This window comes from Osmia lignaria, chromosome 3, assembly GCF_051020975.1.
Source record: "Osmia lignaria lignaria isolate PbOS001 chromosome 3, iyOsmLign1, whole genome shotgun sequence".
In the NCBI taxonomy this organism is placed as follows: Eukaryota; Metazoa; Arthropoda; class Insecta; order Hymenoptera; family Megachilidae; genus Osmia; species Osmia lignaria.
Window position 1 is genome coordinate 3,306,012 of NC_135034.1, and position 107,566 is coordinate 3,413,577.

A 107,566-nucleotide genomic window follows, 5' to 3' on the forward strand; every position below is an offset into this window, starting at 1 on the left:
TACTGATTCGATGCCACAGATCAATGTACATTTAATAACAATATTATTATTACCATATCTACATTAGATATAATGTAATATACTGATTCATTCCCACAGATCAATGTACATATAATAACAATATCATTTGTACTATATCAACATTAGATGTAATGTTATATACAGATACATTCCAACAGATCAATGTACCTACATTTAATACCCACGTCATTATTACGATACTTACATGAGATATAATGTAATATACTGTATGCTAATAACAGATGAATGTACATTTAATAACAATATTATTATTACCATATCTACATTAGATATAATGTAATATACTGATTCCTTCCGACAGATCAATGTACATATAATAACAATATCGTTAGTACTATATCTACATTAGATATAATGTTATATACAGATACATTCCAACAGATCAATGTACCTACATTTAATACCCACGTCATTATTACGGTACTTACATGAGATATAATGTAATATACTGTATGCTAATAACAGATGAATGTACATTTAATAACAATATTATTATTACCATATCTACATTAGATATAAGGTAATCTACGGGTTACTACACACAGATCAATGTACATTTAATAACAGTATCATTAGTACTACATCCACATTCGATATAATGTAATATACCGATTCATTCCCACAGATCAATGTACATTTAATCACAATATCATCAGTACTATACCTACAATAGATATGTAATGTAGATTTAATAACAATATCATTATTACCATATCTACATAAGATATAATGTAATATACTGATTCCTTCCCACAGATCAATGTACATTTAAAAACAATATCTTTGGTACTATATCTACATTAGATATGTAATGTACATTTAACACCAAAATCATTATTACCATATCTACATTAGATATAATGTAATATACTGATTCCTTCCCACAGATCAATGTACATTTAATAACAATATCATTATTACTATATCTACATTCGATATAATGTAATATACTGATTCATTCCCACAGATCAATGTACATATAATACCAATATCATTAGTACTACTTCTACATTAGATATGTCATGTACAATTAATAACAATATTATTATTACCATATCCACATTTGATATACCATAATATACTGATTACTACCCACAGATCAGTGTACATTTAATACCAATAATATTAGTACTATGTCTACATTAGATATGTAATGTACATTTAACAACAAAATCATTACTACCATATCTACATTAGATATAATGTAATATACTGATTCCTTCCCACAGATCAATGCAGATTTAATAACAATATCATTATTACTATATCTACAGTACATATAATGTCATATGCAGATTCATTCCCACAGATCAATGTACATTTAACAACAATATCATTATTACTATATCTACATTTGGTATAATGTTATATACAGATACATTCCAACAGACCAATGTACCTACATTTAATACCCATGTCATTATTACGATACCTACATAAGATATAATGTAATATACTGATTTCTACCCACAGATGAATGTACATTTAATAACAATATTATTATTACCATATCTACATTAGATATAATGTAATATACTGATTCATTCCCACAGATCAATGTACATATAATAACAATATCATTTGTACTATATCCACATTAGATGTAATGTTATATACAGATACATTCCAACAGATCAATGTACCTACATTTAATACCCACGTCATTATTACGACACTTACATGAGATATAATGTAATATACTGTATGCTAATAACAGATGAATGTACATTTAATAACAATATTATTATTACCATACCTACATTAGATATAAGGTAATCTACTGGTTACTACACACAGATCAATGTACATCTAATACCAATATCATTAGTACTATATCTACATTAGATATGTAATGTACATTTAACAACAAAATCATTATTACCATATCTACATTAGATATAATGTAATATACTGATTCCTTCCCACAGATCAATGCAGATTTAATAACAATATCATTATTACTATATCTACAGTACATATAATGTCATATGCAGATTCATTCCCACAGATCAATGTACATTTAATAACAATATCATTAATACTATACCTACATTAGATATGTAATGTACATCTAAAAACAATATCATTATTACCATATCTACATTAGATATAATGTAATATACTGATTCCTTCCCACAGATCAATGTACATTTAATAACAATATCATTGGTACTATATCTACACTCGATATAATGTCATATAGTGATACATTCCAACAGATCAATGTACCTACATTCAGTACCAGTGTCATTATTACCATATCTGCACGAGATATAATGTAATATACTGATTCGATCCCACAGATCAATGTACATATAATAACAATATCATTTGTACTATATCAACATTTGATATAATGTAATATACTGATTCCTTCCCACAGATCAATGTACATTTAATAACAATATCATTACTACTATATCTACATTTGGTATAATGTTATATACAGATACATTCCAACAGACCAATGTACCTACATTTAATACCCATGTCATTATTACGATACCTACATAAGATATAATGTAATATACTGATTTCTACCCACAGATGAATGTACATTTAATAACAATATTATTATTACCACATCTACATTAGATATAATGTAATATACTGATTCATTCCCACAGATCAATGAACATATAATAACAATATCATTTGTACTATATCAACATGAGATGTAATGTTATATACAGATACATTCCAACAGATCAATGTACGTACATTTAATACCCACGTCATTATTACGATACTTACATCAGATATAATGTAATATACTGTATGCTAATAACAGTTGAATGTACATTTAATAACAATATTATTATTACCATATCTACATTAGATATAAGGTAATCTACTGGTTACTACACACAGATCAATGTACATTTAATAACAATATCATTAGTACTACATCTACATTCGATATAATGTAATATACCGATTCATTCCCACAGATCAATGTACATTTAATCACAATTTCATCAGTACTATACCTACATTAGATATGTGATGTAGATTTAATAACAATATCATTATTACCATATCTACATAAGATATAATGTAATATACTGATTCCTTCCCACAGATCAATGTACACTTAATAACAATATCATTATTACTATATCTACAGTAGATATAATGTCATATACAGATTCATTCCCACAGATCAATGTACATTTAATAACAATATCCTTAGTGCTATACCCACATTAGATATGTAATGTACATTTACAAACAATATCATTATTACCATATCTACATTCGATATAATGTAATATACTGATTCATTCCCACAGATCAATGTACCTACATTTAATACCAATGTCATTATTAGGATACCTACATGAGATATAATGTAATATACTGATTGCTACCCACAGATCGATGTACATTTAATAACAATATCATTAGTACTATATCTACATTAGATATGTGACGTACAATTAATAACAATATTATTATTACCATATCCACATTTGATATAACATAATATACTGATTACTACCCACAGATCAGTGTACATTTAATACCAATAATATTAGTACTATGTCTACATTAGATATGTAATGTACATTTAACAACAAAATCATTATTACCATATCTACATTAGATATAATGTAATATACTGATTCCTTCCCACAGATCAACGTAGATGTAATAACAATATCATTATTACTATATCTACAGTATATATAATGTCATATACAGATTCATTCTCACAGATCAATGTACATTTAATAACATTATCATTAGTACTATATCTATATTAGATATGTAATGTTCATTTAATAACAATATCATTATTACCATATCTACATTAGATATAATGTAATATACTGATTCCTTCCCACAGATCAATGTACATTTAATAAGAATATCATTGGTACTATATCAACATTCGATATAGTGTAATATATTGATTCATTCCCACAGATCAATGTACATTTAATAACAATATCATTATTACTATATCTACAATAGATATAACGTCATATACAGATACATTCCAACAGATCAATGTACATTTAATACCAATATCATTAGTACTATATCTACATTAGATATGTAATGTACATTTAACAACAAAATCATTATTACCATATCTACATTAGATATAAAGTAATATACTGATTCCTTCCCACAGATCAATGTACATTTAATAACAATATCATTATTACTATATCTACAATAGATATAATGTCATATACAGATACATTCCAACAGATCAATGTACATTTAATACCAATATCATTAGTGCTATGACTACATTAGATATGTAATGGACATTTAACAACAAAATCATTATTACCATATCTACATTAAATATAATGTAATATACAGATTCCTTCCCACAGATCAATGAAGATTTAATAACAATATCATTATTACTATATCTACATTCGATATAATGTAATATACTGATTCATTCCCACAGATCAATGTACCTACATTTAATACCAATGTCATTATTAGGATACCTACATGAGATATAATGTAATATACTGGTTGCTACCCACAGATCGATGTACATTCAATAACAATATCATTAGTACTATATCTACATTAGATATGTAACGTACAATTAATAACAATATAATTATTACCATATCCACATTTGATATAACATAATATACTGATTACTACCCACAGATCAGTGTACATTTAATACCAATAATATTAGTACTATGTCTACATTAGATATGTAATGTACATTTAACAACAAAATCATTATTACCATAACTACATTAGATATAATGTAATATACTGATTCCTTCCCACAGATCAATGTAGATTTAATAACAATATCGTTATTACTATATCTACAGTATATATAATGTCATATACAGATACATTCCAACAGATCAATGTACATTTAATACCAATATCATTAGTACTATATCTACATTAGATATGTAATGTACATTTAACAACAAAATCATTATTACCATATCTACATTAGATATAAAGTAATATACTGATTTCTACCCACAGATGAATGTACATTTAATAACAATATTATTATTACCACATCTACATTAGATATAATGTAATATACTGATTCATTCCCACAGATCAATGTACATATAATAACAATATCATTTGTACTATATCAACATGAGATGTAATGTTATATACAGATACATTCCAACAGATCAATGTACGTACATTTAATACCCACGTCATTATTACGATACTTACATGAGATATAATGTAATATACTGTATGCTAATAACAGATGAATGTACATTTAATAACAATATTATTATTACCATATCTACATTAGATATAAGGTAATCTACTGGTTACTACACACAGATCAATGTACATTTAATAACAATATCATTAGTACTACATCTACATTCGATATAATGCAATATACCGATTCATTCCCACAGATCAATGTACATTTAATCACAATATCATCAGTACTATACCTACATTAGATATGTAATGTAGATTCAATAACAATATCATTATTACCATATCTACATAAGATGCAATGTAATATACTGATTCCTTCCCACAGATCAATGTACACTTAATAACAATATCATTATTACTATATCTACAGTAGATATAATGTCATATACAGATTCATTCCCACAGATCAATGTACATTTAATAACAATATCATTAGTACTATACCCACATTAGATATGTAATGTACATTTACAAACAATATCATTATTACCATATCTACATTCGATATAATGTAATATACTGATTCATTCCCACAGATCAATGTACATTTAATAAGAATATCATTGGTACTATATCAACATTCGATATAGTGTAATATATTGATTCATTCCCACAGATCAATGTACATATAATACCAATATCATTAGTACTACATTTACATTCGATATAATGTAATATACCGATTCATTCCCACAGATCAATGTACATTTAATCACAATATCATCAGTACTATACCTACATTAGATATGTAATGAGGATTTAATAACAATATCATTATTACCATATCTACATAAGATATAATGTAATATACTGATTCCTTCCCACAGATCAATGTATATTTAATAACAATATCTTTGGTACTATATCTACATTAGATATGTAATGTACATTTAATAACAAAATCATTACTACCATATCTACATTAGATATAATGTAATATACTGATTCCTTCCCACAGATCAATGCAGATTTAATAACAATATCATTATTACTATATCTACAGTACATATAATGTCATATGCAGATTCATTCCCACAGATCAATGTACATTTAATAACAATATCATTAATACTATACCTACATTAGATATGTAATGTACATCTAAAAACAATATCATTATTACCATATCTACATTAGATATAATGTAATATACTGATTCCTTCCCACAGATCAATGTACATTTAATAACAATATCATTGGTACTATATCTACACTCGATATAATGTCATATAGTGATACATTCCAACAGATCAATGTACCTACATTCAGTACCAGTGTCATTATTACCATATCTGCACGAGATATAATGTAATATACTGATTCGATCCCACAGATCAATGTACATTTAATAACAATATTATTATTACCATATCTACATTAGATATAATGTAATATACTGATTCATTCCCACAGATCAATGTACATATAATAACAATATCATTTGTACTATATCAACATTAGATGTAATGTTATATACAGATACATTCCAACAGATCAATGTACCTACATTTAATACCCACGTCATTATTACGATACTTACATGAGATATAATGTAATATACTGTATGCTAATAACAGATGAATGTACATTTAATAACAATATTATTATTACCATATCTACATTAGATATAATGTAATATACTGATTCCTTCCCACAGATCAATGTACATATAATAACAATATCGTTAGTACTATATCTACATTAGATATAATGTTATATACAGATACATTCCAACAGATCAATGTACCTACATTTAATACCCACGTCATTATTACGGTACTTACATGAGATATAATGTAATATACTGTATGCTAATAACAGATGAATGTACATTTAATAACAATATTATTATTACCATATCTACATTAGATATAAGGTAATCTACGGGTTACTACACACAGATCAATGTACATTTAATAACAATATCATTAGTACTACATCCACATTCGATATAATGTAATATACCGATTCATTCCCACAGATCAATGTACATTTAATCACAATATCATCAGTACTATACCTACAATAGATATGTAATGTAGATTTAATAACAATATCATTATTACCATATCTACATTAGATATAATGTAATATACTGATTCCTTCCCACAGATCAATGTACATTTAATAACAATATCATTATTACTATATCTACATTCGATATAATGTAATATACTGTTTCATTCCCACAGATCAATGTACATATAATACCAATATCATTAGTACTATTTCTACATTAGACATGTAATGTACAATTAATAACAATATTATTATTACCATATCCACGTTTGATATAACATAATATACTGATTACTACCCACAGATCAATGTACATTTACTAACAATATCATTAGTACTATGTCTACATTAGATATGTAACGTACATTTAACAACAAAATCATTATTACCATATCTACATTAGACATAATGTAATATACTGATTCCTTCCCACAGATCAATGTAGATTTAATAACAATATCATTATTACTATATCTACAGTACATATAATGTCATACACAGATTCATTCCCACAGATCAATGTACATTTAATAACAATATCATTAGTACTATATCTACATTAGATATGTAATGTTCATTTAATAACAATATTATTATTACCATATCTACATCACATATAATGTAATATACTGATTCATTCCCACAGATCAATGTACATTTAATAACAATATCATTATTACTATATCTACATTAGATATGTATTGTACATCCAAATATAATATCTATATTACCATATCTACATTACATATAATGTAATGTACGGATTCCTTTCCACAGTTCAATGTATATTTAATAACAATATCATTAGTACTATATCTACATTAGATATGTAATATTCATATAATAACAATATCATTAGTACTATATCATCATTACAGAGGTAATGTACAATTAATAACAATATCATTGCTAACATATCTACATTAGATATAATGTAATATACGGATTCCTTCCCACACATCAATGTACGTTTAATAACAATATCATTAGCACATATCTACATTCGATATAATGTAATCTACTGATACATTCCCACAGATCAATGTACATTTAATAACAATATCATTATTACTATATCTACATTCGATATAATAACATATTCAGATTCATACCCACAGATCAATGTACATTTAATAACAACATCATTAGTACTATATCTACATTCGATATAATGTAATATAATGATTCCTTCCCACAGATCAATGTACATTTACTAACAATATCATTAGTACTTTATCTACATTCGATATAATGTAATGTACTGATTCATTCCCACAGGTCAATGTGCATTTAATAACAATATCATTATTACTATATCGACATTCGATATAATGTAATATACTGATTCGTTCCAACAAATCAATGTACATTTAATAACAATATCATTAGTACTATATCTACATAAGATATGTAATGTACATTTGAAAATAATATCATTATTACCATATCTACATTAGACATAATGTAATATACGGATTCTTTCCCACAGATCAATGTTAATTTAATAACAATATCATTGGTACTATGTCTACATTCGATATGTAATGTACATTAAACAACAAAATCATTATTACCATATCTACATTAGATATAATGTAATATACTGATTCCGTCCCACAGATCAATGTACATTTAATAACAATATCATTAGTACTATATCTACATTGGACATGTAATGTACATTTAATAACAATATCATTATTACCATATCTACATTAGATATAATGTAATATACTGATTCCTTCCCACAGATCAATGTACATTTAATAACAATATCATTATTACATTACATCCAATGTAGATATAGTACCAATCACATTGCTATTAAATGTAGGTACATTGATCTGTGGGAAGGGATCAGTATATTACATTATATCTAATGTAGATATAGTAATAATGATATTGTTATTAAATGTAGGTACATTGACCTGTGGCAAGGGATTAGTATAATACATTCTATCCGATGTAGATGTAGTATGAATGATGTTGCTATTAAATGTACATTGATCTGTGGGATGTAATCACTATATTACATTAAACCTAATGTAGATACTGTAATAATGATATTGCTATTATATGTACACTGATCTGTGGGATGTAATCACTATATTACATTATAACTAATGCAGATATAGTAATAACGATATTGCGATTATACGTACAGTGATCTGTGGGAAGTTATCACTATATTACATTACACATAATGTAGATATAATAATAATGATATTGTTATTAAATGTACATTGATCTGTCGGAAATAATCAGTATATTACATTATATCCAATGTGTATATAGTATAAATGAAATTGTTGTTAAATTTAGGTAAACTGATCTGTGGGAAGGGATCAGTATATTCCGTTATATCCAATGTAGATATAGTATGAATGATGTTGTTATTAAATGTACATTGATCTGTAGGAAGGAATCAGTATATTACATTGTATCCAATGTAGATATAGTATGAATGATTTTGTTATTAAATGTAACTTGATCTGTGGGATGGAATCAGTATATTACATTATATCTAATGTAGATATAGTACCAATTATATTGTTATTAAATTTTCGTACATTGATCTGTGGGAAGGGATCAGAATATTACATTATATCTAATGTAGATACAGTAATAATGATATCGCTACTAAATGTACATTGATGTGTGGGAAGGAATCAGTATATTACTTACATTATATCTAATGTAGATATAGTAATAGTGATATCGCTATTAAATGTACCTTGATCTGTGGGAAGGGATCAGTATATTACATTATATTTAATGTAGATATAGTAATAATGACATCGCTATTAAATGTACATTGATCTGTGGGAAGTAATCACTATATTACATTATACCTAATGTAGATATAATAATAATGATATTGTTATTACATGTACATTGATCTGTGGGAAGGGATCAGTATATTTCTATTTTCTATATCATTTATACCAATATTCCATAGCTATTAATAATATCTACTTCATTGTTAAATTGGGTACCAAATACATTTCAGTTTTCGGAGGCGGCGCAAAATTAAAAATACCCGATATACGATGCTGCCAATAACGATTCGACTGCGGTATGGGAAACCTGGTAATTAATAGATACGTCAGAAAACATTCGTATTTGTAACGATTGTATCAGAAGTTGGTAGCACTTCTGATGTACATGTATACTGCAATTCTCGGGAGACCACACTTAACTCGCGCAGCTCACTAGGTTTAGGGACATTTTTAATAACGTGTGTCATTCCTCTCTTCAGCTTGCTTTTTACTTTGCGATCATTTAAATGGTGGACAGAAATATATGATGTACGATAACTGATACGCGATGACGATATGGTAAAGATACACGATACAGCGAAGTTTCTATTACTTTTCAATGAAAAAAATTATATCAGACACGTTATTAAAAATGTCCCCAAACCTACTGAGCTGCGCGAGTTAAGTATGGTCTCTCGTGAACTGCAGTATAGTTCATCCGCAATGAGTATGTTGATTCCCGTTGAATGTTGTTTACTTGAAATTATCAAATGGGTCATTTGTCATATGTTGCCGACCCCTGAACGAGGATCTTCCTAGTAGAAGAAAAGTTTATAATTTTGCGCCGCCTCCGAAAACTATCTAAAGCCTATTTAAATCCTATTTAACGATTAAGTAGATATTATTAATAGCTATGGAATATTGGTATAAATGAAATAGAAATTATTTGACACTTTTTAGTGCATTTCGAAGTCGGATGTTTTTTTTGTTAAAAATTATTTTATTTCACACTTTTTAGTGGAATTAGATGAACGAAAAATATTTGTAGGATGCCGTTATATGGTTTTCCGTTCTTAATAGTTAAGTAAGGATCAAATACAGGTGATTAATAATAAAAAAAGGAAGTACAACCTGTACCATTTTTTTTTATAAGTGACTAACTTTATTATGTAATTAATAAAAACTTGACTGAACTATATTTCCCCTACCCCCCCCCCCCCCTATTCCCCTACCGCCCTTCCCCTTCCGTCCCGGTACCCCTTCAAGCGCCGCGACCTACCAGCCGCTACTCCCCTCTCTGTAATGTAAAAATTGAAATTATTAGATATGTATTTTTTTTTCACAGAATATTATTATTATAAATATTCGCCCTTATATTGAACAACAGAGATGTTCTGATAAGGGCAATATTGTATTCCTCTGTACGAGGCAAGAATTCATAGTATAATAAAAAATAATCTGTAATACATACTTCGCGGTGGCCTACCCGCCACCTTCTTCTCCTCCTCCTGAGGGAGGGGCTCCTCCCACGGTTGGTCGCCCTGTCCATGCTGAGGGAGGAGCTCCTCCCTCAGTTGTAGCAATTGTTGCTCTTATTGTTGCTGCAGCAGCTGCATTTGCCGCTGATGCTGCTCGTTCTGCTGCTGCAGCAACAGCTGCACGTCCCGCACCAATTTTTGATCTGAAAGAGAAATAAAAAAAAAAATATATATATATATATTACAGGCATGTTTCTGAATCATACAATATATGCATTTTCCAGAGTTTCTTTTAATTTTACTTGAACTCTTTTACCATTATTAAAGTTGAAATAATACTTACAATCGTTTTCAGACTGCTCCATTTTTTTTTAAATTTTATTTTTATTATTTTTTATTATTACGTTTATGTTCTGAAACAAAAATATGTAGATGTAATATTTGCAAAAAAAGATATAAGTAATAACAGTTACATTAATATTAATTAATGACTAGCGGTGGAAGATTATCGATTACAGTGGTATAGTGTTCATGTTGTATAGAACGAAAGTCACACGAACGGCGACAAGACCGTATATATCGAAACACATCTATACTTTTTAAAGCGTATTAGGATAACTAACATTCAATATGTACTTCTTATATATTTTTTTATTATAATCATTGAATACGAATCCGGAAACTATTTTCAACAGTGGCTAAAATTTTTGATTATTCCAATTGCGAAATATATAAAATATTATGAACTACGTATGTTTAAACGTCGATAAAAGTGATAAAAATGACATTCGAAATGCAGTAGTACTCAAATATTTTTTTTCTTTAAATTCAAGTTGTAAAAAAAGAAATTTTAATTATTATATGCATGTGCGATTTCAAACCAAGTTTACTGTCGACTAGTATAAATATATATAAAAAAAAAATTATTCGTTTGTTCCCCCATTTAATTGCGTTCGTTATTTAACACCCGAACAACGTTTCTAATAGCGATAAACGGTTCCTACATTCGTATTCAGCGCTCATTCAACCGTTAGAAAGCAATATTGAATATAAACATTTTAAATAGAAATAAAAGGTTTTATTGATAATAAAAAAAAAGAAAATATCTATTCATATTTGTTAACATATTTGTATTACTTTTTTATTATAATAATTGTAATAAAAATTTGTTAACAATTCAAAATCTAAAGTTAAATAATGAAAATAATAAGTTATTCTTTGATGTAATAAAAATATTTTTGGTCAAAGTAACTATAATAATACACCAACTAAATAAACCGTACCACCAGCCATTAAGAATTATTAATATATATTATTATATACAACGTATACAAAAATAAAATATTGCTCGTTCCGTACTTACCACCTGTTCGATTCACTGATCGTATGAAACTGAGCAGGAATCTCTGACTTCCAAAGGGAGAGAGGTGGTGGGGCACATTCCAGGATCGCACAAATTGTTCTCTATGTTTACATTCCTGTTGGTATGTGCGTAGTAGCTTATATTGAACATAAATATTCGTAAATATTCTATTCACCTCAAATGCGCAAAAACCAAACGGCGTACAGTCAATGATGGAAATATTCATACCCTCTTAATGTAGCCAAGAAATGTACAAAGTATAAGTACAGTAAGTGTAATAAAAAGTGTCTAGTCAACGTTTAGAACAGAATACCTCATTTAAAATTGGACCAAATAACTTGAGGTTTTTTTTAATGAGAAAATACAAATTTATTTATTAAGATATGTGTTTTTGTCGTTTAAAAAAATTACAATTTGTTGAAATTGTGAAAAAAAATAGTAAAAGGCAATTTTTTTCATCTCTTTTCATGTGAGCCTATAATAAGAATTTGAAATATGTCTTTCGTAAATTCAAATAAGTTGTGGGTATGCAGAAAATTTCGTCGAGATCTGCCAATGCACTTAGAAGTTACAAATAATTAAAATTTCTGATAAAATGTGACTATTTATATTCTTAGATGAATAAAAAGTCGCGATTTTCGAAAATTTTAATTACTTGGTAGTGCTAAATACATTGACCGATCTCGATGAAATTTTCATCATACACATAACACACTTAAATTTACAAATGTCATATTTTAAATTTTCATTGCAAACTCACATAAAAAAGTTAATAAAAAATTGCCTTCTACTATTTTCTTTCACGATTTCAACAAATTGCAATTTTTTAAAACGACAAAAGCACATATCTTAGTAAATGAATGTGTATAAGTTCTCAAAAAAAACCTCAAGTCATTTGGTCCAATTTTAAATGAGGTAATCTGTTTCAAACGGTAACCGAACACTGTTTTATTACACTCAGTATACAACCTGTCGGAATACGTTTTCTTCGATAAAACGTAATGTGTCGCGATGTGCTTTTACAATCCGACTCTGGTAAAAAAGTTGAAGATTATTCAGTTCGAAGAATAATGTAATAATTATAAAATTATACACTGGGCATTAAACAATCTTCATTTAAACCCAATGAAGAATTTATTGGCAATATTGAAAAATTTAATTTACATAAATAAACCTGTAAACAAAAAAAAATTAGCTTCGTGAAGCAAATAAGGCAACGTGAGATAAAATCATAACGATATAAATATACGAATCAGTGCCAAGACGCATAAAGCGACGCGTGGAAATGTAATTGAATATTAAGTAATGCAAATTTTAATGCAAGTATTTCTGAATTTATGTTACATTAGATCCATTTAACATTGTCATGAGTTTTGTACTTATACTGCATTGCTTTACGTATGGAAAACGTTGATGTTCAGCGCTGACATCGTACCGTCGTATTCAATGAATGAAAAACTTATTATTGCCGCAAAATTCATTATTTTCCACTTATCACTCAATGTAACGGAAATCTACTATAAGTTGGCCTATTATTGCGATCGTCCTCACAACATAAACAAACATAGCTAGAACTCATAGACAAATCGCGTACTCAGTTGAAACGAATACATGGCAACGTTACATCTTCAATTGATTGATACTTGATTGAATCATTTGAAAATTGCTCGAAGGTAGTCGTTTTTAACTAATAATATTGAATTTTCGAAAATCCAAAACCGGCCACGTCTGGTTGGAGCGACTGGCAATTGTTTCCAAAATCCAAAACTGACCACGTCTGCTTGGAGCGACAAATAATTGTTTGTAAAAACAAACCAACCGCGTCTGCTTGGAGCGACCAATAATTGTTTATAAAAACAAACCAATCGCGTCTGCTTGGAGCGACCAATAACTGTTTGTAATAAAAAACAAACCGACCACATCTGCTTAGAGCGACAAATAATTGTTTGTAAAAAAAGACAAACCGACCACGTCTGCTTGGAGCGACCAATTGTTTCTAAAATAAATAAAAAACAAACCAACCACGTTTGCTTGAAGCGATGGGTAGACCTACAAAACATGCATCCCGTATAAGGAAGTATCGTGCGAATGAATCAAACGACGCCACGCAATTACGTCTGTACAAAAATTGCAAAAGAAATACAGAAACACGATGTCATGAAACTATTAACGAACGCCATTTGAGATTATCTGCAATGCGAAAATATATGCGTTCAAAATTATTGCGTGAAACGATAGAGGAGAAAAAACGTCGCCTAACGATAATTTATAATCGTTTAAAGAACGAATCTGTCGAAGAACGATCACATAGGCTTAGATTAATCAGTAGGCGCCTAGCAAACGAATCTGCTGAGGAACGATCACGTAGATTGAGATTAATCCATAGACGCTTAGCGAACGAATCTGCTAAGGAACGATCACGTAGATTGAGATTAATCCATAGACGCTTAGCGAACGAATCTGCTGAGGAACGATCACGTAGATTGAGATTAATCCGCAGACGTTTAGCGAACGAATCTGCTGAGGAACGATCACGTAGATTGAGGTTAATCCACGGACGTTTATCCAATCAATGTATCGAAGAACGTTCACATCGTCTAATGCTCATGAAAAATCGTAATCGTAAAGTATTTTTAAGGGAAAGTACCGAATCAAAAACCACACGTTTAAGAGATATGCGCGAACGAGCTAAAAACCAAAGGAAAGAACGTTTCCTCCAGGAAGATTACTTTGAATCGGCTATTCATATTTTTGCTGATGTACCGTGTGCGGTGTGTTGCAAGACTTTATATCCGCAGCAACGTTACGCTTTACACACGCAGCCTTTGTCTGATCTAATTCCTGCAAATCTAATGGAATCAGAGAAGATAACAACATGTTCTCGTTGTCTAAATCATCTTAAAAAGCACAAAGTTCCATCACAGGCATTTTGGAATAAAATGGAACTAATGTCTGTACCTCAGGAGATAGCAGATTTATCGGAAATCGAGAAACAAATGTTGTGTAGAATAGTGCCGTTTCTTAAAATCATGAAAATTCAAAATCGCTTCAGTCAGGATTGGTGCAAAGGTCAGGTAGTCCTATTTGCCCGCGATGTGTTCGAAGTAGCCGAGCAACTTCCAGTCCAATTAAACCATACCGGTATAATGATTGTAGTGGAAAGTTACGAAAATTTGGAACGATAGCGACAATTTAAAATAGATGTTGGAAAGCTTCGGGTAGCCTTACAATGGCTATTACAAAATAATGCTTTGTACAAAGACGTACAACCATGTTTTTCAAACATTACCAGTAATATTTTCGAAATAGCTCATGTCATTGAACAGCCGGCTATTGTAACAGAGGAAATTGAAATTGCACAAAGAAATACTGAACCAAACAGTAGATTTGTAGACGTTGGTCAGAATGTAGCTATTTTACGAGGCACGTTTCATCAAGCTAGCGATCGCTTCAGTATCGAATCTCGTGGCAAGCAGTGTACTGGCATAGCTGTAGTTGCATGTGTTGCGTTTCATTCCCTTGATCCTAGTACGTGGTGTACTAGTGATGTCGATTATGTGGTAGGAGATAAATATTATCGTGATTGCATTGAAGCGCGAAGTATTCCTAACCCCAACGAAATCAATGTAGACTATTTAGCCGCAACTGAATTATTGCCACATGTAATATTTAATAATAGGCGAATCAGTATTAACGTTGACTATGAAATGTCGGTAAATGGTCACATTGATATTGATAACGGTGATGATGGATTTCCAAATTTAAAAAATGGTTTGATTACATTTTTTCAACGGTATATGTACGGAATTCTTACTGCGAATCTTACGTCAATAGCCGTATCATGCAGCAACCAGTCGGAGACCACCTGTTATTGGTTGTTTGATTCCCATGCAAGAGGTCCAAAAGGATATAAAGCACCTCATGCTGTATGAAATTTACTACTATTGATGTTTTACACGCCACTTTGCGTCGTAATTTGTATGCGAAACATGGCAACAGTAATGTATTAAATATCTACTCATTAACACCTGTAACAATTGCATCCCAGAGAAATAGATCTTCACTGGTAGAAAGAATGCAACATCTATCAGTTGTGACCCCACGAAATGAATCCGACGCAACACGAATTATTTTCGAAACAAGCATGTTACGTTCGATTGACGAAGGTGTTCCCAACATTGATAATATTGTCTCTATCAGTAATAATAATAATAATAACGCAGAAAATGACCCGATACAACTGGCAAATATACATAGAAAAACAGCGCCTCCTTTGAACCTAGAGAGGGAGAGAAGAATTGAAGAACTGTGTTGGTACTTCCTGTTTCCAGATGGAAAAAATGGATTCAGAGAGCATCGTGACATCCCAATAACACCATTAGATTACTTCCAAGCACGTATTCTGAGCAATGACAAACGGTTCCAACGAACAGATTATCTGTTCTTCGCATTATCTGTGGTTGAATATTACCGCGCAAAAGCTAGCATTTCAGTGTCATGTAGAATGCGCCAAGGTGAATATACTCCAGAGGGATTAGTAGACAACATACATCTCACAATGAGAAACATAAGAGGATCGGTATCATACTGGAAACGATGGTGTTCGGAATTAATCGCCATGGTCCGAAGTCTTGGACCGCCCACATGGTTTGCTACGTTCTCTTGTAATGATCTAAACTGACCAGATATGTTGAAGGCATTACTACTATCCGAAGGTCAATCAACGACCGAACTTGAAAACCTAACGTTTGCAGATCGACTACAGTTGGTTCAGAGACACCCTGTAGTTATTGCAAGACAATGTACGTTACGCGTAAACGCGTTAATGCAGTATTTAAAAAACTCGCATTGCTTAGGCGGCGTTGTTACCGATTTTTGGTATAGAATTGAATTTCAAAATAGGGGAAGTCCACATTTGCACATGCTTATTTGGTGTGCAAACGTGCCTGATTTCCTAACCAACGAAGGCCAAAACGTTATTGAGAAAATTGTATCTTGTTCATTGGAAATCGAAAATCACGATATGAACGATATAGTTCAAAAAGTCCAAATTCATAAACATTCTCATACATGTTACAAAGATCGTAATAATCGTTCTTGTCGATTTGGATTCCCCAGACCGATAAGTGAAAGAACGATGTGTTTAGGCCTAGATGACACACTTGCCAACAACGGGCGTTTCTGCATACTTAAGAGAACCGCAAATGAAGTTATGGTGAATAATTACAACCCAAATCTTTTAAAGCTTTGGAAAGCAAACATGGATATTCAACCATGCGGAAATGTTACAGACGTCGCATATTATATTGCTAAATACGCAAGTAAATGCGAGCCGCAGAACACAGGAAATATTATTAAAGAAGCCGTTTCACGAGCGAAACGCCGAAACGATACCATCCGAAATCAATTATTTTCGGTATCTATGGCAATTCTATCTCAACGTATGGTCACTGCCATAGAATGTGCTTATCGATTATGCCATCTGCCTCTTAAAATGAGCTCGCGAAAAGCTGTATTTATAAACAGCTGTCGGCCTGAGCAGAGATATAGAATTCTGCGATTTGAAGAAAATGGAATTCTCAATAACATCATTTTTCAATAACATATTCGATCGTTACGTAAAGAGGCCAGACAACCTAGAAAACTTGAGTTTAGCCGAATTTGCTGTCCGATATGAAACAGTTTCAAGTGAAATATGGACAGAAGAAGATGGCGACGCTGAACTTAGAACTGACGATGAAGAAATTTCGAGATCGAAGTTTATAAAATTGCAGGACAATACCCGAATGCGAATAAGAAATAAACCAACTGTACTCCGCCACCGGTATTATACCCTGAATAGTGATAGAGAAGGATACTTCTATAACTTAATAGTGTGTTACATTCCATTTCGTGATGAAAGTACACTTATGTCCGAAAACGAATCTTCAGAACAATGTTTTCTTCGACGGCAACACGAGTTGAAACCTATGTTGGGTAACGCAACCGTCGAACAATTTACTCACGCAGAACAAATTATTGAAGCGGCGCTCGCCCAGGCTGTTGCTTTGAATATTGTACATGAAGAAGAAACTAATGAACATTTAAGAGATCCAGTCGGAATTTATGCCGACGAAACAATATATTATGATCAAGGTGATTTATATGAAGATCAACAGCAAGAAACAATAGCAATGCCAGAAGACGTGTTCCGTAATAGTATTCGAAGTCTTAATATTCAACAGAAAGACTTATTAAAATCAGTTTCCGCAGTAATTGAGAAATATATTTAAAAAAATGATGATGAAAATACGGACCAAATATTGCTTTTTATTACCGGAGGAGCTGGTAGTGGCAAGTCGTTTATTTTAAAATTACTTGTTGAACACGTTAAACGCTGCTATAATCCTACAGTTGATACGATGATAAAACCATCTTTCATTGAAGTAGCTTCTTTGACTAGCCTCGCTGCCCGTCAAATATTCGGAAAAACTCTGCATTCCTTGTTCTCGTTGCCTATTAAAAAAGGTACTGCAATGACCTATCGACGACTGACAGGACAGAGGCTCGAACAGGAGAGACGAAAGTGGCGTCATACAAGGTGGTTGATTATCGACGAGATATCAATGGTATCTTATGAGAATTTGCAAATAATTCATTTAAGATTGCAAGAATTCAAAACAAATGATAAACTATATGGTGGCGTAAATGTACTTCTCTTTGGCGATATCATGCAGTTGCCCCCAGTAAAAGGAGACTGGTGTTTTGTACAGCCACATTGGTGTACTGCAAAAATTAATTTATGGCATCAATTTTCATTCTGCGAACTCACCATTAATATGCGACAAAGAGATGACGTTGAGTTCATCGATTTATTGAATAAGCTTCGGTTTGGGGAAGTGACAACTTCTCAACTGGAAATATTATGCGAACGAAGAAGAGTTCCTCTAACCGGAGAGTTCGAGGATGGTGCAGCAGTAAGAATATTCCCAACGATAAAATTAGTGGATGAATATAATTCAAAAATGACTGATGAATTAGCAAAATCACACCGAATGTACGTCATTGATGCAATAGACGAATCCCGTGAGGCAGCTACATATGGAAAAAGGCCACCAGAAAATGTCATACCTACAAATGTAAATAATTGTGGCATACTGTTACATACAATAAAGTTAACTGAAGGATCGCGAATCATGCTGCGACGAAATATATCAATTTCTGATGGTTTGATAAACGGCGCAATGGGAATAGTGAAGAAATTTACATGGCCAGCACTTCGAAGAGATCAACTAGAACAGGGAGAGTGGCCGGACGCGGTACTTATAAAATTTGACGACGAGTCCATTGGAAATAGATTTAAAGATATCGACGGTTACATCCCAATATCTCCAGTTGCAGCAACGTTTCAGGCGACGAAAGGTTATGGGGACGTCGAGCGCAGAATGTTACCACTTATTCTAAGTTGAGCAGTAACAGTGAATAAATTACAATGGACTACATTAAACAAAGCTGTAATTGATCTTGGCAAAAAGAATTTTGCAAAAGGCCAAATTTACGTCGCTCTTAGTCGTGTCAAAAGTTTAGATGGTTTAGCTCTATCTGATTGAGCACCAAACAAAGTCCTCGTTAAACCGCATGACGAAAGAGCACTCGCAGAAATGCGAAGATTACGACGGTTACTTTTGCAAAGAAACAGTCCAAATTAGCTTCCAGCGACTGATACCTGAAGAAGGAAGCCAACCCTTCTTTTAGCGACCAACTGGTAGAGAAAATGACGAAGTCTATTTTTTTTTTTTTCATTTCATTTCATTTCACGGATAATGTTGAAAAGTCGCAATCGGTATATTCCCTGTAGAGTAAACGCCGAAAGAAAAAAATATAAATGAAGCCGTACGTTTTCTCGAAATAAAAATTGGCAGAAATGAAAAAATTCAAAATTTTTTTTTAACGGAACCCTTCGGGAGACATACTCTACCAGATGCAAAAGGTTTCGATCCAATTGGTCCATCCGTCCCGGAATAATCGGCACATATACATTAAAAATTATTAAGAATGAAAAAATGCAACATATTTTTTTCATGGGACTATTAGGGAGTTATACTATATAAAACGCAAAAAGTTTCCTTCCGATTGGTCCATCCGTCTCGACGTAATCGGTGAACATACATAAAAAGAAAAAAAAAAAAAATACATACACATCGAATTGAGTATCCTCCTCATTTTCGAAGTCGGATATAATGTAATTGGATATAATGTAATATACTGATCCCTGGCCACAGATCAATGTACATAAAACAGCAATATCGTTATTACTATATCTACATTAGATATGTAATATACATTCAATAACCAATCATTATTACAACATCTACATCGGTTATAAGGTAATATACTGATTCCTTCCCAAGGATCAATGTACATATAATAACAATATCATTCATACTATATCTACATTGGGTATAATGTAATATACTGATCCCTTCCCACAGATCAATGTACATTTAATAGCGATATCATTATTACTATATCTACGTTAGATATAATGTAATACACTGACCCCTTCCCACGGATCCATGTACCTGCACTTAATAGCAATATAATTATTACCATATCTACATTAGATATAATGTAATATACTGATTCCTTCCCACAGATCAATGTACATTTAATAACAACATCATTCATACTATATCTACATTGGATATAATGTAATATACTGATCCCTTCCCACAGATCAATGTACATGTAATAACAATATCGTTATTACTATATCTACATTAGGTATAATGTAATATAGTGATTACATTCCACAAATCAATGTACATTTAATAACAACATCATTCATACTATATCTACATTGGATATGATGTAATATACTGATTTATTCCCACAGACCAGTGCGCATTTAATAACAATATCATTAATATTATATCTACATTAGATATAATGTGATATACTGATTCATTCCCACCGATCAATGTACATTTGATAACAATATCTTTATTACTATACCTACAGTAGATATAATGTAATATACTGATTTAATCCCACACACCAATGTACATTTAATAACAATATCATTCATACTATATCTTCATTAGGTACAATGTAATATAGTGATTCCTTCCCACAGATCAATGTACATTTAATAACAACATCATTCATACTATATCTACATTGGATATAATGTAATATACTGATCCCTTCCCACAGATCAATGTACATGTAATAACAATATCGTTATTACTATATCTACATTAGGTATAATATAATATAGTGATCACATTCCACAAATCAATGTACATTTAATAACAACATCATTCATACTATATCTACATTGGATATGATGTAATATACTGATTTATTCCCACAGACCAGTGCGCATTTAATAACAATATCATTAATATTATATCTACATTAGATATAATGTGATATACTGATTCATTCCCACCGATCAATGTACATTTGATAACAATATCTTAATTACTATACCTACAGTAGATATAATGTAATATACTGATTTAATCCCACACACCAATGTACATTTAATAACAATATCATTAATACTATATCTTCATTAGGTACAATGTAATATAGTGATTCCTTCCCACAGATCAATGTACATTTAATAACAACATCATTAATACTACATCTACATTGGATATAATGTAATATACTGACTACGTCCCACAGATGAATGTACATTTAATAACAACATCATTCATACTATATCTACATTGGATATAATGTAATATACCGATCCCGTCCCACAGATCAATGTACATTTAATAACAACATCATTCATACTATATCAACATTGGATATGATGTAATATACTGATTTATTCCCACAGACCAATGTACATTTAATAACAATATCATTATTACTATATCTGCATTATATATGTAATATGCATTTAATAACAATATCATTATTACTATATCTACATCGGATATAAAGTAATATACTGGTTCCTTCCCAAGGATCGATGTACATATAATAACAATATCATTATTACTGTATCTACATTGGATTTAATGCAATATACTGATCCATTCCCCCAGACCAATGGCCATTTAATAACACTATGAATAGTACAATATTTACATTACATATAATGTAGTATACTCATCTATTCCCAGAGATCAATGAGCAATTAATAACAGTATCATTAGTACTATATCTACATTGGATCTAGTGTAATATATTGATCCCTTCTCATGCATTAATGAACCTACATTTCATGGAGTGATGCCCACTTGGACGTCGACCGATTGGACGCGTTCCTTTTGGACGCCGCACAGTGGGACAAAACGGCTTTCGGCGATCAAAATTCTGTAACTTCGGTTCTATTGGAAATATTTGAATAAAATTTTGGAAAGTTTTTGCCCACATTCTGGTACATAAGTTGTATCAATATGGATCATATTGAACTACAGGGTGTCAAAATATTCACATATAAAGTATAACGCGTTCAATATCCTTCACTTGTTAGACATATTTTATGTCATTTAACATAAATTTGACTCAAAACTGTTAATAACTATAATAAAAACGGATTTAATAATTAAAAAATGACAAGACATGTGTTATTATAATATATTTATTTATATTTATTATGATCTATACCAAATCATTCGTGAAAATAGTTTCGACAATTATGAAAATTTATTATGGCATATTGCAAGGCCGAAGTAAAGTTTTGGGTAACGAATATACACGTCGAATGCAGTTAACTGGATAATAATCGTATCTGGTACTGCTTTTCCATCATCACCAAGATGGGTGTAATTTATTTCAATCGTCATTTTTTTGAGCAGTGGCAGGTTGGGGCAGCCGTTTTTTTCTGATTCTGATAGAGGAAGGTTCACTCTTTACTACAGTAATAATCACACCCTGCACAAATGTGTACATTTTTTTTAAATCAAACGCAAAGTTGAGATTTTAGTTAAATGTATTTCGTTTCAATCAGATCCTATTATTTAAAAAGTTGTTGACATTTTAACTTATTTTATGCACTGAATAGAATCTATACTAATCTAGTAAACTTTGTAATTCATTTGAATTTTATCTTTCCGAGTAAAATTTATTAGAATCGTACATTGAAGTTATGGGTAATATTATCAGCGTTTCGTCTTGACGAATTTCTACTGACTTTGAGTGCGAACCACGGCAAAACGGAAAGAAATATGCAAAAACGGATTACACTACGTTAAACTACAGTTTATTCTCTATCGATGTATGTAATTAGTTTTTCAATTTTCGAATTCACGAAAATCGACTTTTGATCGCTGAAAGCCGTTTTGTCCCACTGTGCGCCGGACCGATTGGACGAATTCCTTTTGGACGTCGTGCCGTTTGGACGCCATGCCGTTTGGACGTCGTGTCATTTGGATTCGTGCCATTTGGACGCCATATGTTTTAAAATCATTGCTTTTGGAAATCCGCAGATGGTGGTATTGTTCGTCGATTCAAATTCCTATGCTATTTGAATGCGTATGCATGCTGAAGTATGTGATTACATATTAAGGGGGTAGACACGGGTACTGCAGCGGGGTGACATTACCGGCAAATATGTGCCTATTAATGGGTTTACGGGAATCGGTTATTTGTCCTTATATGAGAACACATAGGGCTGGGTGAGGGCTCATTCGAAAGAGGAAGGTCCAATGCAAGGCGGTCAACTCATGGTTTAACGAGATTATGTCCATATTTAATAATATCAGTGTCGAAAGTAGAAGAAAAAATCGACAAAATGCAGTTGCGAAATCGAAGTATTTTTAGGCAACTAAAAGAGTTTTGTCACTCAAACGGTGAGTTGACCGCCCTGCATTGAACCTTCCTCTTTCGAATGAGCCCTTATTCAGCTCAAGATCTTTTCATATAAGGACGAATAACCGACTCCCGTAAAAGCATTCCCAAAGACGAGTTCCGCCATTATCTGGATACTACAGAGCAAGTTATGTGACAAATTTAGTTAAGCTAGTAGTTATAAGGTGGCGTCTAAGTAGAAAGGCTGCCGAGTTGGAATCGTAGTCAGAATCAAGCGTTAGCTTGATTACGTCACTTGAACTGTGCTGCGAAGGCAAGCGAAAAAGGCAACATCGCCCGAACGCTGAGTGAGACGTACTACAGTCATTCTGTCCTTCTCTCATTCTGAATGTTGAGATTGTCCCTTTTCACTAAGTTTTGACTGTGGCCCGCCTGGATTTTACACAGCGCCCCATAACCTCGCCCCATTCAAACTATATTGTGTTTGGTATCATTTTAATCAGAAAAATATCACCAATCCGGTAGTAAAAGTTTCAGTAAAAAAAAATAAAAAATAAAAAAGTTTTATAATTGAAGTAGTATTAGTCACACCGATACGTTTCGGCTCTTTCCTTTGATCATTAGACCTCTCTCTCTGTCCTCTACTGTCTGTCCCTTTCTACGTTCATGCTTGGCTGGTCGTCGCATCTAATTCGAGATTCGACATCTCGGCTGGATGTATGCAACGTCTGGTTCCCAATCTCTGTTGCATATATTCAGCTTTTACTGTATATGTAGACGCGAGGTTCCACCATTTATTAGTTCTAATAGTACCATAGTACTTTTTTATGCAGAATGTTTCCAGGAGTTGACACAAGTAAAAAAAAAATGCAATTCCATTTAAATAAAAAGTGGATTTGCATTTTTTGAGTGCATCGTTGCATTCACGGAGAAAATGAAATCACAGAAAAATAGACATTATCATACCATTGAACTTTTACATAAACAGCTTTTTTCTATCTCTTACCAAATTCAAGATATAACCCGTCAGAAATTGCATGACGTATCCTGTATATTTTTATTAATTAAAGAACATTTATTTAAAGAAGTTAATAACTTTTTCTAAAAAATTTCTCAGATTGCACGTTCCTTCGGTTCTTTAGAGTAGACATATATTTTTCAGCAGCGAGGGGTGCTACGGTGCGTTATATAAAATTGACGCGTTCAGTCAGTCAGAATTTATCGGAGCGGGACAATTCTATCATTTGGGTTGAAAGTAGGATAGCACGATCACTGTATATCTCACTCTAAAGACGCGCCAATGTTTCGCTTTCGTTCTTCAGGCGTATCGTCGCGATGTCTCTGTCGAGATGAGCGTTTGAATGTGTTTGTAAAAATACTTGAGGCGCTGTTGCCTTCTTACAATTAGATCGTGTTGCGCGCACGCTAGCTGAGAATTAAACCTTTCAAGTTCATAACAGACCACGCAAGTGGCTCCACCAGGCCCAACGAAAAAACTGCTGTAATACCGACGTCCCGAATCAGAGAGGTCACGTGCCGTGTCTATCCCCTTAAGGCCACTTGCGTGGTCTGTTACGAATTTGAAAGGTTTAATTCTCAGCTAGCGTGCGCGCAACACGATCTAGGAAGGCAACAGCGCCTCAAGCATTTTTACAAACACATTCAAACGCTCATCTCGCCAGAGGCATCGCGACAATACGGCTGAAGAACAAAATCGAAACATTGACGCGTGTTTAGAGTGAGATGTACGGTGATCATGCTATCCTTCTTTGAACCTAAATGATAGAATTGTCCCGCTCCGGTAAATCCTGACTGACTGAACGCGTGGATTTTATATAGCGCACCGTAGCACCCTTCGCTGCTGAAAAATATATGCCTACTCTGAAGAACCGAAGGAACGTGCAATCTGAGAAATTTTTTAGAAAAAGTTATTAACTTCTTTAAATAAATGTTTTATAATTAATAAAAATATACAGGATACGTCATGCAATTTCTGACGGGTTATATCTTGAAATTGGTAAGAGATAGGAAAAAGCTGTTCATGTAAAAGTTCAATGGTATGATAATGTTTATTTTTCTATGACCTCATTTTCTTCGTGAATGCAATGATGCACTAAAAAAATGCAGATGCACTTTTTATTTAAATGGAATTGCATTTTTTTCTTTACTCGTATCAACTCCTTGAAACATTCTGCATAAAAAAGTACTATTAGAACTAATAAATGGAGAGGCCTCGGCTCTTTCTCTCCTCTTCCCTCGCTACTATTCCCTCTCGCTATTTTGCTGACGCGCCTATATCTAACAGTACAATATTTAGAAAACTAATATTTCGTGAGATATCTCATACTTTTCATATGTCTCATCATTCAACTTTTACATCAATAGCTTTTTCCTATCTCTTACCAAATTTAAGATATAACTCGTCCCAATTGCGTGACACTTGTATTTTGAGAAACCTATAGTAACTTTGTTTTCACGAAACTAATAAAAAATACAAAGGAGTCAATATTCTGAGTGAATGCAAATAATTTAAATAAATAAATATCCCGTATACAACTTATATAAACGTTTGCAGAATTATTGCAAAGAGGAGGTATATTCTTCTCTTGTTATACCTCCTCTTTGAGCGAGGTTTGTTATGGGGTGCTGTGAAAAATCCAGCCGGGCGTCAGTCAAAATCTAGCGAAAAGGGACAATCTCAACATTCAGAATGAGAGAAGGACAACATGACTGTAGTGCGTCTCACTCGGCGTTGTTGCCTTTTTCGCTTGCTTTCGCTTGCCTTCAGTCGAGTGACGTAACCAAGCTAACACCTGATTCTGGCTACGATTCCAAATCGGCAGCCCGCTTAGTTAGACGCCACCTTATAACTACTAGCTGAACTGAATTTGTCACATGAATTGCTCTGTATTATCCACAAAATGGCGGGACTGGTCTGTGAGAATGCTTTTACGGGCATCCGTTATTCGTCCTTATTTCGCAACAAATGAAGACAAAATACATCTTAATTTACAGGTAAGGGTTGTGGCTAGACCGCTCAACTCATGATTTCAAATACAGCACTCTTTTAGTGGCCTTAAAATGCTTCGATTCCGCGAATGCATTTTGTCGATTTTTTACCTCTACTTTGCACGCTTATATTACTAAACAGAGTTGAGCGGTGTGCATTGGACCTTCCTCTTTCGAATAAGCCCTCACCCAGCCCTAAATGTTCTCATACAAGGACGAATAACGGAAGCGCGTAAACCCATCTTTATACCCACTTCTGCCGGTAATGTCAACGCGCTACTATTACCCGTGTCTACCCCCTTAAGGCGATGCGAGCGTCGAAAACTTTACCGACAGTCCCTAGAAAAATCCCTAGACGCGAGTTTTCGGTTTTCGTCGTCATTTCTAAACAGAATGCAAAAAAATTTGAGGGACGTGTCCAGAAGGCCCTAAAGAATGGCGCTCTGGTCCTTATTTTATCCAAATCGTCAAAAAGTTATAAAATATTGAAATTTGTGTCTGTCCACAGTCAAGAAAATGGCGGATCGGACTCACCTGCATTAATTTATTTGTAATATAAACATTTTTGCGAAACGAATGTCCAAATAGAGACCAGAGCGCCATTCTTTGGGTCGGATAGAGCAAAATGAGCACCCAGGGGATGGTGTACAAGTTTTCGTTTAGACGAAAACCGAAAACTACGATTTCGTTGATTTTTCACTCGCGAAAAACGTCAAAAAGGTAAAACAGACCACAAATTTAGTTCCTCGTTTTTTCTGTAGGGCGCAGTTTGTTCGTTTTCTGTGCTCGACCGCGCGCTCATTCGCAGCTCGTATATGTGAATATGTGTGCATCAATCGAACCGTCGACGACGATACAATGTATTGTGGCGAATGGGAAGTTCGAGTCTCGAAGAGGCGATGAACTCCGACGCGTAAATTTTTTTGTCACGCATCGTTCTATCGACTAGGATAGCTATTTTCAACCCATGTGTCACAAGACGTACTATCATTATTTTTTGTTGCTATTATTATTCTTTTTTTTAGTGAAACTGAAGAACAAATACATACGTTCTTCCCGATTTCGATGATTTTTTGATATAAAAATTGATAATCTGAACAATTTAGTGAAATACTGATTACTTATGAAAAGTACCCCGAAAATAAATCTGTTGCCAGAGTTATTAAAATTTTTTTAGACAGATAAGTTAGTATGTTTTTTCAGTATAGAATGTGATATTATATTGGACTTTCCTGATTTTGCGTTAGGCCCAAATATTGGATGAATAGGTAACGAAAATGTGATGATGGGAGAACAACACGGTTGGAGCGAGTTCTTCAATGCTGGCGAACATAGAAAAGGACAAATAGCGAAAGAGAAAGAGGTACGAGAATTAAAGGGCCCGAGAAAAAACATTTAAGTGAAACAATATTAATTCAACAATAACTTTTTTATTTTTCATTTTTGCTAAATGAAACTTTTACCAATGTAATTGTAAGGTTCTTCTGATTAAAAGAAGACTAAACACCATATAATTTGCATTATTGTTACTTATTTAGATATAAATAAGTAAATAAATAATTATAATTCAAATTATGTCATGTTTGATCTTGTTTTAATCAGAAAAATCTCATAAATACGTTAATAACATTGTCATCAAAAAAAATTCAAAAATAAAAAGGTTTTAATCTTAAATTTTGGTTGTGTTAGTATTGTCTCACACGCTCGGAGTGCCCCAACCCCCGAAAGTCCAGCGAGGGGAACCAGGACGACCTCAGGTCGTCCAGGCTGAGCCCCAACCGAGCGCGTCTCCGGGTGGCGGATAGGAGGACGACCGGGTGCGTGAAGTGGGCCCCGAGTATCGTGGAACGGGACGCCTCTGGCGACCGGGATACGGGGAAGGTGTGCCTACGGAGTGCCCCGGCCAACGGGTGCTATAAGGGACCCCTGAAGGCCTAAAAACCCTCGGAGGGGAACTGAAGCCCCGTCGCGGACCAGCTCCCCAAGCTAAGGTGTAAGCAATCGTGCCGAGAGCTGGATGACACCGAGGTAATGGTGTCACGAACGATGCCCTTGGGGTACCAGGCGTCCCCCCATTGTATCTAGCCTTACCCCTGCAAGCGGGCTCTGCAGGGGTGGACCTATACTTCCCGACTACTCGTGGGACACACATGGAAGAAAAAACAAAAAAACAAACACTCGGAAACACTAACGCTCAGACAGACTCGGGCACAAACACGGACACGAACATGGACACAAACAGAACAACTAACACCTACACAAACCCACCCGTTAGCGGGCTAGGTGAGGAGGGAGGGGACCCAATCTTGGGGACCGCCTCCGAAACACCGCTGACGGGTGGTTCTGGGGGGAGCATGTCCGCGGCAGGCGAGGTCACAACCTTGCCGGCTTTGCACATGCTCACCCTCAATGAGGAGCCTTCCTCCGATGCAACCAGGGACGACCAGGGAGAAATCCCGGAACCGAACCCGGAAGCACGGAGGAAGGTAAAGCTCAGCGGAGCAGTCAGGAAGAAGGCCCGTAGGGCGGGCTTAGCGCAACCAGGGACTTCCGACGGGACTGCTACCGCTGAGACCGCGTGCAAGGCGGGGATGGCCCCGGCGACGGCCGCTGCGAGGGGGGGCCCGATCATCGGGAAACCCCGCGTAGAGACGTCGCAGGTGGGCGGCAAAGGAACGGATGGCAAGGGGCTTAAAAGGACCCGACCATCCGTTTCCCCAAATACCCAGCCTTGCGCGAAGAAGAGACAAAGGGTCTTTCCTTCGCCAAAAAGCTTCAGTGAGGCGCTGACGGCGGAGAGGAGGCTAGCGATTGCGCCGGCCGACTACCCGAACTCAACCCTCACTGAGGCGCAGGCCTCCACCATCGAGCAGGCGATTGTGGGAGCGTTGTGTGGGCTTCAAAAAGGGGAGACCATGCCGCGCTTCGACGAGTGCCGGTTCGGAGGGGGCCTGCTTTTAGTGACCTGCGCGGACACCGGAGCGGTGGAATGGCTGAGGGCCACTGCCGCCAGAATTAAACCGTGGGAGGGGGCGGACCTCCAAGTGCTGGATGGCCGGCACCTCCCTAAGCTAAAACGGATGGTGACAGTCATCCCTGGCCCTCCGGTGGCAACGGAGGCCATACTGAAAATGATGGAGGGTCAAAACCCGGGGCCTCACACTAATCTGTGGAGAGTGTGGAGCAGGAGGGAGCGACCGCATTCGGTAACTCTCGTCCTGGGGGTTGACCCTGCGTCACACGAGGCAGGGTTCGGAGGTCCACGTGGGGCTACGCAGGGCACTCTTCAGAGAGGGACCTGCCGGAACCACGGAGGATGCGAGGAACCCCAACAAGGTCGCCGGGAATAAACCGGGACCAACAGCCCCAGCGATGGAGGAAGGGGGGGCGGGGACGAGCGGAACGGACGGAGGAGAGGAGGAGCCCAGGGCGCTGTCAACGGCGACCTCGGAGACCCTCGCCCCCTGCGCCGATACCCTCCCACCCGCCCCACCCAAGGGAGGGAACATAGAGATGGCGGCTGCCGGACCCTCACAAGGAACGAAGGCCGCCGGAACGCAACCTCCGTCTAGTGGGAGCATCCCCAAGGCAGTAATGCCAAGCAAAAGGGGAGTCAACGTACCCTGACGCACACCCTGAAGGCCGGTACTAGGGGAAAGAGAGGGATGGGCCCCAGTAGGGGCCACCCTCACAAGTAGGCGTAATGGGCCCCGCCGGGGAACATAACACGCCTACTCCGACCAAGCGAGACTGGACACCAACAAGGTGTCAGATGGTACCAGGTTCTCGCAGATCAACTTGCAACATTGCAAGGCGGCAACGGACATTCTCCTGCGCCGCCTAGCGATGGAGCAGACGGATATAGCCCTCTTACAAGAACCTTGGATTCACAAGGAACGTGTAGGAGAGCTAAACACGGGGTGTGGCTCACTATATTATGATACCACATCCACAAGGCCTAGGGCCTGCATCTTTGTCAAGAAGAAGATAGCGGCCCTGAAACTTAATGAATTCTAGCTGATGAATTACAGCTGATCTTTCAGCGGTTAAGGTTAAACTTAACCTCGGTGGGAATACGTCAGAGCTGGTGGTGTGCTCGGCGTACCTGCCGTATGACTCCGAGGAACCTCCACCTACGAGGGACCTCAGGGCTCTGATAGATCACTGTGCTGTCAACGGTCTGCACCTGGTGATCGGTTGCGACGCTAACTCGCACCACACCGTATAGGGCAGCACAAACACCAACGGCAGAGGCACAGCTTTGCTGGAGTACCTTGCCACCACGGGCCTGGAGATCCTCAACAAAGGCTCCTCTCCCACCTTTGTTACCTCCCGCAGACAGGAGGTGATTGATATGACCCTGGGCTCCGCCAAGGTGACACAGGTCGTAAAACACTGGCAGGTACGGGACGAGAGCACACTCTCGGACCACCGCCTTATTACCTTCGAATTAACAGGTGACAGGGAGGGCGGTACTGGGGAGGCTTACAGGAACCCAAAGGCCACCAACTGGGCACTCTATAAAGAGGGCCTGGAAGGGAGGCTGAAGGGGAACTGTCAGCGTCCCAGGACCATAGGAGAAATTGAGCAAGCGGTGGAGCATCTGAGCTCCGCCATCACTCAAGCTTATGAAGCAGCCTGCCCGGTCAGAATCAGGAACAGTAGCAAGAGGGTCCCCTGGTGGAACAAGAAATTGGACCAAGCCAGGAAGGTTACCCGTAAACTACTGAATAAAGCCATGGAGGCAAATACGGAGCCAGCTTGGGACAAATACAAAAAGTCCCAGCAAGCTTACAAAAAGTTAATAAGAACTAGCAAGAGGACGGCCTGGAAGACCTTCTGCAAAGAAACCGAGGCACTACCTGTAGTTGCCAGGTTAAGGAAGGTCTTCACGACAGGCCCCTCACCGAAGTTGGATCGTCTTAGACTCCCAAACGGAGGGCTAACGAACAACCACAGGGAAACATTAGAGCACCTCATTCAGACACACTTCCCAGGCTCAGTAGCAGAGGATCGGGAGCAGCGCCGTAACGATACGGCGCGCACCGACCCTGCTCCAGCGGACTGGGGAATAGCTGAAAAGGTGATTAACACGGACAGGGTGAGATGGGCCATCGGCTCCTTCAAAAGATTCAAAAGCCCAGGAACTGACAGGATCATCCCAGCACTCCTACAAGAGGGCGGGGAGGACCTGTACAGGCGCCTGGGCCAGATCTTCAAATCCTACCTAGCGAAGGGCCACGTGCCCAAAGCCTGGAGATACTCCAAGGTAGTGTTCATCCCGAAGCCAGGGAAGGACAACTATGACCTCGCTAAGTCGTACAGACCCATCAGCCTCATCTCTTTCTTGCTTAAAACGCTGGAGAGGCTGGTTGATAGGTACATCAGAGATGAGGTTTTGGCCAGCAAACCGCTGCACCCCTCCAAACACGCCTACCAAAATGGCAAATCCACCGAGACGGCACTTCACAACCTGGTAGGTTCCATCGAAGATGCACTGTCGAACGGTGAATCTGCTCTCTGCATCTTCCTCGACATCGAGGGGGCGTTTGATAACACCCCCCACGACGCTATACAGGAAGCCGCGATGAGATACAATATTAAGGACTCCGTCGTAAGATGGATCCACAATATGCTGACGAACAGAACAGTCACAGCAAGCCTGGGAGAGGAGACGGTGAGGGCCGACGTCGCGAGAGGCTGCCCGCAGGGAAGAGTCCTGTCCCCCCTGCTGTGGACCCTCGTGGTTGATGAACTCATACGTATACTCACCATAGAAGGATTTGCGGTTCAGGGTTACGCCGACGACCTTACGATCACGGTCAGAGGCAGACACCCGTTGGAATTAGCGAGGAGGTTGCAAAGGGCTATCACACTTGTGGAATCCTGGTGTCGATCACACTCGCTCTCGGCAAACCCGAGCAAAACGGAGTTGGTCCTATTCACAAGGAGAAGACGATTCTATTTTAAGGCTCCTCATCTCTTTGGGACGCAACTACAACTCACAGATGAGGTAAAATATCTTGGTGTCACACTAGATAAAAAACTGACCTGGAAGAACCACGTAAACAGACAGATCCAGAAAGCAATCAGCACCTACTGGGCCTGCCGCAGGCTGTTTGGCCCCACATGGGGACTCAAACCAAGGATGGTCAGGTGGATATACCAGGCCATCCTTGAACCCATTATAACATACGCCTCAATTGTGTGGTGGACCTTCATGAAAAGGGGAGCACACAGAAGGACAATAGAAAGAATATACCGAATAGCGTTGCTGGGGATAACAGGTGCGCTTCCCACTACGCCCACTATGGCTTTGGGTGCGCTGCTCGACATCAAGCCACCCCACTTAACAGTGATGGCCTCGGCTTGGAGAGCGGCCATCCGCCTGCACCAAGCTGAAGAATGGTGCCCGACGAGCGGCGGGCACACCGAGATCTTAAGGGATCGGGGATCGGAGCTAATTCTGACCCACGGTGGTGACCGCTGCAAGACGGAGTACCTCTTCAGACGGGAATATGACTTAATTATCCCAGAAAGGGAGAAATGGCTGGAGGACCCTAGCGGCATCCTGACTCCGGGGGGGCTGGTCTGGTTTACAGACGGCTCCAAGACCGGATCTGGCACCGGAGCCGGGATAGCGGGGGAGAGCCCAAAGGTTGAAATGACCTATAAACTGGGCCACCACGTCACGGTCTTCCAAGCAGAAGTGTTTGCTATATGGGCCTGCGCCAAATACAACTTGGAAAAAGACCATTCGGGCAAACACATCTACAGATGTAGATGCAGTGACAGTATTGCTGCGCTTGGAGCCCTCCATAGAGTGGAGGTAGGGTCTAAGCTAGTCAAGGACTGTATACTGACTTTGAGACAGCTATCTCTGAACAACAGAGTCAAGCTGCTATGGGTACCAGGTCACGCTGGCATCCCAGGTAACGAGAGGGCTAACGAATTGGCACGACTGGGGGCGACAAGCTCCCAGCCATGCCATGAGTACCCCATTGGTGTCTCAACCTATGCGTTGAAAGGCCTAGCTAAGGACTGGTTAAACCAGGAATTCACCAGGCTCTGGAATAACGCCAATGGCATGAGACACGCGAGGGCCGTATTTGAGGGACCGTCACAGAAGCTGGGTGACACCCTAATTCACCTGGACAGGGCGCGACTGCGCATGCTCGTGGGCCTAGTGACAGGACACTGGTACACAAAGAAACACCTCGCGCGCATGAGACTCACAGAAGAGACATTATGTCCGAGGTGTGAGGAAGAGGACGAAACACCTCTTCACGTACTTCTAAGATGCAGGGAACTAAGGGCCCTAAGAGGATCAATCCTGGAGACCTTGGAACCCTCATCATTAAGCATCTCGGCTGGCCTGGTGCCGGTGCTTCTAAATTTTGCCACAGAAGCCCAGCTGCCAAGGTACAGCCAGTAAAGAGGCTGCCTAGCGGCCCGGGTACAATGGTCCCCAAGGACTGAGTGCCCGGCGAGCCTCAACCAGTTTAATAATAATAATAATAATTGTCTCACACGTACAAGGGTATTTAAACTTGCTTTTTTCCCTGTACGCTGCTTCGATTCTCGGTAGTCACCTCATCAAAGGCGAGCCGAACTCGCTCGAGAAACTGTGGTTGAGAAACCGCCGGAGACGGCGACACGCAAAAATTGGTCTGATTCATCGCACATAATACATATAGCTATCACAGCATCCGTGTGTTATTTAGGTGTATGCGAAGAGTGACGTAAATAGCATGCCGTTAGTTGGATGCGATAACTGAGGTGACGCTGAAATCAGTTTCTGTTCGGCCTAATTTTCGATGAAACGTTGACTGTGTAACGCTATCGCGAAATTTCATCGACACACCACCTCGCGAAATAGCCCCGAATTATCCACGGCTCGCGATTCGAATATGTTAATGTTACGCGAACAAACATCGCGTAAACCTTATCCCGTTAGACTCTAATAAAACAATCCTAAACTATGTTAATTTCGAAGGAACTTTACCACCGTAAACGTTTATAACCTCCGTTTTTCGAACTCCAGGCCATCCGCGACGAGCGATAATTTAAATTCACGAACTTCCTTTCAAATCGCAGTTCTCCCCGTGTTTATTACCGATAATAGGTTGCTTTATTCACCGTCGCCCTAAGGTACGGTCGTTGCCGTCAACTTTATTGCTTTGCCGCGGCTAACGGTCCCGAACGGGAAACATCGACGCCGACCAGCCGAAGGTAGAAGACCCTTGGAAAAACCTCGGGGTTTTCCCCAAAAATCGCTACGTCACAAGCGGGCGGCCACCTCGAACTCCCCGCTACAAATTCAGCCAACCAAAACAACCACTCTTGTTACTGCCCTCCACCAATCATGTAAAACAACCCCCACGCTACGTCCCCGCGAAACTTACCTTGTAACGCGTTTTTGAAATACAGATCAGAACAACTCTTGACTCCGTTCAATCTTGACGTTTTATTAAAACCTATCATTCGAAGTAAGAAGTTTTAGTTTTGGCGCGCACCAAGCAGAGTGTTTCTACACTCCACGGGCAGCCAACCCACGCTCCTGGAACCTTTTCCCCAGAATCTCCCTAAAACCGCTACGGCAAACGTAACAACTGTTTTACCAACGCGGAATTCGGAGTTCGGCCTCGATGCTCGCATCGCCTTAAATTCGGAAGTGAATTTAATATGTATCTGGAGTTTTTATCGACGCTTGTGTGCAACATTCTAATATATTTTGATAAAATGGTGTAAGAAACAAGATGTCCAATTTTTGACAATCCGACATTGCTGTGTTTTCTTGTGGGTTTTCCATTTCCATAGTCTCTAATTGATTGCAGCTGCTATCGTCACATTAATTGAGGGAAACGAATCGCCAATATGCTTGTTCCATAAAACAACTACGGTCAGTATATTGTGCATATCCTTTGACAGGTATAGGTTAGAGTAGAGGAATAATTACAAGGTAGTTATTAAGATATCAATATCTGCTAATAAGTAAGGTCAAAAAGTTATGTGTACCGTTTGACAGGTATAGGTTAGAATGTGAAATTTTACAGAAAGAATTGAATATTTTACAGAATAGGTTTTTTATATTAATATTATGTATCATATATTTTAATTATTAATTTGAATGTAAGTACGTATATAGTAAAGAAAATGCGTTATAAACATGAAGAAGATTTTTTATCGCATAAGGAAGGATAAAGAGATTTGAAGAGAAATCAATGAACATGGAACGGGACTTTTTTTAATCGGATTTAATGTTTGAAGTACCCATAAGTTGAGTCCTGCGACATGTCATTGATGGTCACCCACAATCTGATTAAAAAAGAAGTAAACTCCTACTTTGATCCACGTTTGTAGCATGTATTTAATGAATCTTTTTAGTTATTTTATGCTTCAATTAGCTTTATATTTCTTCGTTTAGAATCATAGGTTTGACTACAATTCAATCTATTTGTTCAAAATGTTTTGTACAATTTAACAATGTATGTACTTACTTTTGATGTTGACCACTAAAGTAACTGTGGAATTAAATTCGTTGAAGTGAGTAATCTTATTTCTATGTAATTATATACTTTTACAGGGATTATCATGATCTAACGAAACTACAATCAAAGAAGATAGAGAGAATGTACAGAATTTCCAATAAAATACCAGGACAAATAACAGAAGTATGTTCTCGAAACAGAAATGCAGTTACTTTCTTGCAAGATATATCTGGAAATATGATGAAGGTAAAAGAAATATTAAACCTTATTTTGTTCAATATGTACATCCTTTATTTCAAATTAATGTTGTTGAGTACAATGTATCAATATATAATAATATGCCTTTTTCTTCTTTATTTTCAGCGTTTGATCAGACACGGAGGGGAAAATTGCAACAGAGATATTATGGAGTATATGGGCCATTCCACGCAAAGTGATCACACTTTTTCCCGCATGGTCTTGGATTTTTGTTAAATTTTGTAGGCTTGTAAAACCCAATGTACGAACAAAAAATCGATGCTCCGTTCCTCGATATTGTTTAAACTTTCCAAGTTATAAGGACTGAAAATTTAGGGTCACTTTTCTTTCAAAAAATCATAACTCGGAAAGTATTATAGATATCGACATGCATGAACCGGCATTTTATAGGTAAAACTTCAAAGTTTAATAAAAAAATTACTACATGTGTCAACGCAATCTTCAAATTGTTGTAAATAATGTTTATAATTTTCAAACTTGAAAATAACCCCAAGGGGGAGCACGAATCGGTCTGAAATTTTTTCTGTAGAATCTTTAAAGAGTTTTCTAAATACCCTGAAGATTTCATAATGGAACACGCAGAATTACCGGAGTTATAATATTTTATTGCTGCGTATGACCTGCCGGCGGACCATCGCGCGCCATCCGGTCCCCATGCGGCACTGCACTTGTCGGCGTTACTTTTCGGTCTATCCGCTTACAAATACAAATTGGAGTAAATAATTGTTTCTAATACACACTTTTTTCTTAATCTGGAGAGGTGATTTTAAAGATTTTGATGTGATAGGAGATTCACCGAGAGATTTAAGGGCACTATTTAATGACGATAACGAATATTCCCGATCTATTTCTTCTACATAACTACAGGGTGATTCTTTCGCAACGCAACACAAAAGCCGAGCCGCACAATGGAACCCCTGCTGTTCCGTTTCTTGACTTCGTCTCAGCCATAAACACACACAAAGCAGTTTTGGGTCCGGCTTTTGTGTTGCGTTGCGAGAGAATCACCCTGTATCTGCATTTGTTCCCGAATTTGACGAATTGTTGCTTATTACTTGCTCTACATTACTTGGACCAACAACTGGCTCTTGAACTGTTGGAAAACAACCCGGCTCACTTACGTTTACGATAGGAAGATTTGGACGATTTAATCTAGATGTTCGAATTACTCGCATTCTACACATGCAGCACAAATTTTCTCCTAATATTATATTCTGATATTTTTCACGAAAGGCGATTGTAACTGAACGAAGATTTTTAGTTACATTTGAATGTCGAGGTAAACTAAATGGATTGGAACAATATCTTCGCGGCATTTTTGCTTTCCACCAGTACACAATTACAGTTTTAAACTAAGAAAAACAAGAAACTGAAAAGTACACAGCATAGTTATGCACAACACTGAACGCTTAACTGAAACCGCTTGTCTCGTTGCTTTCCCAAATAAAACTGAACGGTGTTCTGGAAAAGTGAACCGCCAAAATCAGTTTGCCATACTTTTATTGCCTTTTAAGGGTTTGTAGACAAAAGTACCAGAAACGTGTCGATCTATTCCGTAGTTGTTAACCGATGGCTGGCTATTTGAAAAAATGTAGAGTAGCGGCGCATGGGAACCGGACGGCGCGCGATGATCTGCTGGTAGGTCATACGCAGCAATAAAATTTTATAACTCCGGCAACTCTGCGTGTTCCATCATGAAATCTTCAGGGTATTTAGAAAACTCTTTAAAGATTCTACAGAAAAAATTTCAGACCGATTCGTGCTCCCCCTTGAGGTTATTTTCAAGTTTAAAAATTATAAACATTATTTACAACAATTTGAAGATTGCGTTGACACATGTAGTAATTTTTTTATTAAACTTTGAAGTTTTACCTATAAAACGTTCATGCATGTCGATATCTATAATACTTTCCGAGTTATGATTTTTTGAAAAAAAAGTGACCCTAAATTTTCAGTCCTTATAACTTGGAAAGTTTAAACAATATTGAGGAACGGAGCATCGATTTTTTGTTCGTACATTGGGTTCTACAAGCCTACAAAATTTAACAAAAATCCAAGACCATGCGGGAAAAAGTGTGATCACTTTGCGTGGAATGGCCCATATATATCTTCATACATGTAGCTTTTCACATTAAGAAAAGAAGCATATAATAGAAGCTTTTCACTAATTGAGTACGACAATCAGAATCAAAATGGGGATATATTTGCCATTATTTGATAATTAATTTGGTAGATTCCAAATATAGGTGCAGTTGAATATAAAGTATCAATATATAATAATATTACTTCTTGTTCTTTTTATATTTTCAGAATCTGTTCAGGCATTGATGGAAAAATTATCACCAAAAATTATGAAGTACTAAAATTGAATAGATACATTAAAGAAATTAACCAACGTAGAGTGAAAAACTAAGACAAATAACAAGAACGTACTCTGTAAAGAAATGCAATTACTTTGTCGCAAGATATATCTGGAAATATGTTTAAGGTAAAAGAAATATAGCATCTTATTTTCTTCAATACATCCTTTATTTCAAATTAATGTTCTTGAGTAAAATGTATGAATATATAATAATATGATTTCTTTTTCTTTATTTTCAGCATTTATTCAGACATTAATGAGGAAATTACAACAAAGAATTTATGGAGTAGAAAAATTTGATAGATACAGTGAACAAATTATCCAAAGAGGATTATAAAATTAGATATGTTTGTTTTCCAAATCATCGACTATAAAAACAATGTAATGCCAGCATATTTTAAGTAAATAAATTAATAGGAAAAAATGAAACTCTTAAATTATAATCTCCTGTTCCATTTACCTTAATATAGAATTTAATTCATGGTTCACATTGTCTTTTTGTACTTACAAATAAATACTTTTGTCGTGTAAAAATTCATAAATAAAAAAAAAAGTTGTAATATCACAGTTGTTACTTTACTATTCACATCCATCTATTTTGTATCACATGTGTTTATAAATGTCAAACTCATCTCATCCGACTACAGCAGTCCAATTGAAATATTCTATTGTTCAGACCATTTAGAAAATATATTAAAACATTTAGAAACAATCTTGTTCAGTGAAGACTTATGGAGAAAAGATAGAAAATGATATCCAATTACTGTGAATTAGTTTTATGTCACCATAAGCAAATATAACCTAAAATCTTACAATGCACAATTCACTAAATTTCTTGAACAATTGTACTAGAATATTTTAATCACATGTAATCCGACAATATATTGTGTCAATTCTATTTCTTTTTCCTGGTAATCACCGATACTTTACAATTTTTTGGCGAAACACGGAGCACATGACAGAATGTAACGCGTTATACAGCTGACGCGATAAGACTGTAGAAATCGCCACACCGGTACTCGTAAGATCACCGAAGTCAAGCTAACAAGGAGAGTGCAAGGCCTTCGTCTCATCGATTTCGTTGAAACTTTGCACACTTATAGATCTCGTTCTCCTGTTTACGAGTATATACCATTATAGGGGCAGATACTCAGTAGTTTTTGAGATATTTATAATTAAAGTTTTATTATTACCTTAAAGTAGATTGTAGTTGCGGCGATTACCAAGTATAACGGTGGCGCAGTTGTAACGTATCAGGCTTCTACATCAACGATCCAGGGTTCAAATTCTGCGTGGTGTGGGTATGAATTTTTTTTTGATCCAGTTAATTGAATTGCACAATTACTTGTTATTTACAACAATGGTACTTGTCGTAAAAGCACGGGAAACATAGTGTACAAAAGCATTTTGCACATCGAACAAATGCAGTATTGTTGCATGAACATTTACTTTTTTGTATTTCTGTTGGAAAACAGACTTGGTTTACGTTTTCGAAAAGTAATCTTTCTGTAGACAGTCCAGCTGCAAACCATGCATACTGCAGCATAGGTTTAAAAATTGGTGCACAGAGTTGTTCATGAATGAGCGAATGTAATTTAATAGAATCTTCCCTGCTTGCAATTTCTCTTTCGTGCTCTATCAGATAAGTACAGTTTTGTGTCTTTTTCAAAAAATTGTTGTAAATAACAAGTAATTGTGCAATTCAATTAACTGGATCAAAAAAAAATTCATACCCACACCACGCAGGATTTGAACCCTGGATCGTCGATGTAGAAGCCTGATACGTTACAACTGCGCCACCGTTACACTTGGTAGTCGCCGCAACTACAATCTACTTTAAGGTAATAATAAAACTTTAATTATAAATATCTCAAAAACTACTGAGTATCTGCCCCTATAATGGTATATACTCGTAAACAGGAGAACGAGATCTATAAGTGTGCAAAGTTTCAACGAAATCGATGAGACGAAGGCCTTGCACTCTCCTTGTAAGTGGGCACGGTTTCGCCAAAAGATGGGTTACCGTGTGCTGTTGGCAACTAAATAAGCGGATAGTGAATATGAATAAAAATGGATAAAGAGAAAAAGGTAGATGAATGGAGAAAAGAAGAAATGTAAAGAGTATAAAAGAAGTAAAAAGAGAATAATGGAAAAAAAACTATGGATGATTTGATATAATCGTACTAAACTATGTACGGTGCGGATTTAGAGAAAAAATTTAAAAAGGCCGCTGATGTTCATTGGGCAAGAGAGGAGGAAAAAACCTCCTGTAGAACGCCATCTTGGGCTTCGCCCAAGAAAAGTCAAGAACAAAAAAAAAAAAACTGTAGAAATCGGTAGAAATCGATAGTTCCACTATTTTTCCACGCATTCATAGCCGACTCTAGTACTAGCCGTGCTGAAGTAAAAATGGCAACACCGCGAGAGTCCGGTCTGAATATATCAACACCTACCCTACTCTATCTGCCTCCCGGACTCCCAGACTCTCAGCCAATCAACGTCGTCAGACTCCCGACACTCTCTGGACTTCACATAACCTCTTTGGTTTCGATCCAATCATTTCGCTTGTTTCAAGGTTTTTATTAACTTATATACACGTTTATCAATTCTTAAATGTTTCAATTTGATCCAAAGATGGTTTCATTTTGCTTCATACCTAAATTTTCTTGAAACCACTGTAAATATTTCAAATATCATGCTTCACAACACCAAACTACTGTGAGAGTACACAAAATATATATCACATTTATAACAATTTTATACTACCACATCACTTCTATTTGCCATAGTTGCAACGTTTATATATTGTTTATACATAATTAACACAAAATAGTGTATATTACTACAGCTTTTTATTAAAAAGGACGTTAATTACAATTCCGAGCACAGGACTCTGTTTTTGAAAATAGGACTCCCGATTGTCACGTGAGCGGTGTTGCCACGTTGTTCAGCATGGCTAGTACTAGAGTCGGCTGTGACGCATTTTCATGATCAACCCCTTTTTTTGTCGAAAATCACGAGTACTTTTCAATTTTTTAACGAGGGAAGGTACTTATCATGAAAAATAAGTTGTTTTAAATACGACGCAATAAAATAGTAAAAAATCGAAAAAATTAATAATTCCACTATTTTTCCATATATTTGCATGAACGACCACTCTTTTTACTGGAAATCGCGAATAGTTTTCAATTTTTTAGTGAGGAAAGGTGCTTATCGTGGAAAATAGTTGTTCTAAATACGACGCAATAAAATGGTAAAAAATCGATAAAATCAATAATTCCACTATTTTTCCATATATTTGCATGATCGACCACTCTTTTTATTGGAAATTGCGAATAGTTTTCAATTCTAAAAAGAGTGGTCGATCATGCAAATATATGGAAAAATAGTGGAATTATTGATTTTATCGATTTTTTACCATTTTATTGCGTCGTATTTAGAACAACTATTTTCCACGATAAGCACCTTTCCTCACTAAAAAATTGAAAACTATTTGCGATTTCCAGTAAAAAGAGTGGTCGTTCATGCAAATATATGGAAAAATAGTGGAATTATTGATTTTTTCGAGTTTTTACTATTTTATTGCGTCGTATTTAGAACAATTTATTTTCCATGATAAGCACCTTCCCTCGTTAAAAAATTGAAAAGTATTCGTGATTTTCGACAAAAAAAGGGGTTGATCATAAAAATGCGTGGAAAAATAGTGGAACTATCAATTTCTATCAATTTCTACAGTCTTATCGCGTCAGCTGTATAACGCGTTACATTCTGTCATGTGCTCCGTGTTTCGCCAAAAAATTGTAAAGTATCGGTGATTACCAGGAAAAAGAAATAGAATTGACACAATATATTGTCGGATTACATGTGATTAAAAAATTCTAGTACAATTGTTCAAGAAATTTAGTGAATTGTGCATTGTAAGATTTTAGGTTATATTTGCTTATGGTGACATAAAACTAATTCACAGTAATTGGATATCATTTTCTATCTGTTCTCCATAAGTCTTCACTGAACAAGATTGTTTCTAAATGTTTTAATATATTTTCTAAATGGTCTGAACAATAGAATATTTCAATTGGACTCTTTTAGTCGGATGGGATGAGTTTGAGATTTGTAAACACAAGTGATACAAAATAGATGAAAGTGAATAGTAAAGTAACAACTTCGATATTACAACTTTTTTTCTTATTTATGAATTTTAACACGACAAAAGTATTTATTTGTAAGTAAAAAAAGACAATGTGAACGATGAATTAAACTCTATATTAAGGAAATTGGAACAGGAAATTACAATTTATAAGTCTCATTATCTCCTGCTAATTTATTTACTTAAAGTATGCTGGCATTACATTGTTTTTATAGTCGATGATTTGCAAAATAAACTTATCTAATTTAATAATCTTCTTCTTTAGATAATATGTTCACTGTATCTATTATATTTTTCTACTTCATAATTTGTTTGTTGTAATTTCCTCATCACTGTGTGAATAAATGCTGAAAATAAAGAAAAAGAAATCATATTATTATATATTCATACATTGTACTCAAGAACATTAATTTGAAATAAAGGATGTAATGAAGAAATTAAGGTTTAATATTTCTTTTACCTTAAGCATATTTCCAGATATATCTTGCGACAAAGTAATTGCATTTCTTTACAGAGTACGTTCTTGTTATTTGCCTTAGTATTTGACTCTACGCTGGTTAACTTCTTTAATGTATCCATTCAATTTTTCTACTTCATAATTTTTGGTGGTAATTTTCCCATCAATGTTTGAACAGGTTCTGAAAATATAGAAAAAGAACAAGAAATAGTATTATTATATATTGATACATTGTATTCAACTGCATTTATACTTGGAATCCACCAAATTACTTACCAAATAATGGCAAATATACTCCCATTTTGATTTTGATTGTCATACTCAATTATTGAAAGATATCTGTTATATAATTTTTTTCTTTACGTAAAGAGATACATGCTACTTTAGAAGGAGTAGCAAGAGTATATATGAATGTACGTACCATGCCATGCCGTATTGTCAACAACATATAAAGTTCAAATAAAGTCAAAGAAACTTGCACGTATTTATTACTCAGCAACATTATTCCATCTTGCATTCCATTTCCTGCAATATATGGTTGATTCTGCTTGTAATTTGGTAAGTACTTTCAAGATGTGATTCACTCTGACCTGTATCTGTCAAAAGTTATACATAGTTTCCCCGACTGTATTTGCTTCATGAAATAAGTGATTCATCCTTCAGTTTGCTCTTACTGGCAAGGGGTACCACCCAAGTATAACGCTCACTTATTAATGTAACTTTGCGACCTTGTGGAGCTCGTCGAGCTGAACACGCCTATACTCCATTTTGGGGGTAGACGGCTAATTGTTTAAAAGATATTAACAATTAAAGTTAGTAACTACTCACATTGAGAAGTATGACAAAATCATGTATAGACACCGTTGGTTCCGTTGTAAAACGCATGACTTGCAATCCGAAGGTCCACGGTTCAAATCCATGGTTCCCCACTTTTTTTTTTAATTATAATTTCTCTTTTTCGAATAACTATTGCAGGTGTGCTATAATCATTGCATTTATTAATAATTAATTACATGCGCTGTAATTTTTATAGAATTTAAGTTATGATTTCTATCCAGTACGTACATTTGCATCGTTACTGTATTCGAAATTTCCAAGCGTTTATTTGTTATTACAGACACACAATTATTGTAAATAGATACAAGTACTTGTGCATAATTGTAAATAACTACATCTTACTGTAGCTACTTGTCAATACTTGTAAATATGAATTATAAAATGGTGCGGTAGTATAAATGAATGTACCCTTTTTGAGTATATTGAACTTGTAAAAAATAATTGTCTGTGTGTGTAATAACAAATAAACGGGTATAAATTTCGAATGGGGTAAAGATGTAAATGTAAATCCTTTAATTATTCTACGTTTTCACATATTAATGTATTTTTCCTTCCCGCCCATTTATTACCAAGTCCACCATACTCCAATCAAATCATATTCAGCAGCATCATTCATTCATAAAATTTTTAATTTTGCGCTGCCTCCGAAAAGATTGCACTGTATTTAATATGCTATTTAATATTTAAATCAACTGAGCTGGTGAGAATTCATACAAATTAAATCAACATTACTTCATACTTTATAGTGCATTTTGTAGTCGGTTGTATTTTTTTTTATATTATTGTATTTCACACTTTTTAGTGGCGATCTGTATATTCTTTGCAGAGTAATAGCTACACACCGTACAACATTAGTATAACAATAGAGAATTGCAGCAAAAAGTTTATTGCAAATGGGATCATCGCGAAAACATTTTCTACTAAATACGAAAGGTTTCATCGCGATTGGTACATTCCCTGTAAAAAAAACGCCGAACATACACGAAACAGTACGCTTTTTTGCAACAAAAAATGGTAAACAATGAAAAAATGCAAGATGTTTTTTTATGGGATCAATCGGGAGACAGGTCCTACAAGATGCAAAAGGTTTCGTTCCGATTGGTCTATCCATCTCGGAGTAATCGATGAACATAAAAGAAGGAAAGAAAAAGAAAAAAAAACTGATCGAATTGGGTAACCTTCTCCTTTTCAAAGTCGGTTAAAAAAAAATTTAGCTTAATCAGACAAACAGTTCCCGAGATGAAAATTCGTATCTGAAGCCCGTTTTCGCCAAAATGGGCAAAAATTGAAAACGTCGAAGGCCTGTAACTTCTAAACAAATTCTGAACTTGCAAAGTGATGACTTAATCCCTTCCGAATTTCACATGGACTACAACAAATTTCATTTAGAACAAAATCGCTGAAAAGTTATCGATTTGGCATGGAATAAACCGTATATTAAAATTAAACCGTATATGGGCAGTTATAGCGACTGTCACGAAAACCACCATTATACCGCTATGGCTTTGACGACGGTCGTCAAATCTGCCAGATGTCGCCGAAATTGCCCATTCATTGGAAAAAATGTCACCAGAACTGCCTTACAACATACATATATTTATTGAGTAAATAGACTATAATAAGGTAAGATTAACGATAAAGTACGATTAACGATATGTAATACTGTTGGCTGTTTTGCACATAACAAGGAGGTAGTACAGGCGAGCTTCCAGCTCGCCACGCGGTCCCCTTTGCCGCTTAGGTGGGGAGAGTGGAGAAGGGGAAGAAGGAGGCAGAACGCATATTCTAATACTCCCTGCCGTTCGCATTCCTTCATGCTCTCTTCCCACTCATCTCCTCTGTCTTTTCTTTCTCCCTCGTCTCATCTTGCTCTATTTCTCATCTTTTCTTTTCTCCTCATCTCCTTATTTCAAATTTCACTGTCTGAAAGAAAACAAGTACATTTTAATTATTTCAATTTCAGTTACCCGACGTCAGCATTGTCTCTCTGTTCTGTTAATAATTCTGTCGGTCAAGACTTCATCCTCAATTTTTTTCAGATTTTTTGAAGAGGTGCGCCATAATTAAAAAAATTAAAAACCGATTTTTTCGCTGCTTTTAGCGTGTTAGAATTACTTATTCGACGAATTTTCGTCTGTTATTTATGAAATACATGGTATATACACTGTTCAATGTTTTTACATGCAGTGGAATAGAATAGGAACTAAACTAAATAAACCTAATTGATAAAAGTACGTTACATCCGTTATATTTCAAAAGATTAAAGGTATTTCAACGGTGTCGGTGGTTCAGCGGTAAAGCGTCTGACTGCGGTCTCACGGCGACCGTGAAGGTGAACGGACGTGCGTGACCGCTACTCAAAGGTAGTTCCTCAGTTTATTAGTCTTTGTGTAGCGATAACACTTGTGGTCAAGAGTATTTTCTGTCCTCGTTGCTGTGTTCTTGTGTTCGGTGGCTTAATTGTTCCATAGCCCTTATGTACTTTTGCTGTGTGTTACGTGTCTACTACACCCGTTCGTGATAGTGGTTTCTATAGCCCTGTGGCGGGCTGGGCCCGTAAGGCCCATTCTGCAATGGCGTCCCCAACCACGCATAAGGCAAAGCGTGGGGCTTCGCCTAGTGACACGGACAGACATGCTTCGTCGCTTGAGCACTCCATTCGACTTAGGGAAGCTAAAACGCCTAGGTTACACTCCCTACAACTCGATAAACTGTATAAACAAGTCATGAGTGAAAGTAAACCGAAACAGTGCAATATGGCGCTCAACCTGAATTCGGCTAGGTTGCGCGCGGCCACCACGCTACTCTCTGGCGCCGCCATCTTAGACAGTGCGCATACGCAGAAGCCAGGTACTAGCGGCTGGCAAGTCCCGAAGAAGACAGCCAAAATTACGGCCAACGAACCCGTAGCCCCGCCACAGGGCGGTTCAAGCGGAGGCTGCAATAGATTCAGTGCACTCTCAGCTGATGGTGCTGAGATGGATGCCGATGACATTGACGACACGGCCGACGGAGCTGGGCAACCAAAAGCAGCAAAAATTCATAGACCCCCACCAATATACTCTGTCAACACGTCATTGCAGGCGCTCATTCAATTGGCGAAGAATATGAATCTGACTAAAGGAGACTTCACAATCAAAGAAGTAGTGGCGGGCAGCCACACAATTTACTTTAATCGGTTAGAACATTTTGAGCTATTCAAGAACAAGCTCGCAGAAGCCAAAGTTCATTTTTACACATATACCCCTAAAAGCCAAAAACCGAAATCGCTGATCATTAAAGGGATCAGAGGCGATTTTCCCTGTGACGATATTAAGGCCGAGATACAAGAACTACAACTGGCTAATGTGGAGATTATTAGCCTCAGTAAGTTCCATTTCAATAAGAGGGACCCAGATAGATTCTATCACATACTACAGGTATCTAGTGGTAGCCAAACGGCTGAGCTATTCAAGATCAAGTCCCTTGCCTTCCAGAAGGTGAAATGGGAGCACCTTAAGAAGCCCGCGATATATCAATGCAAGAAGTGCCAGCGCCTGGGCCACGCTAGCAAGAACTGCAACCTGCCGTTCCGTTGTGTTAAGTGTGCGCAGACGCACACTCCGGGCAACTGTCTCATTTCGGAGGCTTCCGAGAAATCGGCGCTCAAGTGCGCGAACTGTGGACAGGAGGGGCATCCGGCTTCTTACAGAGGTTGCTCATTTATTAAATTTGCGATGCAGAGAAGGAAGTCGCAAACGGCTAACCAGGCCAACCAGAAGCTGCGTGATTTTAGCGCGCGGCAGAGCCTGGTGAAAAGGGGCATGAGCTTCGCCCAAGCGTTGGGCCTTAACCGGGGAGAGGACCCTCCAACGCCACCTACTGTGGAGTTGCAGCGGACCAGCTACCCCCTGCCCGGCAAGCCTGCTGGAACTCAAGCGCCGTCGCGGCCATCTCCCCCTCCACAACCCTCTAAAACCCCTAGTTGGTTGAACGAACTCAAAGCGGATATTTCTCTACTAGTTTCACAGCAGCTTGAATCGTTGTCAGCGCAGATCACGGCCAACTCTGAGAAAATCGAATTTATTCTTAATTCTTTGTTCAGCCCTCATAATGGCTAATATCCCTGTTCCTGTTAGTAACATTAAGATAGCGGCGATTAACGTTAATTCGTTATGTGCTAACTATAGAAGGCTTGAGCTGTTAGACTTTGCACGAAGATATGGTCACGACGCCATCTTTATATCGGAAACCAAACTAAATGCTAACCACAAAGTTTCCTTCCCTAATTATATTTTTATCAGGAACGACAGGCATGCTTTTAATCATGGCGGAGGAACTGCTATTCTGGTCAGGAAGAACCTCCAGTTCGATACCATTAATCTCCCGATAATGCGGGAATTTCAAATTATCGAGGGTACTATTTTAAAGCTCCCCTCTCTTCACAATAAGAACTTATTTCTAATCAGTATCTATGCCCGCAATGATAACAGGACATTATTTGTGGATGAGCTCTCTGCCCTTTTCCGTGCTCTCGAGCTTCATAGAGATGAGAATTATTTCATTATGGCCGGTGACTTTAACGTTAGATGTAAACAGTGGGGCGATCGTGCGAATAACCAGCGGGGCTGTTTTTTTAATCGATGGACTGAAATATATGAACAGGAATTTAAGATTAATGTGATTACTCCATACTCCCCCACTTTCAAACCAGCAGACTCCTTCCTGGATATTTGCCTAGCTGACTCCCGGCTAGCTCACACGAATCGCCACGGACTCACCAATAAAGCGATTACGCTCCCATATAATAATCTCTCTTTCCTTCAAGATTGGGAATGACTCTATCCTCCTGGGATGTACTAATCCGCTGCCCCAGCGATTTAATTATAAAGCCACCAATTGGGAAGCCTTCACTGAGAGGTTGGGCGTTAACTATCCTGCTTCAATCCCGGACAATCGTAACCTGTCAATTTCCGCAATTGACAGTGAGCTGCTTGTCATCAATAACTGTATTATAAACACTATTCAGGAGACGATACCTTGTTTCCTCGTATATATATAATAAGGCAGATATCCCTAGAATCGATAATTTTATTTTAAAACTTACTATGAACTACTTCTGTAAACTTCCTGAGATTCAGAACCATATGGTCCAGCAGCTTGCTGAAATCGAGCCTTCCTACGCACTCCGACAATTATCCACGGGCTACGTCACACCGCAGGCTTTTATCTACTGTGACAATAATGGCCTTATCCAAAACGCGGATAACGTGCCAATCCTCTACCACTGGCGGCGTAATAGAGCCGACAAGCGGATCGCGATCGACTTCAAATACTCCGCGGCCGTCCCGCGCCGAGATAAGATGGATTTTTCCAGATCTAATTTAAAAAAATTTTGGTGGCTATCTTTACATAGTGTCCATTTACCCGCCCTTATTTCGCGTATGAACCGCACGCGAAGATCTAGTTGAGCCAGATGGGTGCTGTGCCCCTTGTATATTACTCCCCCCTGTCTCTCTTCTCTCATTTTTCCTTAGTCTATAAGCATCCCCTGTACATATACCTCCCGCCTCTATTTCTTTTAAGTTAGGTTAAGTTTGCTCAAGACTGATCCGTGGGGTTTTTCTCCTTTTGTACTTTTTTTTCCCTTTTGCGTTAAGCGTTACCTCGCACTTAATTTTTGGAGTATATCGTTATATACTCTGGCAATACGTTAGTTTATAAATTGACCATGTGATTGTTACTATTTAGAGTTAGCCTCCGAGTCCCCTCCTGTAACGGGCAAGCTGGCTGTGATTCCCCAAAGATTGTACTGAATTCCTTTTTTCGTTTAGTTTTTGTATTCTCATAGCCTTAGGACTGATATATGTACCACTGTTAACAAAAACAATAAAACGATTTAAAAAAAAAAAAGCGTCTGACTGCTAAACCGCTAGAAACTTCTTTTCGTAGGTTCGAGTCCACTCAGACTCAATCTTTTTTTTTTGGAAATACATTTTTTCAAACTTCTACCTACATGATAATCGTTAATATACTTGTTTACAAATGTTTTAATAATATTTTTTAAATATTTTTATCTGTAATATACATATACCATTTTGAAGTACTTTCTATTCTACCGTTTCTCTTGTCATATATTTTGTCAGTTACAGTATTGTTTAATATTTTTCATTATCTTTAACAATTCTGGATAAGTAGTTTGAAAAAATGTATTAACAAAAAAAAAAAGATTGATTCTGAGTGGACTCGAACCTACGAAAAGAAGCTTCTAGCGGTTTAGCAGTCAGCCGCTTTACCGCTGGACCACCGACACCGTTGAAAATACCTTTAATCTTTTAAAGTATAACGAACGTAACGTACTTTTATCAATTAGGTTTATTTAGCTTAATTCCTATTCTATTCCATTGCATATAAAAACATTGACCAGTGTATATACCATGTATTTGATAAATGACAGACGAAAATTCGTCGAATAAGTAACTCTAACACGCAAAAAACAGCGAAAAAATCGGTTTTTAATTTTTTTAACTGCGGCGCACCTCTCCAAAAAATCTGAAAAAAATTGAGGATCATAGTATCAATAATATACACTTATAAAAAAAATATGATCGTAGGACCTCATCTCCTTCAATATAAAATCGCCTTTTTCCAGCATTTTTTGACGTTTTTGATTTTTCACGGCTTCAGTTTTCAATCTACAAATCTAAAAAAATTCTATAATATGTGCCTCACAAATGAAATGTCTCTGATTTTTTTCAGAATTTTCGAATGTCATTAAATGGGAGAAATTGACCAAAAACCTCGCAATTACATTTTCACCCGTAACTACCCTCCCAGATGAGATACAGGGTTGAAACTTGGCACAGACTGGTTTTTTTTTATCACCTATCGAATGGTTCATAGCAAGTCGAATTTGGTTTGGGGGCACTTTTGACCATCTTATCCGGCTATACCCTTTCTATCTTTCCTTTCTGTTTTTAAATCGTTTGCTCGCGTATATTTTCGTATTAACTTCATTTCGCGTAATTATATATATTAATTATTTTTCGTAAATTGGTTTGTCTCTCGTCGACGTACTCGTCCGAATAATTCGTTTTCCGCCGCGACAAGTGCAGTGATCGAAAATCTTATCGTTCTTTGGTGTTCCAGATCATCAAGCGAATACAGAGCAATTTACAAGCGAATTTAGAAATCTTGTATTTTTTTTATACAGCGTAACGGTAAGTCGATCCTATTACCATTTTTCAAACACGACGTTTATTTCAACTGGCAAAACGGGTGATCTGGTCCAGTCCTTCAGGGTTACGAGAGTATCTCAGGTCAGATCGTTCCATCACACGAGGTATCGACTGATTCTATAATTTTTCGATTATTACAATTTCGCCATTCCAATTTCCTATTATCAAAGGGGCACCTTAGTCCAGCCCTTTCGAGGGTTTTGAGAGTACCTCAGGCTGGGGTGTACCCTCACGGGCGGAAACCGCCGATTTCACGTCTAATCAAATTTGAAGGAAAGCGAAATAGTGATAATCATCTCACGCGACCGGTATATTACTCAATAGTTTCAACTGTGATATCAGAGCGTTTTCATATTATTATATTTTTGTTAATTAATTCTAAGCATCTTTACCCTTGTTATTATTTTGCGTGAACTGGTATTTTCAATATTAACGAATTTTCCAAATTTATTCAAATCTTAATTTTGGCATTTCTTGTATTTTGTTATTCATTGGACTTTCTCATTCACAATTAAACCAGTTTCATTTACTTCGAACAGTTTCAAAATTTATTTCAAACACACCTCACACTTTTCAGTTAAAACACGCCTACCATCACATACAGATTCAAGGAGGGACCCGTACGGGACCTAAGCGTTGAACGAACCCAACGAAAGGCTAATAATTTCAATTTCTAATCTAATACCTTATTAATTTTGTCTTTCGTCTTTTAATTGTCGAGAGCGCCAACCCGCTCAAGACTGGTGGCAGCGAATACCAACCATCGCGCCAGAATAGGGAAGAAAGAATAGGGGATTGAATTCCAACTAACTAACTGAAATTCAGACTCCTTCGAGGCCTCCTCCGAATCGATGTAAGCGCCATTGGAAAGAATCGGGCAATCGTGGAAACACATAATTGAGAAATTCGACATTTGACGGTGCGACATCTAACGTCATTATGCAGAATAAGAAAGGAAAGTGAGGTGGCGTAGTTGTCGAATCACATCATTTTAGAGATTCTTTCGCGGTGTTGCCACATCTGTGACAATCCTGACCATCTAGCAAAATGAATTCGCTCGAGCCGAGCGAGATTTTAATTCCAGGCGGACATAGAAAAGGACAGCGTGATAGAAAGAGAAAGAGTATCATGAATGAAACAACGTAGGGTCGATCGGCGGAAATGTATATGTTCAAGTCACATGCCACGACAGATTCGATGAGACTCTGTAATACACATAACATACTATAAAACTTACACGAATAAAAACTACATGGCATTAATAATTTCAGAAAAGGAATGAACAATAAAGACATGTAAATTGATCTACATATACAATATTTATTCATTCAAATATAATAATTTCAGAATAGGACAGAAAAATAAAGACATGTAAATTAATCTATATATACAATATTTATTCATTCAAATATAATCAATAAATATAAACAATGATTGGCCACCCGTCGCCCGCCGTCCGCTTCGGCCTCTTCCTTCTCCGCGGCGTCTGCATCATCGGAAATTGTTTTTATCTGAAATACAATAATGAATGTTTTATAAGAAGAAAAAACAATCGTAGGAATTCAGTGGCTACTGTTGTAGACATAATTTCCATTTCACGAAAAATCTAATTCCGCCACATTTATTACATAGAAGAATCAACACTTTTACTTACTTCCGACGTCGACGGCCTCGAATTCTCCTTTCTCTTTTCTTTTCCTTAGACCTCTTTCTCCTATTTCTTCTATCCTCTTTCTTTTTCATTTCCTCTTTCTTTTCTTCCTTTTCTTCCTTGTCCATCTGTGAAGAAAATAATTTATGTATAGATAACGTAATATTAATTATGTAAGATTATACTTGCCGATTATACGTGATCAGGCAGCATATTTGCAGTCCATTTGTCCTGGTAACGCTGTCTTCAATATACCTATATATAATTTTTTAATTTTTTTCGAGAAGAGGAAAATGCTGTGTTTAATTTCTCAACGATAAAAATGTTCATGCAAAGATGAACGAAGATAAATGAAGATAAATATTGAAAAAAGGAAAAGTTAATGGAAATAGATGATTAAATAAATTCCTTTTAACGTTTTTTGTCGGATTTTGCTCAAATTTAGATATGTTGTAGTTTTTACTGATATATAAACGTATCTCGAATAAGTCGAAGGTACTTTGGAATATTTTTTATAATTATAGGAATGAAAACTACAGGATATGAATAATTTCAAGAATGGAATAAGAAAAAAATTATTTCAGTTGAAAAAATAAATTTTGAGTTCTACGCTCGCTTCGCTCCAAAAAACCTCTTCTCGGGAATCCTTTCTTCGAAAATCTATAACAAATTTTTTAAACAAAACAAAGAAATATAGTATGGCGTCGCGTAATTCACGAGATCGTATGATCCGCGAATACAATTGCTATTTAGTACAATTGTGAACCACCAACAGTGCAGTGCGACGCCGGACAGTAACAGTATTCGTGCTACTTTCTGAGAGAGACCTTTTGCGCTTTTCTAAGCTTGCTCTTTCCTCTGTTATAAATTGAGGCTCCCGAATGGGCATTCCTCTATTATACCGGCTATCTATTAATTCCGGTAACATGCACAATAAATAAAATTGAATTAATTTTGGCTCCATATTGTTTTGCCAAAAGTTATCGTCTCGATCGACTCTAATGTACTTTAACCCTTTTCGGGTCCAGATACAAAATAAGCAATATTTTCTACCTGTAACAAGTAATTGTCCTTGTACCTGGTAGTAATAATAGTGGTTCTTGTTCAGTGCATTTCCTTCTGCATCTGCAAATATGCGTCGAATAATTGCAACACTTTTGATTGCCTCATCTGGCAGTAAATTCTCCGCCGTTTTCGGACATTTGATTTCCACAATGCCCTCTTCGTCTATAAGTCCATCTGGCGAAGCTCCTAAGAACGGGATGGCACTATCAATAAATAATCCACATTCTTTAATTTCAACATCAATGCACACACTTAGTTCTTCACGTGCGAATTTTTCGCATTCCTGTGCATATTGTACTGCAGGTGCACTAATTAGTCGTAGATACACAAACGACTTCACTGAATTTCCACGGAGCGTGCCAATTCGACGACGGCATATTCGTCCGAAATTAGAGGCCGTCAATAATTTAGATTTGTAATTCAACCATCTCGGATTTTTTGCTTAACCGATGGTTTCTTCTTCAATGGCATCTCTTCTATTTTGCCAATTCTGTAACATTTCCATATGTTTTTTTTGCTCTAATTCATAAATATTGTTAGCCATATCCGGCTTTTCAGCGTTTGGTCTGTAATTGGAATCCTTTTCAGAACGGAATTGTTTCCGCACGTGCTTTGTAATTTTTTTTTCCTTTCTCTTTTCACTGTATTTCTCATTTTCTTTCTTCCTTCTATTTTCTATTTTGCGTAAAATAACGGGCGGTTTCTTGTTCATCGCCGTATTCAGACGCGACAACACTTGTTTTGTGTTATACTGTAGGACAGCAGCAGCACATCTTCCCGTCTAAGATCCCCTCTCGCCGAAATTCAATCTTTTTCCTCCTGTATATTTTGCGATGATTCCGTTGAAACTTTCGACGGCATTATTGTTGCTGTTATACAGCAAACTCTCAGCATGCGCCAACAGAGGTCGAAGTATTTCTTTGATTTGTTCGTACACTCCCATCTTCATAAATTCGGGAACAATGTTCTTTTCATCTTTTTTACTCGTTCCATCGCAGAAGTATTGTAATTTTGAACAATCTGCGTGTTCACCAAAAACATGGCTAGGAACATTGTGTATGTCGGCATACAAATTCTTAATTTTTTCAGCGGTTGTTACTTGCTGACTGTATCTGTACACTGCGGCTTTTATTATGTCCGCACGCATGCTGCCGAATGCTGCTTTCAACGATTCTCCTGAATGGACCAGGTGTTGTCATCTTTACAACTTCTTTCATTTTTCTGCAAAAGTTTCGCAATAAATGATTCGTGCATTCAATTTTTTTACACGAATCTGTGCTTTATATGGATCTGCATCTATAATTTTTTTATAAATGCTGCTGTCCCCATCAGCAATCAGTGTTGAATAAATCAGCCCACGTTTTTCTACGCTGGTCTTGAAGCCTTCGACTATAGTGTCACTTTCCATAGCCGTTGATGCTTGGCTTGCGCTCCAATTTTTAAAACAGGTGTGCTTTCGTGGCTCTTCTTTCTTTTTCGCAGCACATCGACAAATCCTGCACACCTTGTTTCTCACATCGATAAATAGAACTTTCTTCGTGTGATGTCCAATTATAACGCCGACTCCAGACGCGGAATCGTACGTTCCAGTCCGGTATGATCGTTTCATCCAGCTTTCATCGGCCACAACGGGGATGTGAGGGATTCCACATCCGGAAACAATATCGCCTCTTTCAATGGCCAAGCGTTTTTCTTCCTTTGCCGCTGTTACCATCTCTTCTTCTGCAGCAACAATTAACGTTTTCACTATTTTATGATGTTTTCTAAATTCCTCCTTCGACATGGAGGGTGTTCATCGCTGCAAGGAACTCTTCCATTTGGGCATAACTGCCTCCATTCACAATTGTTCCAGCAACGGCACACTGGTTTGTTTCCATGTGGTTGCTTTCGTCAGGTTCACTGTGGATTTCACCTGTATATTTGCACATATCGCATATTACACTGAGGGTGGTCCTTAGACCGGACCGTTTCATGTCGGTTATTTTCAGGTGTCTAATTCCACAGTCTTCCCTGTTTTTAGCATGGTCACCCATTTTTTGAAATTCGGCAAAGATGTGCTGCATGTCCACGATACTCAAGCCACTTGGTAGACAGAATTGTTCTTCAGGCTCGTTCGTTACAGTTTTCTCTATGATCAATTCTTCATTTTCGGAAGTTGTACCTTCTATATTTAATCCATCTTCTGTATTGTCCGTTTCTTCAATTTCAAACAATTCTTCCGTCGTTTCTTCTAACATTTCTGTAGAATTTGTCGGTTCTGTTTCTTCATCCAATGGCAAGTAAATTTACTCGGGAGTGTATTTTTGTCCATCGGATGTTGACGACTCGGAAATATTTTGAAGGGCTAAACGCCGTCTTTTTTCGCGACATGCTCTTTTTTTTGAATATCTTTTCGTACTAATTGGTAATTTTGGCCGACGACTTTTATTTTTTATCAAACACTGATCTTCATACTGATTTCTCATATCTTCAACCATGACAATATTTTCAGTATCACTCATTGTCACTATCCCACAACAATATTCACCTCTCACTTCACTTCACACTTTCAAAGCTTTGAAATAAATTCAATGATGTAATCTATTCCTTGCTTCGAATGCAACTGTCGTGAAAACTGTCGGGAAGACGTAAAACACAGTACCGAGAAACAGAGGGTACCGTGGTGGGGAGTGTTTCTAAGGACTACGAAAAAAAAAGAACAATGACGTCGATATTTATTATAAAAAAAAAGTTTTGAAGTTGTATTCATTTATAATATTATAATTTGAGATTGTAAGAAAAAAATATAACATGAAAATAAAAATTCAATCTGTAAAATTAGAAATTAGAAATTAGGAAAGGGTCTATGTTATAAGTCAGTGACCACGGTCCTGATCCCCACCACCATGCCATGCGAGTGCTTTCAGCATCCATGACAAAAGACAGTCAAGCTTCAACATGGCTGAAGACAAGGTGCGTATAATCGGCAAGCAGAATGTTTCATTAATATTACGTTCTTTACACATAAATTACTTTCATTACAGATGGATGTAGATAAAGAAGTAGAAGAAAAGAAACAAGGAGTAGAAACAAAAGAGGAAATAGAAAAGAAAGAAGAAGTAGAAAAGCAAGAAGAAGGCACAAAGAAAGAAGAAGTTCCAAAGACAGAGGAGGAAAAATTATCGATTTCACAAGTAAGTAAAAACGTAATTTTTCTATGTAATAAATGTCGCACAATTAAATTCACGTGAAACGGAAATCATTTCTACAATAGTAGCAAATGAATTTCCACGAATATTTTTTGTTTCTTAATAATGTCACAATTCTAATAAAATTTATTATTATATTTCAGGTCAAAAAAATTGTAAAAAAAATTATGTACGGAGGACGTCACGGCGGCCGCCACTGAGGAAGAGGACGCCGGGGCGGCAGAAGAGGCGGCGGGCGGCCTGTAATTTTTAATATTTTTTAATAAGTTTCTTTTCCGATAAATATTTTATATTTTTAATTTTTAAATTGATTATTGTAATAAAGAATCTAAATTATTACATATCTGTTTATTTCTTATTCCCTTTGTACCGAATCTTCAGCGAATGATCGCGACGAACCCGCGGGCGAGAATATTCGCGAAAGTCAAAAGCGATGTTCCGTGCGACAAAACACAGTCCGTCTCGCCAAGCCATCGGTATCGTCAGCTTGCTTTCTCACTCGCACTTGCACGCATTACGCCGTCCGCGCGATTAGCTGTCACCGGCGAGCATCGGCCGCTGCTTCTTTGTTTTGTATTTATAGACGCGTTTGGAATTGGTGTAACTGTAATGTATAAGTGTAGTGTAAGAGTTAGTCAATATTGAAGTGAAACTGTTGACATTATTAATGTCCTGTAGTTTTGATTCCTATAAGTTTTATGGTCGCGTACGTTATGTGTATTATTTCGTTCTTGCTGCCTCTCTTTCGTTCGCGCTGTCCTTTTGTATGCCCGGCAGGAATAAAAATCTCGTCAGTAAATGATAGATACATAAATAGAAATACAAACAGCACATTTATATCGCCTTCTATGTCTTTTTGCATATAGAATATGCGAAATATTACAAAATGTGCAAGTTTTATAATTCATTTGTCTGACATATCTCTGTAATTTCATTGATAAAAAAACATGATTATAGATATGAATAAAAAAGATTTATGGTTGCACACATTAATATATGTATTGTTTTATTCTCGGACTTCTTTCTCGGCTCGAGCCGATTCATTGTGCTGATGGTTAAAATTGTAACAGGTGTCAACAGCGTGACAAAAATCTAATATGTTGCGGCAACTATGCCTTACTTGTGGCTATATCCACGTAGCCATTTATGATGTCAAATTGGAATTTACATTTATCGACTGATTTCTGTTTTTATCGACCCTGATGTTAACGTGTTCAAATATACCATCAATGCCTCTGACGGAAAATCAGTGAACTATTCTTCCGTCTATTTGACGTCTGATGCGTGCAAATCGTAAATTTCGTTTTACGTCTTCCAGAAGTGATAAATTGTGAAAAATCGAATTTCAGTGACATTGTACTAGTTCAAGAAAGGGTGGTCTGGTGTGCTATGGGTGAAAAAACCATTAAATCGTCCAATATTTCCTAAAATGCAGCCGAGCGCAGCATTCGGCAGCCATGTTGTGTGCTTACAACAGCGTCTGTCTCAATCTTACAGTGTCGAAAATACCATTTTTCTCAACGTATGGTATTTATTAGCGTTAAAACGGACCAGACCACCCTGTGGTGAAGTCTACCCGTGGGTGCTGTACCCGCAAAAATTTCATTTGTGCAATTATCGAGACGAAAAACGAAATCTACGAAATCGAGTGTCTCTCTCACGCATGGCATATACGTGCATGCTTTCCGTTGATTGTGTGAGCGCACGCATACAAGTCATGGCACAAGGAGTCTGTGCCCTTAACCAATATATCTTCTCTTTCCTTTTTACGTTGCGCCGTCGCACGCGTAAAGAGTAACCTGACGAAGTTTTGTGCGATCCGTTAAATACAACGCGAATTTTAGTGGAGCTGCTGTCACGAAAAACCCCGTGATGCAGTAAGTAATAAGAAGCGCTGGTTAAGCTCTCGAGGGAGGAAATGCGGCGCATATGACCGAGTCGCTCATACTCGTCTAAAAATTGATTATACACGTTGCACAAAGCTTGATTTTTAGAGAGACGATGTTTGGAATTCACCCATATTCGATACGCAGAACTACGAGAATCGCCGCGGAGAGAAACGTCACGAGATAAAGGTAAGCGAACAATGAGCCGTCCGGTCTCGTCGCGCATATGTGTATTTACAAAATGTTGTTCGCATTGCAGATCAGCGTCAGACAGTTGTGACTTACAGTTTGTAGAATATTCTTCTTGAGTCCAAAAACGCTGCAGCAGATCAACCAGGTCGCGATCCACGCTGCATTGAAGACTTGATGGTGCTGCAAGCGACGCTTCACCAGGCTGATGCGACGTGGGACCGGACACGATCCACCCCAGGTGCGTTCGCTGAGCAATGGGTGTGCGTGGAGGGTCTCGTATGACCTCCGGAAGTAACACAGCATTGTACACCTCGACGCCGAGAATCAAATCGATGCGCCTGGGATGCGAAAGGTCCGGACCTGCCAGTTGAATCCCGTGGAGGTGGGGCAGATCGGCGACGTTGAGGAGGCGATCTACACCGTAATCGGTTAGTTTGGGCAGGATAAGGGCGGTTACCTCGAGATTGAACGTGGGATTGTTGAGCGAGGAGATCTTAAACGTGGAGGATCCCCGGGTGACCACTGTCCTTCCTGCACCAATACCGGACACAGGCACGTTTGCCTGACGACGTGGGAGGCTGAGCTGCTGGACGAGCGACTCCGTGGCGAAAGAAACTTCTGAGCCCTGGTCAAGCAGGGCGCGGAAGACGCAGACTTCGCCACAGGGAGACGCGACTTTAACTAGTGCAGTTGCCAGCAGTATCCGTCCGTGGTGCGCAGCCAGGTGAGACGTCGTTGGTGTGGAGACCGGCTCCGTGGAAGACGGCTGCTCCGGTACGACGACAGCCGCGGATCAGCGTCGCGCATCGCGGGCCCCCACTGCGGCGGCATCCCCACTCACGTGCGATTAGACTATAAGTAGAACCGATCGATGCGTTGATCGATTAGTTGCCTCAGTTTGCTTTGAGCAGCGGTCATGAGCAGACGTGTTGCTGCTTCGCTCTGTGTTTACTTTCCGTCTTTTGCGTTCAATTGAATTCTAGTATATTGCTTAATATAGTGCTGTGTATAACTTGTGTTTTCTCAGTTTCTTATATTTGTAGTTCTTTTCTTTTCTTTTTTATTTTTCTTAAGTGCGTTATATAACAGTCTGGTTCCACCGGTTGGCCGCCCCAAGTCCAACCCTAGAAGGGTTGACTTATTTCCGACCTGTTTAAGGTCTAGACCCGCATTTACTGCGGACAGCATCCGTCGCCTTGCCGATGTAACGGTCAGTGATTTAGTTTCGGTTCGGTCCAAGACCATTGATAAGCCGGACGATCCTCCGGAACTCGATCTGCAACTGAAGTCTGCTATCACCTATGAGAAGATAAGCTCTAACGTTATCGACAAAATAAATTCATTGCCAAGGGTCATGTCTTCCAAGCAGCTTGACTTGAATCCGGCTCTGTAGGAACAACATGTGGAGTCCGATGATTCCAATTCTTCTGCTGCAGCGGTTGCCTCCACTCCTAAATCTAAGGGTAGAGTTGGTAGAAAATCATTGCGTGGCACGTTCAAGCGAAAGAGTGATATCTTGCCTCCTCCAGCCCCATCCAATAAAATTTCTAATGTGGGGAGTCCTTCTGGAACTTCCACATCACTTGTTAACGTGGAAAATTCAACCATTGACAACAATATGGAAGTTGACGTTGTTCCTTCTGCACGTGTGTCCAATAGATTTTCGGTGTTAGCGGCATTCCAATCGGCCGATCCTATATTAGTAAACAAAGCACCATCGACCTCACGTACAAATAGTACACTCGATCCATCTAAAGCTCGTGGGGCCTTGCCACGTATCGTAAACACTGAAAATGTTAACTATAAAATTACTGTCAAGCCTCCCCCACTTTACATTTTTAATTTTAATTATAGCATCGCAAAATTCGAACGTGGATTGGCAGAATCCTTTGGTAAAACTTTTAAAATTAAGTATCTTGGGCATAAAATTCGTTTACAGTTCGATAAAATTGACTCCTTCAAGCAGTTCCAGTCCGCCCTACGTGAAAAAAACATTCCGTTTTTCACCTTTACGCTCAACTCTGAGAAAGCTCTGAGCATGGTCCTCAAGGGTTTGCCAGACACTCCGACGGAGGATATAATAGCTGAAATCAAGTCTCAAGGGTTGAATCCATCCTCTTGCATTTCTCTGAGGCGTCCAAACTCAAAAACCAACAGCAATTTTGCAGTTTACCGAGTTAACTTTCAGCCTGGTACCACCGTAAACCAAGTTAGTAAATTAAATTATCTTTTCAGTACCAGAGTGTATTGGGATAAATTCCTATCTAACAAAAAACACACACAGTGTTTTAGATGTCAATCCTTCGGACACTCGGCCACTAATTGCAACTTTCCCTCCCAATGTGTTAAATGTGCGGGCAGTCATCACTCTTCGGAGTGCACTAAACCACTTGACACTCCGCCCAAATGTATTAATTGTGGCGGTGCCCACACAGCCAATTATTCGGGATGCCCCTCCTTGGCAACGTATTTACAAGCACGGCAATCCAATGCCAATCCTCCCCGGGGTATTATTCTGAAAAACAGGACTGGAAATACGGGGGGGCCTACTCCCGGATCCTTGCTCCCGGACTCTTCTCGTGTTACATACGCCAGTGTTGTGGCAGGTAAACGACCGCAGGGATTTACCACGGATATCCCTGATATTCCTACCTTTATGCCCTCATTCGGCGGGGGCGCTGGACCCATGATTGAGCTAATGAGTGCTATGAAAGAACTAAACTCCTTAGTCGACATAGATCTTATGTTGGAGCTGACCCGCTCCTTAATTGTTAAACTCCGCGCTTGCCGGACTCAGGCCGAAAAATTCCAGGCCTTCTGGTCCGTTATTCTGACTCTTGGCTAAACCTTCATGTTCCCTAGGATTTTGCTTTGGAATGCCTGTTCTCTAATGCCTAAACGCAACGAATTACTGCTGGCCATAGCTGACCTACAGGCTGAAATTATTTTGATCACTGAAACTTGGTTATCTGCCGATGTTCACTTTTCTATACCGGGATTTACCGTAATTCGTCAAGACAGGCTTGGGCCCCGGAATGGAGGGGGTGTTGCGATTATCATTAATAACTCACTTCATTTCTCTACTCTGAACAACCCACTGAGTAAAAACCACAATATTGAGGCCTGCTCCATCAAAGTCGAGAATCTTCGCCTGTTCATTAGGGTCATTTATGCCCCCCCTCATCAACACCTGCACAGTTCTGAGCTGGACCTGATTGAGAGGATCGGCCTGAACCCTTCATTGTTGGCGGTGACTGGAATGCTAAACACACATCATGGAATAACTATAGTTCTAACTTGGCTGGCAGGACGGTGTTTGATCATATGCTGAGAGGCTTCTATCGTATAGTTCATCCTGACTCCTTCACTCACGTTAAACCAAATTGCATACCATCTACCATTGACTTTTTCCTTACTAATTATCATTATAACCTTAAATGCAGTACGAATGATCGTTTCAACTCAGATCATCTACCTGTATTATTAACCCTTGCCGATGAGCCTGGCCCTGTTAGCCTGGACAGAATCACCAACTGGGATTCTTTTTCCCAACTGACTGACAGATTTCAAATTAAGTCACATCTTCATTCGACTGACGACATTGATGATTCTGTCCGAAACTTAACCTCGTTTCTGCATGCCTGTCACCGCAGAGCGTCTTCACGGTTTGACAATTCCGTTACAAGACACCTACACTTGGTGGTTGACAATGAACTACTGTCGTTGATCAGACAGAGACGTCGCTTGAGACGGCTTGCTCAAAGATATGGCGGAGCTCAATTCTCTGGCCAAATCAAAGACTTAACAGCGGTAATTAAAAAGAGAATTTCTGTCCTTCTTCACCTTGATTGGGTGAACACATTGGCATCCTTCAAAAAAACCGATCCTACCTTCTGGGCGACTTTCCGAGCCGTCAATTCCGACAAAAAAGCTAATATTCTCCCTCCTCTTAGCGTCGGCTCGACCACTGTCTGCTCGGACAGGGATAAAGTTGAAGCATTGGCTAAGAACTTCATGGATGTCCACACCAAGGCGTTTCAGTTGCCGTCTCCCAATGTTCAGAGGGTTGATGATTTCATTCACGAACTGGGTCTCGACCAGGGGGGTCCTATCTGGCAGGGCGGCTTCTCTCCAGCCTCCATTGCTAAAATAATAGTTGGCTTGAAGAACAAAAAATCTCCGGGACCGGATCGCATCACTGTAGAAGTACGCCTCTAAAAAAGTTTTTTGCCAGATCTACTATATATTTCGCAAATCTGTTATCCTAGGTTACTTTCCCTCGGCGTGGAAGGTGGCCAAGGTTGTCCCCATTTACAAACCGGGTAAGCCTCGAAATTTAGTCTCCAGCTTTAGACCAATCAGCCTCCTCTCCATTCTGGGCAAGGTCTTTGAGAGGTGTATTTTTGAGAAGCTTTTAAAACGCCTGAATGACATGGGCACGATCATTGATCAGCAGTTCGGCTTTAGAAGGGATCACTCCACTATACAACAGGTCATTCGAATAGCACAATCCATTACTTGCAATCTTAATGTTCGGCGTTGTAGCGGAATGATCTTACTTGATTTGGCCAAGGCGTTTGATACGGTTTGGCATGACGCGCTGCTTTACAAGTTGCATCGGATGGGCTTTGATCATGGCTTTATACGTCTTATTCAGGCGTACCTGAGTTTCAGACTTATGTCGGTCTATTATCGAGGCTCTGGCTTACGCTCGTACCATGTGCCCGCTGGGGTCCCCCAGGGCTCAATTCTGGGTCCTTTACTCTTCATTCTCTACATCAATGACATACCGTCTGCCTTTAACTGCCTTCTCGCGTTGTTTGCTGATGACACTGCTATCCTTTCCTCCTCCTCACAGGTATCTACTCTCGTTACATGACTGCAAAATTTTCTAAACTCTATTTTGAACTTTTTTAAGGATTGGAAGCTAATCATAAATCTAGATAAAACGGAGGCCATTCTGTTCATTCGGCGCTTCAAGCTGAGTGCTTGCAAACAAAACACCGCGTTTTCTGTTGAAAATCATATTATTCCATGGTCATCCGAAGTCCACTACTTGGGGGTTGTCCTTGACCAAAGACTAAATTGGTTGGCAGCGGTTAATGATCATATCATTAAAACGATCAAAGTGGCTGGCTTCTTAACCCCTCACATCTGTCATAAATCCCCCCTCCAAGTGTCAATCAGGCTTAATATTTATAAGATGTGCATTAGGCCGGTTTTAACCTACGGTGCGCAGATGTGGTGGAACCTCATATCCAAGAGTACTCAGAAAAAATGCCAGACTGTTCAAAACAAAATCTTAAAGATGGTATGAAATAAACCGCGGCGCTTCTCCACCCTAGCCCTGCACGAACTGGCTTCCATGCCAACTCTTGGTGACTACGTTTCTAATATGATCACCAACTATAATGTTGATGATCATCCAAACCCCCTGGTTAGATCCACTCATTCTTTTCGCAGAGATGCCATACCCTTCAAAATTAAGGTTCCGTTCCCTATGATGAGGATGTAGCCTTGGCGGCGTCTAATATCCATGTCTGTTTTAAACTCGTTTGAAACTTCTTACGGACTCTCGCACTTGGCCTTTAGTTCACATGCGTAGCTCCGCAGTACATGGTGCATTCGTCCATGCACCCTCCTGTAAATAGTGTTCTTAACCTCACCTTTATTTTCTATCCAATCATGTTCTGTTTAGTTTCTGTTTCGCGGTTTTTTTGAAAATTTTTCCGCGCACTCCTCCTCGCCGTAAAATCACCTTATGCCGGTAACACCTTGTAACTATGTGTCCTGTCGGTGAGAGGGCCTTCGCTCTCAGGTACGACAAATGAGAAAATGGTTTGAATCTGCGGGACGATGCTACCAACCATTTCTCTACTTATTGCCAAAAATTAAAAAAAAAAAAAAAAAAGTTGATCGATTAGTTGCCTCGGGGCTTCGGCCCCGAGAGGACCTCCTACGAGGTCTGGACCGGAGCACCAGAGCTCTCGACGCCATGGCTGACCTGGCAAAGAGATCTCTGGCCGTCGGGCCGTGGCATTGCACTACGTCACGACCTGGCAGTCGTAGGCGCTTAGCCTCGTCATCTCCGTGGTTGACCCGGGGTGACCAAGCTAGTGTGTGTTCATAATCTCTGCCGGTGCTTCCGCGGGGATTCCGAACGCTAGCCTACTCGGCACCGCATTCTGCCTTTGGCAGCGGATTCCGTCCAGCTTTGTGGCGTTACCCAGGCTGGCCAGGATCGGTCGTCGTCTCGTTCGCTGTTCGGTTCTACCTCGGCCTTATGAGAAGACGAGCCGCGTGAGGCAAGCGGGCAGCAACTCCACCGCAGCGCGAAACACCGCAGCGCGTTTGAATAAAACACCGTCGACCCAATCGGGTCAATTCTTTCCCGACTCTTGCGTTTGCGCTCCGTTCATTCGCGCTCCGCTCTGCGCTCTCACCCCGCGCTCCGACACCGCGCCGTTAGCTTGTAAGACCCCGTAGTGACCGGGTTTCGACCGTAGCAAGTAAGTCCTGTAAATTAGGCTAAGTGCGAAATGGCTCCACGCGTCTAACACCAGACGATTCTATGTTATAGCTCGCGAGGCAGGAGACTACCGCCGCCCGACTAGCCAGGCGGGACTGAGTACCACTGTACCCCTACGTAGTCAGCCACCATAGTTCTTTCAATAAACATATCTATATTTTTCCATACACACTGTCTCGTTATTTACCGGACCTGTTCCCTTGCGAACCCTGGCACGGGGAAACCGACCGCGGTGCGCAACGCCGTGCGCACCGACCCGGTCGCCCCGTTACATCGGTTTTGACGGAGTGGACGAGGTCGCCGTGATGACAGGCTTTGACGTCTCATGAAGGGTGGAGTGGTGACGGGCCTTACAAGTGACGCAGCGTTCAGTAGAACGGCAAGACTTGCGATGGTGGGCACCCAAACAATTAAAGCAGAGCCGTTGTTGAGTGACAAATGCTTTGCGCTGTTCCAAAGTCTTAGTAAGATATGTAGGACACGATTGTAAGAAGTGTGAAGCCTGGCAGGCTTGGCAAACCGTCGCGGCGATCGATGCTTGATGGACTTGGACCTTTCCATCTCGGTTCCGTAATATGAATTGAGACCCCTTCTATGGCCTCTGTGACGCGAATGTGCTTGACTAAAATCTCAATTAATTGCGTGAGTGTAAGAGTCTCGGTGGAATTGCCGGTATGCAACTCCCATTCCCCCAATGTGTTACGGTCGAATTTACGCGTCACCCAGTATACTATTAGGGGGTCCCAGTTTTTAGTATCACATTTAAGACCGTTGAGCGCGCCAAGGACTTCGTTTGTTGTGCCGTGTAACCGTTTGAGCTCGTTTGCGGATTCGCGCTGTATACGTTTGATAGAAAACAACAACTCGAGCTGCGTGTTGACTATGATGCAACGGTTATCATAGCGGTCAGAGAGGACTTTCCAAGCGAGTTTAAAATTCTCGACGGTAACGGACATGTTGATTAACTGGGCCGCTTCACCCGTGACGCTCATTTTTAAATAATCAAATTTTTCCACTTCGGAAATGGACGAGTTTGCAATAACGATGGAATGAAATAGGTCGCGAAACGGCGTCCATTCCTTGTAAATCCCGGAGAAGTGAGGTAATTCAAGTTTTGGTAAAAAACGTGATTGGTTTACTGACCGTTCACCGGGTGCGAGGAGATGAGAATCTGCGCTGATAGACGTTGGCCGGTCTGAAGCGAGCCAGAATTGACTGAGAATTGACTGATTTTCAATGACCATTTCATCGCACTGAGTTCGAAGATCGTCGACGAAATAGCTCAGCTTCTTCGTGGCCTCAGTTTTCTGATCCGTCAGAATGGAACGACGTGCCTTGACGTAAGTAAGGTTCTTGTCGTTCAATGATACCGTAGATTGTACACATTATAAAAAGCGGCTAACCGATGATCACGAATTTAAATATTGTCCGTTGTGTTGATCGCCACTGATATTCACGCAAGGTCGTGCACGCGCGTTTGAACTATGGCTTGTAACGGGACGCGGTTCAACGATTAATTCGACACTTTTGTAAAAGCGGCGTCCACTCCCGTATAATACCGGAAATATCCGGCTCGAAGGACCAGAATGTCTACGTGATTATGCACGGGAAGGATCGCGGATAAAGGTCGATAGAAAAAAAACCACGTGTTAACACAGTCAAAGTTCACACAATATTTTTTATTACAAAACAGTTAACTAGGACGATCAACACACGAAAATTGTTAATAAATGTACAAATACGCCGACGATTGTATAACAGATAAACGCAACGATTAAACGCATGTAACAGTGTACTGATTTTACGAGTTCTTTATTTTAATGATATACGCCTTATCGCAATTATCGAATACCGCTGTCTCCTGCACACCTCTATATATAGGTGTCGTGAGCTCGCCGACGTCATCAAACGCCGACAAGGAAGGGGGAAACCAGCTGTTAGACTCCAAAGGCGCGGTGATTTGCCGCAACACGTCGTGTTTCGGAAATGTAATAAGATCGACTTACCGATGCGCTGTTTTATACAATACAAGCTAATATATTCGCTTGCTAATTTCGCTGTGTGTTCACTCGATGATCTGGAACACCAAAGAACAATAAGATTTCCGATCACGCAGTTGTCGCGGCGAAAACGAACTATCGGACAAGAACGTCGACGAGAGACACACTAACGCAGCATTTCTATTTGAATTCATAATTGTTGTATTGCGGTAAAATTGCAACTATTAATCAGGTTGGAACTTGTAACATGAAATATAGGATGAAACATATAGTCTTTCAAGAATGAGGCCGTTATCCGTATAATTTTACCTTAACAAAGATCAAAATTATTCGTTTTTCCGATTTGCAACGAAGATTATTAATTATAATAGTTTAACAGCGGACGATGCGCTTGCGGTAATTACAATGCCGTGGCAACCTATACATTTGTTGAATCTATATGCATATTTGTTCGGATGGATTCAGCATTCGCTTTCTAATGAATTTAAACAATTACAATCTAACGAACATTCCTTCGAGAACGTTCCTTTGTTCAGATTTGCCGTTAGATCTTGTTGCCAGGCAGTTTCTTGGAAATTTCGATACAATGGTGTTTATTGCTTTGAACGACCCTTGATTTCGAACGTTCGCGGCGTTCGCTTTCATAAGGGTTCTCATTCCTTATTCTCGTTGTGTAAATACATTTTCATTCGTCCACTTTTTCATATCATCATTTCGTGCATACAATAATGATCCTTGTTGGACCGGCTGACGCTTTGTGCAAAAGAGAGAGAAAGAGCGCTCCACAAGAGAAGTTATTGAAGACTATAAGAAATGCGAAGCACTGGCTAACTGCGTAGCGCTGGTGTTATGCTAACGGCTCTCTCTCTCTCGAGCTAGATTCGAGTTTTTGTGCGGTGTCATATACTGTATTTCTATTACTATGGTTGAGCGACGATAGTTTCACGGAGAGTCACGTAAACTATTGTAAAGAAGGAAATAGAAACTTTTCCTCGTGTACCTCGCATGAAAAATCCTCGCAACCCCGAAAGGCTTGACAAGATACACAAGGTCGAGGAGGAATGGAAAAGATTGGCGGAAAAGTGAAACACCCACGTCACGCCCCTTACATGAGAAATCCTCGTAACCCAAAAGGCCTTGATAAGGGACGCAAGGCGGATAAATTTCAAATTTCCGCCGGGACGTAACAGGGTGAAGGTTGGAAGGACGTTACGGTGACTGTGGTGGTCGTTAGGGTAGCGGTACAGGTCATTGTAACAGGATCGGGGACGTAGGACGTATGCGGTAGTTCCGGGAAGGATTCGTGGGAAGTTTCAAGTTCTGGAGGATCAAGTTTATCTTCGGGTTCACCGGATCGACGGGGAGGAAGATTTGCGGGTTGTTCAGGAGGGGAATCGTTCGCGGAGGGTGTTACCCACGCCGAGAAAAGGGTGAATGGGAGTCGATCACCAGCGGTATCATTTGTCATATCCCATGGCGCGGCATCCGCGCCGAGAACGCGACGTACTTCTGCACGAAGGTAACGGTCGCGAAGGTCGTCAACCGTACCACGGATATTCAAGCGCGCGTGGTCCATTAATTGAATGAGCACGATAACCTCGAGTTCGCCGCGGTGCGCTCGCATCTGGCGGGCCGCGGCGAAATCCATTTTCACGAAATACGAAAAAACGGGGTCTTTCACGGAAGCCAAAAAAAAGTGGGGAAGGGGGAGTAAGAAGGGGCGAAAAAAGGTTTTGGGGGGTCCTGAAAGAAAAAAACACAACGGGAGAGAGGAACAACTCGAATCCGGGCACAAGAACTTCAAAATCAAATGCAACAACGACAAAATCAAAACGCGGTATTCTGCAATCAAGAACTGGAAAAAAAGAAAGGGGAACAAAAAATTTTGAATCGAAAAAGGCTTGATAGAGTGCCCACGACCGGCAAAAGGCACGGCCAGGGCCCACAATATCGGCAAAACGCGAGCAACGTTTAAATCAGAGGCGCACGGAATAAAAAATGTATATTCGACACAGATAATAATTCGATTTTACAAATATCAATAACAGCGGTTCGGTCGAAAACGGCGGACGTGTCGGTTTAGAAAGATGTTTCGTCCTCTGCGACGTTCGGGTATCAAATTTCCAAACACTACGCCGCATTCGACCGGCGGCAGTTAGAAAAAAAACGATATCAAGAAGCTCAACGATAACGGGCGCCTTCTGCGTCGTAGTTTCAAAATTCTAACGGCGGAATGGAAAATAGACATTCCTCGAACGCGAGAGTTCTAGAACTTTATTAATTTCCAGGTCCCACGTTGGGCGCCAAATTTGTGAACCAATTTACGTGGGTGCACTCTATATTTTCTGTAAATGATAAAATCTAATCACGATTACAAACTCGTTGGGCGCCAGCCACTCGCTATGGCAAGTAAAGGATGGGAAAGAAATCAAGGGTTTTACACACATTCTCGCACAATCGCCCTTTACTCTACAAAAAGCGCTCTGTACCAAAAATAATTATTCTGAAACACTTTATGCACTCTCTATCGTAGCCTCAGGCTCATTACCGGTTCGTCGTCGCAGCAGCGGCAACGAGCCCGTCGTAGGGAATTTTTGGGGAGGGGATGGCGTTGGATTGGGACCTCTTCCGGGACTAGGAATGATCTACTATCGATCTGTCGGTAATCGGGATCGATGGAGCGGACGGAAATTCGGTGATGACGGCTGAGGGCTATGTTCTTCGGGCTCGGCGACAGATGGCTTCATGGGTTGCTTTTGCTGCTTTTATCGGGCTGGTGGACCTCAGCTATTTGTTCCGGGTTGCTCACTTTCTAGGGAGGGGTGCTCGTGCTGTCGCCAGCCTCGAAGTTCCGTTGGTAGCTTGATGGGGTCTTCTTTGTCGCCTCCATCGGCCCGTTACCAGGAGGTGGGAAAAGGGGTTAGGTGAGGGAAGGGTTATGGGTGGATTTAATCTCGGAACGGGAAATGACAGAAGCGCAGCGATTGTAACGGGGGGGGGGCACACATGACACCACGTTACAGTAAATATAGTAATAATGATATTGTTATTGAATGTACGTTTGTCTGTGGGAAGGAACCGGGATATTACATTATATCCAATGAAGATAAAGTAATAATGATATAGTTATTATATGTACACTGATCTGTGGGAAGGGATCAGTACATCACATTATATCAAATTTAGAAATAGTAAGAATGATATTCTTATTGAATGTATATTACTTATCTAATGTAGGTATAGTAATAGTGATATCGTTATTAAATGTACATTAATCTGTGGTAATGGATCAGGATATTACATTATATCCAATGAATATATAGTAACAATGATATTGTTGTTAAATGTATATTCGATAAGTAATGTAGATACAGTAATAATGATATTCTTATTAAATGTATACTACATACCTAATGTAGATATAATAATACTGATATTGTTGTGTTCGAGCGAACGGTCGTGACAACCGAACTATTTCAAGAATACCTCTCGTGACTAACTTCTATTATATTGCTATTCCTCTCTCCTCGGCGTCCGTCTCTCTTACTCCGTTGGCCAGCGGTGTGGGGCGTGGACGCCGGGGGCGAGAGGGAGAGGTACGAACCTTTTGTCGCGCTACGACGATACTCACTCGTTTCAAGGAAATTCTCGCGAGCAGTTTTCGGAGAATTCAAATCAGCAAATCCTTTTTTTTGGCGCTTCGCACGAACCGGGTGCTTCGGCGAACCGCAATAACGCGGATTAGTTTAAGTGAATCGAGGATTAAGATATAAACTTTTCGTTTATTTTACTTCTAAGACTACGTGTTCATTTATTAAATACAACGAGTTTTCACTAAGATTACGCAACACGTTGTTGTGGAGTTCATTGCCTCCGCCTTTTCAATAATCCCGCGCTTCGGTAAACGCGATCCGGCACCTCGCTCATTTTCTAAAGATTTCCAACCGTCGAAAATACGCGGCGACGAAATTTGACGGAACACTCTGGTCCTTCGAGCCGGATCTCGTTAAACGAACAACGGTGCTTCGTGAAAAACGCGCAAGTGAACTCCGTGCTTCAAGTACATCTGGTTTTTCTTCTTCACCTGTGGAGAACTTCTTCGGCGATCCAGATCAGTGAAAATCTCCAACCAGGAATCTGGAAAGAAGAGCCGATTGAAAGCCGGTTACGTAACCATCCTTTGCTTCAACGGCAACGACCACGCTTTGTGACGTCACGCCGCGAGCCTAACATTTACCAACATCACGGTACGCGTTGAAAGGCTTAGAAGTACGGTCTCAGTGGTTCTCTATCGAAATATTAAATTAAATTTCGCCTTGATTTGCAATCATGTCTACATCCTTTACGGATCTTCTGCGTGAACAAGAGGAAGTAGCGGGGTGGATTCTAAGATTCTGGGCTAACGTATGCAAGTTAGGAAAGGACAAGCTGACGGGAGCGGTTTTAGAGCAGACACAGGGTTTGCTCAACCGGTACTGGGACACGTTCCTTAGAGGTCACCGTAAATTGATGCGATGCAAGGAGGTGAGTTCTAGTCCATACGTCAAAGAGGACGCCTTTTCGGTCACAGAAGAAGCTTACCTTGACGCAGCCTCCATGATTTCCCATCACCTGAAGGAGCTGCCGTCCCCTGGCTCCTCGCAAAGCCAACCGTCCAATCTTGCGCCTCCGCCCCACCCGCAACTGCCTAAAATCGAATTGCCGAAATTTTCGGGTGATCCGTTACAACGGGAGAGCTTTCGTAACCTTTTTAAAATTCTTGTCCATGACGTCAGCCATTTACCTGATGTGCAAAAGCTACTCTATTTGAAGTCTAGTTTGACAGGTGAGGCCGCCGAGGTCATTCGGAATATGCCGACAACAGACTCCGGCTTCAGGGGAGCATGGGAGGATCTGGAAGCCCGGTACGGTAACATTCGTCTGTTATCGTTTTCACATAATCGTGCGCTCCTCTCGTGCCCATCAGCCCTGCAGCAGTCAGCTAGCGAATTGAAGCGGCTATTGGACACTTTCCGCCAGGCGATCAGGCCGTACGTTACACTAAGGAAACCCGTTACTTCATGGGATGAGTGATTTGTATACTTACTAAGCCAAAAGCTTGATAAAACTACTCACCTTGCTTGGGAGACCTCTTTGGCGGATAGCAGGGAAATCCCGCGGTTTCAGCAATTATCGCAGTTCTTGGAGAACCGGATCCAAGCTCTAGGCGCTGCCGGTATGACTGACTCATCGCTCCATGCTGCGTCGCCGGCAAGCTCTAAGGAAGTCAAACCTAAAACAAAGGGAGGAGGATCAGCAAAAGGCGTTAACTCTACCGTCTTAGCCGCAGCGTCAAAGTCGCCCCCAGCCCGGAAATGTCCGGGGTGTTCGGGCACCCACGGTCTAGGATTTTGCTATAAATTCAAGGCTCTGTCGCCAGCAAAACGCAAGGAGCGCGTGCAACAGCTGAAGGCCTGCTTGAGCTGTTTGAATGTAGGACACGAAGTGGGTAGGTGCCCGTCTAAACAAGTCTGTTTAGCTTGTAGCAAGCGACATCATACGCTACTTCACGAGGCGCTGACGGCTCCACCGACAAGCGCACCAGGCCGTGAAGGCGGACAGCCAGCATGAGAAGACGCTGCCTCGACGTCTGACGAAGCAACTCAGCAGGTGACCACCCTCTCTCCATCGGTCGGTTCAAAAGCCGTGGCCCAACTCGCAACCGCCAAGGTGAGATTGGAGGCGCCATCAGGAGAAACCGTAGAGGTCCGAGCCCTTCTGGACACCGGCTCCGATACCTCCCTCGTCTCATCGTGGGTCGCTCAGGCGCTACGTCTTCCACGGCGGGCGGTGCGAGTGGCCATCTCAGGCGTCAAGGACAATGAGGTTGGATTCGCAACCAGAGAGGTATCCCTTGTGGTTCGACCCCGACACACTTCGGACTTCCGATTACCTGTTCGTGCGTTAGTACTCCGCAAACTAACGTCGCTGCTCCCGAGTAAACGCATCGTGGCAAAGTCTTGGCCGCATATTACCGGTCTCACGCTTGCTGACCCCGAGTACGGAGTTCCGGCTCGGGTAGGTTTACTTTTAGCTGTGGATGTTTGCGGAACGCTCTTTGGTGACGACTAGCGCAGAGGGCCAGAGGGTACTCCAACGGCGAAACTCACCCCCTTTGGCTGGATGCTCATGGGACCAGCCTCCTACGACAAACCCAAGGCGGAGACGGCCGCTCGGGTTCTTCACTGCCACAGCGAGGACTCCACAAGCCAACTCCTCCAGTGGTTTTGGGAGCTGGACGAAATTCGAGAACGGGTTCCGATGTCAGAAGAAGAGGAAAAGTGTGAGCGTCACTTCCTCGACACTCATGCTCGAGACCCATCGGGACGCTACGTGGTGCGCCTTCCCTTCGTCAAGGACCGCTGACTGCGCAGAAGTTCAACAGGACGACGGCGTGAAACTCCTCTTCAATTGTGAACGACGCCTATCCTCGGATGCCACGCTGAAAGAGCAGTACCGAAATTTTATAATGGAGTACCTGACTTTGCAGCACATGCAGGATGCATCCGAAGGAGCAGATAAGGGGCCTGCGTATTACCTGCCGCACCGCGCCGTATGCAAGCGCCACGATCCTTCTGCCAAGCTACGGGTCGTTTTTAATGCCTCTTTTTCCACGCTGACCTGTGGATGGTATTGACCCGCTGGCGACTTTTTCGGATCGTATTCACCACGGACATTGTCAAGATGTTCAGACAGATCCGAGTCCATCCTGAGGATACTAGGTGGCAAAGCATACTCTGGCGCGCCACTCCCGACGATCGAGTGCAGGATTTCCGGCTTACGACGGTGACGTATGGCACGGCGTGCGCGCCTTTCCTAGCTTTACGGGTACTTGCTCAGCTGGCGAACGACGAGCACAGCCGGTTTCCCCGAGGAGCATCGGTGGTCCGTCGACAAACGTATGTCGACGATATTCTCACCGGGGCGGATGATGTCGACGAGACCCTGGCTTTGAAAAAAGAAGTGGTGGCAATTTTCAAAGTTGGCGGTTTTGAATTAAGCAAATGGGCATCTAACATACCGGAGATTCAAGAAACCGACTCTTCTGATACGCGCCTGTTTCAGGAATGGTCCGGCATCAGTACACTAGGCGTGAACTGGAATCCTAGGGATGATGCCTTTTCCCTTCGAGTCGCAGCTGCTGAGGTGGTGAGAGAACGTACCAGCAAGAGGTCCATCCTCTCTGAAATCGCAGGCCTCTTCGACCCGCTGGGCTGGGCGGCGCCGATCCTAGTGGTGGCCAAAGTTCTAATGCAGGACCTCTGGATCCTTGGAGCAGATTGGGACCAGCAATTGCCAGAGAACGTCTGCACTACGCGGCAGCGCTTTCAGAGGCTCCTTGCCGCAACTGGATACCCTGAAGATCCCACGCTGGACGTTTGCTTCATCAGAGCCGTCCACCCAAACGGTTTTTGTGACGCCTCGCAGCGAGCTTATGCGGTAAACGTGATCCGGCAACTCGCTCATTTCCTACAGATTTCCAACCGTGGAAAATACGCCGCGACGAAATTTGACGGAACATGTTGTTAAATGTACAATGATCTGTGGGGAAGGATCAATGTATTACATTACATCCAACGTAGATATAGTAGTAATACAGATCAATGTACATTTAATATCAATATCATTATTACTATACCTCCATTAGCTGTGAAATATATATTTAATAACAATATCATTATTACTATATCTACATTGGTTATAATGTAATATACTGTTCCGTTCCCACAGATCGTTGTATATTTAATAACAGTACCATTATTACTATTTCTACGTTGGATGTAATGTAATATACTGATCCATTCCCACAGATCAATTTATATTTAATAACAATATCATTATTACCATATCCACATTATATATAATGTCATATATTGATTGCTTCCTACAGATCAATGTACATTCAATAACAATATCATTATTACTATATTTACTGTAACGTGGTGTCATGTGTGCCCCCCCCGTTACAATCGCTGCGCTTCTGTCATTTCCCGTTCCGAGATTAAATCCACCCATAACCCTTCCCTCACCTAACCCCTTTTCCCACCCCCTGGTAACGGGCCGATGGAGGCGACAAAGAAGACCCCATCAAGCTACCAACGGAACTTCGAGGCTGGCGACAGCACGAGCACCCCTCCCTAGAAAGTGAGCAACCCGGAACAAATAGCTGAGGTCCACCAGCCCGATAAAAGCAGCAAAAGCAACCCATGAAGCCATCTGTCGCCGAGCCCGAAGAACATAGCCCTCAGCCGTCATCACCGAATTTCCGTCCGCTCCATCGATCCCGATTACCGACAGATCGATAGTAGATCATTCCTAGTCCCGGAAGAGGTCCCAATCCAACGCCATCCCCTCCCCAAAAATTCCCTACGACGGGCTCGTTGCCGCTGCTGCGACGACGAACCGGTAATGAGCCTGAGGCTACGATAGAGAGTGCATAAAGTGTTTCAGAATAATTATTTTTGGTACAGAGCGCTTTTTGTAGAGTAAAGGGCGATTGTGCGAGAATGTGTGTAAAACCCTTGATTTCTTTCCCATCCTTTACTTGCCATAGCGAGTGGCTGGCGCCCAACGAGTTTGTAATCGTGATTAGATTTTATCATTTACAGAAAATATAGAGTGCACCCACGTAAATTGGTTCACAAATTTGGCGCCCAACGTGGGACCTGGAAATTAATAAAGTTCTAGAACTCTCGCGTTCGAGGAATGTCTATTTTCCATTCCGCCGTTAGAATTTTGAAACTACGACGCAGAAGGCGCCCGTTATCGTTGAGCTTCTTGATATCGTTTTTTTTCTAACTGCCGCCGGTCGAATGCGGCGTAGTGTTTGGAAATTTGATACCCGAACGTCGCAGAGGACGAAACATCTTTCTAAACCGACACGTCCGCCGTTTTCGACCGAACCGCTGTTATTGATATTTGTAAAATCGAATTATTATCTGTGTCGAATATACATTTTTTATTCCGTGCGCCTCTGATTTAAACGTTGCTCGCGTTTTGCCGATATTGTGGGCCCTGGCCGTGCCTTTTGCCGGTCGTGGGCACTCTATCGAGCCTTTTTCGATTCAAAATTTTTTGTTCCCCTTTCTTTTTTTTCAGTTCTTGATTGCAGAATACCGCGTTTTGATTTTGTCGTTGTTGCATTTGATTTTGAAGTTCTTGTGCCCGGATTCGAGTTGTTCCTCTCTCCCGTTGTGTTTTTTTCTTTCAGGACCCCCCAAAACCTTTTTTCGCCCCTTCTTACTTCCCTTTCCCCACTTTTTTTTGGCTTCCGTGAAAGACCCCGTTTTTTCGTATTTCGTGAAAATGGATTTCGCCGCGGCCCGCCAGATGCGAGCGCACCGCGGCGAACTCGAGGTTATCGTGCTCATTCAATTAATGGACCACGCGCGCTTGAATATCCGTGGTACGGTTGACGACCTTCGCGACCGTTACCTTCGTGCAGAAGTACGTCGCGTTCTTGGCGCGGATGCCGCGCCATGGGATATGACAAATGATACCGCTGGTGATCGACTCCCATTCACCCTTTTCTCGGCGTGGGTAACACCCTCCGCGGACGATTCCCCTCCTGAACAACCCGCAAATCTTCCTCTCCGTCCACCCGGTGAACCCTAGCATGAACTTGATCCTCCAGAACTTGAAACTTCCCACGAATCGTTCCCAGAACTACCGCATTCGTCCTACGTCCCCGATCCTGTTGCAATAACCTCTACCGCTACCCTAACCACCACCACAGTCACCGTAACCTCCCCTTAACCTTCCCCCCAACTTCCGCCCCAGGATCCTCTCCCCCATTTTTCAGACACTTACAATCCGTATTGCGATAGTCAAGGAGTAGTTCCGCCCCCTTTTAGCAGTACCCACGTTCCTTTCTGCGCCCCTGAACCTCAATATCCTCTCCTCCCACAATGGCCGGTTCCCGCTTCGGCACGAATCCCGAACCGGCTAGATTACACGTACCCTCTTCCAAACCTACCCCAACGTCCCTATGGTCCCACTGCTTTCCCCCAGTCGTCCCCACTGTCACCGCAATTTGCCGAAGCCTCCCTTTCCCGAACCAACCCTTACTATCCCTTAGTCAACATGTCCCAATTTTCCCATCTTCCCGCCTCTGGCGAGGGTCGCGCTGCGGAACTCTTCCGAAAGTGGCGGATTTCCTTTTCGGGAGCCCCCGAGGAGGACGGGTAAGAGTTCCTTGAGACTTAGTCCGATTTCGTCGTGACCCAAAACCTCCCCGAATCGGAGATGCTCCGAGCCCTTCCCTTTATCCTCACCGGTTTGGCGCGAGCGTGGGTGCTGGGACAAGCCCGAACCTGGTCAAATTACGGAGAATTTTTACGCGCTTATCGCCTCCATTATGCCCCCAGTAATTATCAAAACCGACTAAAACGAGATTTGATTACACGTATAGAAAGGCATTTTTCAGCTGAATTCTACACTATTCTGGGCAGTTTTGCGCTGTTCTGAGATAGAAATGCACCTATTAGCCCAGTTCTGCGCGATTCTGAGCTGTTTTGCGCTATAAGTAGATAGAAATGCACTTTTCAGCCCAGTTCTCCACGATTCTGGGCTGTTTTGCGCTATTCCAAGATAGAAATGCACCTATCAGCCCAGTTCTGCACGATTCTGGGCTGTTTCACGTCTCGAGCGGCAGAGTCGCGACACGATTGTATGTGAAAGGGAAATACACGATAGGAAATTTTTAAATTTAATTGAAACGTTATTACGTGGAATCGTCTTTCCAGCGAGAGGTCCAATGGACAAATACACGGCCTTATAGACGTCGTGGGAAGGAGTGCCGATAAGCGGATTATATTATTTACGTTCGTCTCCAAACTGTGAAAGGGTGTTGGTTTAATATCCATCCTAACTAGCTGTCAAAATATTCTTGGCTCATGCCTTTGAGTATCCCATTGCCGAATGCAGCTAAGGTGCAGGTTCCCAGGCGAATGAGCAAAGGCTTGAGACAAGAATCGATCTAAATGATCCTTAAGCTTCCCAAAGGAAACCTGCTCGCTCAGGGATGAGCGATCGTCAATCAGGTTACGGGGGCTCTTTCAGATTCCAAAACTCTTGGAATCAGAGAATAATCTAAGCAAAAGTCACAGCGGAGAACTTGTAAAGGATTGCAATAAAATCGAAGGATCAAAACTTTAACCATTAATATATTTAACTCACAAAAATATAACACTTGAAACACAATTATAAATGTAGAGATTTGTACTCTTATAGTAACACCGTTCCGGGTGCGGCACGTATAAGTATTCCAATAGGAATAGCGGAGAACACTTTATTCCTGTGGAATCAACGGAGAACACTGTATCCCAATGGGCACTCGTAGAACAACTTGATGGTTGCTGGTAGACTTAGAGTTGAGTAGTTCGCGTGTTGAAGGATCCCGGTAGACTGATTCGAATGGGAACTCGAGGCCTCTATTTGTACAAATTGAAAAGCGTTATCGTCACGTACGTTGGCTACCTTTTCGGTCGTCTTTCGCGATAGCGCCTAATCTTTGCTGACGCTGGGTCAGCGTTCGGGGAAAAGTCTTTCGTATCGCTGACGGTGCGTGTGACCGGGCCAACGGTTATTTCTTAAGTTGCTGACGGTGCGTGGGACCGGACCAACGGTTATTCCAGTGGTTTCCGGTCTACAGTGGTTTTCCTTTGATTGTTTAGTTTTACATAATTACTAACGAGATGCTTATTTCCAAATATATATATGTCGCTTTGTAAATATAATTAATAATAGCGATGCTTATTTGGAAATAAGTGATGAGTAAGTACGTAGTACATATACAGGGTGTTCCGTAACGTATTTTCACCCTCTGAGATGGTGGTAGGTGGGGTGATTCTGAACAACTTTTTCCTTTGCTTAATTCCTCTTGAATTATTAAGCAAAAACACTGACCAATCCGAGCGCGTATAGCGCGCGGGCTCAGAGACGGCAGCGTCGGCTACGAAAGCGAGGCTTGACGTAGGTCGCGAACGAACGGCTCGTCACCCCGTTGGCATAGTACAATAAAAAAATTGAACTGGTTGAACATTTTTAGTTATAACACTTGTGTCGAGGCTGTACCTTTGATCGTTGCTGTACCTTTCATTCAGCTTATAGTTGTCGCCATTCCTATAATTGTTCCTGCCGTTGTTGTTGTACTGGTCATTGAACTTTGGTTTTTCTGATCGGTATCCTCCCGGCTCAGGGGGGTGATCTCGAATCCTGGTTTCGGTCAGGATTTCCGTAATTCTTGAATCTCGGGCCTTTGTCGTTGTTTCCGGAGTATCCTCGTCGGAAACGTGACTGCTCGTCCTGGATGTTCGTATGCAGTCGAATGGCCTTCTCGATTGCGTCGTTCAACGACTCGAATCTTTCAATCCTTAAACGAGTAACGATCTCGGGAAGTAGTCCTTGCACGAAGGCGTCCAGGGCTGCCTTCTGCATCTCCGATTTGGCCCTAGCATCTAGTACACCATACCGTTGTTAGCGAAATCTAACACTGACTGAGTTTGTGCTTGGAAAGTTCTGCTCAGTTCTCCCCTATACTAGTTCGCGCTTCTGAACGGGGAAAAGAGCTGGCGTATTTTGTCGCAGAGTTCATTCACTGTCTTAAATTGGGAACGACCGATTACACTATACGCGGGACCCCGCAATTTATTAAGAATCGTGCGCACTAAAAGGGGCTCGTCACTAGGCAACCGGTAGTCACGGGCCCTGAAACACGATTCGCAGAACGGTATCACGTCTGGCACCGTCGAATGTCTGTATTCCATCCGCGGCTTCCTTAACTCGTTTATGTATTCCAGCGTTGTTTGGTTCCCCAATTGCGGCAAGGCGTGAGGGGCCTGGTGTTGCTTCTTTTTTTATCCGACTTCGAAAAGAAGGAGGATACTCAATTCGATGTGTATGTATTTTAAAAAAAATTTTTTTTATGTATGTTCACCGATTACGCCTAGACAGATGGACCAATCGGAACGAAACCTTTTGCATCTTCTAGAGTATATGTCCCGATTGGTCCCGCCAAAAAATTTTTGCATTTTTTCATTCCCAACGACTTTTATCTCAAAAAACGTAATACTTCATTTATATCTTTCGGCGTTTATGCTGCAGGGAATGTACCGATTGCGATGAAACCTTTCACATTTAGTAGGAGGTATATCCGCGATGATCCCAGTCGCAACAATTTATGAAATTTGTTGTTTATTAACCATTTAAATTCGGTCAATTTTTTTTCGGTTCATGGTTATTAGCTAAGCAGCAGAAACCCAAAATCACTTTACACTATCCTACAAATACTATTGGTTCCACTAAAAAGTGTGAAATAAAATAATTTTTAACAAAAAACAAATCCGTCTTCGAAATGCACTAAAAAGTGTAAAATAATTTCTGTTTTATTTATACCAATATTCCATAGCTATTAATAATATCTACTTAATCGTTAAATAGGATACCAAATACATTTCAAAGTTTTCGAAGGCCTCGCAAAATTAAAAATACCCGAGCAAACGATGCTGCCAATAACGATCTGATTGCGGTATGGCAAACTTGGCAATTAATAAGACGTAAGAGAAAAAGCGGAACGTTATTGGTCCGGCTGAAGACATTTGTAATTGTAACGATTATACAGAGTGATCCTCTCGCTACGCTACCCAAAGGAAGTGCTGCCACAATAGAATGTAGAAGTCGACATCCCATTTCTGTCATCGCTTACTTGACCGAGGTGGCCCCTGCAGCGAAGAAGGCTGTATGCGTGAATATGTGTGTAATGAACAGAAAACTCCCATTTAAGCACTGCGGAAAACAGAATATTTTCTTAACACATTTTCACGCACATAGTTGTCTTCGCTGCAGGGACACCTCGGTCAAGTAAGCGATGACAGAAATGGGATGTCGACTTCTACATTCTATTGTGGCGGCACTTCCTTTGGGTAGCGTAACGAGAGGATCACCCTGTATCAGAAATTGGCAGCACTCCTGATGTACATGCACTATACTGCAGTTCACGAGAGACCATACTTAACTCGCGCAGCTCACTAGGTCTAGAGAGATTTTTAATAACGTATGTTATTCCCATCTACATTTTGCTTCTTATTATACTTTGTGATCATATAAATGGTGGGCAGAAATATGTGACGTACGATAACTGATAACCGGTGATGATATTGTAAAGTTTCACGATACAATGAAATTCCTATTATTTTTCGCAAAAAAAAATGATGTGAACGGAAAGTAAGAAGCAAGCTGTAAAGGGGAATCACACGCGCTATTAAAAATCTCCCTAGATCTCACTAGGTCACTAGCTGTGCGAGTTAAGTGCGGTCACTCGTGAACTGCAGTATAGTTAATTCTCAATGCGTTTTTTGATTCCCGTTGAGTATTGTTTACTTGAAATTATCAAATGGGTCATTAATCATAGGTCGCCGACGCCCGAGTTAGGATCTAGCTAATAGAGGAAAAGTTTTTAATTTTCCGCCGCCTCCGAAAACTTTGAAATGTATTTGGTATCCTATTTAACGATTAAGTAGATACTATTAATAGCTATGGAATATTGGTATAAATGAAATAGAAATTATTTTACACCTCTTAGTCCATTTCGAAGACGGATTTTTTTTTTTTAAATTATTTTATAACATCTTCCAAGTGGGCAGGTCTCTCGTTAGGTATAGGACAATAACCAATTCGGTCGGAGTCTTCCGGGCAGGTCCGTAACTCTTTTACTCCTGAGATCAGATCCTGGACCATGTCTCTTAACCTTTCGTGGTCTTTTATCATTTCTGCACGTTATTGAATGAAGTCTTCTCTTTCCTGTTCTAGCCTAAGCTCTTGCCCTTGCACACTTTTCTCAAAAGCCTGGCGTTCATGTTCAATTCGTTGTTCCTGTTCTCGTATCCTACGTTCTATTTGAGTTAGTTGTTCGAGGATCTGTTGTGTGTCTTCGGCGGTTAGCTCGGCGTTCCTTAGGAAGGAACCAGTACATTGCATTATATTTAATGTAGATAGAGTAATAATGATATTGTTATTCACCGTACATTGATCTGTGGGGAGGGATCAGTATATTACATTATATCAAATGCAGGTATAGTAATAATGGTATTGTTCTTAAATGTACATTGATCTGTGGAAAGCAATCAATATATATTACATTATATCTAATGTAGATATGGTAATAATAATATTGTTAATAATTGTACATTGATCTGTATGAAGGAATCAGTATATTACATTATATCTAATGTAGATATAGTAATAATGATACTGTCAACGCGATTATGTACGGGAAGGATAGCAGAGTACGGTCGATAGAAAAGCCACGTGTTAACACCGTCAAAGTTCACACGATAGACTTTATTACACAACAATTAACTTGGACGATCAACACACGACTATAGTGAATAAATGTACAAATACGCCTACGATTGTATCACAGATAAACGCAACGATTAAACGCAATTAACGATGTACTATTACGAGTTTTTTATTTTAATGATCTACGCCTTGTCGCAATTAACGAATGCCGCTGTCTCCCGCACACCTCTATATATAGGTGTCGTGAATCCGCCGACGTCACCGTACGCCGGCAAGGAAGGGGGAAACTAGCTGTTGTCGAGAATTCAAAAGCGCGGTGATCTGCCGCAACAATACCGTTATCAAATGTGTAGCGTCGAAACCTCTCCAACATGGAGAAGTCCCGTATTTCAGATTATGACAAGGAATGAGGTAGGTTTATAAATAAATTTAATAATAATTGAGCCAAAAACGTTTGATTTTATTGGCTCTCAAAAAACGAAGGGGAAAAGCCATACGGCATAAAAACCCCTGATTCTTAAAATATATTTAAGAAAAAAAGCGAATTGAAGCGAGGTGCGAGCGATCGCGTGTCATATTATCTTATGTCGTATTTAAATCAGAATAATCACACATGAAGCCATTGCTCTCCGGCTCATAAGTGCGATTGCGTGTATTTTGTACTGTGTAATTAGGGTGGTTACGTGGAGTAACCAACCCTGTCGTGTCGTTCCGTATTGAACAATAATATCGAGTCAGAGTGATTACATGAAGTAACCACTCTACCGGGTCGTCGTCACGACCACGGGTGTCTTGTATGTAATTGTAATATGTGTATTCAGGGTGGTTACGTGATGTAACCAACTCTACGGGTCGTCGGTGTGACTGCAATAGTCGACATCCGAACGACATCCGAGTACCGTGTATTCAGGGTGGTTATGTGATGTAACCAACCCTGCGGGTCGTCAGTGTGACTGCAATAGTCACATCCGAACGACATCCGATTGTTCGAAAGAGGTTCGGCTCTTGCACTCGCGAACTAACCAAGTCACGACCGCGATCCGAACTGTACGAAGTCTTCAAGCCGACTAAAAAAGGCAAGCAAAAAATACCCGGAAATCGCCTGAAAACTCTAGCATAAGAGGGGTGGCATTTGAAAATGTCCTTTCTTTCTTTCTTCCTTCTATCGATGACGCACGAGGGACAGAGAAACCGTTAGGTCGTTTATTACTTGCACGTGTTTTCGTGGGACCGAACCGAGCGAAAACCGATAGACAAAGGCCCTGCCTTGACTCGTCCTTCGAATCAAAGGGCTATTCCCGGCGACGAACGCGCTGGGCCTCTTGAGATCATAAACCTCCCTCGATCGACAAAGGTTCTCAACTGCGTCCGAACAAAATGTATATTGATCTGTGGGAATGGATCATTATGTTACATTATATCCAATGTAGATATAGCAATAATGATGTTGTTATTAAATGCACATTGATCTGTGGGAACGGATCAGTGCATTACATTATATCCAATGTCAATATAGTCATAATGTGTAACGTGGTGTCACGTGTAACCCACTCTAATCTTAAAACGCAACGATAACTCTTCCCTCACCTAACCTCTTTTCCCACCCGCCGGTAACGGGCCGGTGGAGGCGACGGCAAAGACCCCAGCAGGCAGCCAAAGGAGCTTCGAGGCCAGCGACGGCACCATCACCCCTCCTCAGAAAAGGAGCAACCCGGAAAACAGACCGAGGCCCACCAGCACAGAAAACAGCCAAAAGTAATGCCTGAAGCCATGTGTCGCCGAGCCCGAAGATCACAGCCCACACCCGTCATCAGCCAGGATCCGTCAGCCCCATCGATCCCGGTTACCTGCCAATGGATAAACCGATAATCGATCTATCCTAGGCCCGGAAGAGGCGCCCATTCTACCCCATCTCCTCCCCAAAAAATTCCCGCGACGGGCTCGTCATCGCTGCCGCGGCAACAAGCCGTTAATGAACCTTAGGCAACAGATACGACAGCGACTTTTGAGTAGAGTTTTGAGTAGAGTTTTAAGGAGCGTCCGAAGTAGCGATTTTGTGGAGCGATCGTTGCATAACGCGATTCTGCGAAGTGTGTGGAACGTGTGAGTGGCGAATAGAGCATTGCAGTGTGGTAAGCCCTTTTCGCAGTAATGCTGTAAAATCTTAAGGCAATAACGGCACCTTTCTCGATCGCGTACCTTCGCGTTCGCATTCGCGTCCGCATCCGCGTATTGCGCCAGTTATTCGGTATTTCTACGCTTTTGCGAAACCCTTTTTTTTTTTTTTTACGTGGAGGAAATCTTCGAAAGACGCCCCCAGCCCCCCTGGGGAGGTGTCGAGGGTAGTGCCGGATCCTTACCCGCTAAAACCCCCACGGTGACCTGTACTGGGCGTTAGAGGGGGCTCCGGGATCTCTTGCGAACACACCGGGACCCTCCTACCCATGGCGCGTTGGCGCCCTTTGCTCGGGGAAGGGTCTAGCTTTGGCCATCAGGGGCCACACCCAATGACGGCACTCCTCGGGCAGCGTGCAATAAGGACCGTGGCCCCAGCCCCCTGCCGCCCTGCAGCACTGCGGCCCCGCATAAGACTCGCGGGGCCGCGCGATCGGTGTTGGGGGAGGGGCGGGTGCCCCTCCCCGGTTCTCCTCTTCCGGGGAGATGACGGGTGTCCCCCCTAAAATCATCTTCAGGGGGAGCGCGTGCTCCCCCCATCCTCTTCTCCCCGTTGGGGGCGGTGGGCCTGGCATGTAATATCTTCACGGCCCACCACTCCACCTCCCTCAGGTGACGCCGTCAGGGGGTCCCCTCCTACTTCTGCGGGCGGGGTCGGCTCTCATCCTTCGCAGTAATCGGTCACCGCCCTCCACTGATTCTCGCCGACTAGCATCTCTTTGACAAGTGCCGCCGGCGAGAGATCACGCCCAACTTCACACCGCAGGGCGTGACGGGCCCGCGCAAACGCTGGATAGTGCTCCAGGATATGTTGCGCGGTGTCCCGCCCCGCCCCGCAGTGATGGCACGCTGCCATTTCCTCCTTCTGGATCCGGTGCAGGAACTCACCGAAACAGCCGTGTCCGGTGAGCACCTGTGTGGTCCTAAATGTGAGCCCCCCGTGGCCGCGGTCCCACCATTTCTTGAGCACTGGCAGGACCGCCCCGGTTATGCGCTGGGCCTGGCGCCTAATCCTAGCGACAGCTTCGATCATCTCTTCTGGGTACCGTCCAGACGAAGAGCACGCAGACGCCAGAGGACTTTGCCGTCACCATTCGCCTGTAACTTGAAGGGGACAACTCCCGCCAGGGTCATCGTCGCCTCATAGCGGACCGTGCGGTAACCTCTGATCACCCTAATGGCTATCCTCTCAGCCCGGCGCAGCAGTTGTTGGCTGCGCCGGGAATCCATCAGGGCGTTCGCCCATATGGGTGCACCATAAAGAGCGATGCTCCTCACGATCCCCACGTAGAGACGGCGAACCTTCTCGTTGGGCGCCCCGATATTGGGCAACAGACGGGCAAGAGCGTTGCTTGCCCTGTCTAGTCGGGGGGGCAGACGACCGAAGTGCTCCTCGAAGCGCCAGTGGCTGTTCAGGTGGAGGCCCAAGTACCAGTGGCCCTTCCCCACCTGGACGTCGACTCCACTCACACGGACCACTGACTGGGGCGGTGGCGCAACCCCACGCCGAAGCGAGTAAAACCACGTCGCCTCGGTTTTGTGGGGAGCTAGCTGAAACCCCAGCCGCCGGATCCCCGCGGCAACGGCAGCCACTCCAATCTCGGCGAGGCGGCTAGAGTCCTCTTCCACCTCCGACCGACGGCCAACTCGTGCGTGTCGTCTGGGAAGCACGTGAGGCTCACACCGGTCGGGAGCTCGACCCGCAAGACCGGGTCGTACCCCAGGTCCCAAAGTGTGGGACCTTTCGCAGAACCCTGGGGCACGCCACAGTCCACGTCCCTCTCGTGCAGCTGGCCGTTCCGGCCCCTGTACACTATCTTCCTGTCCCGGAGGTAGTCGCCGACGATCCTCCTCATGTAGGGGGGTGCCTTGTGGCGTATCAGCGCCCCCCTTATCGTCCCGTGAGGCAGGGTGTTGAAGGCGTTGACGATATATAAACTAACGCCCAACGCCACCCTGTCCCGGGACGTGGCCGAGTCGCAGCGGGAGCGCATCGACTGGATTGCGTCGATTGTGCTGCGCCCCCGCCTAAAGCCATATTGCGACTCGGCCAAGTCGGGACCCTCCTGGGACAGGTGCTGGACGAGGCGGGATACCAGGATCCGCTCGAACAACTTCCCCACCTCGTCCAACAGCACGATGGGCCGGTAGGCCGAGGGACTGTCGGCGGGTCGCCCATCCTTCCGGATGAGGACTAGCCGCCCTGTCTTCCACTGTTGTGGAAACACTCCTTCTTTAATGCAGGCGCTGAAGAGGCGTCTCAGTCTCGGACCGAGGACGCGAGAGCCTTCACCCAGGCACGGCCAAGGACGCCGTCGGGGCCCGGAGCAGTGTTTCGAGCTCCCATCCGTTTAATCGCCCCGGCCAGCTCCTCCTCCGTGACCCCCAGTTCGTCGGACCAAACCACCTCCGCGTGGTCCGGGGGGGGGGGGGGGGGGGGTGTGCGTTCCCTCTCTCATGGGAACAAAGTGTCGACTACCCGCCCCAAAAACTGGGGGTCGAGGCTCTCCGTGATCGGGGGCGCCCAGGGCCTAAGCTTGTCCATCACCATTTTGTATGGGCGACCCCATGGGTCATTCTGGAGAGAGCCTAGGAGCTGGTGCCATGCCCCGGATTTAGACTTCATGATGGGCATCTGCAGGGCAGTTTCCAAAACTCGGTACTGCCCATACAGATCCTCCTCCCTCGCTGGGTCGCGGAACGTCCTTCTTCTGCGGGCCCTTTGCCACTGGCGACGGGCTGCGAGACAATCTCGTCTCAGAACACCAATTTCGCCCGTCCACCAGTAGGCGGCCCGCCTGGGGAGGTTCTTGGCCCGGGGCATGGCAGCGTCGCACACCGCCTTCATGGCTCCCCGGAACCATTCTACCTCCTCCCCAATGTCCGCGACCGGCCCGGCAGGTGTTGGCAGCCAGGCCAGAGCGAGCGCTGCAGCCATCAGCACGTCGTCGTCCATCCTCTTCAGCGCCCACCGTAGCGGTGGTGGTCCACAGGAGCGGCGGGCGGTGGTGGAGAGGTCGAGGCGGATGTTTAGATGGTCACTAAGTGTGATCGCTTCCTCCACCTCCCTCCATCTCTGCACCATACGCGCGGCCAGGGGAGTCGCGAAAGACAGATCGACTACAGACTCCCCCTGGGCACGCACGCAGGTGCTAACGGACCGCACATTGAGCAGGTGGAGTCCTAGTCCCGCCGCCCAATTTACGACCGCCCTGCCTCTCGCGTCTGTCCTCGGGGAGCCCCAGAGCGACGCATGGGCATTAAAGTCCCCGAGAACTAGCACTGGCCGGGGAGAACAACGGGAGACAAAGTCCCCCACCCGGTCCAGATACTCTTCATATTGCGCGAGAGGCCATCTGGGCAGGGCATAGAGCCCCACCACCGCTATCTCACCCCACATTACGCCGACGAACCCACGGCCCCGTTCCAGTGGGGCGGGGTGTGGCGGTACTGCGGTGCCAATAATCGCCACGGAGCCGTCCTCGTCCTCGAACGAATCTGGTCTGTCGAGGACTCGGTACGGCTCCGCGGCCACCGCCAACCCAGCCTTCCACTCGGCCAGGGTTTGGAACAACATGTCCTGAGCCCTGGCCGAGTGGTTCAAGTTGGCCTGAAGTATTGGGCCCTTGGGCCCTATACCTAGGCCTTACGAGCCGCCGCCGCGGCATTTTCGCTCTCCGAGTTGGCAGGGGGATTTCTCTTCCCCCCCTTCTTTAACTCCGCAGGCTTGGCCCTTGGTGCCTGGGAGGGGGCTGTCCCTACCCCTTCAACGGCACCCTTCTTCTTCCTCTGGGAGGAGGAGAGGGCACAACCTTTTGCCCCCAATCGATGCCCTGCGGGCCGCCCCGGGTGCGCACAGAGGGGGCACCGCGGGGTGGCGCTACACTTGCTGGCCACGTGGCACGCATAGCAGCGGTCGGACCTATCAGCTTCGCAAGTGCATCGCTGCCTAACATGCCCTCTTTCCAGGCAGCGATAGCACTGTAATGGCCGCGGTGGCAGCGCCTGTATTCTGGCCGAGGACCACCCGACTAGAACCCTCCCGGAGGCAGTTAACTTCGCGAGTGCCGCTAGAGGGCATCCCGCTCAGACAGTCCCCATCCTTTGGGGGAAGGTGCCAATCTCCACCATTTTGACTTCTTCAGTGGAGCAACCCGCCGCAGCGACCAACGCGGCCGCCACCTCCGCCTGGATGACCGAGTCGTCGAGATCGGTCACCCTAACCTCGCCCATTTTTATAGGGCGAGCAACTCTCACCTCAGTGCCACTGAACATCTGGCGGAGGCAGTCAGCCAACTTTGCCGCTTTCTCCGTCCTGTCCTCCCCAGGTATCTCGAGGACCAAGCCACCGGTCCGAGCTCGTCTGGGCATCAACGCCGTGATGCCCAGCTCCTCCAACTTCACCCGCTTCCGGGCCATGAGCATGACCTCGGCGTACGAGACCTTAGCCTCAGGAGTTAGGTTAATGGTGACCATCGCTGTACGAGGGGGGCGGGGGGCCTTCTGCCTGGTAGGCTGGGCGCCCTGCCCCTTAACAGGCGGTGCCGCTCCTCTCTTCTGCCCCATCTGGGCAACCCCCTTGGAGCCCTGGGAAGGAGGGGCCTTAGCCGCTACCACCTTCTTCTCTGCAGCTTTAGCGCGGCGGCCAACCACCGTCACCCATTTGCGAAACCCCTTGTCCGACCCCTATCATTCCCGTCTACAATCATCCTCCTACGCGTAACGTAACGAACTTCCAGAGAACCCTTCCCAACCCTGAGATCTCCCTTCCCCCGACAATATTCCTCCCGTCCCCCCGCGAAGTATTGTACGGACGTCCAGGAAGTGCCACGAAATCCGCAACTGTATACTCCCAATCGACGTTCTTATTCTTTAGCTGCCACGAAACGTGGCTGGTGCCCAACGAGCAATCGAAACGACTACTTGCGATTGTAACGATTATAAATTTTGTGCTCAATAAAGTATAGAGTAACCCCCCGAAAGGGTCACAAATGATATTGTTATTAAATGTTCATTGATCTGTGCTAATGGATCAGTATATTACATTATATCCAAAGTAGATACAGTGATAACGATATTGTTATTAAATCTACATCGATGTGTGGGAAGGGATCAGTATATTACATTACATCTAAAGAAGATAGAGTATGAATGATATTGATATTAAATCCACATTGATATGTGGGATGGGATGAGTATATTACATTACGTCCAATATTACTATTAAATCTACATCGATCTGTGGGAAGGAATCAGTATATTACAGTATATCTAATGTAGATATAGTAATAATGATAATGTCATTAAATATACATTGATCTGTGGGAACGGATCAGTATATTACATTACATAAAAGTGTAGATGTAGTAATAATGATATTGTTATTAAATGTATACTACATATCTAATCTAGATATAGTAATAATGTGATTGTTATTAAATGTACATTGATCTGTAGGAAGGAATCAGTATTTTCCATAATATCTGGACGCCCACCAATTGGGCGCGCAAACGGCCCGTGTCCAAATGGCACAGCGTCCCAATCGGACGACGTCCAATTGGGGCACCCCCATTATTACTACACCTACATTAAATATGTAATATACATTTGAGAACAATATCATTATTACTATATCGACATTTGATGTAATGTAATATACCGATTCCTTACTACAGTCAAATATACACATAATAACAGTATCGTTATTATTATATCTACACTGCATGTAGTGAAATATACTGATCCATTCCCACAGATCAATGTACATTTAATACCAATAGCATTATTACTATATCCACATTTTTATGTAATGTAATATACTGATCCGTTCCCACGGATCAATGTACATTCAATGACAATGTCGTTATCACTATATCTACATTAGATATATTGTAATATACTGATTCCTTCCTACAGATAAATGTACATTTCATAACAATATCATTATTACGTGTGCTGTTCACTTGGACGCCGACCAGTTGGACGCGTCCCGATTGAACGGTCCCGATTGGACGCGTTTCTTTTGGAATGCCGTGCCGATTGGACGCCGTGCCGTTTGGACGTCGGGCCATTTGGACGCCATATATTTTAAAATCATTACTTTTGGGAGTCGGTAGATGGTGGTATTGTTCATCGATTCAAATTCCTATGCTATTTGAATGCGTATGTATGCTGAAGTATATGATTACATATATGGTCAAAGATAATAAATTTGGAAGTGAATTTAATTTGTATGTGCATTTTATATTGAGGCTTGTGCGAAACATTCTTATATATTTTAACAGAGTGGTGTAAGAAATGAAATGTCCAGTTTTTGACAATCCGACTTAGCACGGTGTGTAGCAATGCTTGTTTCATAAAACAACTAAGGTTAGTAAATTATGTATATCGTTTGACAGGTATAGGTTAGAGTAGAGGAATATTTACAAGGTCGTTATTAAGATACCAGAGGAACATTCATCCACGTATTGCATGAAACAGGGCAAAAGATACAATAATATTGAATAGTTATTCAAATATACTAATTTGGTTTGTTTCATTAATAGTGTATAAGTATTTGACAATGCGGCATGACATGGTGCGTAGCATTCTCAGTGCAAAGCAATATGTATCTATTTACAGCAGTAAGAGGAGCATATAAAGAGGCTTATCAGTAAATAATTAAGGGCACAGATTCTTTGTGCCATGGTCTGTATGCGTGCACTCACACAATCAACGGAAAGCATACACGTATACGCCATGCGTGAGAGAGATACTCGATTTCGTAGATTTCGTTTTTCGTCCCGATAATTGCAGTAATGAAATTTTCGCGGGTACGGCACCCACGGGTAGACCACCACAGGGTGGTCTGGTCCGTTTGAACACTAATAAACACCATACGTTGAGAAAAATGGTATTTTCGACACTGTAAGATTGAGACAGACCCTGTTGTAAGCAAACAACATGGCTGCCGAATGCTGCGTTCGGCTGCATTTTAGCAAATATTGGACGACTTAATGGTTTTTTCACCCATAGCACACCAGACCACCCTTCCTTGAACTAGCACAATATCACTGAAATTCGATTTTTCACAATTTATCACTTCTGGAAGACATAAAATGAAATTTACGATTTGCACGCACCAGACGTAAAATAGACTTAAGAATAGTTCACTGATTCTCCGTCGGAGGCATTGATGGTATATTTGACCACGTTATCATCGGGGTCGATAAAAACACAAATCAGTCGATAAATGTAAATTCTAATTTGACATCACAAACGGCTACGCGAACATAATCACAAGTACGGCATAGTTGCCGCAACGTATTAAGACTTCTGTCACGCTGCTGCCACATCTGTTACAATTGCAACAGGCTCGAACCGATTTTGATTCCTGCCAGACACAGAAAAGAGTAGGGCGCTCGAGAGAGAAAGAGGTCCGAGAATGAAACAATACATGTACTAATGTGTGCAACCATAAAACTTTTTTATTCATATTTATAATCATGTTTTTTTATCAATGAGATTACAGATAGAATACTTGAAATGGTATACCAAAAAAATGAATTATAAAATTTGCATCATATACAGTGAACACTCGATAAATGTACATAACTATTGCCGGTCCACTCCGCAACTGTTATGGAATTGGAGAATCATTTTTCGAATTTGATTGCTTAGTCAGTAAACACTGATTAGAAAGAGTCAGTAGCTAAATACGAAAGAGGGACTGAAACCGGGATTTATTGCCTTCATTTAAATGTCCCGTGTCAATGTGACCATACTAATGCACAGAATAAAATTTTTTATTTTGTTCTTATTGTTAATAAAAATTTCACTATCATGTGGAGAAGATTTTTCTGATCAAAATAAAGCTAAACACAATATAAATCAGTCAACATTTAGTAGCATAATATTGGGTTAAATGTTGTGCTTGCGAGTCTTTCTTTCTTTGTTTATCCTTCTTGCGTTATCCTTTTCTGTGTTCGGAAACATCAAAGAACGACGGATTCGTGGTGCTGGTAGGGCTAGAATGAATGAAATAATACACATAACGTAAGTACGCGACCATAAAACTGATAGGAATGAAAACTACATGACATAATAATTTCAAGAAGGGAATAAGAAATAAAGTAATGTAATAATTTATGATGTTTATTTATACATATATATATTTTTAGTATATGTTAACAATAATAGGCCGCCCACCACCGCCACCTCCTACCGTCTCTCTCTCCTCTTCTACCTTCTCGGCGACCGTCGTATAACATTTTTTTGATTACTTTTTTCATCTGAAATATAATAATGAATTTTAATATAATTCTGTTATACTTAGGCTGGAACACCCTGTATATGCAGGTACAATTATATTAAAATTCATTTTTATATTTCAGATGAAAAAAATTTCAATAACACGTGGCTGGAGTGGCTGTCATGGTAACCGACGATGTAGACGTCGCGGAGAAGGAAGAAGCATTGTTTATATTTATTGATTATATTTCAATCAATAAATATTATATATTATAGATCAATTTACATGTCTTTATTTTTCATTCCTCTCCTGAAATTATTAATGCCATATAGTTTTTATTCCTATAAATTTTATAGTCGCGTACATTATGTGTATTACAGAGTCTCATCGAATCTGTCGTAGCGTGTGACTATATTTCCGCCAATCGGCTCTACGTTGTTTCATTCATGATACTCCTTCTCTTTCTCTCGCGCTGTCCTTTTCTATATCCGCCAGGAATCAAAATCTCGCTCGGCTCGAGCAAATTCATTTTGACAACACCGCAATTCAGACAACACCGCGATAGAACTCTCAAATCATGTGATTTGGCAACTATGCCACCTCACTTTCGTTTCTTATTCTGCATAATGAGGTTAGATGTCCACCGTCAAATGTCGAATTTCTCAATTATGTGTTTTCACGGTTGTCCGATTCTTTCCAGTGGCGCTTACATCGATTCGGAGGAGGCCTCGAAGTAGTCTGTGCCCTTAAGTTGCAGCCAAAATCAAATGTTGGATATATTTAACATTATTTGGTGAGTAGTTTTGTGCATTAGAGGTATAGTACTATCGCTGTGAATTCTATTCACATCTACCATTTCCACAACCTGTAATTGATTTGAGCGGCTCTCATCACCTTAATTGGATGAAACGGAAGTCCATTACACGTGTTTCCTAAAATAACTAAGATCAAATAGTTATGTGTAACGTTTGACAGGTATAGGTTATATTGAAAAATATGTGGAAATTGAATGCAGTTACTTTCTTACAAGATATATCTGGAAATATGTTTAAGATAAAAGAAATATTACACCTTATTTTCTTCAATACATTCTTTATTCCAAATTAATGTCGTTGAGTACAATGTATCAATAAATAATAATATGATTTCTTTTTCTATATTTTCAGTATCTATTCAGAGACTGATGCGGACATTACAACCAAAATATTGTGGAGTAGAAAAGTTGAATAGACACATTAAAGATATTTTCCAGCGTGGAATGAAATACTAGGACAAATAACAAAGACATATTCTGGAAATAGATGCAACTACTTTCTTGCAAGATATATCTGGAAATATCGTTAAGGTAAAAGAAATATTAAACCTTATTTTGTTCAATATGTACATCCTTTATTTCAAATTAATGTTGTTGAGTACAATGTATCAACATATAATATGATTTCTTTTTCTATATTTTCAGTATCTGTTCTGACATTGATGGGGAAATTACAATCAAAAAATGATGGAGTAGAAAAGTTGAATAGTTGCATTAAAGAAATTAATCAGCGTGGAATGAAATATTAGGCTAAATAACAAAAACGTACACTAAAAGTAGATGCAATTACTTTCTCGCATGATGTATCTAGAAATATGTTTAAGGTAAAAGAAATATGAAACTTTATTTTCTTCAATACATCCTTTATTTCAAAGTAATGTTGTTGAGTACAATGTATCAATATATAATAATATGATTTCGTTTCCTTTATTTTCAGCATTTGATCAGACACGGAGGGGAAAATTGCAACAGAGATATTATGGAGTAGAAGTATTAAATAGATATAGTGGAGCAATCATTCAAGCAAGAGCAATATTAAATTAGATAAGTTTGTCTTGCACGTTACAGACTTTAAAAACAATGTAATACCAGCATATTTCAAATAAATAGTTTAATAGAAGTAGATGAATCCCTTATACTTTAATTTCCTATTCTAATTTCCTTAATATAGAATTTAAGTTACAATTCACATTGTTTTCTTCTACTTTCAAATAAATAGTTTTACCAAGTAACAATTTATAAAAAAATAATTTGTAACAGAGTTTCTATTTCACTATTCACTTTTATCTATTTTATAGCGCTTGTATTGTGTTTACAAATCTTGAATTTGTCTCAAACGACTAGAACAGTTTTATTGAAATATTCCATTGCTAAGTCGAATCTGAAATAATATTAAAACATTTGGAAAGAATCTTGTAAAAGAAGACTTATGGACAGAACGTTGGAAAAGAGAGTCAGTCATATCGTTATTGGTAAATATAACCTGAGATCTTCTACAATGTCATTCACGAAATTATCTTGAACAATTATACTAGATAATATTAATTAATGGTAGTCCAACAATGTAGTATGTTAACAACATTTTATTTTACTGATAATGTGGAGTACTTTCCATTTATTGAACAAGGAAAGGTGCTTATCATGGTGGATAAGTTGCTATACAGATAACATAATGGAATAATAAAAACCGAAAAAAAACACGCATTTTCAAGAATGTTTCGTTTTATATTGGACACACTATTATTATTGTAATAACATTATTGACATTATAGACATAACAAATCAGGCACCTTTTTACGAGCATCGGTTGAATTTCATTTAACCTTTTTTGACAGTTCAGTAATATCTGATGTGTAGAATCCAAAAATATCGATTGTATGCCATTATTAGGCTATTATGATATTAAATCTATTCTAAATACACATCCATATATATTTATTCCACGACCCGATCTCATCAACAGCATTTAACACGTAAATTCCAAAAATACTAATTTTATGCTTTGGAATCCACTGCTTCTGTTGACACTTTGATAATATTCGGTTGGAAAATTCGTAATTTATATACATATAACCTGTTGCGTGTCCGTCGCGGTAGATAGGGATATTTTTCCCTCTGTGGCTGGGGGGCTCAGAATACAGCCACGGTATCCCCTGCCTGTCGTAGGAGGCGACTAAAAGGGGGCATGGAAGCAGCTAAAGTATACCTGCATGATCCAGACCGGATAATAATGTATCTCTAGTATACTTACTATTATGGTCCCTGATGAGGCGTGTTTTAAGCTTAGGATTAATTTTCTTTCTATGTAATCCTGTGCCCTTCTGTGTTATTTTTTCTTCTTATTGTGATATACTGGACGGCCCCTTGTATGACAACCTTAGCTTATCTTTCTGGACAATTCTAAAAAATAAAAATATGGACCACACAAATAATCGAAAAAAGCGTTACGGTGCAGGAGTGCTCGGTAGCTCCAGTACCGGCTCGGTGGGAGGTGCATGCACAGGCCCCCACGAGTCGTTATCCAGCGACTGCGCAACGCAGGTGGTGTATCGTCAGGCCCCTGCGATGGAAATGGCTACTGGCGTAGAAGATGATACCGGATGCAGTACCCTTAGAGGGGAAGAAGTGTTTCAGGAGAAACCCAGGGTGAAGAGGACTCCCCCGGTAAAACGGGACACAGGCGCAAAGGAGAAGGAAACAATCGGCTCAATGTACCTCACTGGGGATGAAGGGAACGAAGACACTCTGTTAGCAGGCGCAAAGCCAGAGGAAAAAGATCATAAGGACAATAAAATTACACTAGAGGAGAAAATGGATTTTTGCCTGGAATCCATGGCTAAAATAGTTGAAGCGATAATGGACCATAACTCGGCCATTAAGAGTTTCATGCTTAAAAGTAGGGACGCTACCCCCACGATTCGGGATACTTCCATTACAATGGAATGTTACTTAAAGAAAGTAGCGGATACAATCGACCATATGAGGATCGTACATACCGAATATAAGGTGAAAATGGTGAAGGAGGATAATGATACAAGTAAAAAAATTATGGGTATACAAACTGAGCAGACATCTCCGAAATCTGCTGTACATATACAGAACATAGAGGATGTTGCTGACAGGAGTAAGGCTTACACAGACGTATCGACCCAGACAACCACAGAAGGTGATGCTTCCTTTCCACCTCTGCCTGTGACAAGACAAAAAAGGAAAGATATTACCCCACCTACGGAGAAGGTGGGTAAAAGGACTAAAATAGTAGTTGGCGCTCGTGAACCACCTAAGAGGGCTAATAGAAAAGCATAACCTGAGAAAGGTACCCCTAGGTTCGAAGCAACGACAGAGGCTACGAACTCTGACTGGGAGACCGTGCAACCCAGAAGGAAAAAGACGGTCGTAGAAAGGTTTCGTAGTATAGCCACTGAAAATAGCCCTCGAGGAGAGAGTAGAGAAACCATAATAAAGGACGGGATACGTAAAACACCTAACCGGAAACCTGTAAGGCCGCAAGCAATAGCAGTTCGATTTAGTAAAGACGCCTCGTTTGCGGACGTGCTGAAACAGGTTAAGAACGCTGTCGGTCCTACCCCTGAGGGCGTAAAATCGGTTAGGCAAACTCGGGCAGGAAATCTCTTGCTAGAGTTTACTCCTAATGCTGACCTAGAATGTTTTAAGAGGACTATTGATGGGAAACTTGGACCCGATATAGAGGTAGCGCGGTTGCAGCAGAGGATTGATGTGGAGCTTAAAGGTATCGATCCCTCTGTAGACAGAGAAGAGATCCTTGATGCTATTAAACAAGAGACAGGAAAAGACGCTGCGGAAATAAGGATAAAGGTCTTAAGAACGGATCCGAGGCAAAATAAGATTGCTATTGTGGAGGGACCTGCATACCACATGCTAAAATTAGTTAAGAAGGCCAAAATTAAGATTGGCTGGACGGTGGTGTTTGTCAAAGAAATACCGAGACTTTTGAGGTGTTTCCGTTGCCACGACTTTGGACACGTGGCGATAAACTGCAAAGCAGCCAAAAATGGTATAGGTTTCTGTAGGAGGTGTGGTAGTACAGAACATCAGATGAGACAATGCACGGCTACAGCTCCTAGATGCAGGCTGTGCCTAGAGGATAAATTACCTGAGGAAAGGTTAGCGCACGTGGCGGCCTCTGTGAGATGCCAGAGGTACAAAGAGGTTTTAAGGCAAAAAAGGCAAAATTAATATTTTGCAGATAAATTTGAATCACTGTAGGTCTGCAAATGACCTATTAAAAAAGACAGTGGACGAGCTGGAAGTGGATATTGTGGTGGTTACGGAACCTTACCTTGTACCGGACCACTGGTTTACTGATGTGTCTAAAAGAGCTGCAATTTGGGTAACTCTGCGTGGACTATACAGTAATCGGTGTATAATACCAATCGTAACCGGAAATGGTTTCGTCATTGTACGTGTAGGAAATTTTTATATAGGAAGCTGTTATGCTTCACCAAATTCCCCTATAAAAGACTTTGAAGACTTCCTGGCCGCACTGGCTACTTCATTGACGACCCTGAAAAATAAAAAACTGATTATTACGGGAGACTTTAATGCAAAGTCCCCAATCTGGGGTTCGGATAGATGGACGGATAGAGGTAGAATTCTTCAGCAATTCTGTGTAGATGTAGGACTAATACCCACCTTAACAAAAGGGGGTAATACTTGCGATAGGGGTGCTGGCTCTCCACGAACCTGCCTGGTTGTCCAGGTAGGCGGGGAGGTGATACCCCGACGTGGCGCGTCCCCAGGTGGCGGATAGGGGAATGCTCGCCACGCCTCTTCGGAGCGCGTGGAGGGTAGGAGTGAAATAAAATAGCTCCCGCGGACCAAACACTCGGGGAATGTTACCCCGCCCCTGTGGCTGGGGGCAAGAATTCAGCCACGGTAACCCCTGCCTGTCGTGAAAGGCGACTAAAAGGGGCGCGCCGCTTGCCTGCCGAAGTAACCTCGCGGATGACCCGGGGTGATGCCGGCGGGGTCTACGGACCCTGGCAGGGCCTCCCATGCCGGTAAGGCCTGGGTCGGAGAGGCGAAAAGGTTGGCTGTGGCGCGGGGACAGGATATTCGTTGACGGACCGGCATTCCATGGTAAATTCTACATTTATTAAATATGACAGGACGAACAAAAGATGTAGAAGCTTACGGTGCAGGGAGCCTCGGAACTCCCAGTACCGGCGTAGAGGTGGTGGTTGAGCGGGCCCCCTCTATGTCGTTATCCGACGACCGCGAGGCACCGGTGGTGGAGCGCCAGGCCCCGGTGTCTACCAATGCGCCTGGCAGCATTGGTCTGGAGGAGGAGCGAACTAGTGACTCTCGGGAAACTCACTACATAATTACCATGGAGAATACACCTCAAAAAACTTTCGTTTACGGTGCAGGGGAGGGACACCCCAGTACCGGCGTTGAGGGGGTGGTCAAGCGGGCCCCCTCTTCGTCGTCATCCGACAACCGTGGGATGTCAGCGGTGGACGACCAGGCCGCTGCGTCCAGTAATACTACTGGTACGCTTAACTCTGCCGGGATGAAGCCCGGCCTGCCCTCTCAGCCGGTCATCAGGCTCCAGAAGGCCGAGGAGGCGTGGCCGCAGCTGCGGCCGACCAGGAGGAGGGCCGCCGTTTCTCCGGCCTGTTCGGAGGCGGCTGGCTCCTCGCGCCTCAGTGACGCGGACTCGGACGAGTCCTATGCGTCCGCCGCGTCGCTGGACAGCCGTCGCCGGGGGAAAAGGGGCCGCCCGCCGACGACGGGAGATTATATCGGCGTGGCGCGGGAGAAGCAACGGGTCATCGAGCTGCGGCGCCAGGAGCTCGAATTACTGGCCCAAAAGAGAATTGCGGATCCGGGAGAAGACCCCCCGGTGCCGAGTAGGAGCGCCTTGCCCCTCCCCGACGAGGAAGAGCTTACCGAGGAATACAAAAAGGCCCCAACGGCAGACTTGGTGGCGCAGTCTCTGGAGTTTGTCCGCGACGTCGAAAAGGTTGCGGGCAGCTCCAAGGGACTCAAGGGCACCTTCGTGCGCATGCTTCGTGTGGCTGCCCGCAATCTCCGGGCGATCCACACGGAGACGGGTCTAAGAGCCGCCCCAGCCAGAGCGAGCCAGGAGCTGCAGGAACTGCGACGCCAGCTGCAGCAGAGGGAGGAACAGCTGAAGGCACAGGAGGCGCAGATCGCGGTTCTGCAACGCAGTCTGGCCGAGATCACCACACGGGTCTCGGCCATAGAGGCCCCGCTCCCGGAAAGCTCAGGGGTCGCGAAAAGAGCCGGGAGGCCTGACTCCCCTCTGTCTGGCGAAGAGGCGGAGAAGAAGAGGAGGAGGGAGGAGGACCGTCCGCTTCCACCAGACCCACCCTCGATCGGCGTAACTGGTGCTTCCAGCTCTCGAATCCGGGTGGTCGAGGATGTGGTTCTACCCCCGGAGGAGAGGGTGCGACTCATGGCTGCGGCGGCGCCAAGAAAAAAGGGGGGAAAAGAGATTAGCGACCCTGGGCCCGACATAATGAGAGAAATAGCGTCTCTCGTGTCCGGGCTCAGGGAAGAATTTAGGGCGGCCATTGCGGCTGTGCAGTCCGCTCCCAGGAGGGCGGAGACGGCTGGGAAGGCGGCGCCTATGCTGGCCACCCCTCTGCCAACACCAAGAAAGGGGGAGACGAAGAGAGGGAAGAAGGCGGGGCCAAACACGCCAAACCCCGCAACCGCCACCTCAACATCAACGACCCTTCCCTCGCTCGTGGAGGCACGAATGGCCCTCATTCAGGAGGAGACCCGACAGCAGGAGGCGTGGACCGCTGTGGTCGGCCGCCGCGCCAAGGCGACCGCCAAGAAGAAAGGGAAGGAGGAGGCAGCGCCTGGAAAGCCCCCAGCGGGGCCTGAGGGCGGAAAGATGGCGAAGCAGAGGAGCGGGAAGGGGGCGGCCAAGAAGCCACCCCCCTCGAATGCCACTCCCCCCGCAATGGGAAAGGCGCAGCGTCCGCCAAGGACGGCGGCGGTCACCATGACCATCGCTCCCGGAGCACAAATCTCCTACGCGGAAGCCATGCTGCGAGCCCGGGTCAATCTGGGGGAGCTTGGCATTACGGCCCTTAAGCCCAGAAGGGCCAGGACGGGGGGGCTCGTCCTCGAAATCCCCGGGGAGGGGAGGGCGGAAAAGGCCGCCCGTTTAGCGGACCGCCTCCGCCAGGCGTTGGAGGGCACGGAGGTGCGGGTGGCCCACCCGATCAAAATGGGTGAGCTGAGGGTGACGGGGCTAGATGACTCCGTCACCACGGCGGAGGTGGCGGCCGCATTGGCCGTAGTGGGGGAATGCTCCCCCGAGGACATTAAAGTGGGGGAGATCAGAAATTCCCCCCAGAGGATGGGTACGGTGTGGGCGAGGTGCCCTCTTGCGGCACTTGCCAGGATCACTGCCTCTGGGAGGATCCTGGTCGGGTGGTCCTCGGCCAGGATTCAGGCGCTGCCACCGCGACCACTGCAGTGTTTCCGCTGCCTCGAAAGAGGCCATGTTAGGCAGCGGTGCACATGCGAAGCCGATCGTTCCGACCGCTGCTACGCTTGCGGCGAGTCGGGACATGTGGCCGCCAAGTGCAGCGCCACCCCGCGGTGCCCCTTATGCACCGATCTGGGGCGACCCGCGGGACATCGATTGGGGGCTAAGGCTTGTGCCCCCTCCTCCTCCCGGAGGAAGAAGCAGAGTGCCGCTGAGGGGGCAGGAACAGCCCCCTCCCAGGCAACGCAGCCTAAGGCTGCCGAAAGGAAGAAAGGAGGGAAGAAAGACCTCAAGGCCAGGAAGGCGGGAGGTAGTGCCGCGGAGGCGGCTACCAAAGCCTGATTATGGGGCCTGAGGGCCCGATTCTACAGGCCAACTTGAACCACTCGGCCAGGGCCCAAGATCTATTTTTGCACATCCTGGCCGAGTGGAAAATTGGATTGGCGGTAGCCGCGGAGCCGTACAGAGTCCCCGACAGAACAGATTGGTTCGGGGACGAAGACGGCTCCGTGGCGATAATTGCCTCCCCAGGGTCCCCCCCTGCTCCACTGGAGCACGGTAGGGGCTACGTGGGAGTAGCTTGGAGAAGCATAGCGGTGGTGGGGCTTTATGCCCCGCCCAGTTGGCCTCTCGCCGAATTTGAACAGTACCTGGACCGGGTGGGGGACTTTGTCTCCCGTTGTTCCCCCCGGCCAGTGCTGGTCCTCGGGGATTTTAACGCCCATGCGTCACTTTGGGGCTCCCCGAGGACAGACGCGAGAGGCAAGGCGGTCCAGGATTGGGCGGCGGGATTAGGGCTCCTCCTATTAAATGAGGGGTCCGTCAGCACCTGCGTGCGTGCCCAGGGGGAGTCAATAGTCGACTTGTCATTCGCGACTCCCCCGGCCGCACGTATGGTGCAGAGATGGAGGGTGGTGGAGGAGGCGGAGACGTTGAGTGATCATCTATACATCCGCCTCGACATCTCCACCACCACCCGCCGCCCTGCGCGTGGACCACCACCGCTAAGATGGGCGCTGAAGAGGATGGACGAGGACGCGCTGATGGCTGCAGCCCTCGCTTTGGCCTGGCCTCCAACACCAGCCGGGCCGGTCGCGGACATCGGGGAGGAGGTAGAGTGGTTGCGGGGAGCCATGAAGACGGTGTGTGACACCGCCATGCCCCGGGCCAAGAACCTCCCCAAGCGGGCCGTCTACTGGTGGACGGGCGAAATCGCCGACTTATGGCGAAACTGTCAGGTCGCCCGTCGCCAGTGGCAAAGGGCCCGCAGAAGACGGTCGAACCGCGACCCAGTGAGGGAGGATGATCTGTACGGGCAATACCGAGTCTTGGTAGTTGCCCTGCAGACAGCCATCAGGGAGGCCAAATCCCAGGCGATGGATGAGCTCCTCGGCTCTCTGCAGAAGGATCCGTGGGGGCGCCCCTACAAGCTAGTTATGGGTAAGCTAAGGCCCTGGGCGCCCCCCGTGACGGAGAGCCTCGACCCCCAGCTATTGGGGCGGGTCGTGGACACGTTATTTCCTCATGACGAGGATGACCACACCCGCCCCCCGCCGGACCACGAACAGATAGAGTGGTCCGACGATATGGGGGTCACTGAGGAGGAGCTGGCCGGGGCTATAAAACGCCTGTCGGCCCGGAACACTGCTCCGGGCCCGGATGGCGTCCCCGGCCGTGTCTGGGTAAAGGCCTTGCGCGTCCTCGGTCCGAGACTGAGACGTCTCTTCAGCGCCTGTCTAAGGGAAGGAGTCTTCCCAGAACCGTGGAAGACTGGGCGGCTGGTCCTTATAAAGAAGGATGGACGGCCCGCAGACAGTCCCTCTGCCTACCGGCCCGTCGTACTGTTGGACGAGGTGGGGAAGCTCTTTGAGAGGATTTTGTCTTCCCGCCTCGTTCAGCATCTGTCCCGGGAGGGTCCCGACTTGGCCGAGTCGCAATACGGCTTTAGGCGGGGGCGCAGCACTATCGATGCGATACAGTCGATGCGCTCCTGCTGCGACTCGGCCACGTCCCGGGGCGGGGTGGCGTTGGGCGTTTCGATTGACATCGTCAACGCCTTTAACACCCTGCCCCACGGGGCGATAAGGGGGGCACTGGTAGAACACAATGTGCCCCCCTACATGAGAAAGGTATTCGGGGACTTCCTCCGGGACAGAAAAATAGTATACACGGGCCGGGATGGCACGGAGTACGAGAGGGACGTTGACCGCGGCGTACCCCAGGGTTCGGCTTCGGGGCCGGACCTTTGGATTTTGGGGTACGACCCGGTCCTGCGGGTTGCACTCCCGACCGGGGTGAGCGTTAGGTGCTTTGCTGACGATACGCACCTGCTCGCCATCAGTCGGGAGTGGGATAGGACCAGCCGCCTGGCTGAGATTGGAGTAGCTGCCGTCGCCGCAGCGATCCGGAGGCTGGGGCTTCAGATAGCACCCCACAAAACCGAGGCGATGTGGTTTTACACGCCTCGGCGCGGGGTTGCGCCACCGCCCCAGTCGGTGATCCGGGTAGGAGATGTCGGCGTCCAGGTGGGCAAAGGCCACAAATATTTGGGCCTCCACCTGGACAGCCACTGGCGCTTCGAGGAGCACTTCGGCCGTCTGGCCCCCCGGTTGGACAGGGCGAGTAATGCCCTGGGCCGTTTACTGCCCAACATCGGGGGGCCCAACGAGAAGGTTCGCCGCCTATACGTGGGGATCGTGCGGAGTATGGCCCTGTACGGGTCGCCCATCTGGGCCGACGCCCTGATGGCATCCCGGCGCATCCAGCAAGTTCTGCGCCGGGTAGAGAGGCGGATAGCCATCAGGGCCATAAGGGGGTACCGCACGGTCTCCTATGAGGCAGCGATGACCCTGGCGGGGGTAGTCCCCTTCAAGTTCCAGGCGGAGGGCGACGCCAAGGTCTTCTGGCGTCTACGTGCCCTTCGTCTGGACGGGACCCCGCCAGAAGAGACGGCCGAAACCATAGCGAGAGTGAAGCGCCAGTCCCGGCAAATAGCTCTGGGTCGGTGGCGCCGCGAGTTAGTGGAGAGCGGCGCCGCTGCCCAGCGAGCAGTCGGGGCGGTCCTGCCAGTGCTAAAGAAATGGCGGGACCGCGGCTACGGGACGATGACATTCCGGATCACCCAGGTGCTCACCGGACATGGTTGTTTCGGTGAGTACCTGCACCGGATCGGAAGAGAGGCGACGGCAGCGTGTCACCACTGCGGGGCGGGGCGGGACTCCGCGCAGCACACTTTGGCAGACTGCCCTGTGTTTGCGCGGGCCCGCCACGCCCTGCAGTGTGAGATTGGAGTGGACCTCTCGCCGGCGGCAGTTGTTAAAGCAATGCTCGCCGGCGGGAGTCAGTGGAGGGCGGTGGCGGACTACTGCGAGTCCGTCATCGCCCTGAAGGAGGAGGGGGCGTCGCCGGGGGAGACCCCCTGACGGCGTCACCTGAGGGAGGAGGGGCGGTGGGCCGTGAAGATATTACATACCAGGCCCACCGCCCCCAACGCGGGAAGAGGACGGGGGGAGCGCCCGCTTCCCCCGAAGAGGAGCAGCAGGGGGCGTCAACCGCCTCCCCCAGAAGTGGCGGACTGGGGAGGGGCGTACGCCCCTCCCCCAACACAGATCGCGCGGGCCCGCAAGTCTGAAGCGGGCCCGCAGGGCCGCAGGGGGTCGGGGCTGGGGCCCCGGCTTCCATTGCACGCGGCCCGAGGAGTGCCGGCATCGGGCGTGGCCCCCGATGTCGGCGGAGATGGCACATGGGGGAGGGTCAAATGTGTGACCCTCCCCCGAGAAGGGGCGCTAGCGCGCCAGGGGTGGGAGGGTCCCGATGTGTTCGTCAGAGGTCCCGGGGCCCTCCCTATAGCCCCAGTGCAGGCCACCGTGGAGGTTTTAGCGGGTAAAAATCCCGCACTACCTCCCGCCCCTCCCCAGGGGCGCGGGGGGTGTCTTTAGAAGATTTCCTCCACGTAAAAAAAAAAAAAAAAAAAAGGGGTGCTGGCTCTAAAATAGACATTATGCTTTGCAACAGGGCGGCTCTGGAAAATATGGAAGACAGTGAGGTGCTATCCATGTATACGGCTTCGGATCATCGTTATTTAAAGCACACTTTTCGATTAAATAAAAAACAAAGAAGTGAACAAGTGGAATCCCCGTTTGACCTTAGAATGGGTAAAATTAACGGAGAGAAGTTTGTGGACCGTTTTTTGGACAAATTCTCAAATGAAAAGTTTGGAGGCCTACCAGCGGTAAATACACCAGAGGATGTAGACCATTTCCTCGAAACTTGTGAAATCTTAGCAGATAGATGTACAGATAAACCAATACACCCCTCTAAGATGAAAATGTCAGTCCCTTGGTGGAACGAGGATATTGCATCAAAACGCATAGAGGCTCATAGTGCACATAGGAAGTTTACCCGCAGTAAAAGGAAAGGTGATGCTGAGGGCCTAAGGATAAGGCTGGATGAATACAAGAAGGTTAAAAAAGAAATGTGTGCTGCCATTAGGGCGGCTAAAAGAAAGAGTTGGAACGACTTACTCAACACCGTGGATAAAGATATTTGGGGTAAACCCTATACCATGGTGATCCGGGCTCTGAAAAAGAAGT

The 107,566-nt window shown here is 41.9% G+C and overlaps 1 protein-coding gene and 5 long non-coding RNA genes across 12 annotated transcripts; 4 read left to right on the forward strand and 2 right to left on the reverse strand.

Annotated features, from left to right (window-relative positions):
• Positions 1-11,266: 11,266 nt before the first annotated feature.
• On the reverse strand, positions 11,267-12,877 carry LOC117605317 (uncharacterized). Its single transcript, XR_004581665.2, has 4 exons — positions 12,861-12,877; positions 11,841-11,910; positions 11,491-11,700; positions 11,267-11,316 (listed from the first exon to the last, which is right to left on the reverse strand). It is a non-coding gene; the product is annotated as an uncharacterized LOC117605317 (long non-coding RNA).
• A 23,323-nt stretch (positions 12,878-36,200) lies between these two features.
• Positions 36,201-40,148, forward strand: LOC117605201 (uncharacterized). 4 transcript variants are annotated; one of them, XR_013065087.1, is made up of 6 exons: positions 36,212-36,370; positions 36,461-36,525; positions 37,210-37,360; positions 37,478-37,524; positions 39,683-39,860; positions 39,974-40,132. It is a non-coding gene; the product is annotated as an uncharacterized LOC117605201 (long non-coding RNA). The 4 variants fall into 4 exon arrangements; XR_004581621.2 differs by having other exon boundaries at positions 36,201-36,525; positions 37,478-39,618; positions 39,974-40,148; XR_004581622.2 differs by having other exon boundaries at positions 36,201-36,525; positions 37,478-39,601; positions 39,974-40,148.
• A 3,895-nt stretch (positions 40,149-44,043) lies between these two features.
• On the reverse strand, positions 44,044-45,129 carry LOC117605284 (uncharacterized). 2 transcript variants are annotated; one of them, XR_004581655.2, is made up of 4 exons: positions 44,929-45,129; positions 44,615-44,863; positions 44,342-44,519; positions 44,044-44,228 (listed from the first exon to the last, which is right to left on the reverse strand). It is a non-coding gene; the product is annotated as an uncharacterized LOC117605284 (long non-coding RNA). The 2 variants fall into 2 exon arrangements; XR_004581654.2 differs by having other exon boundaries at positions 44,615-45,123.
• Positions 45,130-58,019: 12,890 nt separating this feature from the next.
• Positions 58,020-58,635, forward strand: LOC143308256 (uncharacterized). Its single transcript, XR_013065250.1, has 3 exons — positions 58,020-58,060; positions 58,132-58,281; positions 58,440-58,635. It is a non-coding gene; the product is annotated as an uncharacterized LOC143308256 (long non-coding RNA).
• A 16,991-nt stretch (positions 58,636-75,626) lies between these two features.
• Positions 75,627-76,472, forward strand: LOC143308023 (uncharacterized). The gene has a single exon (XM_076693143.1). It carries the CDS (start codon positions 75,627-75,629, stop codon positions 76,470-76,472), a length of 846 nt encoding a protein of 281 aa, XP_076549258.1.
• An 18,747-nt stretch (positions 76,473-95,219) lies between these two features.
• Positions 95,220-96,557, forward strand: LOC117605272 (uncharacterized). 3 transcript variants are annotated; one of them, XR_004581651.2, is made up of 5 exons: positions 95,220-95,278; positions 95,348-95,440; positions 95,814-95,992; positions 96,107-96,285; positions 96,399-96,557. It is a non-coding gene; the product is annotated as an uncharacterized LOC117605272 (long non-coding RNA). The 3 variants fall into 3 exon arrangements; XR_004581650.2 differs by having other exon boundaries at positions 95,251-95,440; XR_004581652.2 differs by lacking the exons at positions 95,220-95,278; positions 95,348-95,440 and adding an exon at positions 95,449-95,622.
• Positions 96,558-107,566: the final 11,009 nt, after the last annotated feature.

Excerpts from the sequence above, each read along its gene's own strand:
- LOC143308023 (XM_076693143.1), top strand. The coding sequence starts at position 75,627 with ATGTTCAGACAGATCCGAGTCCATCCTGAGGATACTAGGTGGCAAAGC.